This window comes from Centroberyx gerrardi, chromosome 14 (genome assembly GCF_048128805.1).
Source record: "Centroberyx gerrardi isolate f3 chromosome 14, fCenGer3.hap1.cur.20231027, whole genome shotgun sequence".
NCBI lineage: Eukaryota > Metazoa > Chordata > Actinopteri > Beryciformes > Berycidae > Centroberyx > Centroberyx gerrardi.
Genome location: NC_136010.1, coordinates 29,639,879 through 29,784,057, shown reverse-complemented (window position 1 = coordinate 29,784,057; position 144,179 = coordinate 29,639,879). Strand labels below are relative to the sequence as shown.

Genomic DNA, 144,179 nt, shown 5'->3' with positions numbered 1-144,179 from the left:
TGTGGGTTACCTTGTAATTCCTTCACGCTTATTTAAAGCCAGGTCAGTGACAGGTCTTATGTGACATCAGCTTTTGGCCCAAATGAGGGATTCCAGAACTTTTAAGTTTAACCTGAAAATGAATATGGGTGTAAAATATTTGTCTTTAGCTACATCCATTATTATGATTATTGTTGCTTTTGGGGCTTCCTCTATTATGCATTTTTTTATTGGTTGAGCTGGATTTTTTTCATTGAAGCTGCAATGAAAAAAATAAAACGCCTTAGGCTTAGATATCATAGACTGCATATGGAGGATAACGCAACATCCACCCCATGGTTGTTAGCAAAATAGTTTTAAAAAATTCATGTTAAAGTCATCCGTTGTTTCTACTTACATTATTTCACCCATTTTAAGAACAGAACGATTGGCAAACAGGATCTAAAAATCCTATTTTTGCCACAGGTGAAAAAAAAGGTAACGAATAGAAAACAATCTCTGCCCACTCTCATCCAAACCTGCTTGTAACACCCCCCCTAGTCCATGGCTCACCGGTGTCATCAGAGAGCAACGGGCGGGGCTCAGAGCAGCCGAGAGAAAATGGCGCAAATCCAGAGATCCCACTGACCTCAGTGACTATCAGACTCTCCTATCTGCATTCTCCTCCCATCTAAAAAGTGCCAAGACCACTTACTATCAGGAGAAAATCAGCAGCGCCAAAGACGCTCGGAAATTATTTTCAGCTTTTAACTCACTCCTCAACCGTCCACCACCTCCACCCTCAACTCTGCTCACTGCTGACCTCTTCGCATCCTTCTTTACTGATGAGGTTTCTACCATCAGTAATCAGTTCTCTGAGCCTGACCAACTCAGTATGCTGCCGCCAGCTAACAGGGCCTCACTCCTCTCTTTTTCCCATCTTACCGAGGAGCAAGCCTCCAAACTTCTGCTTGACTCTCGTCCCACTACCTGTCCGTTGGACCCCATACCCTCCGACCTCCTGCAGGCCATTTCACCCACACTTATCCCTGCAGTCACGCACATCATCAACTCCTCACTTACAACGGGTGTGTTCCCCACTGCTTTTAAGCAAGCTCGGGTTACCCCGCTGCTAAAGAAACCTACACTCAACCCATCTCAGGTTGACAATTACAGGCCAGTTTCACACCTCATCTTCCTTTCCAAGACACTTGAGTACACAGTCTTTAATCAAGTCTCTGAATTCCTTTCTGAGAACAACCTGTATGATCCTAACCAGTCTGGCTTCAAACGCGGACACTCTACCGAGACTGCGCTCTTATCTGTAGTGGAAACACTGCGATCAGCTAGAGCTGCCGGTCAGTCCTCTGTTTTAATGTTGCTTGACCTATCTGCCTATCTGCCTTTGACACGGTTAACCACCAAATCCTCCTCTCCACACTTGCTGAGCTTGGCTTCTCAGGATCTGCTCTCCGCTGGTTTGAGTCCTATCTCTCAGGGAGATCCTTTAGACCATGGGTCTCAAGCTCGCGGCCCGCGGGCCAATTGCGGCCCGCGAGACGATATTTTGTGGCCCCCACCTTAATATGAAAGTTTAATGTTAGCGCGGCCCGCGAGTTTTATATGGATGGCACTTTACAGTATTGTGTGCGGAGCTGAACGAACCTACCAATCACGGTGGGGTATATGGCTCTCGGGGGTGGGACATCGACCGGGCTTGATGCAAGCAGAGAAACATTTCTCAATGAGTGAAAGTTACAGCAGCGTTGCCATGGAGAGTTTTCTTCCGTGCCTGGCTGGCTGCCTCGTTTCTATTGGGCACACGCGGACATTCGTCCCAGCGCGCTGCGTTCACAACACTTCCAAAAAAAAGTTTTTAAAGTTGCTGCCCAGCGGGACATTATACGTATATATGTCTCTCTCTGACAAAATAAATCAAAGTGATGCGTACGCGGCGGGATAAAAGAAAAGTAAGGAACTCAATGTAGCCTAATGTAGTCTGCAGTCACATAGCGACACCTGTCCGTCGGCGATAACAGTCCCCGGTAACCCGGACCAATTATAGGGTCGCACCGTTATTTGTGGGTCATTATTTTTTATTTGCATCGCGCTATTTGCATTGCCTCACACGATGAACACTACATATATTTCTATATGATGTCATTTGTTTTTTTTGTTTCTATGACTACTGCCAGGTCTCTAGCAGCAAGGAGTAGGCAAGAGAAGCCATGTTCAGAAGAACAGTTCATGTTCTTCAATGTTCCATTCATGTTCAGGACAATTCATATTCAGAAGAACCCATTGAGGTTAAAGAACTGTTAATAAAGACGTTTAAATCTTATTTTGTGTTAAAAAATAAAAATAAAGACATTTGAGAAGATTGGAATTTTTTTAACAAAGCTTTTCTTGTGGAATACCTGATGCGGCCCAGCCTCACCCAGACTCTGCCTCCAGCGGCCCCCAGGTAAATTGAGTTTGAGACCCCTGCTTTAGAGTGTCTTGGAGACGGGAAGTGTCTAAATCCCACTGCTTGTCCACAGGGAATTCGAACTCCATTCGATCCACAGAGTCCCTCTCAATCTTTAAGAAAAGGCTAAAGACCCAGCTCTTTAGTGAACACCTTCTCACCTGATGGATTGTGTAATCCAAAAAACAAAAAAAAAAAGAATCTTTACCTGCCTCTATGCACTCTATGCACTCTATGCATTGCCTCTATGCACTGCCTCGTAGCACCTATGTCCTGTTGGACCAGAACTTAGCTTTATGGCACTTAATCTTGTCCTGAATAGATCCTTGCTTGTGTTGTATAAAAATCTCATATGTACATCGCTTTGGATAAAAGCGTCTGCCAAATGGGAAATTGTAATTGTAAAACCAAAGGCCCTGAAATGACAACAACACTTGAGAGGACTATTAGAAACTAAACTAAACTAATTAATCAGAGGCTAACAAATGCACTAACAGGCTGCAAGCCTTCTTTACAAGTCATGTAAATCAAGTCAGCCAATGATCAGAGAGGATCTTCTTCTTCAGTTGGCTTTATCTGCAGCTTGTATGGTTTAAGGCCACATTGCCATGTAGTGAGGAAGAGGGTATTGTATGTTATTAGATCAATAGGCCTACATATGGGGGAACCAACAGTATATTCATGCAATCAATATTTATATTTGTTAAACACACACACACACACACACACACACACACACACACATAAGTCTGAATGAAAGATGTCATTACTGTAAATGAAATGCAGTAAAATTTGAAACTTGATGACTTTGGTGACCCCTTGAGTCCCTTAGTGGTAGTGTTTTAACACACACAATTTTGGCTATGCTCATGTTGTTGATATTTTGACAGGTGATTGTCATTATACTATGTATATAATACTATGCTGATAAGTTATTATTTTTGCCCTATAGCATTGTTGGGTAGACAGAGATCACAATTAGCCTACCTTGCACCCATATACATGAAAGGCTAGCTCTGTCCCTGGCCCTATGCTGTACTGAGCACATCCTCCACATTCCTTGAGCACATGCTACATCAGTGGTTCTCAATATGGGGTCCGGGAACCACCAGTGGTCCTTGAGGGGGTTCCAGGGGGTCCCCAGCAAATTGATGAATTGTTAAACTTCAGCATTATTTAATTTACAAGAAGTTAACACAATTAGAGAATGTAGAAGAATGACTATTTTGATAGTTTCACTCTTATCTCTCTACCTACAATAGAGATAGTCATGGAATTCTGGACAAAATCATATCTAACAATAAAAATATTCTTAGATTTGGGTCCGAGAGACAAAATCTCATCAAATGGGGGTCCATGGCTCTAATGAGGACTACATTTGGGGTCCTTGATATAGCATTGTGCAGTGCAGAATCACCTGCCAACAATGATAGTTACTTTTTCACTTCATTTTGAGGTATATGTTTGGTATTTTGTAATAATCTTTGTGAAAGTGTAATGACAACATTAGGTGTTATCAGCCTACGCTTAGTTAATGTTTTTGGCTAACACTGTTTATGTGTGTTTATTGTTTTGTAGGAGGAATTTGACTCAGTGTCCAGATGGTCCCACGGGAAGCTCTAAAGAGAACAGTGCAGGTGGAGCTTCTGGGCGCGCTTCATGGAGCAGTCTTCACCAACTGTGTCAAACCACATCATGGACCATGACATAACAGAAGATGACCATGCCACCCAACTCATAAAACAAAAAAAGTTCACAGTACGTCAAGATGGTCCTTTTGCACCATGGAAGGCTTGACACAGAGTGCTTTGTAAAGGACAACAAGGCATCAAAGCATCAAAGACTGACTAAGAGAGAGTGACTTGCATTAGGCTATACTTTAATTGAAATGTGCATTTTGTTTGTTTGGCAGCCTACAGTGTATGAATAGGCATAACGTGGAATACATTGCCTATGTATGAATGTACCAACGATAAATCTAATTTGAAAAATGCAGCAGTGTTTTGACATTTCTTGAGTTGAACAATGTTTGACTTTATTAATAGGATAAATGGTTATCACTGTTGCCAAAAATGTTGGCTTAGCCCATACAAGTCATAATGCTGCCTCTTTGAACTTTTGAGAAGGTTTGGTGTATATTGGAAAATGATATCCCTTTCTATGAATACTAGCTTACTTTTATTTAGGTTTAATGCTTCAACTCAATCCACATCATGTGCTGTTTCCTCAGAATGAAAAAAAATCAAGTCCTGTGACACATGCCATTACAGTTGGCTTAACATTGCTTTTAAACATCAAAGGAGAAGAAATTTGACTGCTTCTCTCTACAGTGGTTGCTCATGCAATCACAGTACAGTGAATGGGAGAGACTGGACATGGCCCCTCTATAGATCTCTATGATTAGTTTACACAGATTGCTGCCTATATAGTGATGTATGGTGATATATATGTATAGCTACATCTATTTATGATGACATCACTGTATTCTCCATAGAAGAGATGAAGTCAGCTAATCAATAGGGAGCTAAAGCGCTGAGATCACATCCAAATTAACTAATCATAAATTATGTCTATGTCATCACCACAAATGCTCCATGGGACTGTACAGAACCTGTAATTGTTTATTGTGGAATCAGGCCATCCACAGAGAGTGAAAATCTTTTTCCAGCAACTAATGGTCATTGTGAGACTGTATGGTACATGTCACAAGGCAGCAATCTCGTTTCAGAGGTCAGGGTTTGTATCATCTGGGATAAACTTCACTGTGACGTAAGAGATGACCTACTCTCTGATCAGCGGGCCCATTCCTATTCAGATAATATAAGATTAGAAGAAACTTTAATGATCCCTGTGAGGAAATGGGGCCGTTGCAGCAGTGAGCATTAATGGGATACACCAAGGAAAAATAGAATATGAATAAGAATAAAGCAAATGGGGTCGGTATAAACGTACCGCCAATTTCGCGACCAGGAAATGTTAAGTTGACATGCATGGATGAAAGTGTAAAAAAGTACAGCATTAAAGAGGGAGTGTAGCAGCAGTGGCAGTAGCACAAACAAATATTACAAATGAGAGCAATATGAGAATTCAAAGAAAAATGTGAAAATTACAACAGGATGGCATCAGATTCACATTAACAGGTCTACAGAAGGCCATACATATGTATTGAAAAGTGCATACAGCAATGCATGTATTACTGTAACTGTTTGAGGGAATGCCTTAACTTTCAGTTTGTCTGAAAGTAATTCAAAGAAATCAGTCTTGCTACACTAGTAAGTGAACTTTTGATGTCATTAGCATGCTAGCTAGCCAGTAAGGATGGCTTTTGCTAAAAAACATACATTCTGGGTAGGTTGCCAGAATCTTGGTAAAATCGGACATTGTGTGCATGAGCGTGGATGTGTGTGTATAGAGCTCAAACCTGGGTAACCTAAATGTAACTCAGTTTTATCAGTATCATTCAGTAACAATATAGTACTTTCTATGCCTGTTCATTATTACATTCCATATTGAATTTTGATAACCTTTGGAAACAGTTGGCCTATACACTCATCCTCAGCACTTACAGTCATATCAATGTTGTGTAGCTAAATCAAAGTAAGCACAGTAAGCACTGTCAATAAACTAAGATGAACAAACATTACTTAGCCAACTAGATATAGTAGGAATAGAAAATCACAAAAAAGAAGAAAAAAAGTCTCATCAAATATGTGATTCTTATGCTGATTGAGCTGTAAGTGTCTTCTACAAAGCTGAATCCAGAGCTGATATTTTTCTAAATTACTTAATGGTTTGGGGAAAGGTAAAATATGTATTTACCCTCTAAACACTCCAGGTACCTGATGTTACTATTAGATGTGTATGTGCCCCAAGCACATATTTTGGCCATATTTTATAACAGCCTTTAAATGCAGATTACAACGCTCAAACAACACATTTTTGATTGACAGGTGTCAATCGCAGTCATGATTTATTATTTGCTCTTTTTTATTGATAGGAGCGAGCTTATAGCCTACTCTACAAGTGTAGTAAACATCATTTTGCCTCTGGCTTCTGCAGCTAGGCTACTTATAGTACTTACAGAAGCAAAAAACAGACAGAGACCTGTACAACTACAGCAGTAGTCGCTTCTGACAATGTGGGGAGAAATTCAGGTGCAAATCAGAGAGAGGGAAAGACAGACAAACAGACAGATGCTTCTCTTATCTTTTTATCTCCGTCATATAGGTCTGATAATGTAATCTATTCAAAACTTTGGACTATGCGCTTACACAGCCCACACAATAAAGCACACATCCAGGTGGGGTGAAATGGTCACTCGTGATTGGTGGAGATTACCCCTGCTCTAGTCATGAGCCTATCAAAACGTTTTTTGCTTATTAAAGGAACAGAGCTAGAATTAGTGGATTATTATTTACAGAATGATTTTGAACAGACATTTGAACGTCCGGTTGACCCTTGTGACCAGACCCGGACAATCTGAAAACGGGACAGATCGGTCGAAAAACTCGCGGCTCTTGCACAGCCGCGAGAGGGTGCACATGAGCACAAATTGCAGATTGTAGCTTTAAGAAAAATGAAAAATAGGAATCCACATACTGTATGTTATCAGGTATAATAGTTACCGGGCCTATATAATTGATAGAATGAGTTTTATGCATCTTTAGGTGGGAGCTAAATGAGAAGCCCAACACTCCGATAAACATTGCTTCTCATTCATTTAGCAACACATTTTGGCTCCTGAACCATAAGAAACCAGGTTTTAGAGAGTATAACTACCAATCTAGCTGGTTAAGGACGTTGTACTGTAGCTGGTTAGAGAAGTCCACATGATCTGTACTCCCTATGCTCCTACTCTGTGTAGCCAGTAGTCTTTCTGTATGCTCTACATTAAAGGCCTAGCCTGTGAAGCACTGGTGAGTAAGAGCAGTGATGAGAGTGTTGGAGCCCCGGTCAGAAGGCCGGTGCAAGGGAGCAGGCTGGACAGTTGGAGATGCAACTCTCCTTATTGTCTTTTTTGTTGTCAATCCACTGTGTGTGTGTGTATGCTATAATGACACAGAAACATAATCAGGGTTTTACCATGACAAACAATAGATATTACAAGAAAGTTCCTTCAATTGTCCATATGAAACCAACACTGTTACAATGGTTTCTATTTGTTGTTTGCCATTAATCTTCCTAACAATTACAATGTAATGCACAATCCATATGACTGGACTGTCACTTACAAAAAATATACTACTGACCTGATTTACTAACTAGGCTTAGACTGATATATTGGGCCGATATTGGCTTTTTATTAAATATCAGATATCAGCCAGTCATGCAGTCCACCTCTGATGGAAGTTCCTCCCTGACCACAGCTACATAATATCAGTCTGGAAAACCTGCGATGACATTTTATCTTCTTCATTTTATTTATTCAAATTTAAAGATATTGGCACAAAATCTCAGCTAGCGTTGAATTCTAGGTCTAAAAATATCGGTCTTGGTATTGGCCTTCAAAAACCCCTATCTGTCGAGGCCTTGTGATAACATCTGCAGTGTTCTGTATTTTGAAGTATTCCTTCAATACTGCATATTTTCACATTGAACAGAGTACTTATGCACAATGTCCAGACAGAGATACTCAAATACACTGAACATTAAGTGCCAGACTTGACTTGATTTCTCATAGCAACCGTCCTAATACCGTCTACAATCACACATTTGTTGCTTATTTGGCAGGAGATAAAAATAGACTCACATGCACTGAACCACAGCATGCTACATCGGCATTATCTGAATAAAGCGTGACGTGTGAACTGTGGAGAATAACATACGCTGTCATCTAATGTATATTCATCCACTGCATTTACAGTAGCAATCTATCTGTAATGCACATGTGCCTAAGAGATAGTGGCATAGCACCATGCTTTGGGAGTTGAGATCAAGTGATGATTTACATCTTGCTTTCTTGTTCAAGTTCTTTCCTCTGCTATTGTTTTGTTATTATTCTGCCAAGCTGAATGAATGCATTAACTGCAATGTTGCAATGCTCACGTTGCAATATTTCAAGACTGTTTTGTTATGGGATTGAATGAATGTAGTATGTATGAAAATATACCATTAACTAGTGGCCATTGTCTAACCAGACATATGCTCCAGTCAGTAATTCAGGAGCAGGGAAATGTGAGCAGATGGGAAATCTCCACTTTCCAAACACAATTCTGATTGGAGTGTTGTGTTATAATTGTATTTTGTACAGGTTTTGTACAGGCAGACAGATGTGTCACAGTTTACAGTGTAATTGACCTAAATAAAGTCATATTTTCACAATAGAGAGGAGTAAGCTAGCTAACTAGAGCAGAGATCCAACAGGATTTTTTGGCTTGAGAACAAGGCTTTGTGACACCGGTCAGTCACTTGTAGCACTGTCCTCCTTTGTTTCAAAACAGAATACGGGCCGGAGAGTGAGTTTTGAAAGCCAGCACGTAATCATTGAATCATTGGTACTGATCAACAACCCTATCAACCCCTGCAGATATATTATGGTCATTTTGTGCTTTGGGACAGTGCAAATCTTACTTTTTGCACCTTTAATATAAGTTGCATCTTAGAGGTTAAACGTTTAAAGGTGTCCTGGCACCCGACCCAAATGGTGATGAAGCCTTTGTTGTGGAGCGCTTTGTACAATCTACAGTTTGGAACAGATGTCTCAGCATTTGGAGGGCTCAGTATGTTTTCATCACAGTAGAAAGATATGAATGCCATTTACAATTTGCTATTACTAGCCACCCATGGCATGGCAGGGGATGATCTTTGTGGACAACTAACAACAAAGATGGAGACCTTCTGTCAGTCACATCATAGTAACCAACAACGTGTTTGTCTTGTATTGGTGTCTTTTTGTGAATTCTTGCTGTTTTTCATTTTTTCCTATATTCCAACTGATCAGTCTAATGTTACAGTTGGAGTAAATTTCAATAGCTCATAAAGTTGGGATGCAGGGATTATCATAAATGAGTGGATTTCCTATGCTCTGGCATGGGACAAAGACTGCAAGTACGCACTTTAAGCAGCTTATGTCTTACCCGTTGGAAGCTTGTGGCGGTTCTCTGTCAGCCATACAAAGAGTTTGGCAAAGTGACAGTTGCAGACCCATGGGTTGCCCTCCAGGCGCAGCATCCGGAGAGAGGGCAGAAGCTCCAGGACCCTGACGTCCAGCGCCGTAAGCCCATTCCTTTCCAACTCCAGCTCCCTCAGTGAGGTTAAACCCCTGAAGGCGTCCTCGCCCACCATGCTTAAGTAGGGGTTGTTCCCCAGACGCAGTTTGATGAGACTCCGGGACTCCCCAAAGGTTCCCGAGGTGATTTCAGTCAGGTTGTTGCTCCCCAAGTCCAAGAAGACCAGTCTGGAGGAGGTGCTTAGAGTCCCAGGCTCCAGCCGGGAGAGGGAGTTATTCCTCAGGTCCAGGTATACCAGATCACTGTAGAGGACCAGGAAGTCAGAGGGGATCCAGGGAATCCAGTTATTGGAGAGCAGGAGACGACGCACGTCCAGAGGAATGGAGTCCGGGAGGCGGGTTAGACCTTGGCCGGTACAGTCCACTGTGTGGTGGTCTGGACACAAACAGCTGGATGGACAGTTGTGGCCTCGGGCGAGCAAGGTCGAGGAGATCAAGGCAAGGAAAGGCTGCAGCCAGTTAATACATGGTAACATTGTCGAGGGGGGCAGAGTTAATCAGGAGATGGGGTGGGGGGGTCGGAGGGGGCGGGGTGGGGGGTCTAGGTGGGGGGAAGAGGGGAGGTGAGCTTGCTAACAGGGTGTGGGAGAGGGATAGATAGACGGGTTAAGACCACAGGAGGGGAAGGGGAAGGAGAGGTCGGATGAAAAGGCTCAGTGTCTCGGCGCCGGCATCTTTCTTTCTCTCGGAGCTATGAAACTGAAAAAAGCCCAGCCATCGAGTAGCGAGAGAGACACTCTGCGTTGTTTTCCAGGAGATCATGTAGCAAGCAGTCTGGATCAAATAGCAGCCTGCTGGCTTTGAGGGAATAAGGGGAGGAGCAACAGAGAGAGCGTGCGATAGAGCTGTGGGGGGGTGTGTGGGGGTGGGGGGTGGAGGGGGGGGGGGGGGGGGGCTGTGGGGGAAAGGGGAGAGGATTAACACAGAAGTAAATAGAAACTAACGAACCAGAGGCATGGGGGCGGGGTATCTGGGGTAAACCATGAGACGTGGGTGTTTGTATGCGTGTGTGTGTGTGTGTGTGCGTTCGTGTGTGTATAGGTAGACTTGCAGGGACAACTGTCCATGCCTCATTAACCAGCTACTGATGTAAACCAACTGCCTTTGTTGTCCAGAAGACTAGCCTACCAGAATCAGAGAGAGAAGCCATACTGACCGAAATTGTGTCAGTCCTGTTAGTGTAAATGTTCCTCTTCCAGACAGACAGATCAGAATTGAAGACATGCTGTTAACAAACGACACATCCCATCACCATCTCTGACTCACATGTGATGTGATGACATACAGCCGACAGCAACATCCCTGGTAACCCACTGGAATCACTGCGGTTTCCGCCTCCTCTTCCTCCCTGCTCCTCTATCCTTTTCCAATTCCTTCCTCTCTTTTTTTGCCTTTGCTTTGCTGGATGGGGATGGGGAAGGGATTCCATCTCAGCCCCGTTGCCATGACGACGATTTCGAAACATTTACCGGGAGCATGACGGTGGCGATGTGCAGAAATGCCCTGGAAGTGTCACATTGAGGAGAATCCGTCTCTCAGCAGCTCCTAACAGATGTCTCGTTGCTTTCTCCATAAGCAGCAGGAAAACATCATCTCAGTATATACAAATATACCCAAGCGTTTTGAGTACATTCATTAGATTTATTTAGAGTTGTTTCATTTGGGATATTACATACATAACAATGTTTGCATCATGTGTGTTAGGTGTGCATTTTTAATCAAATGTAATAAAAAAAGAAAGCTGTCTAAATAATTATATGAGTTGATACAGTGTCAATTGCGTGCCATTATTCACCATATTGCCTTTGAATGTTTTATACCTTTTGATCTAAAAACACTGAAAAAAATAAGTTTATAAAATGTAATGCATGTGTTCCTCATACTTGCTTTAAATGTTACATGGCTTCAATTTTCCTACTAAGGTCAAACAGATTACTAAGGTTATTCAAATTCTGATTGACGGAATAGGGAAAGTTGCTGTAAATAGCATTTTTACAATATTTTTTCCAACATTCCAATTGAAACTGACCACAAAACCTTTCAACGATTCTTTGAATATCATGTTCTATATTCCCATCCTCTAGGGACACTCAGGGCAGGATTGATGTTCACAGAACTAGAATTACAAATCTTTCACTCTGTTTCACATAGGCGTTGCCTGTTTGTCTGTAGTGGTTTAGTCTTGTAGTGGTTTAGTGGCATCAGATGAATCTACTCCCATTTGCCACAAAGGTATCAGATCTAGACCTGAAAGGCTGAAGTTGGATACTTCACTATGAACCCAAACTTCATACAACTCAGCAATCTAATTCCTTTCCTCTGACAGAAGAGAAACACAATAAGATGTGGAATGTCAACTTGGAATTATGACTAGTAATAATGAATGTTGGAAATCGTCAGTCACATTTTGACTATAGTTGTGATTCCATTCTGGATGGCTAAAATTCCATCTGACTAGTAAGAAGCATTGACTGACTAGTGACAATTCATTCAAATGTTCTAAAAACTGCTCTAAATCTAAAACTGCTTTCATGAACAGTCACAATGGAATTTTAAATTTTAGAATTTAGAAATAGAAATTTAGATTGCAGAGATCCAAAATGACATTTCTGACTAGAATTCTTTTATAGATATGTGGTTTTAGTTTATGTGGTAATTTTAGGATGACTGCAACCCTCCCACTTTACTCTGAGCATGCATATGTACCCCGTGGAATTGAGTACCACACAGGACACAATTAATTATTTTGGGGTTCTTTTTATTCTTTATTACTCTTGGGTGGTGAGTAATGGTTTTGCAGTAAGCAGTTGCAATAAGCTCAACCATAAAATTGAAATACAAAATCAATCAGTCAATACAAAAAAATACGGCAGTGGGTCTCTCAATCTCAGTTCTTTTACAGAGCTCCCAGGTCGGATTTCTGGATGATGAGTGCATTCAATTCACAGTTCGTTATCTTGCTGGCTACTTTTGGACCGTCACATAGCTGGAACATTTCACAGTCGCAGTAATCCGCCGATAGATTACATACGATGCTCTCAAACTCCCATCTTGTCCGCCATCTCTCCAGCTGCCCAACAGGAAGAAGGACCACAATGCACTGGTCACAGTAAGAAAAAGTGCTTCAACCTCGCCCTCGAGTGACGTAAAATTGTAACTGCTAAGAGCTAATCCCTTTCATATTTTATTCTTTTAGAATTGGTATTTAACCATTTTACAATCTATATCCTTGTGTTCACGCCACTTTAAATATAAGTAACGAGTAAATATTAATGTAAACATGAACTGTAAAAACATTATTAACTGTACACATTTAAACAAACAGGAAACCTTTTAAACAGAGAACCTGCCCAGTAGCAAATAAATGAATTTTACCACCTGGCTACATTCTCCTCTGCATACGTCATCGTCCTCGATGACTGACTCTCACCGTGAGTGGACCCTATTGCCCCTTGCAGTGCTTTTTCAAACAGAGCAGTACCCAACTTGTCAGTACTTGTGCAACTATATCTGTGCTAACAGTAACTGCATTACATGCTGACCGGGGTAAGTAAAAAGGGTTAGTATGGGCCCCAGCAGTAACACGCTTGCTCTTTCTAATAGAAGGAACAGGCACCCTAGTTCTCTTCCTCAACAGCATTGCTTGCCTCTGGTGTATGACAATCACTGACTGCAGCATGCACATCCTTATCTTCTGACTCTGTTTGAAGATCATGACCATCTGGTCCTGAGATATCAACACCCACATCTTGTAGCTCTGACCCTTGAGATTCATTGAAGTCTCTCTCAATTATGACTGGTGCTCTCATTGCTCTCAACACGTCTGTTTTGGTTGGTATGCTTGGAGTCCGACTGGAATGAGGGAACATGACTTCCTACACCACCACAAAATCCGCCTCACCAGACTCAGACATCTCAGCAGTAGGCTAACAACCCGTGGGTAAACCTGCCTTTGTCCTTGGTTTGGGAACAGGGCGTGCACCAGGACGCAACTCTGACCTATGGACTCTTTTGATGGGACCACCTTCAAGAGGCTCAACAGTGTGTGTGGTACCCTGAATGTCAACTACCTTATAGACAGTAGGACTCCATGCATTCTGAATCTTATTCCTTCCCACTGGTCTATAACGAAATAGACAAGCTGGCCAATATCTACAGGAGGGCAAAACACCTTCTCATTTTGCATAAAGATCCTTTCAGCTGCCTTTTGTTCAGAGTACTCTCTGGCTCGCTCATGGGCTTGTTTGAGTCTCTCCTGGAGTACAGACAACCAGTCTTGTTTCCTGTCTGAAACCTTCTCCTGACCTAACAGTGCATCTACTGGCAAATGTGGCTGTACCCCAAAAATCAATGTGGAGTTACATTATATGTATAAACTAACTCAGGTAGATATTCTGGCCACCGCCTTTTCTTCTCCTGAGGGAGGCTGCGTAGCAAATCATGGAGTGTCCTATTATACCTCTCACATTGTGCATTGCCCTGAGGCCGATAGGGAGTCATACGTGTTTTCTTGACACCATATCAGCTTGCACAATTCAGTGATGATTTCACTCTCAAAGTTTCTCCCTTGATCAGAATGCAATCTCTCTGGGACCCCAAACTTCATAAACCATTCTCTGAGCAAAAGTTTTGCTACAGTGTCCGCTTTCTGGTCTTTGGTAGGGTAAGCTTGTGTGTATTTAGTGAACACATCCGTGACTACAAGGAAATGTTTGTGTCCATCTGAAGCTGGCTCCAGAAGAGTAAAGTCCACTGCTACCACCTCATGTGGTCTAGAGGCTAAAAATGCCTTCACAGGAGCATGGATCTTAGGTTGCAGCATTTTGGCGAACATGCAGAGCTGGACGACAGCAGCCCTGCCATAACGCATCCATATCCCATCTGTCACACAAGGATGAATCCTCCATTCTTGATGTGATAGATTCCCTCTCGACAGGAGGTACGCTCCCACGTTTAAACAACCCGGCACATGAGTTGCCCTCAATGATAGTATGTGCGCACTGCACCACAGTAAAACCATCTGAGCCAACTGATGGAGCCAACGGGAGCACACGCCTCCCTGTCTGTTTATGTGAGAGACCACCGACACATTGTCTGTGCGAATCAACACATGATAACCCCGTACGAGGGGAAGAAAATGTTTCAAGGCTAGAAACACTGCGCACAGCTCCAAATAGTTTATGTGTGCGGCTGTCCACACACCATTCACTGCCTGGCCTTGACAGATGGCTCCCCAGCCCCTGAGAGAAGCATCTGTAGTTATCACCTTCCGTGAAACCACCATGCCCATTGGCATGCCCTGCAATAGCAGTGTGCAATTTTGCCACACACACAGCGCTTTTGCGCACACAACCGTCACCAAAACCTCTCTGTTGAGGTGGGCTGGATTTAACCGGAGGGAGAGAACCCATCGCTAGAAATCCCTCATCAAAAGCAGGCCCAACTGGACTACTGCTATCATCGAGGCCATTAGACCTAGAAGACTAAGGCACAATTTGAAACGGATCCTGCGCCCTGGATATAACTGTGCCAGGCACGCACGGAACAGCTCTGTATGAGACAGAGTTTATTTTTGTGCCCAGAAATATCGTCTCCTGACTGGGGATAAATTAGCTCTTTTTGGTGTTTATCATGAACCCCACAGCTCGAAAATGAGACAGCAGAATCTCTGTGTTCTTCATTGATTTGGCCATAGACTCTGACCGGATAAGGAAATCGTCTATATAAGCGGAGCAAGGACAGCCTTATTTTTAGGCATTTTATGCTTTATTTGACAGAGTTAGTGAGAGAGAGACAGGAAGGTATGGGAGAGAGAGAGAGAGAGGGGAGGACATGCAGCAAATGACCGCGGGCTAGATTCGAACCTGGGTCGCTGCGGGAAGGACTGAGCCTTATATGGTACACGCTCTACTGGGTGAGCCACCGGGGTGCCACCGGGGTGCCCGTCAAGTTTGACCTGGGGTCAAACTTGACGGGCACAGAGGAACAGGCTGGGGCATTCGCAATGTGGGGGGAGCAGGGTGGGGTAACCTTAGCCCACCGCTCACCAGAGAGGAGCAGAGGGGGGTAGTCAGGCCCTCTGCTTCTTCTTCCTCTTAAACGCAGGTCCTTGTGGTGGGGGACCCATGGCGCCAGAAGGAGGAGGTTGTCTCGGCCAAACCTGCTGCTGGGGGGCCACTGGGTGGGTGGGTTCCCTCTGCTGAGCAGCCACCTAGGGCTTCCTGGGTCTCCAGGTAGAGGTCGATGGTGTAGCTGCGGCTACCTGAGCGAAGGAACGTCTGACCGTAGTAGGACGGCTGGGAGGAGGGCCATGCTTACGTGGAAACATGGAGCTGACAGCCTCTCTCTCCTTTTTCTTCAGCTCAAACGAAGCCTGCATAGAGGCAACCGCACCACCAAACAACCCTTGGGGGCTGATTTTCTCATTCAGGAAATGGATCCTGTCCCTGTCCGAGATATTAGACAGATTGAGCCAGAGGTGTCTCTGAGCCACAACTGTCAGACCCATAATCCTGCCTGTAGCCTGGTTAGAGCAGCAAGTTGACCTCATGGCAAAGTCCAGAATGGTGCGGATCTCCTTCCACAGCTCAGTGATAGGCTCCCTGCGCTCCAAGGCTTTCCCGGCGTCCGCCTGCAGCTCAGCCACATATGCCATAAGCATAGAGACTGTATTCTGTGCACGGGCCACTTGGGCTGCAGATTTATAGATTTTATCCAAAATCTGCACCGAAAACGTTAGTGGTCAACCATACTCTGAGAGATCCCCAGATCAGCAAGGCACTCAGGGCTGCATGCTGTAGAGCATTTCAAGAAGAGTGAGCTTCCCAGCAGCAAGCTGAAAGCAAAGCAGCAACAAATGGGCACTCCTAAGTATCAACTAATCCAAAATGTACCGATAAGATGGAACAGTCATTACAACATGATCAGCCGCCTGGAATAGAGGTGGCCTGTGACAGCAACCCTTTCAGACCCTGAAGGGAGGGACGCACTACCTGGATCTGAACATTTATCAGTGAAGCTTACTTCAGGAACTGGAGCCCTTTGAAGTCCTAAAGCCCTTTGACTGTACCACTTGTCTGAGGCTTATGTCACTTTTTCTGCTCTACCTCCACGGACCAAGGGGCTCCAGAAGTCAACACAAGACACATGCCTGCCAAGGCTTTCCAGGCTGCCACAGCATAGGAGATAGCTTCAAGATGGGAGCTGGGAGCAGTGAAGAAGACAATGTTACATGTTCAAGAGGATGCTAACGGTAATGAGGTAATGAGGTACTGATGTACTTTGGAGAACAGCTTATCCCTAAATATGAGAACCCACTCAAATAGTGGAAGGATAATGAAGCAAGGTTTCTTACCTTGGCTATCCTAACACATGCAAGTTTGGATCAAATTGTGGAATTTTAAGTTTCACTTTCGGTTTCACAACGGGCGACTGTCGGATTGAGTACAATTCTACTGGTCTGTGCATCGCCAAATGACAGACATGACATGATGTGTACATTAGGCGCATTAGAGATTGATTTAGATCAATTTAGATCAAAACAGCAGGGAGCAAGTGTTTCGTCCAGAGAAAGCTGGACTCATCAACAATGGTGGAACCTGCTGCCATAAGACTTGTTTCACTATCTCCACCCCATTAAGAAGAAATTTCTGCTGAATTCTATTCAATATTGGAGGTCGGAAATTCTGACTTCTTATTAGGAAAAATGCAATGGAATAGCCCTACAAGTCCGAATTCCGAGGAAACTCTGGGCAAGATTTCTCAACCCCAATTTTTCTCAAATGCAGTTATCTGATGCCATGCCAACATGGAGGCATACACTGTAAATGCTACATAGCATTAATTTTTAACATGTTTATAATCCTCAAAATAGGCTCAAGTGCGATTATCAGCTTTGCATGACCTTAATTCTATCAAAACACCCATGTGGTAAATTTTTAAACATATGAATTTTAAATGTAAAGTTGCACTTACAGTTGCTAACAATTCTGTGCTAACTAGCTAGGTAATGTTTCCAAATATAATTGACATAGCATTAGCCATTGCATGGGGAACCAACCAATGGATTTCAACTGCGTCCGACTTTGAATGGAACGCAGAATTAGGTCCAAGGAGTGGGCTGATGTCACATTGCATGGTTTCTGGGAAATGAAGTCAAACAATTATCAATTATCTCCCACTGCCATTTGGGGCCGCCAAAGTGCAAAAGTCTTTGTGCAGCTTTAATCATTGCTTACTGTACTTTGTTCTCAATGTGGCAATGTTTGCAGTATCTGTCAAGGTGAACCCGGAAATGCCCTGCATGGTCCTGATTGTTGCAATAACATTGACAGGTCTCTGACATAGCATACAGTGGCCTGTAATGGACATAAATAATAAAGTCACGTTTTCACAAGAAGAAGAGTAAGCTAGCTATTTACATAGCTAAAAGAGATCTAACATAAATGTTTAGTGCAGAGGTCATGTATCACTATGTAAAATACTGGAATCAAAATACTGCTTTCTCTTACAGTTTTTTACGATCGCTAGCAAGCGTTTTTCAATACTTATAATACTTTTTCTAAACTCTTCACACACCAACTCACCTACAACACACAGTTGGCAAAACAGTTAATTTTATGCTCAAAATCACATATTGTAAACTAAACACCAACACTAATTTTCTAAATGCAAGAATACTTTGTCAAAATACACTAACTCTACCAAAACACTGCAAACATGTCTCAAAATCAAATAATTCTTTCAAAACACTAGCACATGTTTTCTTCCAACAGGAACATTTAGTCAATCACAGCACAATGACATACAAAATACTAACAGCAGATGGTATTACAGAAAATGCATTACTTTACATGTGTCAGTTCTACCCTTATACAATAGACAGTATATTGATAATCAATTGTTTTTCGCACTGCAGTTTCTTTTGAAGTCACTCTACATTTTTCTTTTGTTGAGTGTAGTAAATGTTTTGCAAACATTCTATATCAGAAGTGAATGACTCATCTTTACTTTATAGAATGTACAGTATATGAAAAAGGAATAAGTTACAGAATTGCTGCAGTAAAGGCTTTATTTGCTATAGGAAATTACTGCAAGAGATCAACAAAAATCTGCAGTATAGCTGCTGGTTACAGTGGTGTAAAAATAAAATATACAAACAGAAAAAGGCACAGAAGAAAAAAAAAGAAAAATACACAGTCCTTTTCTAATCTACCCGGTCTTCTGCATTTGGCCACATGTTCTCGTCCACATCACTCCTTATATTTTCTCTGGCTATGCACCTTGGGAAGTATCTTTTGGCGTGCCTTATCCACCCCTGGCAGTGTTCAGCTGTGATTGGTCTATTTGCATAACTTCAATCAGCTGTTTCTCACTAGCAATAAAAAAAAAATATAGGACATATATTTGTGTTTCAATGTACAATGTGAACTGCTGTTCACCTCAACTTTAGCCTATAAGTTAGGTTTAGAACATGAGGTTATCTGTTCTGACATACAGTGTGAAAGCATTTGTAAATTTGGCAGTAAAAATCCATAGTTTTGGTCTTGGTTGAGCTTGTGTGTAAAAGAAATTCAAGAGTTTTTAAAATGTGTTCAGTGAATGCATTTTGTGTCAAAGGAACAAGAAATGTGTTAATGGTATGGCCCGCAACAGACCGATGTTGTGCTAACTGTGTTAAGAGTTATGAAAATGTGACTACAGAACTGATAAAAGGTTGCTAGCAATCGTAAAAAACTGTAAAGCATCCTGGTGGCTCAGTGGTCTAAGGCACATATGTAACCACAATGTCCTGCGTTTGAATCCAGCCCAGGACCTTTGTTACATCTTCTCCCAGTCTTTCCTGTTTCTCTCCAATGCTTCAGAAAACTCTTTGTCATTTTGTTATGTATTTGGAAAAAGAATACATTATTTCAGTATTTAGAATAGGCATTTGGCACTACTTTTGTTAAGTGATACAATGGTCAGTATACCTTTAATAGGTTAAGTGATACGTCAGCGTAGGGATACCTGTTGTGATTGGATTTGCACTTGAACAGTAAAGACCCTAAACTGTATCTCGTGGTTCAACTCATCATTTTATTGCTGTTAGTGTAAGAGAAGAAACACAACACATTTGCTTTTGTGGCTTGAGAACAAAATGTCTTGTAATACAGGTTGTTTTCTCGTTGTATGGGCTAGAAAGTGAGTTTTGAATTAGTATTTATCATTACTATTACAGTTTTTTACGATTGCTAGCAACCTTTTATCAGTTCTGTAGTCACATTTTCATAACTCTTAACACAGTTAGCACAACATCGGTCTGTTGCGGGCCATACCATTAACACATTGCTTGTTCCTTTGACACAAAATGCATTCAGTGAACACATTTTAAAAACTCTTGAATTTCTTTTACACACAAGCTCAACCAAGACCAAAACTATGGATTTTTACTGCCAAATTTACAAATGCTTTCACACTGTATGTCAGAACAGATAACCTCATGTTCTAAACCTAACTTATAGGCTAAAGTTGAAGTGAACAGCAGTTCACATTGTACATTGAAACACAAATATATGTCCTATATTTTTTTTTTATTGCTAGTGAGAAACAGCTGATTGAAGTTATGCAAATAGACCCATCACAGCTGAACACTGCCAGGGGTGGATAAGGCACACCAAAAGATACTTCCCAAGGTGCATAGCCAGAGAAAATGTAAGGAGTGATGTGGACGAGAACATGTGGCCAAATGCAGAAGACCAGGTAGATTAGAAAAGGACTGTGTATTTTTCTTTTTTTTTCTTCTGTGCCTTTTTCTGTTTGTATATTTAATTTTTACACCACTGTAACCAGCAGCTATACTGCAGATTTTTGTTGATCTCTTGCAGTAATTTCCTATAGCAAATAAAGCCTTTACTGCAGCAATTCTGTAACTTATTCCTTTTTCATATACTGTACATTCTATAAAGTAAACATGAGTCATTCACTTCTGATATAGAATGTTTGTAAAACATTTACTACACTCAACAAAAGAAAAATGTAGAGTGACTTCAAAAGAAACTGCAGTGCGAAAAACAATTGATTATCAATATACTGTCTATTGTATAAGGGTAGAACTGACACATGTAAAGTAATGCATTTTCTGTAATACCATCTGCTGTTAGTATTTTGTATGTCATTGTGCTGTGATTGACTAAATGTTCCTGTTGGAAGAAAACATGTGCTAGAGTTTTGAAAGAATTATTTGATTTTGAGACATGTTTGCAGTGTTTTGGTAGAGTTAGTGTATTTTGACAAAGTATTCTCGCATTTTGAAAATTAGTGTTGGTGTTTAGTTTACAATATGTGATTTTGAGCATAAAATTAACTGTTTTGCCAACTGTGTGTTGTAGGTGAGTTGGTGTGTGAAGAGTTTAGAAAAAGTATTATAAGTATTGAAAAACGCTTGCTAGCGATCGTAAAAAACTGTAATCAATAACCCTATCAAACTGCCGCAGGCAGATATATTATGGTCATTTTGTGATATGGGAGAGTACAATCTTACTTACTGCACCTTTAATAGTTGTCTCCTACAATGAAATCACATGCGATATGATATGATTTTGACTAAACTTGGGGGAATGATGCATTTCACCACTTTGTTCTAGCATTTTCAAAATTACACTAATTAGCCCAAAAAGGGCGCTACAGTTACAGGTCACAATAAAAAAACAAAAAAAACAATAATACGTCACACACTATAAGGTCAAATTACATGAAATTTAGTGCATACATGCACAGCTATTCTTACTCCGCAAATTATTTGGTGGATTGCCACACTATCTCTATTTTGGGTTTCTTGAAAAACAGTATCCCCCCTAAGCCTTTTCCATTTTTTTTACCCATTGGCCCAGAGGGGGACTACATCATTTGTGGCTGGCAACATGTTTCCTGTTGCCTTGTTCATATCTTGCAATGGCATGCAGCAGAGGGCTTGCAAACAACATAATCTATGTAACAATAATTAAATCCAAAAATAATTTGAATCCTTGCTTAGGCCTGCATGCATTACTGAGCAGTGTGTAACATGAATAAATCATTACTTTGAGTCAAGTGCTGAAATGCTGCTTGCTGATTAGTGAGTGTGAAGGCAAAAGGACACAGCTGGAGCACCCACTGAGTGGACAAAAAGACAAATTTTAAATCACAGCAATGGAAGTTTATCATGCAAATAAATTATAAATGTCAGCTGCTGCTGCATGTGGCTCTGGGCTAAATGGACAGCTGTATAGAGCAGTCAGGACTAGGTGGCATGGAAGAGCAGGAACACACACTACAAATACCATCTGAGCGATCACATACGCAAAGTCGCTTTTCCGAGTATCCAAGGTTTTGTTCACACTGCAGCTGAAAGTGTTCCATTTCTGATGTTTCCCCTCACATGTGACACAGATGAAATCCAATTCCAATTGTATTTGAATGCTCAAATCAGAATTTGACAGTGTCGCCATGACAGTAAGTAAATCTTATGTCATTCACCTGAGATAGTTGTCGTAATTTTGGTGCTCATGGCAGCTTGGAGGACAATGAGAAATAACAAGGGAAAGAAAGCCAAATAGCAGACAATTGGTATTTGGGGAGCGACATACCATATACCCCGAAATGAGTTTGAAACAAAATCACGTGACATCTTTTGTTATTGTTACTCTGCGCTCACGTGTCTTTTCAACATCAGTGTGATTTCATATCGGTATGGCATATGTTCTAGAATAGATATGAAGTCATCCAAAAAAATCTGATATGAAATTTGGAATTGAGCAGGAAGGCCTGATGTGTAAATGTAGCCCAAGTGTCCCGAACATTCAAGACAGCGAGGGCTTAGCTGTTACTGGTTTATCTGTCTGTCGGTATAGTCTCTGCCTGGTGTGCCCACTGGTTTTGTGCCAGTTTAGATTTCACAGTGAAGGACAAAGTTGTTTTGCAAAGTGCGAAACCAAGGAACGCAACCTGAGATGTGTGTGTGTTTGTGTGTACGCACCATTTTATGTTTTTGTATGTGTATGTGTGTGTATGCATGAGTATGTTTCCATGAATACCAGTGTCCCCAAACCACCGCACACCTGCCAAAAACATAACTAGACCAAGGCCAGCAGCAATATGACTCACACTTCGCCGTGCCAGCCAGACCCACTCTCCATGTTGCATGGTCCGTCAGTTGCCGCCCCACACCTCTACTCCACTTTAGTGCTGCTTCAAACACATACAGTACACTGTATTTTTACTTGCTCTGCATTGTTAGAAGCATAGTCGAGTTTTACGGAGGCACATTTTGTGGTCACAAGAAACCACCATGTTTCATATTTTGATCAATGTTTTCCCTTCAGATCAAGGTTCATTTTAGCGGTGTCTTACTATATTTCGCATTGATCAATAATTCTCCTTACTCTCTCTCTTATAACGGCATACGTTTCTCTGTACATTTGGTAACGCTTTATTTTCCGGGTCCACAATTTCCTAATAATTTCCTAGAAAGGAGCTGTTAATTTCTTAGGAAGTTTCCTGGAAAGAACCATGAAATGATGCAGTAGTTATACAGTAAATGTAAGCAGTCTGGTGGAGTCGATAAGATACTGTAAATTTCTAAGAGTTTCCTGGAAAGAACTGCAAAACTATAAACTATTTATTGTAAAAATAATAGGCAGAGGTCAATTTGGTAACCCAAGTCATTATTCATATAATTATATAATATAGCTATTTGTTGAATTCCTTCCTCTTATTTCTACTTTTCAATATAACTACTACATAATTTCATGCTTCTGTCTCGGAAACTCCAAAAGAAATTACCACTTACCAACTACCATTGAACTCTTCCTCTATTTTCCCTGTAATTACAGTTTTTTATGATTGCTAGCAACCTTTTATCAGTTCTGTAGTCACATTTTCATAACTCTTAACACAGTTAGCACAACATCGGTCTGTTGCGGGCCATACCATTAACACATTTCTTGTTCCTTTGACACAAAATGCATTCAGTGAACACATTTTAAAAACTCTTGAATTTCTTTTACACACAAGCTCAACCAAGACCAAAACTATGGATTTTTACTGCCAAATTTACAAATGCTTGCACACTGTATGTCAGAACAGATAACCTCATGTTCTAAACCTAACTTATAGGCTAAAGTTGAAGTGAACAGCAGTTCACATTGTATATATATATATTGTATATTATATATTGAAACACAAATATATGTCCTATATTTTTTTATTGCTATTGAGAAACAGCTGATTGAAGTTATGCAAATAGACCCATCACAGCTGAACACTGCCAGGGGTGGATAAGGCACGCCAAAAGATACTTCCCAAGGTGCATAGCCAGAGAAAATATAAGGAGTGATGTGGACGAGAACATGTGGCCAAATGCAGAAGACCGGGTAGATTAGAAAAGGACTGTGTATTTTTCTTTTTTTTTTTCTTCTGTGCCTTTTTCTGTTTGTATATTTTATTTTTACACCACTGTAACCAGCAGCTATACTGCAGATTTTTGTTGATCTCTTGCAGTAATTTCCTATAGCAAATAAAGCCTTTACTGCAGCAATTCTGTAACTTATTCCTTTTTCATATACTGTACATTCTATAAAGTAAAGATGAGTCATTCACTTCTGATATAGAATGTTTGCAAAACATTTACTACACTCAACAAAAGAAAAATGTAGAGTGACTTCAAAAGAAACTGCAGTGCGAAAAACAATTGATTATCAATATACTGTCTATTGTATAAGGGTAGAACTGACACATGTAAAGTAATGCATTTTCTGTAATACCATCTGCTGTTAGTATTTTGTATGTCATTGTGCTGTGATTGACTAAATGTTCCTGTTGGAAGAAAACATGTGCTAGAGTTTTGAAAGAATTATTTGATTTTGAGACATGTTTGCAGCCTATAAGTTAGGTTTAGAACATGAGGTTATCTGTTCTGACATACAGTGTGAAAGCATTTGTAAATTTGGCAGTAAAAATCCATAGTTTTGGTCTTGGTTGAGCTTGTGTGTAAAAGAAATTCAAGAGTTTTTAAAATGTGTTCAGTGAATGCATTTTGTGTCAAAGGAACAAGCAATGTGTTAATGGTATGGCCCGCAACAGACCGATGTTGTGCTAACTGTGTTATGAAAATGTGACTACAGAACTGATAAAAGGTTGCTAGCAATCGTAAAAAACTGTAAGTCAAGAAGCAATGGCTTGTTAAATAACATAAAGGTTAACATTATTATTCAAAGGTTATTTGTGTAACCGGTGATCACATGGACTGACAAATAATGAGAATCAATAATCTTATGAAAGAAAGATTACACCCACATCTGTTTGGTTTTGTTCATTGCACTGTGCACAATATGAATGACTGTGATATAGATTTTAAAGAATGGTAGTGTCCCTTAGTAGTGAAGATGGATGTGATCACCAGTACATTTTTTGTATTGCAAGAAAAATGAAAGACGATGCTCCAGAATAAGTCTGGATTCTTTCAAATATTGTATTTTACTTGATGACACTCTAAGACTAAGACTAAGTCTATCTCTGTAATCCAAAAAACATGCCATGTTAAATATTTTGACAGGGTCTCTACTTCCCTCTTGTGTTGAAAGCTTGCTTTACAATGTAATGAATGAAGGGTTGCACCAGCTCAGGATTCTTTCACTTGTTCCTCTAAACACTAATAGGCTACCACAATGTGAATAAATACATCTGGCTGTACAGATGGTAATATAATTATAAAGATGATGCTGAGCTTTTTGTGTTCCCCTGCTACAAAGTTAGATAATCAAGAGTGTTAGGAAAGATAATTCCAAAATGTAATCCACTACAGATTACTGAGCCACTGGAACACTCAAACTCAGTGACATCATTATGTTCAGATATCTTTGGATTACATTGCCTTCCAAAAACATTGTAGTATGGAATATGGAATATTGTGTCACAAGAAGGTATTAAACAGTGATCAAACAGTGATATATCTACTGTACCATTTGTACATAATCTGCTCATAATCTAAGCAGGACTCAATGGATTTAAAACATGGCAGAGAAATAAATGTTGCATATACTGAATGTCACCATTGTTTTTTTTTTTTATTGAAGACCGTTGCTACAAAACTCAGTTTGTTGTTTTTTTCTTTTCTTTTCTTGTTTTTTACAAAATAAACCAACAACAGTATTACAAATAATTAAAATTGATACATCATTCACAGGGATACCGTCAAATATACATTTATACAGAAAAAAAAAAACTAAAACTCAAATGAGATCACAGTGGTAAGGGCTGAGAGGAGAGGCGTGTTTGGCTGTGGGTGAGCCTTATTGAACATTGACCCCTATATCTCATGTGCTTTGGACCGAAAAGGTCCAAGAAATATCTTCACAGCTCTTGTCTATGCAGAGAGTATACATGTATTCAGGGGCACCCCAGGTCAGGCAAAAGTAAAATAGTGTGGCAAAAGGAAAAGGTACTGTATAGAGCTGAAACGTTGGATTCTGGAGGTAAATTTCCCATTCATTTTTCCCCAGTGAATTTGATTATTAGCCATGTCGTTTTAATGGTGGCAAGTAGAAGCTATCAGTTTGTTAAATGACTATATATTGTTTTGTGGAAACCGAATCTGATTTAAACTTTGTTGTTACGACATGTTTTATTCCTGAGTTCCTTGTGAAATACTACACTACCCACAAGCTACGCAGAAACGCTGCACGTGGTTGGTAGCACTGTCGAAATGAGGGAAGGGGAATCGATGACATCACTTGCAATGCTGTATGGGATGACTTCTCCCTGTTAAAAAAACATTGTGGATGCAGTCTTTTTTAATCTATCAGTATAAACTCAGAATTCTTGTCGCTGGTTGTTTCAAATCAAAGCTTAGATCTCTGCAGTTTTCTGAAACTTCTATGGAGAAAATGAATAGGAAATTTACTTCCGGAACCAAGGCCACTGAAAAGTGTGGTCAGGCACCTTTCAGCTGGGTTTTGAGGAACAGCAATAGTGCAGTTTAAACATCGCACCAGCATACGGACGGAGCACAGCGCACACACATCAAAACAGTTAGAAAAAATCGAATGTACTCATTAAACTGTACATAGAGAGGGCACAGTAATATTCAAGTGAGGTCACAATGGGAGCATCATTTCAGTTTCCTGTGTTTGCGAATGGCACCGACATACAGAGATGAGCCAGAGATGAGTAAATATGCTGTATTTGATCAGGCTCCATTCACTCTCAACTCAGATGGCCATTCATGTGAGTGCATGAAAAAGAAAATAATAATCAATGTGAAACGAATAACACTGTTATTGGTGAATGTGTCATTGCAATGTCATAAAATCTGCTTATGCTTTGTTTGATGTTACTTATTTCAGTCAATCAGATATGGATACACACTGCTGAAGACTGAACTGACATAAGTGGATGTTTTCAGTACTGTACATGCTATGGCTCTTAACAGAATCCATTTTAGGAAATTTGACTTTCAGAACAAAAAAATTGTGTGAAACAGCTGTTTGACACTTGAATGGGGACATGATGGTTATCTGTTGGAAGAGTTTCATTCCAGATCTATTCCAAAATGTGATTACAAAATTATTTCTTGCATAAAAGTAAATGTTAGGATATCACTGAGCTGTGTCGTCTTTTGTACTGACAGCCAGCACCCCTACCCATGAATTGAATAAACCGGTATTTAAGCAAAGACCCATCAAATAGTCCAAGTCTGAATAGGAACAGCTAAAACGTGTTGATCTCAATCCATGCAAGACCGCTGTAACTTAAACTCTGAATCGAGCCCTATACTTGACTGAAATGTGCATGCTATGTATATGTGTGTGTTTGTGCATTTGTAGAACAAATAAGACTATTAGTATAGTAATGCCACACATGGTATGACAGTGTACTGTTTAAAAATCTGACTGACTACAACATCTTGATCATCTTAAAACAGTCAAAGGTAATAACAAAAAGACACTGGCTATTGAAAATATAACCTGTGGGAAGAAATTTAAAATCAGATATGTGGAAGCACCTTTTCATATTGTAGTAATGCAAAAGTTTGCTTAAGTCTCCAAAGGGCAGCTGTCTTCAATTTCGGGAATACGCCAACATCTTGACAAACAAGCTGTTTGTTTAACTTTGCAAAGTTTTGTTGGTGTGCTGTATGTTCAGTATCCAAGACAGCTATCTAAGCTATCTTGTACAGTCTACTAAATATATGAAATATGTGAAAACCTTAGCATGCACCATAGCAAACTCAATACTGTACAACCAAAGGACCTTATTTGCCAAAAAAGTCAGTGCATTTGTTAAAATTTCAGTTTATGACCTCACTGTGTACTGTTCATAATGTACGTAACAGTAAGCAGAGGAAGTTCAATGTGAGATACAAAATTAATACTAGTTCAAACATGTACTGCATTTCAAGTGACAGTTTGGTTTTCATGGTGGTACCTCAAAATTGTGATTTAGTGAGCTGCTCATAGAAAAAAAGCTATTAGTAATATGCCATTAAGAATGTATGGAAAACTGTGATGTTTTGATATCAGCTTATAATAGCTTGTTTGTTCATAACAAGTGAGGAAATTCTGACAGTTTACAAACAAGTCTCAGTTAAAAGGACCCTTGTCAAGTACAGTACATTAACAGTGGAATATTGTGAGTAAACGTGTGTTTTGTGCTAGTGCAATATGAGGAAGAGGTACAACATACCCAATCTCCCAATACCAAAACCTTTTTTTTTTTTTTACTTAGGCTATTCTCACTCAGGCTGTGCATGATCCAAAGTGAAAATTCATTTTTCTTCTGTACTGTGGAATATAAATTATTGTCATAACAGTATAATATATATATAAAAAGCACAAAGTATTATCAAAAATCACATTTTAAAAACAAACAAAATGGATTTCTGAGAGTGTAGTGTTTCAGTGAAGTCTTTTCAAATTGGGCTCCCTTTAGAATCACAGCGGTTTCTGAAATTACCATTTTGCCCAATTGCAGTACCTAGCTTTACACCTCAGGAAAGACATTTCAAACCATAAAGGGACAGAATATTTTTCATGACCAGACGAAAATCTGCTAATATACAGTGGAAACAATCATGGACAGTCACACCCAGCTTTGCACAACTATATTTTGTCAAAGAATTCACAGTGCCCATCCTATGCAATTGTTAAGGAGTCATATTTGAAAAATAACAAAGCTTCACCTTACAGTCCTTTTACAAACAGAAATATAAAATGTCTTTAACCATAACAAAGGAATATAACAACTGACATATTTTTTGTCTTACCATAAAAAATGTAATCAGCGAACCAAAAAAAGCATTAGGTACCAAGTTGTATAACAAAATAAAAATTATTGAACAAAAAGAAACTGCAACTGAATCACTGAAACAGGTTGCACATCAATCTCTGGACCAATGTAAATAGCATTGAGTAATTGACTGTGGCCTGCTGTCATGAACAACAGAAAGTCAAATACATCTTATGTACAAGGCAATGACTTTGTTTTCACTGCGACTGTAATACTGATTGCATTAGAACAGCTGAAAACATTTTGCCTATTTTTCTCTAAAACAAGAAGTATAGTAGATTGACCTCCTCAACAAATGTACAGCACTCTGAAACCTTTGGTTGCAACTTTTTGTTTCCAAACCCGAACCCTAACCATGACCGTAACTGAATCTAAAGAGCTTCACAGTTCTTGCAAATGGGACAGTTAAATCACAGTGAATGACATGCATGGTCCATAACATTTACACATGGTTCTTTTGATGTGGCGGAATGGTATTTAAAGGTTAAAAACGTTCTTTTCTTGGTAAAGAGATTGGTAGTGCGTAAAAAATAAAAATATCATCCAATTTGCTTTTCAAAATATCAGTAGTTACTCCATATGGTCACTCAGTTCAGTTACCATGGTTAGAGCAAGTAAGTACTGAAAGGCTCAGTCATCTGTGGACACAGAGGTGTCGTTCCTGTAAATATGACCCTTTAGGGTGCATAGAGGTTTGTTCGTATGTTCCAGTTGTATAGGCATAGACGGTCATTCCTATGCTGGAATGCGGTAAATCATAGGTATAGAGGTTTGTTCCTCTACTGGAGTAATATAAAAGAAAATTTCAATTTTTTATTATTATCCTTAATTATTTTTTATCTTTATTTCTTTTTTAATGTCATTTTACTAAACAAATTATGTATTTTTTGTGTTTTATGTGAAGCACATTGAATTTGCCTTGCGTACGAAATTGTCATTGCCTCACCATAAGACGAGCCATTTGTGGCACTTTCAGACTACCAGCTCACCCAGTATTCATCATGGAGGCCATTTATGAAGTCTATGGAATGACAGTAGACTCAGCATTCTTCCACTTGTCCAAGATGTCCATTCACCAGTCAAGACATCATCTGCTTCCTTTGATGGCATAGGCATTGAAGTCTGTGATGCCCTTTTAAAAAGCCCTTGTAAAGGGCAAATCCCTTCACTTTGTTCCAGTCTGGCAGCCAATATAAATAATGAACAAAACCCAACACAGCCACTGTCTGACTAACAGTACTGCAGCTTTAAGCTGGTTCGCACTGATTGCAGTTGTAGAACCGAATGGAAACTGTACTATGCACCAACCTGACCAGTCCAGACAATTTTAGTCTGTTATTTTTCTTTGCCAGTCGAAAAGATTGTTACCTTCAACTACCCTCAAAATGACTATAGTTAGCATTCTCAACATTTCCCATTGAAAATAACAGGTACTACTAGTTGCCTTGAGCCTGGTATAGAAAATTAAAGGGGCACAGCAAATTTTGGAAACAGATCTTTTTTTTTTTTTTTTTAGATAATACAAGAAGTTATAAAACATCCTGTAATCAACACCTGTTTGTGCCCCCTTCTAGTGTGCAAGCCACCTGTAGATAGCAGGTAGTAGATTATTGTATGTATTAACTTGTTGTATTACCTAAACAAGACATACTGAGTGCCAAAAACGGTGGCCTTTTCCATTTGAAGGGGCATGGACTGACCATTTTGAACATTGGGATTGAAGAGATGGGCTGTGGGCATGGCCAGCTACAACATTAAGCCCCAGAGCATGACTGTAATCTGAACATAGCTAGCAAACCAAGCTACTAAACGCATGTGCTGTGCTGCAGACTGATGGAACCTTCTAGACAGGTTGGAAAAGGGAGGGGAGGGTGGAGTTGAGGGGTGGGTTTAAATCACAGTCTCTCAGCAAGTCAAGGCATTGGGGTTTCTAAGAGGTTCCAGGAGAATGCAAGAGGGGTGGTTGTTGGGCTCTCTACGGGAACAGGGTGAAGCTAACAGAGACTGGTGTGCTCCTGGTCTATGAGGTCAGACCTCCACTGAAGTAATCTGGTTCATCTGGGCCCTCATGGACTGAACGCTGTTGAGGATCTTCTTCTGGTGGCCGGCCAGCGTCACACCCACTCTGAGGATGTCACTAGGAAAAGAAAGCATTTATTCAGTTCCACCTCACCCACAGGACTCCACTAAAACTTTAAGTCCTTTATTGAGTGAAGAGATTGATATTCACTACCATGTCACATGTCAAATGAAGCTATAGCCTTCTCCTTGGTATTTATTACCTCATGACCCCATGAATTTCATTCAGTCCAGAACAAACATGTCAGTGATTTTCTCTGGCTACCGCCCTATTCGATTGGGATTAGTTTTACAGGGGGAGGTGGCATAATGTAATTCTTACTGGAGCATGTCTATAAATTTAGTCCCGTCTAAATCTACCATGCCAGTAATATTTATGGCCTGTGCGTACCCACGCCAGTAAAGTTCTAGCCTCTTTTACCAAAAAATAACCTCACGTAAAACCTGTTCTGTTCAAACTGACCTCCTTGACCTCCTCTTCAGTGTTTCTTGTGAGTTTTCTTCACTCTTCCAGCTATGTTGTTACCAATTACTTTACGCTAGTGGTGTAACGATTCACCAATTCAAATCGATGCGCCAGGTAGGGTGACCAAGTCCAAATGACCAAATTGCAGGACAGGCATGTTGATTTTGCAGGACATTGCGGGACGGTTGAATAATACTCAGAAAAAGGTAGGAAACATGTTCACGTGTTATATTCTTTATCATAGTATGACAATAATGGAAGAATTTTACAACTTCACTGAATTAGATTCAATAGCAGGCCTAAAAAAGCTCACCGTTTGAATGGCAAGAGAACCGGCTAATATAGGCTACAATCATAAATCAAATGTTGTGCTATGTTGGCAACAAAGTATTAAAAATAACATTTATTAACCTTATTCAATTTTTTTCCCTCCTCGTTTTCTTCCTACCTCTACCTCCTATATTCTCCTCTCTCTCTCTCTCTCTCTCTCAATGTGTCACCAGACAGTTAGTTGAGTATCAACATTGGACTATGCAAATAAAGTATTATCCCTAATTATATAATTTACTCCTTGTGTGTTTCTCTCCCTACGAGTACACATGCTTGTCTTTGCCAGTGTTTTCAGTGAAGGTTCATGTCCCTCACTCAAAGAAAACAAACTTTTCCCCTCCTTTTCAAGCTCCTCTGCCCATTATTTTGTCAAGATTGTTGACCGTTCTAAATATATCTCTTTTAAGTTGACTGCATGGTTGAATGAAATGATATGGAGGAGAGAAAAATGAGTCTCCAATATCAACTTTAAATTTAACTTCACTTTGGTTGATACCATACACCACAGCCTCAGTCTAGCTGAGCCAGCAGCAGATGTCAAGGCACAAATCTGTCAGGTTTGGTTAGCAGAACCAAGCAGGTTAATTTCATTAAACTGTATTTCCATGACACTGTAAAGTTCTGTAGTGGACAAATGTCACGGGTAGTCTCGACCTTTACCATTGCAAATGCTATTTTAAGACTGTGATCAGATAGGATGCTTTTTTCTGCTGCTCAAACACAAAGGCAGCTGTGAGCGTCACTGGTAACGATTCAAAAAGTGATGTGATGGTTCGAAATGAACAAATCACCAAAAAGACTCGGGGTACACAGCACTATTGAAAATAACTGAATAAGAGGTGCAGGCACGTTTAAAAAAAGCATGTCTTTGAGTCACTCAATACTGCATACTGCATTGTCATTCAGAGTCACTGGCAATCTCAATGAACATGTAATGGTGAACATCATCACCAAATTCCTCTCTATGGGATCTATTTTCTCCACAAAGTGGATGAATATCAAAAACAGCTGACTTACTCCATGGTCATTTGAGACACCACATCGAAACTAGCGAAGCCTTCGTTGGCAAAGTTCTCCTTGTACTGGCCCATCTTGATGCCGTCCAGCCACTCATCCACTGTGCTGAAAGAGGAGAAGTCTGGTGTGCTGCGGTCGAGCAGAGGTAAGTGAACACTGAAGGATAAAAAGTAGAAAAAAATAACATTCAAGCATGTGAAACATCATTTTCAAGATTGCAGTACAGCACACAAATATGGAAAGCTCATACCAGCTTCCACATTTGAGTTTAACTTAAGCAGCAGTAATTTGTGAGGGACGTAGGAGTGTGTTGTGATGGAAGTCCCCTCTGTCTGCCATACCTTGATGAGAGTGGCGTCATGGCCTTGAGGCTGTTGGGATTACGGATCATCTTGTCCAGGGTGCTAACAATCTGGCTGAATTTGGGCCGGTTGTTGCGGTCCTTCTGCCAGCAGTCCAGCATCAGCTGATGCAATGCGCTAGGGCAATCCATAGGGGGCGGTAACCTGTAGTCCTGCTCTATGGCATTTATAACCTAAGCGTATTGACATCAAATACAGACTTATGTTGTGTCTCAGAGAACATGACCACAACCTGCCATGGTGGCAGAACTAGTGACCACACACAGCAGATTGGACATAGAAGAAGACGAATTTATACTGAATGAAAAAACATTTGACAGTGATTTGTTTGAGGGATAAACCACTTTCATGTAACTGTAGCTTGTTCCATGTAACACTGTGACTTGAATATTAGACTTTTAAATTTCAGCTATTCGGCTTACATGTATCCATGCAATATTATTTTCTCTTTAACTTGACTTGAGCTCTGCACCTGTAAAGGTTGATGTATAGGGAGCCAAAGGTGACATCAGTTCCGTCAACCCTTGGGTTGACTTTACCGTATGTCAGTGTATGGGAGGTTACTTCATATTAGCAATCTAAAAAGCATATGGCTTTGATTTTGAAATATATTTTAGTAAGCATCAACACATCTCGTTCGACTTAATTTCATAAAAATCCATTCAGTATTGTTTACATGAGCAACAAAATTAGTTTACCGAACTACACTACCTGGCAGGCGTTTAGCTAGCTGGAATGTTCCATTTCCTGCAAAGGGAACAAGCTACAGTAGCTAGCTAGCTGCTTCACAGGCTGAAAAAAATGTTGGCAGTTACTATTGTGAGCCTGAATTCATACTTTAGCGAAGTCCCAAACTGCATCTCAAGAGGTGAAACCTTACCCATGCATGACAGTGTCTACTTCCTACTCAGGTGGATCACTCCCACTATCAACACTTGCTACATTCTATGTTCTTCTTCTTTTCTGTACGTTTCTATGCATGAAATAACAGAAATGTGCAAATCGTCTAAAAGTGGAGAGAGGTGAATCTCAACACCATTTGTTGCTTTGTTTATTTGCAGAAGACTACTACTACTGCGGTCAATTAAAAATCGTGCTAGCCGCTAGTCAACCACGGAAAGGCTTCGGCCTACACTTCCGCTTCGGCTCCCTATGCAAGCCAAATTCCAGACAATTGTCCACTGTGTGTGAATACTCTAACCAATAGACCCTTTTCACACTTCTGGGTTCTACGCAACGGAAGTCGTCACAGTTGGGAAACTCGGCAGCAGTTTATGAATGAGAATAATACGTCCATGGAAGACACACCTTGAGTGTTTTCGTCTTTACTGCGATATCTACCAGATTTTTCAGCCAAAGACATTGTTCTTTTGGTGGACCAGTTTTTGATCACAGAGAGGACGAAGCTTGACAAAGCTACAAGCTCTTTTTTGAGAATCACCTCCATGACTACGAAAGTAAACGATCTCTTGTCTAGTTACCTAACATTTGTTAACGTTACCAGGATACGCAGGTCGAAGGTAATGTAGCTAGTAAAGTATTCTTCATTCTCTTTCAGTCATATATGTTAGCGTTCATTTAACTTTAATAAAATTTTTGGGCGAATAACGTTAATACTGTTATGTACATCGTCCAGTGTTGCAGTCAGAGCTTGGTGCTACAGATCGATGAGGAAGAAAGAGGAGCCAATCAAAAGAATGTGGATATTATTAGTTCCTAATGAACCTTATCGATCTGTATCACCAAGCTCTGACTCCAACCTGGCCGTTTACAACACTGTACAAAACAGTTTTAATCACACAAACATGTTATTAAAGTTAAATGACATAACGCTAACATATGACTGAAAGAGAATGAAGAATACTTTACTAGCTATGTTAACTTTACCTGCGTAGTCATGGATGTAATTCTCAAAAAAGAGCTTGTAGCTTTGTCAAGCTTCGTCCTCTCTGTAATCCAAAACTAGTCCACCAAAAGAACAATGTCTTTGGTTGAAAAATCTGGTAGATCTCGCCATAAAGACGAAAACACTTCAGGTGTGTCTTCCATGGACATATTATTCTCATTCATAAACGGCGCTACTGCTGCCGAGTTTCCCTACTTTGACAACTTCCGTTACATAGAACCGGGAAGTGTGAAAAGCGTCTATTCCACTTCATACTATAGTTCACTAATTACAGTGTAAATATAGAGTAACAAACTCACAAAATTTGACAGTGTTGGTTCTGTTACTACAGGACTATTTTTCCTCTGAACTACACTTAATATTTACTTGTTGCATTGGATTAAACTTTAAAAAAATAGATATAAAAAATAAAGATTTGTACCGTACCAACCGTACTGTATGTTCCACTTTCTTAAGAGTGTTAGTTTATCAACTTATAATTTGCACATTTCGACACAACACACATGATATGTGCTAAAACATAAATCCTGGTTGTTTCTAAGAGGCTTTACTCACATCTTGGTTGCTCATGTCCCAGTAGGGCCTCTCTCCATATGACATCACCTCCCACATGACTATGCCGTAGCTCCAGCCATCACTGGAGGAGGTGAATTTCCTGTACTGAATGGCCTCTGGAGCCGTCCATCGGATGGGAATCTTCCCTCCCTGGGAAAGTATGGAGGTCAACAGACAGACAGACAAACAAAGAGAGGCATCACTCCATCACTGATGCAGCCACATAGAGCAGGGGAGGGTTACTTAGATTGCGTTCACACAATTTAGCTTTTTTCAAACTGCCAGCACCTTTTTAGTCAATGGAGAACAACTGGACGGAAAGAGGTTGCTTTGGAAAAGGTGCTGCTCCTGATGCATTTCTAGGCAGAGCTGCTTTCTAAAGTTGAGAGGAGTTATAGGTTTCAGAGGGAGTCAGTATGGAGCACGTTAGCTGTGTTGTGGGAGTTTCTAAATGTGTGAGAGCTGTACATAAGCACTGTTTGGCAGCAAATGGCAGTTGGTCCTTATGGAAACAAGGTGTGTGTCGCACAACACTTTTTTTTATCAGCACAAAACACAGCTGAGGCAGCTTTTTTTTCTACAAAAAAGCAGAATAGTGTGAACATGCCATTTTTCATGTATATTTTTACTGCAGTTTTGAGGTACATGTTTACTTGATTATACCAAGTTGAGGAGCTTTTACTACATTTTAAAGCAAATGTACGCCTTTTTCACTCCACTGTACTGAGCAAACAGGAATTATTGTGACAGAAAGTTTTATCCACAGCAAAACATGAAGGTTCAGAAAATGTTTCAATGTCACACCAGCGGACAGCATAACTGAACCACAGACAACTTAAGCTTAAAGGCATACTGAGTAGGATTTTGCTGGTTGTGGCTTGTAAACACAACTTTCAAAGTTGACCCCTCCTCCCTGCGGTTGCCAGAATGGTAAAAACCAGTTGTGCCAAAAAGTGCAGCGACACAAAACGCATAGCAGACTGAATCTGGGGTTGGCTTTCACCTGTTGGAGAGTATTGAAGGAGAGCACAGGATGAAAAGTGAAGCAGAGTTGGCCTGTTTTCTGTTGGACAGGTAGGTGCCGGTTAGCTTAGCTATCAGCTTTTCTACTGCAACGAAGCTACGCTAACGGTAGCTAGCTGCCAGCTCACAATATACACTAGCTCTGACCAGTTGCTGTCTTTTAGAGTTCGGGACTGCTTGGGGGTGCCAATGTGCGAAAATTGCATAGTACAGCTTTAAGTAGAGGATTTACTGTATGTATTTTTTACTTTTCACCACATGCACATCATCCACTCACCAGGGCGCTGGTATAGGTGGGGTCTGAAGTGTCGTCCTCTAGGAAGCGTGACAGGCCAAAGTCAGACACTTTACACACCAGGTTGCTGTTGACAAGGATATTCCTCGCTGCCAGGTCTCGATGGACATAGTTCATGTCACACAAGTACTTCATGCCAGCTGCAATGCCACGCAACATTCCCACCAGCTGGATCACCGTAAACTGCCCATCGTTTTGCTTTAGGAAAGAAATCAAATTAGTGATTTGTGTGATCAACAATGAATGATTCAAATGAACTCCAAGATATTTTTTTGGGCGGTGGTTCTTTAAAGAAGCTACTTGGTATATCAAATATCACTGAGTAATTGTTGTGAACTGCCTGGAGATTGTATAGTAAATAAGATCCCCCTCATCCCCGCTGCGACCACATGCATCTCTGATGGCCTGGGATCAAATCCCATCAAAACCTTCTCTCCTGTGTCTTCCTTACTCTGTAGACAGCATCACTTGGTTGTCATTGCAATTAATTTAACAGTGGTTAAGAGAAAATCCTACACGGGTACCCTTTAATAAAGAATTCTACTGAAATTGACTTTTAGGTTTTTATTCTGCATAAATAGACTTTTTCCTGAAATTTCCTAGACCTATATTAAAAGGGCAATAAGTACTGTAACATTTTTCCTGCCCCATAGCACAAAATTTGATCATACTGTAGGAATATCAAGATAGTGGATGCTTTATTGCCATGGAGTCAGGATCAATGGTTTGGTTGCAAGAAGATTAAAGTGGCCTCCCAAATTATTGCATGAGCCAATCTATCTCCTTTACCCTTAGGAAGGAGTCGAGGGATCCGTTCTCCATGAACTCAGTGATGATCATCACAGGGCTGCTCTTGGTCACCACCCCCTCTAGATGGATGATGTTAGGGTGGTCAAACTGGCCCATGATGGACGCCTCACTCAGGAAGTCCCGCCTCTGGCGCTCGGTGTAGCCTGCCTTGAGTGTCTTAATAGCCACCAGAATCTCTCTCTTCCCGGGTTGGCGGAGGTTTCCACTGCACACTTCCCCAAACTCACCTGGCGGGCGGAATGAGACCAGTGCTGAGTGATAGGGTGGTTACTGAAAAACCTAATAAAAAACTACATGGCTTGATCTCATTATTGTAAGTTCTAATCAACAAACAGTCACAGAACAAAATGATGTAATACCGTATGTAACAAAATAAAACACTAGTTCACATAATTAAATACAATAAACAAAGAAGTATGAAATCCAAAGCAACCAGTATCACTATCAATACTCAACAATTCTCAGCCCGAGTAACATCCAAACGTGAGACATGTGACTATAACATTAGCTAAATAGCTGATTTTAATGTTTTGACTAGCTACAACTATAACTTGAGTTATGTAATCACAAATTTGGTTATTGGGTTATTATTCCTTGAAAGACGATACCAGCAACCAAGCTTAAAATCACATACTTGAATGGTTGAAAAAAACACTAAATTCACAAAATTTCCTAAACTGGTAAATCCCCTAGCTCCCAAAAAAATTCACACTACCTATGATATACATAGGAATGATACATCAACTGTGTCCTTTCATCATCCTGTCCTTGGTGCTAGACACACCACTGTAAGTAAAAGCCTCTTTGAAACTTTGGTGGGCTCAGATGTGCTGTCTCACAAGACACTTTTTACCACTGTACCAAGCTTGCTCCAGATGGATCACTAAGGTCACTTAAAGCAATATTCCACTTAGTTTTAACATGGGGGTAATTCGGCACTTGACCACCATGAAAACCAGAAAATAAACTAATCACCAAGATCGGATGCAGCTGGACAAGTTTGTAGCGTTTCCCATTCATTTGAATGAGCCACGAAAATAGCCTGAAAACTTAGATTTAACACGTTTGTGAACATATTCAACAACATCCTGCTACTGTGATTTTCAATTGACTGTGGGTTCAACGTTTTAGAAACATAATTTCGCCAAATAGCATTTTTATTGATAGAAGACAACAAAGCGGAGGGATACCATTTAGGAGAGATAGTTCCTGTTTGGGAGACTGGATCTATTTTTATTATTAAATACTAATTTTAGTGTAAAGCAAGAATAGAAATGCAAAATGACGAAGGACCAAAGTTTGCTTTATTGTCTTAAAAGCGGGATCTGTTCTTGAATCTGTTCACCAACGTGTTAAATATAAGTTTTCAGGCTATTTTCCATTCAAATGAATGGGAAGTAAAAATCGAATGCTACAAACTCGTCCCAGATGCATCCAACCTTGGTGATTAGTTTATATTATGGTTTTCATGGTGGTCAAGTGCCAAATAACCCCTCTGTTAAAACTAAGTGGAATATTGATTAAACAAGCTAACATGGTGTCTATGTCTAATGGTGAAGCCACACCTGCAAACAATTCACTAAGCGGCCAATTCGCCTCCATTCATTTTCTACGAGAAGCGATCGATCGCTATGCACTGCATGTTGGGATAGCTCGAGATCCAAACCAAGCTTGTGAGGCGGTGAAAAAGTTGAGCTCAAGTCAGTAAAAATGCAAATGAGTGTGATATTTGTAGCAAAAAAACAATCAAATCTGGGGGACAGAGGAAGCGCAGCCAGGCAGGTAGCTGCATCGTCATGGTGGAGGAGAAAATTATAATTGGAGTGTCTGTCCTGTCAAAATACCGAGCCCAGCGGTATATACTGAGCCAATGATGTTAATGTTAGTTGTAAAGGCCGAACATTATTTTGAATGTAAACAGTTACATAAAAGTAGGCTAAAAGGCTACATTACAGCCGAAAAACAAATAAAAAAGAGTGAAACTCTATATTGCATAAACAGACTTGATGAGTTGAACAAGGCACAACTTAACCCACAAGTGGCCGAATAGTCAAGGCGATGGCGATTCAATGCAAATTCATCGCTTGTGGGTGTGTCTTCACCATAAACGTCCCAGCCTCTCTTTCTGCATATACAACCATGTGTTTGTGTGCTTTGCCAATCAGTTAAAGACAAGTTGTTAATGCCATGGTTGTCCCTTCAAATTGTGGTGGATATCACAAGAGATTATTCTGCATTTGGGGTTGAGCTGCATGGTAACCTTCATACTTATTCTGCAAAATCATCAATCTTCATGTTTAATACAATTTCAGTCAACTGGATTTCACCTAGTATCTTTAAGAATTTTTTTCTGTCTGGATGAGGATTGTAACCGTATTCTTCTGATCTCTGCTGAACTGTCCAGAGTGTTTGTAACCAAAAGGTTACAAACATAACCCCAAACCACTGAAGTAGAAGGAATGGTAAACAACTTCTGTTGGCCCCACTGAGACCCCTCAGAAGTAAATTTGAAATTAGGAAAATTGTGTATATATGACATATCAAAAGGAGATGGTGAGGCATCCCAAGTGCTCAGTACCGTTCCAGCATTATTGTGGAGATCAAATAAGCCCATTAAAAGGTCAGTGTTGCTTCCCCCACAACATACTGCCAAAATATGGTCTTTTTTAATCTTTTACTGGCCTTGTGAAAATAAGCCATTCATTTCCATGTTCATGTGTTGTCCACTTCCATCTGACTGTAGGAATCGTGTATGCTCTCCAAGAAAAGCAGACAGGCCTGAGTTTCATCTACCTGCACCAATGACTTCTTCAATCTTGACACAGGAAATGTCAATCTCCTTGGCAAACTCTCTGACTGCTTCATTGGGGTCTTCATATGTGAAGGGGTCGATGTAGATCTTCATTCCTGGAGACACTTTGACAGAGTAGAGACAAAGGAGAGACCAGCTATAGATTTAGGATAAAGTAAGGCAGGATTTAGAGATCTACCTTTAGTTCCTTCTATATCTGAAAGATCCAGTAGGTAATCTTTAATTAGGAAACCTTTAACCTATATGTTAAAAAAAAGGTGAAAACTACAACAAAAAGTGTATTCCCAAAAATTGTGTGCTACATTAAACACATCAGTACAGGCAAAATATGTGATGTGCACACCTTCCCACATCCATTCCTGATTGACTACCAATTCAAAATTGTAAACATATTTTGGTTGAACATGTTTCACATTCATGTACGGCCACAATCAAGGTATTTTGGTTGTCCTAAAGTAGTTTCTCGTGTCATTTTCAACCTGCCTCTGGAAAAATCATAGAATTAAAAAATGCTCTGCAGTTCGCTAGTCTGTCAGTCTGTTAATTACATTTTGATTTGGCTAATATCAAAATGTGAAAATGCAATGACTCCACTGCTTTTCCAAAATTGGAAAAGAAGAAAGCCTACCTTATAGCAACATACTGTACACTGTAAAACATTTTACTTACTGTGACCACTGGTGTAGTGCTGGAGCTTGTCTGTGTACTCTGATTCTGGTCTATCTGAACTCCTCCTGTTTAGGATAAACACGTAGACTTAAAGCTGGTAGCACAGTCTCAGCATGTTAGCAAGCTCGCCAAAGCAAGGACACCTAAAGCCCATGTATATACTGTACAACTGCTCCAAGGGCTGGCATTGAAAACTAGCCATCATTAGGTAAAATGCTTTGATACAACAAGCATGGTGTTTGACCCTGTAAAGAAAAAACACATGCATTTTTATTGCATCATTTCATGACCTTTAACCAAGTAGCCAAAACCACAGGTGAATTTTGAAGCCAATACAAAATTGGCGGCAGCTCCAAAAAGACTCCAAACACCATGCAAGTCAATGGGACCACAACCCAACTTCTTGCTAAAAATATAAAGTCAATAAATTTTTTCGACAAGAGATTATGTTCTCAGTAGCTAATTTCACTTCTTCTAATGTGTGTCCTTGTGGCGATTTTCTAAATAATTGTGTAATTAACGGGATATAATGGTTATAAAATGGGGTTGTTTTCCTAGTGATTGACAGGTCACCTGTCCAGTGATCAACAGGTCGCCGATTATGGGCCAATAGTAGACGGCGCTGTGGCAGTGCAAACAACCCGTGGCCTAGCTTTGGCTTCTCTGGCTCCAAAAAATATCTTTTGGCTTCAAAACGGCCCTTCAGAAGAACTATGGGTGACGTCATACACTACATCTTTTCTTACAGTCTATGCCTTTAACACGATTGGCTCACCGGTTGCAGACAATGATGAAGACAGCAATGGCAATGATGAAGACTACGCCTGCAGCAGCTGAACCTATGATCAGGGGAAGCTTCTCGTGGATACTGGACTTATATTCCTCTGAAAGTGAAAAGACAGGAAATCAAAATGGCATTCATCTTCAGATACACACTTGACCACAGGATGAATACGACTCTCATGGACATTTCTGCTTTTGACGAGAGCCAACAGTTTCACTGGGCCATATTGTAGCATACGATCAAAATCACCTCATTTGGTGCAATGACTGTAGGCAGCTGTGGGATGGAGCTGCTGTGTCTATGTACAGCGCAAATGAGATTAGAGGGTGTCAATGAGATACTCAGGTAGAAGCTGGATCTCTACTTTTAAAAGACCAGCAGCAAGTTGCACCAGCTGAATGTGCGTTTAATGGTAAGTTAGGGTTTAAAGTCTATACTAAACGTTACATTGAAACTAGTTACGTTGACTAAAGCTATGTCTTTGAGTATAAAGGGACATAAAGGGATATTTCATGTGACCTACATGAGTAACCCACCAAATCGAATTCCTTGTATGTACAAACTTACTTGGCCAATAAAACTGATTCTGATTCATACCTTCGGTCATGGTTTGGAAGTACATCTTGCCACTGAAGCGTCCAAATCCAGCAACAGTCCGAGCCCGAACCTGGAAGACATATATAGCTCCAGGCTTCAGGCCTCGTATGACTGCAGTGTTGGTCTGACTCCTCACTACAGATGAGTTCCACTCCGCCAGGTTCTGAAAAACATGGATCATAAAATCAGACTGCTAATGCTTGCTGGGGTGTATGCAAAAAACATATATTTTATTCTGCGCAATGCTTTTATCCAGGGCAATTCCCAAAACCACATTTCAAAAATGATTCTATTACTGTCAAGGTCACTGTAGCATATGTAAGATTTTCTCAGTAACATAAAACTGTTAAATCAGTGGTCATGGCTTGTTATGTCATATATTTGTTTTTCATCTTTTGTAAAGTGTCTTTGAGTATCATGCGCTTTATAAAAAATGCAACTATCACTGTTACAAACAGAGCCCCAATCATTGGCTTCAAACATGAATGTAGGGCAGTTTAGACTGTTTTGGAAGCCTGTCTTGTTGACTTGTGACTAATAGTTTAGAATCAACAAAGAGGGAAAATAATGAAATCCAACTATAAAAAATGAGCCCACAGGGGATAATTAATGGCTTCAATGGGATAATTAGTGACTTTGCCTGTCACAACAGCTATTTAGTAAATTAAATTAAATAACAGATGAACAATCTTTAACATCATAATGTTCTATTTGTGAATAAAAACATGGTAACAGAGCCCTTGTGAAATATCACAACAAACTTAAGATCTGAACAGCATCAAAGGAGTTCCTGTTTCCGGTTAATATATATATTGAATGTTGATGTACCTTCTCATAGTATTGCAGTTCATAGTCCAGGATGAGTCCGTTGGGCTGGTCAGGCTGGGACCAGGACAACGTGATGCTGTTAGGGGTTCTGCTGACCTGGTGAATGATGGACACTGCTGACGGTGCTGAGAATGATAGACAAGGAGAAATAAATTTAGGATGAAGGGAAACATGAGAGAAAATGTTGGGAGGCACAGATAGACACACTGAAACTAATTATGACTGAATCAGGCTGAAGCAATTTGCAGAGATTATGTGAGGTCTCGGTCATACTGCAGAGTGAAAGTTAAAGGTGCAATGAGGAAGATAATGACTCAACAATTACATGGCCAGGTAGATTTCTGGCTTTCAAATCTCAATCGCCACCAATTGGAATTTCAAGCCACCCACCGCTACCACTTGTTTTTCAACTGCTCCATGATGCAGAGTGGTGGTCACAAGTCATTTTGTTTTCAAGCCAAAAAATGAGAAAGCACTATTATTATTCCAGTATTTTGCATGGCAATATATCACCTCTTCACTCGACGTTTCTGTTGGATCTCTGCTATTAGTTAGCGTCCTCATTATTTTTATATATGACTTTATTATGTCATATATAATTTATGTATAATTATGTAATGTTATGTAATATTTATATACACTACCAGTCAAAAGTTTGGACACACCACTTTTTTTTTATTTTTACTATTTTCCACATTTTAGATAATAGTAAAGACATCAAAAGTATGAAATAACACAAATGGAATTATGCAGTGACCAAAAAAGTGTTAAACAAATCAAAATTGTCTTATATTTTAGATTCTAAAAGTAGTAGTAGCCGCCCTTTGCCTTGATGGAAAGGCAAAGGCTTTGGAAATAAATTCATACATAAGCATCAACTTCTACTATTTATATCTGTGTAAAAAACTAATTTCAAGCATTTAAGCATAAGCCTTTAGATCAAAATGGCTTTAAGATAATGAAAAACATAGTACATTCAATCAGGTGTGTCCAAAACTTTGACTGGTAGTGTATATTTATTATTTAGGTCGATAAAAGCAATAGATTACTTAACATTTAGCAGAATTACCAGTGGGCCATTAGGAAAAAGACAACACAAAAATTGTTCGCTCATTTTTGTAGGTGAACTCAAAGGAAAAATACATCCTCAGATACTTTTATATTGTTAGATATCATCAATCTGTGATGTTCAAATAATTCCAGGGATTATTTTGTGAAGACGTGTTGTAATTTAGTTTTATGGGGTATCCACTTTACAACCTGCCTCATCTACTTTTACTTCAGTTAGTGAATTCCTACATTTCCCAGAATGCCTTTCGACAACCCCTAGAGAAGGGGGCTCTCTGTGCTGTATAGGTGTACGTGGAGAGTGCAATAGCGATATGTAGTGAGTTTTTCCAGTCAAGAAAATTTGGAAAGAGAACAACGCAATGGTGTGCTGTGCCCAGTTGTTCAAATGACAAAAACCCCGTCGAAGAGGGCATTGTCAGTGGATAAATTGGTATCTCTGCCTTTTCCATGATGGATTTCTCCCTTTATGAATGTTGAACATTTGTGCAAAACGGTGACTCTAGAAAGAATTGACACCAAAACCCAGTGGCGGCGCCAGAGATTTTTTCTTGCTGGTGCTACAGTGGGGCTAAATTATTCAGTGATGGTGCTGAGGGGTGTATTGTATGGTAATACGTATTTGCAAGGCCAGACGCGCGACATTCAAAAGTCAGTTTCAAGCATTATGTGCCTACTATAAATACCTCTGTTGATTCACAAGCACACGCAATTGATAGTTCTAATATAGAAGTGAACTGTGACAGCGTAAACAGCATCGGAGACAACCCGGGCTACACCAGAGCATAAACAAACAAACCCAACAGAGCATCCGACCCACAGCGCACAACATGAATCACCAGGTACGCACCAATCCTGCAATCAGCGTTGTGTGCTTTTCAACTGAAAAACGCAACACTAACCTACAATGTCCACTGTTATTCGCATCACATAGACAGGCAATGCCAAAAGATACACCATTATTAAAGTCAAATAAGGCAAACGACAGATGCAAGGCTTTACCAGGAGTTGAACAAATCGTACTCTGACCATGCCTCAATACCTCAATTAAAAACTACTGAATTTAAAGCCAAAATCAACAGAATCACCGCTTAGAAGTCCAAGCAAAACCAGTAGGCTCAACAGCAATAAATGTAATATTTTACTATGGCTTTACTATGACTATGGGGTATCCACAGTTTAATACATCCATGGGTATCCACCACAAAATAATTATAATCATCACTCAGCCAGTATTCCCACTAGCACTACTATGAGGAGCTTGAAAAGTTGAAGTTGGAATATCATCCTCCACGTTCTGTATAGTAAATAAATCTTGCGTGAGTGTGAGTGAGTGACATCACTAGCTTAAGTGGCATCACTAGGTTCTACTACTGATCTGAGGACAGAAACGGCAAGACATTGACGAACTGACAACAAATAAGCAGAAGTGTAGAGTGGATCTGACCTTAGACCAGCGCATAGTTAATAACTTTATACTGCGAGGGACGAGGGTGCTATGGTAATTGGGGGCGCTGTCTGACTAGATCAACTGGAGAAACAAGCTGTATTCAAAAGTATACAGGAAGAGCAGCTGTAATTTGTATGTCAAACTTCAGTTAATTTCTTGGTGGTGCTATGGTGGTGCTATTGTAATTTCTGCTGGTGCTATAGCACCAGCAAGCACCACCTCAGCGCCGCCACTGCCAAAACCTGATGTTTACCGTTGATGTTTTAGCTGAAAATGTTTTCTGCGATCACACTCTATTGTAGTTGCGCTGGAAATATCTCAACGTGACCTATACATGATTTTAATCTTAATTCTTTTCTATTCTTACTCTTATTTACTTATTTTGTTTTTGTATCTTATGTCTAAAAACTGTCTTGAAAGTGTGTCTCTTACTGTGTCAGTGTCTACATTATGTTTTTATGTTTTATGTTGCACCAGAGAGACTGGCGAACAAGACTTTTTGTTATACTGGACTGGTATAATGGCAATAAAATTGAATTGAATTGAATTGAATTGAATTGAATTGAATTGAATATCTCAACGTGACCTTACGTTGTCTACGCTTGGACAGTTTTTCCTGCAAATAAGAAAAATACACCACCAAACAACAATATAGCCCCAGAAATTCAAGGTACATCACCAAAAGTGTTTTAGGGTAGATGCTATCATAGCAGCATCCACTTCAAGTCCTGCTGAGACCCAGTCAAATCATGAAAACTGAGCTCACATCAGTCCCTGTCAGTCCTGGACTTGCGAAACCATAATGCTGGTGTTGGGTTTAACCTACCTGCTTGGTTGGTGGTGATGTTAACAGATGTGTACTGTGGTGAGTAAAGACTCTGGTCAGACACTCCATTGACGGCTTGTATCTCAAAGGTGTACTGGGTGTGAGCCAGAAGGTCACTGATGTGGACCTGGGTACTGGTCAGTCCCAGTTGACGCGGTACAAACTGCACGTTGTCACCGCAACGGGTGCAGCCGCCCCGACCCCCGCCACAGCTCTTGCAGATGATGTTGTAGACGACATCCTCACGGCCGCCACCTTCCTTCGGGGGGTTCCATTCCAGCCTCAGAGACGTCTCATTCACTATAGAGATGACATTTTGTGGTGCTGATGGAATAGCTGGAAAGGAAAGAGCAAAAGACAAATTTTAATACTTCAGGATGTGCCCTTTTGGTCTTAAGCCTGGTAAATCAGACATGTCTGTCAAATATGTTACATGCAGTCAACACCATAAGACTAAAAGAGAGGTAATCTGCAAGATTCTCTTTTAAATTTTGTCTCCCTTCGTGCTAAATGGTCATTTCTGTGGTGTTTCTGCACTGAACTTCCCAGAAATTACTTGTCAATCAGACAGTGTGGTTGAGCTAGCAGAGCTTTGTTTTGTGTAAAAGATTTCAAATTTATTAAGTTTGAAAACACAGCGGGCTAATCTCTCTGTCCGCCTGGACTCCGAGGATCTCTCTTATTTCCACGTCTGTCCAATTCAACATTTTCGTCAAAAAAAGTAAAGCTACAGCCCGTTGTATGGTGGTTTTCCCTCCTGAAGTTCGACAACAGAGTGCCCTGCTTCAGAACATCCTGACATTGTGCGTCCTCATGCTGTTAATGTTATGGCATCATTCACACATACGGTCGATACGAAACTTACTAGTAACGTTACAACGTCTTGAGCAGTGAAATTGGCATGACGGTGTACTGTTACATTTACAGAACAGGCTGCATGCGTGAAAGGGGCTAATGTAAAATGCAGTGTAGAGAGGCTGCCAATCTTCTCTGCAATGGTCTTGTTTGTTTAATTATACTAATGTCTCAGTACTGATGTGATAATGATTTGTTGATGTTAAAATGCAATACATAGTATCTTTAAAATTGATAGGCGCACCTCCCCATGATGTCAACCCTGTTCTTTACACCTTACCAATCCTTTAAGATCTGCGGATCCTAGTGAATCCGGGCAGAACTCTGCAGTAACGGAAGATACAACAGGTAGATTGCTATCCATGAATGTGCCGTGGAAGTCAATGTATACATACTGGTGCAAGGCATCTGTTGTGGGTCCGAGTCAGTGCGGTAGTAGCCATTGCGACAAACACAGTTAGTTGCCCCTTCATTGGTGGTTCGGCTATTGATAGGGCATTGCAGACACTTGTCGTCCCCCTGTGCAGCCTTGAAGAAACCTGATACACAGGCTGTGAAGGAGATGGAGAGGATGTGGAAGAAGACAGTGAAGGTGCACAGAAAAGAGGAAGAAAGAAAAGGGGAGAAAGAAAGGAGAAAAAATTAAGCAGTAAGCGTAGGGGAAAATAAATGGGAAAGAGATGGATTGGGAAGGAGAGAGGAACAAAAGATATGCCATAATTATCATTCAAAGCACATCTCACAATAGAAATCAACAGAAAGTAAATGGACCACACACCACAGTATGGACCACAGACTTGACAGAAAGATTTTTTATTTATTTATTTAAGATTTATTTGGCAGGGACAGTACACATCAATCAACATTTTAGTTCACACTTCAATGTAAATGTGTCAGAGTTAGCCAAAAAGCTAATTTACATCTGTAGTCCCCGGGCAGGTCAACAACATAACAATTACAATAAAGTTAAAAAAGACAAAAAAAACAACAGTACATTATGTTAAGAAACATTAACAGTACAGCAGCATTAAGAAGAATCAGTAAATGCAATGTCCACACTTGAATAAATGGAGGTGGTACACACAGGAGCTGGAGATTTAGTTATGGGTACAGCTCTGGTGTTCTTTGAGCCAGTTTTTCAGAGTTTTTTTTAACAGTCCAAGGGTGGTGCAGGTCCTTACATGTGTGGGCAGAGTGTTCCAGTGCTGTGTGGCTCGGACAGAGAAGGCTGAACGTCCAAAAATACTCCTTCTAAACGGAACAACGCAGTCCCCTCTAGATGTGGACCTTGTGGGTCTGTCATTGTCCTTTCTGGCCACAAACTGACTCATTGGTGGGGGGGCAAGACCATGAAGGATTTTAAAAACAAGGCAGGCGTCATTATACAGTCTAAGACTGTCCAGGGTGAGTAAATTATACTTTTGAATGATGTGACAGTGGTGATATCTGTGAGGCTTCTTGTCCATGATCTTTAGTGCTTGTTTATAGAGGGACTCGAGTTGATGTAAGGTGGTTGATCCTGCTTGCGACCAGCTTGTGATACAGTATGACAGATGGGAGAAAATCATTGCGTGCATATACAGCAGGGCTGCTTCAGTTGACAGGTAGGGACGGATGAATCTGAAATTGGCAAGACCAAACTTCACGGTATGGATAACTTTCTTTATGTGCTTTTTGAATGTTAAATTTGAATCCAAAATGATGCCGAGGTATTTGAATTCTGATACCACCTTAAGTTTTTCACCGTTAAACAACACATCCGGCTGATGGACCTCTGTAGTTGTTTTGGAGAAAAACATGCAAACGGTCTTATTGACATTCAGGTGCAGGCATGACTGGTTCAGCCAGTTTGATACATTGGCCAGTGCTTCAGATAGTTTGTATGCAACCTGTTGTCGATTTTTTTCATGAGTGTAGAGAACGGTATCATCAGCATACATTTGGAGACTGACAGATGGGCATGCGGATGGGAGGTCATTTATATATAAGCTGAAAAGGAGCGGGCCCAGTATGGATCCTTGGGGAACACCAGTATCCACTGTGAGGGCTGCTGATAGAGTGTCTCCTATACGAACAGCTTGCTTCCTATTGGATAGATATGAAGTCATCCAATTGATAGCGGCAGCAGAGAAATTGAAGGAGGATAGTTTAGATAAGAGGACCTTGTGATTCACTGTATCAAAGGCCTTCCTTAGGTCTAAAAAGACAGCACCAACTACACCCCCTTTGTCCATTATAGATTTTATGCACTCCAGAAGATAGCAGTTAGCTGTATCCGTCGAATGATTGGACCTAAACCCAAATTGCATAGGATGCAAAGGGTTATGGCCCTGACTCAGATGTGCTGTCAGCTGCTCTGTCACCCATTTCTCTGCCACCTTGGATAAGACTGGTAGGATGCTGATAGGCCTGAAATTGCCAACATCTGTTGGGTCTCCAGATTTGAATATAGGAGTAACGGCAGCAAACTTCCAGGCATCAGGAAAGATGCCCTGCTTGATGGACAGGTTTATCAGATGAGCAGTCGGGCAGACGAGGGTGTTCTTGTGCTTTTTCAGGAATGCAGTATCTAAGCCATGGACATCTTTTGTTTTCGAGTTCCTCAGAGAGCTGATAATTTTCTCCACTGCTGCGTTGGATATTTCTGGAATTGAAAAAACTGGTTTTGTGTTGTCAATGGGGGCCAGTTCAGTGGCTGTGGTTTGAGAGCTTTGAGCCAACTCCTGAACAGACTCTATAAAAATTGATTAAAAATACCTGAAATCATAGTAGGATCTTGGGTTAAAGTTCCATTCACTTTGATTTCAAGCTGCTTTGTAGACTGATCATCATCTTATCAAGTTAGTGAAGGTTTTTCCAGATCACTTTCCCATTGCCTCTTGCTTCGTTTATCACTTTTATGAAGAACCCAGCTTTGGCTTTTCTGATGTTCCTAATGACCTTGTTACGTAGAGATGTAAATATGAGCCTATCAGTGCTGAGCCCTGACTTCAGTGCTTTTTTCAATGCAAGATCACGTTCTTTAATTTGCTTCCAGAGGTCCTCATTGAGCCAGGGTAAAGAAGCCTTTTGTCTGTGTGCTTTTTTTATTTTTCTACTGAAAGAGTCAAAGATGTTGCCTATGGTCTTCACAAATGTATTGCTGCCTACTTCCACATCCTCATGGGATAAAACATTAGACCAGTCAATTTCCATGATAGTGTTATCAAAGTTATGTAATTCATTTTTGGGAATTTTTTGTTGATAATGTTTTTTAATGATGGGGTTACCGAAACGTTTTTTACAAAGTTTCCTTATCAGCAGTGTGGTATTATGGTCAGATAGCCCAGACTGCAAGTTATGGGACTTTGTGATTCACTCTGGTCTGTTTGTGAACATTAAATCAATTTGGGTCTTGGATGAGTTTGTTATTCTTGTTGGGCCTTGGACTATCTGGGTCAAGTTAAAGCGATCAGTAATCTCCTTGAGTTTTTTCCTAAGTGGTTTATTTTCCCAGTTTATATTGAAATCGCCCATAAGAAGGAGCTCTTTCTTACTGTCACATGATTTAAGGATGCTACATAGCTGTTCATAAAATAGGCGGTCAGATGATGAATTCCTAGACATACCCTGATGCCTTGTTCTTGACATAGGAGGGTTACAGCTAAACTCAGCTCAGATCAGTGAGGCTCAATAGTGTGAAACTGAATCTTAATGTAACAGTATGAACCCAACAGCAGACAGGCATGAAGGTAGTTTGAATGAAGCTCCACTGACAAAAAACGCAGTGAGCCGAATCCTTCTGGTCATGAAGTGAGGCCAAACATGGCTGACGGTGCAAAACTCTCTACTGAAACCAAGATTCCGTTAGCTAGGAAACCAAAGAAGCCTCGTACTAAAAAGCGCTCAGACAAAACACAGAGGAAACTCTAGTATCAACATTGAGCTAGCTTGCTAGATGGAGAAAACTCAGAGAAGCTAAAGGACACAAGCTGGATTCCGATTTGGCTTTCTTCCTTCTGGACACGAGTAAACTACCTTTTCGACAATATGTAGATATAGTGCTAGCTAATGTTATAGCTTTGCAGCAAGTTAGTTTTGCATAGTTAACAACCCACAAAAGCTAAATGTGGTCATTGCAATGCTACGTTTTATGCATTTCAAATGTACTGGATGGTTATTAGATCTGGCACAGACAATGATATTGTGGCTTCTGTATTTGGCACTGTTTTGTTAACAGCTGTTTGTAGCAGTGTGTTTGGCTAAAGTAATGAAGGTCTCGGTCAATAGAAACCTAACATTAGCCGGATCAGTGAAGTTAGCTGGCATTGTGCTACAGACAGAGATTTAGGTCATGCGGCATCCCTGTTTTGAAGCAAATAGTACTAAACTCACTAGCGATACAAAACAAAAATAATGTCTATAATCCTAAAAGCCAGTGTACAGCCAACGTTGTGTATTATTTTGCTTAGAATAGGCTACTACCTCGTCACTTGACATGATTACATTGTGAAAAAGCAAGGGTAACGAAGTAATGTGCCAAACAAGGGGAAGGGGGGTATGGTTGAAGCACTTAGAACTGTAGAACAGTCTTTGTCCCTCGGTCCCAAGTGCATTATGTAAAACCATGTGCTTGCGCTCTTCAGTCAAGCCATCTCCTGTAGCATCCATAGTTAAAGTAATAGACAGTTCACCTGGACAAGGCATAAACAGTGCAGGCAAAGGCACTGAAATAGCCATTCTCATTGCCAAAATGTGGTGTAGCATACTTAGTAAAATAAAGAAGCCAGAGACTGAAAGTAACATGCTTCACTTGATTTTTTTTTCTCTTCTTCTTATTCCCCATGCATTCCCCAGACATGCATAAGTAGAGTAGAAACAAATCCTGTATTGCCCTGTGGCATAGCACAATGAAATGCAATAAAAGGTCACAACAGTTGGGAACTAGTGTTAAAGCTGCACATAACAATCCAGCCTAAATCACACAGTGGGGCTGCAAAAAAGTAAAGGCTGTCCATCCTCACAAATTGAGACACCGTAGATGTGCCCTATTTGGCCAAATGAAATTATGGTGTTGGGAATGTACACTTCTCTGCCATGAAACCATGAAATTAAGAAATAATGCTTGAGTCAACATGACTTCCCATACTGAGGTAGGAAATGTAATTTGCCCTTATCAAAGGCTTAACCAAACTCGACATGCAGCAAAGGTCAAATGATAAACACTGCCTGACTTTGTGTAGTGCCAGGTAGAGAAAACAATATACTGACAGCACAGACATTACTGGGTTCATAGACTGAGTTTTGAAAATTGTTTTGACACCATCTATCATAGTGTCACTTTGGTATCATGCTGAAGTGAAATCGACTGATAAAATGTGCTGTATGTGTCCATGGAAAATTTAAGATAATCCTCAAATATGTTGTCCAGGTTGTCCAGGAGCTATTCATAGTTGTTCAGATAAAGCAATCTGAATCTCGCTGTGTAAATACATGTTCAAATTGAGGTGGAGAGAAGTATGGATGTGACAGAAGGAGAGGGCCATAGATGGTTGGATAGCTGGATAATGATTTTCGTGATAGTGGTTTTAGAGAAAACTCGCTGCGTGACTTTATCTCTCTATGATGAAGTAGAGACTACAAGTTCTACAAGAACTACAAGTTCTCAATATTAGAACTCTTCTATGTTATTAGATATTAGTGATTATGTATGATTGTATGGTTCATGATTTGAACCAAATAATCATTATTACAGATATTGGTCATTATGTACTTTTGTATAGTAGGCTACATGTTTTCAAACAAAATAATACATCATCTGAATACAGTTTCAACGTTTCAAACTGTTGTTTGTTTGTTTTTGAAAATTGACATTATGTAAACTGCTTCGGCAATAGCAACTCAATTGAGAATTGAGAAAAAGAGGGAAATAGAGAGATAAAGTGAGTATGAGAGATGTGGAAGAGGGAGGGAAAGAGAAGGAAGGGAGAGAAAAAAGGAGGGAGGAGAGCAGATTAAAGGATAAGGCAGGTAATAAAGCAAAGGAGGAACAGGGGAGAGAGACAGAGATGTTAATTACTCACTGTGATTGGTGGCGAACTGAAAGGATGGTCTTTGCCCCTCATCTATTTACAAATGCACTGACCCATTACTAAGCGGTTGGGATCAGGAGTGTGCCCTAACATAGCCTGCCCACTTTACTTTCAGATGACTTCCCGTCTCTGGGCCTGATTCAGATGACTGTTTTTACACCGAGCCTAACTAAGAGACCCGAAATTTCAAGTGCTATTCATTTTTCAAATCTGAGAACTAGACCCACAAGGCGGAGTGCAGTGTGTCATGTCATGTTAGGTCTTTTGTGGGACTCTTGATAGAATGAGTGAACACTGTGTAGCGAGGAATTGTAAATAAGATCAAACGTAAGAAGTTCATTCAATGAGGAGATTTATAGAGGATTGGTTTTCTGTCATTTCGACTTTATTTGATGTTTGCCCTTATTTGGAGAAAATTTCCCACCACTGACCATACCTGACACCAGAATTTAATTTCGACAAATAGGGTGAATTAGTGGGGATGGAACGCTCTTCTCTGTTACTGCCCCACTACTGATTTAGACTAAGATAAGATGAGTGTATTTCTACTATTAGAAATCTTGCCCAGTGCAGTTATAAATTGTACTCAGTGATATAAACTATGGGAATACTTAAAGTTAAAAGTAATCTGATTGCTTAACTCCAAATTATGCACTTAGACAAGCAATTTTACTATTTACAGACTACAGATTCTTGATTTCTTTACTGTAATGTTTCCTTGTTTTATTTGGGAGCATAACTTTACTTAAGAGCGAGAAAGAACGGCTAAAGTAATATCAAGCCTTGTCAAAGATTGGCTTGCCTTTTCTCTTAACACCATTTCTAGGGCTGTAAACAGGATGGGTGTATGAAGTACGTTTTGACCACCAATAAAACTTGAAATCACATTACATATTAAATGAGCACAGAAATAAAACAACTGTGCCCCCTTTGCATGCTTTCTCAACATAGCTGTTTTGAGATAGTATAGTTTAGACCTCCATTGCATTTTACTCATAGTCTAACTTCACAAAATAGCCTATGGGTTAATTTTCAATGAAACATAATCAGTAATTTGTATAAGCAGTCACTGCCTAATATAGGCTATTTCATTTTATCCTATTTTCTCAGTCCGAGTGGGCCTTCATGTTCTCTGTACGATTTTAGGGAGTGGGGGGAATAATTATTGCAACACATATCAGATGATGCGACAGTAGCTAGCCAGTGACAGCCGGCATAGGCTACAAAAAAAAAAAGGTATCTACATGGATCGCTTTCTTGTGCACCCACCCTCCCCCTCTCCACTTGAATGTTCCCCAAATGTCAGGTCAGTCCTCTGACTGTACAACTTCAACCATGAGAAGCTAATTATTGCCAAATGAATGAGTGATAATTACAAGCAAAAATGACCATAAAATAACTCCAAACAGCATAATCCAAGTTGTCTGAAGCCAAACATTTGTACTGTGGGTCCAAAAGTCCAATATTTACCTCATTATATGCAGTGTTGGGGGTATGCCTTACATAGTAACATGTTAGAGTATTCTGATTACTTTTTTGTGGTAACAACTAACTTGTGGGAACGACTAATTTAATGTGTTTTTCAATTTATGTCAATTATTAGTTACTTTCCAAAACTTACATTTCGCTACTTTTATTTTTCTTTCAAATGGTTAAATGTTTAGTTAGTGCAAATTTTAAAAAAATTTAAGTATTGCGCTAAGATGTTAAAAGCAGACTATACAGCAGGCTGGCGGTGCGGTGGAGGCTTGTAGGTTACGACTCGCTTTCAGAATAACAGAAGGCGTATTTTAAAGGAATGTTTTTAAGTGGGTAACGTTAAAGTACTCTAACGAGTTACTTTTAATAAAGACTAACTTAGTAAAGTAACTAGTTACTATTTAGGGCAAGTAACGAAGTAAAGTAACTAGTTAGTTTTAGTTAGATTTTCCGTATTTGTTCTGCACCGTGCCAACTGTCACAACAGTAGCAAGCAAATGCTACTTTCAAATGCTGTTGGAAATTTTGTGCACTTGAACGACCCAACAAAGTTGTTTTATTCTATTTTGATGCTGGCGCAGTGATACAGGTTATACAGCTGGCCATGTGTAGGTATAGTATGAATAAAGGATGCATAATTTTTCGTAAGATATCACACAACTGTTGTGTAAGGTTGAGTAAGGTTAGGTGATAAGTTGTAGTAGCGAGCTATTATTGGTGATTTAATTTTATTTTTCATGATTTTTGATTTTCAGAAATTTCTCCTAGGGGAAGCATCGTGCCTCCAGACATTTACAATTACAATTTCCCATTTGGCAGACGCTTTTATCCAAAGCGACGTACACATGAGATTTTAATACAACACAAGCAAGGATCTAGTCAGGAGAGAACGAGAGTAAGTGCCATAAAGCTAAGTTCTAGTCCGACAGGACATAGGTGCCACGAGGCAGTGCATAGAGGCAGATGCTTTTTTTGTATTTATTTTTTTTATTATAATTACACAGTCCATCAGGCGAGAAGGTGTTCGCTAAAGAGCTGAGCCTTTTCTTAAAGATTGAGAGGGACTCTGCGGATCGAATGGAGTTTGGTAACTCGTTCCACCACCAAGGAACCACAGAAGAGAAGAGTCTGGCTAGAGACTTAGGGCCTTGTTGTGGTGGCAGCACCAGGCGCCGCTCCTTGGCAGAGCGTAGTGAACGGGAGGGAGCGTAGGCCTGACGAGGGAGTTCAGGTAGGTAGGAGCCGTTTTGGTTGCTCCTTTGTAGGCGAGCATCAAGGACTTAAACTTGATGCGGGCAGCAACTGGGAGCCAGTGGAGGGATATGAACAGCGGGGTGACGTGCTCTTTTGGGCTGGTTGAAGACCAGACGCGCCGCCGCGTTCTGGATCATCTGCAGAGGTTTGAGCATACATGCCAGGAGCCCTGCCAGTAAAGAGTTGCAGTAGTCAAGGCGTGATATTACAAGAGCCTGTACTATCATCAAGGACTCAAACCACCCTGCTTGCAGTCTGTTTTCACTCCTACCGTCTATGAAACGGTATAGAAGCATTAAAGCACACACCTCCCGTCTCAGTAACAGCTTCTACCCCCGGGCAGTCAGGTTGCTGAACGGTTGAGTTGGAATGGTCAACTAGCACTTTATCCTGTATACCCTGAGTACACAGGATGCCCGATTGCATTTTTGCACATACTGCACTACTGAACATAACTCATATTGTATATTGTCATATTTATTGTGCCATTGTTATGTCTAGACTACATGTACTGTGTAGTGGAAATTATATTATACCATTCTCTTTCTCTATGCATGAAGCACTGTCTTATTTCTATGTTGTCTGCTCTCAGTACATTTCCACTGGCTTGAGACAATGGCTACTGTGTGAAGATGACCCTGGGAACTCTAGCCCGTTTATCTTTGTTTTGCACAGATGTACCCTAATCGTAGAATGTTTCAAGTATAAGAATGTGCCGGACTTCTCATGACTCAGCTGTTTCTACTACATGATTATAAGAAGGGTGGACAAAGCTCATTGCTTCGCTCTTTGTCTCACACACTCGCTGGGTGAGCATTGCGCCTTGCTTGCAAGCAATAAAGATATCAGGACAACTTCTCATCTCCAAGTCTCTTTATAACAGAAAACTCCCACCACATACTGTGTGGGTGGTATCTGTGGGGTAGCTGTTGGATAGTCATGTCTACTGTCTAATGTCTACTGTGCCATTGCTATGTCTGTGTTATATTGTGAGGATGGTATCTGCTGGATAATGAGTGTGCTGTAGCACAAGCATTTCATTGTATTTATTTACATATGACAATAAACTGAACTTGAACTTGAACTAGTCAAGGCGTGATATTACAAGAGCCTGTACTAGAAGTAGTGCTGCATGTTCAGACAGGTAGGGTCTAATCTTCCTGATGTTGTACAGGGCAAATCGACATGACCGAGCAACAGAAGCCACATGCTCCTTAAAGGTTAGTTGGTCATCAATCATGACACCCAAGTTTCTGGCAGACTTTGCGGGAATGAGCTGAGTTGATTTGAGCTGGATCCTGATCTGTTGTTGTACAGAGGGACTGGCTGGGATGACAAGGAGCTCAGTCTTTGATAGGTTAAGCTGAAGGTGGCGTTCCTTCATCCATGCCGAGATATCGGCGAGGCATGCCGATATCCGTGCCGAGACTGTGGGGTCTTCTGGCAGGAATGATAGGAAGAGCTGGGTGTCGCATATGAATGGTATGAGAAACCATGTGAGTGGATGACTGCACCAAGTGAGGTGGTGTATATTGAAAAGAGAAGGGGTCCAATCACTGACCCTTGAGGTACCCCTGTGGACAAGCAGTGCGATTTAGACACTTCCTCCCTCCAAGACACTCTAAAAGATCTCCCTGAGAGGTAGGACTGAAAATCTTGCCCCTTTCAGATTTCCACAACAAAGCAACAGATAGAGGGCGTGACTCACGTCAGCTGACCCACCTATCGAAACTCAGAGAGTGAAACCAGGAAGTGCTCAGCCACAACAAAGCCTGACAACAGCCTAAGTCCAAATCTAACCCAGAAACAAAGATTCAAAACCCTTACTGACCAACTGCTATCTCCTGGATCAGAGCTTGTTCTGAGGACATTTCTGAGGAAGCGCCCTTTTAAAGATTGTTTTGATACCATCTGCTTTAATAGACAAGCAACAAAGATTCCAGGCCGAACCCAAGATGTTGCATTTACATGGTAGATGCCTCAGCCAACTGAGCCACCAGGTCAGAACAAAAAAAATAATTTTACCCTAGTTTGTGCACGCCACTGGTTGGTTGGTCAATTTCAATTAAGACAGATAGTGAAAACAGGACTTTGTAGCTGCTGCTACTTTGAGAAATGCCGCACTGAAAAAAGTGGAAAAAATGAAAATATATGTTAAGGTGCAAAAGTGCAATAAATTAATTAAATTCATTTTAATTAATTAATCATTTTAATTTTAATTAATCATTTTTGCCATTGTTGTGCAGCCCTACTTGAAAAATAGATTTTTAATCTCACTGGGACTAACCTGGCTACATAAAGGTTAAATAAAAGTGAAACAAATAAATAAAATAAGATGGCAAAAAACAAGTTTTCTGAATCTGTCTATAGGAGTAGCTTCAAATCTCATAGGCCGTGTTCGGAACCGCATACTAACGGCATACTAACGTACTATTCATACTAAATATGACGTGAAATTGAGTATGTAGTGCGTTCCAACTGCATAGTATGTGAATTTTGTGTACGCGAGAAATGCCCGGATGTATACTAGATTAGCAAGAATTCCTGAGTATGCGGCGTGAGTTTACTGGACATACTCAACCGCCCCAAAATGCATTGCGTCTCTTCAGACTGCGGAATGGCGGACTGCGAGGCAGACGGTCCTGGCACCAGCCAGCGACAGAGCGCGTACAAATGTGAGTAACCAAACTGTAATACGGCTTGTATGTGGTCAAATAATATTCGAATGACGGGGTTTATATTCACAATAATAATATTTAATAATATAGCATAACGTTAGAGGTTAGTGAGTTGGCTAATAACACCGTAGTTAACTACAACTGAGCTGTAAATGTGGACGTGTGTTTAGTTAGATCTAGCTAGACACATTCTCTGTAAAGTCCTCTGAGACATGCTTGTGATAAAGGGCTATATAAATAAACTTGACTTGACGTGTGATGGGTAACGTTAACCGTGATTAATAACGCCGTATCGTTGTTCCTTTCTTCAAGGGACTGATGAAGACACCGAGCGCCTTATAAAATGGAGAGCTAAAAATGAGGACCAGTTCACCGGCAGGCGCAATGCTGCCATGAAAGGCTTTGAGTAAGAAAATTAAGTGTTGTAATTTTCATGTCATGGCTCATTATAAGTTACTGTCCTGTTCTCCTGAGATGTATAATTGTACATATTGCTGGTGACCAGTTAGTTTTGTCGTTAAGGGATCATTGCAATGAGCATAAGGGTGGGAAATTAGCACCAGCCCCATTTACTATTTAGTGGCTGGTGAATTTGAATATTTATCTGTCAAAAAGATGGAGCGCCACCTGGTCTTCTGCACCCCAAATGCCCTCTCCACCACACACCTTGCCCTGGTCAGCCTTGTGTTGTACCTGCCCTCAACAGCATTCCGGACAGGCTCACGGAATGGGGTCATCAGGCAAATGGGTTGAGCCAAGCAGGGATCCGTCATCTATGAGGCACCATCCTGGAGGTGGGTACAGCTGGTGCACATACAAGGGGCTGCACCTGAGGACCCTGGCATCGTGCACACCGCCAGGGAAGCCCACGTGGACATCCAGAAAGCGACCCTTGTGGTCACAGATGGTTTGAAACTGGATGGAGTGGAACACCCATCTATGCTCCCTGCCACATTGCTGAAAGCTGGGGAACCAGACAGCTGCTGGAACCCAGCCCCGATTTCCTCCAGCTCATCCCTGTTGGGGAAGCGGATCAGCCTCCTAAACCTGCCTTGGATGCCCTTGCTGACCTGGTGCACCATGTCGTGACACGTGGTGCGGGGAATGTCAAAGGCCTCTGACACAACCCTGTAGGATGTGGCACTAGCCAACCAGTACACAAATACAAGAACCTCAAATGCCTTCCCCCATCCATGGTCGGTGATATTTATGAAATTATTTAGATTGACTATTTATTCTTATAATTTATTTGTCTATTAAATGATTTATGATTACTATTTATTTTGCTTATTAGTTACTTATTTGTTTATATATCTATTGATGATCAAACATACTGTATGTATCAATTTCTATGATCATGTAATGAGGCCTTTTTCACTTTTAGAAATGTGTTTGATGCATGAAGATTAAATGATCACTTTAAAGATTAATTTATTCATGAGTCTGTCAGTGTTCTGATGCTATAAGAGATTGTAATTTAAGAAGATTCTCACTTTTTCTCTCATCTCAACTGTTCACATCACATTAATATACTGGGAGCTAGTGAGCTGACTGAAACTATCACTATCAACTATTATCAGCTCACTAGCTGACTGATAGTTTAACTAACAATCAGTTTTTAATTCGGCTAATCATCTTTCTCAGGAGGTTCTTGTTTCTCAATCAATGTTTAGATCTGAAGCTTTCAGAGGTAAGTTGCCATGAGCAAAAGAATAGAAAAGTTTTGTAACATGTTCACATCAATATTAACATTAATGAATAATATAGATACTAACCAGAGAACATTTCTCTGAAAAGTGATAAATAAATATGATCATTATATAAATTGATGCAAGTCAATTCACCAGTTACCAGGCCATTTTAATACATTTATATTTATTGAAATGTGGTGATATCTGTACATATAGAGCCCCAGAGGCAGCGCTGTTCTGTCCAGTAAAAACATGAAGCTTCACTTTACATTCAAACTAATGTGGCAGCTACAATTGTTAGATTTCTTCTGTGAGACCAACATTTATCTTCCAAAAGGAATTATATCATATATCAAAATGCTACGGAGACATTAGAGCCAGAGGTCTAATCACCAAAGAGCCGCACAGACCAGTTCATCGGATCGTGTTCTCCCCGGTATGACGACGGACGTTGACCGGCCGATCAGCTCAGGAGTCGGGCTGCTAGCAGCTGAGATGACCGGCTGGTCCCGGCCAGCGGCTCCCATAGGCGGCTCCTCAGATCTCCAAAAACGTCGGTGCAGATTTCCAAACAGGCGTTATTTGGATAAACTGAGCACATATTGGGAATCTACATGGTTACTTTCTCGCCTCAAAAAATATTAAAACTTAATAAAGTGACATATTAACAGTCGTAGAGCCAAAATTACAACAGCTTTTAGCCTGCTTTAAAATCCCCGGTATCGCTGCCGGCTGGTGCGAAATGCATTCTGGGATACTTGGCTGTATACTTCAGTGTGAACAGTCTGCTGGTAATGGCATACTTAATTTCATAATTTCACGTGTCTGCCTGCTGGGGAGACTTCAATATAATTACCACTGTACGATGAGGCAATTCTGGTGTCTTTGTCACCAATTAGAAGATAAACTGTATTGAGACTGACTGATGACAGGTTGGGTCAACTCAGACTTCATTATCTAAGCCTCCTCTTTCTGATCTAAAGCAGAACAGTGTGGGAAATTACCTTCAGGGGAAATGAGAGAGGGATGGTGTAAAATGGTCTAAAAATACTCACACAACTCTATACGTGTGTGTTTGTGTGTGTGTGTGTGTGTGACAGGAGAGAAGACTCCTGTCTCATCATAAACCGTTTCATCAGCGAGCATCTCCTTGTGCTGATGTGTCTGGAGTATTTCCATTAGTATGGAGTTACTTATATATCGTTATTCTGAAACAAAAAAAAAAGTGAAAAAAGTTTTAAAAGTGGAAAAAGTTTTCTGTTTTGGATTTTTCTTCATTTACAATGTCCTTTTTTCAAAACTTTTTTCACTTTCAAAACAGAACAGAACAGTCCTTTTTTAAACTTTTTTTCAGTTTCAGAATAAAGATATACAATTTCCATTAGTATTTCCATACTAGTATGGAATATTTCCATACTAATGGAAATACTCCTGGCTCTCAGACACATCAGCACAAAGAGATGATCTTCTCTCCTGTCACACACACACACACTCACACACACACACACTCACACACAGAGTAAGTATTTTTTGACCATTTTACACCATCCCTCTCTCATTTCTCCTGAAGGTAATTTCCCACGTAATTTAGAAAGAGGAAGCCTAGATAATAAAGTCTGACTCACCTGTCCAGTCCAAAGAGGAATGCTCCTCCAACCAATTCTGGTAACATTTATAACATTTATATCATGATTCTAACAGGAGGTCAGAAGACACACACTTAACCTACCTGACTAACCACTAATAACAAAATCCCATAACATAACAATAACTTACTTAACTCCGCTGATCAAAATGAATTGATTAATTAATGATATCAACAGAATCAAGAATGCAAATTAATTATACATGTATTGGCCAATACAAATGTTAAATAAATGAAGGTGTGTGTGTGTGTGTGTGTGTGGGGGGGGGGGTGGTTATACACATATTCACGTGGGTATGAGCGAGTGTGGGTGAAGGTGAGTGTGTGTGTATGCGTGTGTCCCATGCCCTTTATACAGACAGGGCTATAAGCCTGTGAAAGTTTCCCTTCACAGACATGTAGGTAATTTTTTTAGGTATTTATTATCTTCCTTGCTAGTAATAGCAAAGTTGCAAAGTGCAGAGAGTATGCAGGTTTTCATTTCAATCAAACACTACACCAGGGCCCTCATGTATAAACTGTGCGTAGATTCCACACTAAAAGGTTACATGTAAGGCAGTTGTCTAAACTGAACTGCTCTTGTCTTATGTTTTTCTTTTGTTTTGTGCAGTACGCCATAATTTGCAATTAAGTTCCTTGCAGGACACCGTAGTTCTCATATCCATTTTGCACTATCCTGCAAGGCAAGCAGTGTTAAATGGCGATCTGCAACATTTATTAAAAAATCAGAACTAAGTGGCTGCCAGCTCTGACAGCCGGAGACTATAAAATAAAAAAATATATAAATGGTCTGCTATAAAGGTTGATGACAAGAAGCTCACTGCTGCACATTGACAGAGTGTCTGTGCCACTGCTGGGGGCAAGGGGACACCGGAGCTCTCTCCCTTTGACGGACATCTCACCTCGATAAAGGGGGGGAAACCCTATTGAGTGGCATTGTGCCAGAAAGAGGGCGACACTGACATGGCATTAGAGGGAGATGAGACTGCTGCGGATGACCCAGATATCCTGTCCTAAATGTCCTAAAAATCCAACCACTTCTAAACGTTAGCGTCAGGCCCTGGCTGAAAAGACATTTGTGCTCAGCAAACTTTCCTAGGGTAAATAAAGGTAAAAGAAAATGATGGGCAGCAGGGAGGTGTAGTAGGAAGACTGGCATTTAACCGGAAGACGCAGGTTCAAATCCCTGTGTCAGTAAGCATCCACACTGCTGAAGTGTCCTTTAGCAAGTCTGTTTTGTAGCTGATGCTGACCTCTGACCTTGTGGAGGGGACCAAGAAAAAATAGAATTTCACTACAGGGAGTAATGAGGTATCGTGTTACACTATTATGCAAATTGAATGCACATATTTTCTCATAACTGCATCTTTTGCTAGTAAGGTCTAATTTGAATAAATTAGGTTCTACTAAACAGAATGAGTAAATAAGGACAATAATAATGACGATGGCCTCTGTAACTTAAATGTGACCTTGGTGCCCAGATCTACATGCAAGCACTGCTTGTCAAAATGATAGACTCTGATCTACTAACCCAGCAGTGCTTTTAGTCTAATTAATAGTTAGAACAGTTGAACAGCTCAAACATGGAGGAGGAGATTAAGCAACTGATTCCCTTGGGATTTACTAATCCAGACAACACTATTTTGTGCACAGTTACAGTAAAAGAAGAATACAGAAATGAATGAAAACTGAAATACATCACATGCGCAAATGTTATAATCTGATATTGATATATATAAACTGAGTTAAGACCCCTCTCCCTCTTCAGATTCCCATGCCCCTGCTGAGGGATATTTGGGGGATAGAGTCTCTTTTGCATTTTCTCTTCTGTAACCTCTGCCTGGCTTCCCGAAACCTTTGAATTCATTCTCAACTCAATCAATTCAGATGTGGATTTTCCCTCAAAAAAAACGTTTTGTCTTTCAAAAGGTTCATTATAACCTATTGAACAGCAGTTTGAATTTACTGAACCCCAACCCTGCTTCTGACTCAATAAACTGCACATACCTAAGCAGGTAGGAGCACATACTCTGTGATACAGTTACTACACTGCAAAAACTGACAAACTTCTTAAATTATTTGATCTTGTGTCCAGACTTATCAAGCTTATTTTAGGATTTCTTTTGTGAAATCATCTTACTGCACTGGCAGCTAATTTGACTTTTTGCAGTGTAGTTGATAGTTAACCATGGAGAAGCACTTACCTCTGCAGACTGTACCGTTCTCCACTGCCTCGTACCCGGCTTTGCACATGCAGCTCCCGATGGGTACCATCCACTCCCCATCCCCGTTACAGTAGAGCTTGATGGGTACATCCACCTCCTCTCCATTGGGAACACACACCCCTCTGGCTGCCACAAGGGAGGTGCTCTCTGCTCCGGACAGAGTCTCGGGGAAGACTGCGCCGTTCTGGATGACACGAGGACATTTCCTGTAGAAGACGCGAACAGCGATGAGTGACATGCAGGCGCCGTAATCCTGGAAAGCGAGGTAGAAGCCGTTCCGCGACACAGGCCCGAAACTCCTGACTTCACTGTTGATCTTCATGATGCGGCCGCCAAGATCAACCTGAGAGAAGCTCTCATCGGCCGCAATCGTGTCCACTTTGGTCCAGGGGTTCTCCATCCAGGCTGGGGACACTTTGGTGGCCGTGTCCGAGTCTGACTCGTAGTAGTACAGGTTGAAGGTCTCCTTGCAGGAGCCAGGGACGCTGGGTATGGAGCTGCAGTCGCGCACTGAGAACTTCATCTGGACATGGATGCGCTGGGCGCCACGGCGGCGGATGTACTTGGTGCGTACCCAATTGTTCTGGTTACTGTCAAAGACATTGCATACCTGATAGGTGCGGATGGTGTTCATGTTTTCATCATAGCCGCTCACTTCTTCCCACTGAAAGAGACAAAAAAAAAACTGAAGGAGACGACACAGAGAGTTCATTCTACCAGATCTGGCAACCCTTTATAGACCACTTCAATAGCAATGCGCTTACCCTTCCCACAAACTAGCCTAGTTTAAACACGAGTCACAAAAGCACAATTGACCTATTCGACATCCAATTAAATTTTCCGCCACCTTTTTTTTTCTTTTCCTCTTTTACTTTCATTATTTCCTTTTTTATTTTTTCTAATTAATCTTGTCTTAATACATTTTCGTGTTGTCTATTTTTGAACTGAATTTGCAAAAAATTAAAGTGCAAATTGCAATACTCCTTTTTTCCTCATATGTGTACGATAACTCACCTGTAAAAAATTGATTTGTTTTGTTTTATTTCTGTTCTCATGTATATTCGTTTTTTCTTTATTTTTTTTCATGTTTTCTCTATATCTGCATTGAAAATTATTTTTCCTATTTTCGACTGTATGTCTAACTTTGAAAACCCCAATAAAGAGTTGTAAAAAAAATAAATAATAAATTCACATCTTTTTTTTTTTATCTCATGTTGTATATTGCACATATCTTGATATCTTTATATTTGTGATTTATTTTCATACTGCATTCATATTTTGTTGATTGTACTTATTGTTAATTTCTTTTTCTCAGTATGCTGTTATTTTGCATATGCTGCATACATATCTGCTGTGATAAATATTTCATATTTCAAACTTTTCATTTTTATATTTCTACTTAAGATGTTCTACTGCTCTAATTGTCAGTTGTGTTATGTGCAATATATATAACTATTCTTATTTATATTCTGTTTCAACGGCCCAATTTCCCCATGGGGATCATAGCGGATTCATCTTACCTCTTATATCACTTAAATTTTTACTTAAAGTCTTTACTGTCTGTAAGAAAATATTGTATTCCCATGGTAATAGAGGCAGGCAGAGCAACATTGACATATGAGGTATGAAGCTTTCATCAGACCATCATTACAATAATGGTACCAGCCTCTCTTTTTATACTGCAATAGTGATTGCCCACAGGTATGTGGGGGCGGTTCAAGTCAATATATATGCAGAGTTACAATTCATAATACCTAATCCTATCTGACACAGCAACATGATTCATTTTAAATGGTGTAGTATTTCATCTACAAAACAACATGATGTGAAAAAAAAGAAAAAAGAATATGCAACCCTGTCTGCCACAACAATAACATAATTCAGTAAATCATGACATAATAGTCGACAGTCTCAAATGTATAGTAAATTTTTGATGCAACAGGATACAACCATACAGGACAAGCCCAAAGTTATATATAAAATGGCCTATAGGCAAAGTCATCATACAGCCCTTGTGGTTGCATTGTACGTTGCATTGTAAGTTTATATATCCAAAACATTTCCCTTTGTTATAATAATTTGGCAAGATTGCCTCCACGAGGGGCAGTTACTTGTTCCAGACCAAGAAAGCGAAGTGTAGATGGAGGGCCATGTTTTACATCAAGGTAATGTTTAGCCATTGCATAATCATTTTACCCACATGGATAGGTTTATGTTCAGAGATTCATATCTTAAGGCACCTTTTGGTTTGACCTATGTAAGACTTGCCACAGGGGCAGGTAAGCATGTAAACAATGTTGGTAGAACTACAGTTAATGAACTGTTTGTGATAGAATTTCTGAGAAAAATGTGCAAATAGTGGTGTTATTACGTTGTGTGCATCGGCCACATCGTCAGTTTTCTTTGAGCAAAAGCCAAGTTAAATATCTTTAAATTTGTTTTTCATTCCTCTTTGTTTTTCATTCTTGACGCTCGGATCTTTATTCTCAGCAGAGTGGAAAAGCCTCTGAAACTGCATTTAGACCATCATGGGACACTAAAACCCTCCATTGACACCCAGACTAATGAAATTCTTGTAGATGGGTTAGCAGCTCCTGAAAGCTTGAAAGGGAAAACAATTAAAACATACATGTACATACTATATGTCACATACAATTTAATTGGGGGGGAGGGAGGGTTGGGTGGTATGGGGAGTTTAGGGTTAGGGTTAGGCTGGAAAATTGAAAATTGGGAGAGTGTTGGGTCTATGACTGTATGGATGAATGTATCTTTATCTGAGGTTTCTTTTGTTGTAAATCGATGTTGTACTCTGGGTATATGGGGTCTATGTTATGAATGTACAGTATGTTTGGTGCGTGAGGTTTGTATTATTTGTTGGTTTGTTTATACATAAAATAATTCCTTTTCTGTATAAAAGATGATGCTTCACAGTAAAAATATTTGAAACAGCAAAGAAGGGTAAGGCAAGTTTCATGGCAGACTTACAGCCCTGAAGCAGTTGAGTCAAAAATAGAGGAATCAACAATCATATCAGAGGTCGGGGACACTGACTGAATGACAACCAATTTTTCATAAAAGTCTAATATCAGCAAACCAATATATCAATCTAACCATAGAGACTGTAACTGACATAATAAAACTGAGTATGTATTATGTTTTGCTTGGGTTATGACTTTTAACACTTTCAACAACAATGCAATTGAATATAACACTAAAGGCTAATTATAGAGACTTGATTTGTTACACTCACCCCCTGTGATGGGTAGATGGTCCAGCCCAGCTCTGCTGTTGCTGTTGTTGAATCCATGAGTACTTCTGCAAAAGAAAAAGATGAAAAAGAGGTCAGTGTTTTATGCTAAATGGCATACAAAAAGCCTACACAAAGTTAGCAGTGTTTCAGTGTTTTGCCAACATTAGGAAAATATTATTGGTTAATACACTGCAAAAAAGACAAGCTTAGAAAAGGATTATATTTTGTATCCAGACTTTTTATGCTTATTACAGGGTATTTTTAGTCAAATTATCTCTCTGCACGTGCAGAGTTTTGCTAATTTCAATAAATGTAACTTCTTTCAGGACAACTTGGAACAAGTGAAATTGTCTCAAAGCTTGCTTTGTGATTTCATTTACTGTTTCTGGATGATTTATTGAAAGAAGTCATATTGACATAAATGAAGTTAAATTTATTGAAATGATCCATATTTCTCACCAAGCTGTTATTTTTTGCAGTGTATATGATTGGTTGCCCCTAGCAGGTGCTGCTGTATGAGCTCTGGCAGCGAAAAGCATATGAAATAATGTTTGGACTACAACCAAACAACCACGGAAGTATTATATTATCTATTATATTATCAAAGCCAGTGTTGCTTGTGTACTGTCAGCTCACCTGTAAACCTGAACCCTAGTAAAAATGACATCCCCATCATTTGACTTTCAATCATTGTAACTTTTGTAATGAAATTAGGCAATAAAATAGCTTGTGATGGTGAAAAAGATATCAACCAGTCACCTCTGATATGATGCAGTTTGTTTGATTACATATTTATTGGTTGAAGCGGTAGTAGTTTTACTCGACTACATTTTAGCAAAGGACCACAACACCATGACAGATCGCCTCTGTCTGCTTGGTGACATCTGCTCTCTCTTTCACCACATCCATAAACCCACACACTGTCACCATTCCATAATCCTGTCAGTACTCACACACATACACACACACACACACACACACACACTGAGAGGCCCATAATCTCTATGCCATCCCTGACCCCCACCATTGAGGGGAAACAAACTAGGACGAAACTCGTGTCGCATGGACTTTGTAACTTAACACTTGTTCAATTATTTATATCTCTCTATGAGTGTGGTGCTGCTGAGTAAAAGGTCTTCCTTTAGTGGCAGTGAACATGACGGAGATGCTCAGAGGCTGCATTAATGGTTGGAGATCATCGCCCAACCCTAAACACTGCCTCCCTCCATATCATTTCTGTCTCTGAGACTCGCCAAATGCATACTGTAGAAAATATTACACATATAAATTCCATACATTTACATCTAAGGTAACTCATCTAGTCTAGTCTTGTTTATTTATATAGCCCTTTATCACAAGCATGTCTCAAATGGCTTTACATAGCATCATATACAGTACGTCATATACGTACATACTACTTCACATATAAATACTATAATGGACATCTCAAAGGCATAAGCGGAGCGACCGTGGGGGCAGAGGGGGCGACCGCCCCAGGGCCCACGCTCAGTACTCATCACCCCACAGGGAGTGCTGTTGTACTGTATATCAGCGGCCTCGTGCCGAAGATAATCACAGCCGTGCTGATATACAGTACAACAGCACGACCTCGAGTGTGATATTGCTTTTATACAACAGTTGTATAAACAAAGCTATTCATCAAGTTATGGTAATTTCAGACAACAGATGATTTTTGTCTGTTATTTGTCTCCGCCAACAAAAACAGTTCCCTCAGGATTCCACTACCAAGTGTTGCCAAGCAACAGGTAAACTGTTTCCCAACTGCAAGCTAGCTAGCTACTTTTAGGTTAGCACAGACGATTTCAGCTTACTTTCTTCCCAATCTTCCACCTCAGCCGACTGTTCATAATTACGGTCAAAATGTATCCATATTTGCGTTGTCGCTACTAGGTGCAAATGAAGTTAGAGTTTTGTGTGGACGTGTACTGGGTATATCTGGTAAGCGTTTGTTTGTTGCACAACACTGTATTGTCTGCTAGAAGTGCTAACCAGCTGGTTAGCTTGCCAGCTACTCAGCTAACGTCAGATGACGTTGCGTTGTCGTGATCCGCTTTTTATTTCTCCTCACAAGAAGCGCTCCAGGCAGAGCTTTCTCCACACAAAAAAACGCTGTGCGAACGCAGCCTAATCAAGGTTACATTAGAACATCTGTGAAGTGGAGTGATACATACAGTACAGCGTCCCAGTGCTGTTATACTGTATATCAGCACTCATGGAATGCCTCTTGTCCAATCAAATTGCTCGACCGGAACTAACTGTTGTATAAATATATATATATATATATATGTATATATATATATATATATATATATATATATATATATATATATATACATATATATACATATATATACATACACACACACACACACACACACACACACACACATCATCATCAATTAACTACATCATATACATACTATACATCTAAAACTACATCACATATATACCATACTACACACAAACACGCTCGTGCCTATTGCCAGCTATAAATCTGGTAGTTTGTAATAAGAATAAAAATTCTGTCAGAATTCAGCCAACACCAGGCTGCCAACCTAATGTACATGTAACCTTTGTGAAACAACAAGCATGTTGCAGTTCCCCTTGGATGGTTACTAGGGGTGTAACAATTTCAATACAAAATTGAAAATTGAAAAAATATGATTCAACGTATTGAAATTAAAAGCTGGATCGACGATTCTCTCTCTTTCTCTTTCAAATGTTTTTTTTTTTAAGAGAAAGAGTCATCGCATCAACATACAGTTTTGACCATCAAACATCATGTACAGCAATATTTAATTGCATAAATGTAATGTATTGATAAATGTACAACACTTTAGGTCACCTCTGCCTAATTTCCCATCATTGAAAAAGTATTCTGGCACAACTTCACCCACTGACAAGGTGCATGGCATGGACAAGTAACACTGGAGTAGAATAAATTCCAGCAACACTTGCAGTACTGAGAACAATTATTTATAAGTAAAACCAATGCATTTCGGCCCGTGGCTTCATCAGTGTTTGTAAAACAATACATCTAAAAGCCTATATATATACATAAGACACACTAAAATCAACCAATAGAATAAGCGACAATGGAAATAACAACCAGGAGATACTAACACATAGTTTCATTGAGCCATACACCTCTGACGAAGACCTTGGCATGAAGCTACAGATCTGAAACGCACAGCTATACTCTTTATCATTTCACCCAATGTCACTCTGGATTACCATCATACCTCTTTCCTGGTACATGAGTTACATCTTTGTATTTCACTGCTTGTTTTTGCAGTCTACTCTAACGTCCCCTGGGAGAGCTTCTCAGAAGATGTCAACCTGCTTGTGTCTTCTTACTGTGTGTTCACACTGCAAGCAACATGAACAGCAAGTCACTGTAAATCTACTCATTTCCCATAGAGCAGAGTGGCCAGGGAAATTCTGTGGACAGTCAACAAACATCTTGGCTGAGAAAAGTTGGCCACAACTGAAATGTTCGCGGTCGTCGGCCATCCACAGCCAATCAGATTTCTGTGCTTCCTTTCCCTACTTATGTGATTTTGTTTCATTAACAACAGTTCTACTTGGCAAGTGCAAAATGGATGAGAAGTTGATTCCAGCCAATCAAAGCTTCTCGTCCAATTCTCTACAACTTTTAACTGAAAGACTGCAGGAATAAACATCTCAAAAATGATACTTGGAGAATGGTTGCATCCATCATTGGGGTCGGTGGTAAACTCTCAGGGATTTTTTTTTCGATTTTTTTCGATTAATGCTACCTAATTAGCACTTCCTAGCTAGCTGTGTTAACTCAAAACAATGTAACATTCAGAAGGGCAATACAAAAGCAGCAAATATGCTGTACATGATTTGCCTATTCCAAACTTTGTAGCTACATGAGACCAATACATAGATGCAATTGGAGCCTGTCACACCACCCACAATCAGTCAGAATAGAGCAGCCAATCAACCAATTTTCTCACAGTGTGAACACATGGTGAGCGTTGACCAGCAAATGTGTCACTATACCCATACTTCTTTTCTATCAAAACAAATATGGAGGGCTTAGCTGGTCCACTTCAATGACAACAATTATATTCCTTCAACAATGTGAGTTCTGACATTGCTAGTATTCGTGTCATTGGGAACAACTCATTCACAGATTTAATATCAAACTAACTGGTTACACTGCCACTGATATGAAATCATTATTTTCTCTAGGGACGACATCATCCCATGACAGTGGATACTGGCGGTCTTGTTACAGATTGAGAACATTAAAGTCAAGAGTTCTTGATCAGAAGAACTTCTCATCACTAATTGAAAATATCCAGACATAAAACTGACAAGACGGCTCCAAGGGCAAATTAATCTGTGAAGTTACAGAGAAATCTGTTATTTTGTCATTACACAGGTTTTTGAAACCAAACAAGACACATTACTGTTTCAGTAAGAAAAGCTGTGTATTGTTCTGATCACAAACATTTTGCCCATATATGTAGCTTCATGTACTGCTAGCAGTCATATTATTTCTGAATTCCACACCAAGACCGCTACCACACTTGACAGACAACAGTCTAGTCTACTAACAGCTGCCATATTGCAGCTTTGTATTATTAGTTTAATGTCAATCCTGTATTGGTATCCAAAATCAGGCTGAAATGCTAGCAACCACTGTTGCATAAAAATGGGCCATTTTTCCGGCTGCTCACTTCCTGTTAGTATCAGCAGCGGTTAATGAGGAGCTGGGAGGGAGCGGTGAGCCAGGTGTCAGAGCTGCCGCTAAACGGGAATAAAGAGGCCATGAGCACTGACCCGCAACCAATTCCCATAGACTCAGCCAAGAGGGTTAGGGGAAGAAAGCAGGAGGGATGGAGGAAAATGTGAGTGTGCCTTTGTGGTACTTATAGTCTTATAGTGATAATATACAGTACAGTACATGTAGCTTGTGGTATTTTATGATTTTATCAACTATTTCTAAAGAACTTTGTTATGAAAATCATTAGTTCAACAACAATTAATGTATATATTTATGTGCATTAGAATGGTAATCCTCAAGATCTTTGTTTTTTATTTTGTCTCCATCTTTGTTGCTAAGCAGTCATTGCTGTTTTGTTTCTACACTGCACTGCCCAGAGATCACCTATCAATCAAACAGTGTGTCCAGTACTGTGACATCTTTTTCCTTGGATTTTCTGTTGATGAAATTTTAGTTTCTGTAGGTGGCGCTCTTTTCTTTTGCTTCAGCCATGGTGGCTATTGTTGCTCACGCTAACTACGCAGTTCTTCTTCTATTTATTCCAAACAAACCGGAAATGTAAAACGCATCACTTCTTGTGTGCCAGAGGATTTTTCACAGGAAAGACCTACCAGACACCAGGTGTTTACAATCGCAAATGTAAAAAGCTTTCTTGAACCGCACATAGGTTGAATCACTAGGGTGTTATATCAATCTGAGGTAGAAAATAGCAAAACAGACATTTATTTATATGAAAATGTTGCATATTGTATTACTTATAAACAATCCTTTGAAAATTGGAATTCTCTTTCCACTATCTTTGCTGCTAGCTTGATTGTGCATGGCCCATTTAGAGGCTGAATTGCACTGTATGTAACCAGGCTGACATAGGCTCAAGCCGATGATGTGAGCAATATCAGAGAAATGGGGACAGAGTGGGTTGGTGAGGGTGGGGGTGCATTAGTATACGTTGCCCTCCTTTCGTGACTAGACATTCGTCATGGCAGCTCCTCAGTCTCTGCTGTTTGAGCACAACTGACTGGCCACAATATGCTGCTGGAAATCCAACACACTTGAATAACGGTGGGGGATGAAGGGACTGTTTATCTTTGTGTAGAATATCAACAAGAGTGACAGTCTATTAAAACTGCACAGCAACCCTTGTGCTGAAACATTTAAATGGGATATGTATTAGATGTATTGGATGTGAGGATTATTCTCGGATGTGAATCATCAGCAAACCATATACACTGTAGAGCTCTCTCTCTCCATCTTATTTTGTCCCACAATGCCTCCCTCCCCATCCCACTTGCTCCATCTGTCCCTGCATTCCTGCAATATATATATAGAGAGCTCTTGTTCTCCCTTTCTCTCCACGTTTCAATGAAAAGTAGGGCAAAGAGGAGGAGAGAGTGGGGCAACTAAGTCCAGCACACATAATCCTTGTAGGCTGCGCCACGCTCTGTACGCCACACTGGATTAAATCCACGGGGAAACATCAGCGTTCACTGTATTTTGTCATTGTGTTGCCCGCCATGCAACACTCAGCACCACCTTTAATATTCCACCACTCCTTCCAATGCATTTTTTTTTAAGTTAGGTATCAAGAGTGATTTAACTCTTGTCTGAAGAAGTCACTGTTACCTAACTTTTAATGTTATGCTGAGATTATGATGTTACAATGTTATTGATTGAAATGTAAATTTCAAGTGATGTACAATTCAGTGGTTGGCTATGTGTACATGCACAAAATCTAGTGATTGTCCTTACTTTTAGAATAATACCATCAAGCTGCTTACATACATAGCAGAATAAGACTCTATTGTTATTCCTATTTTCATGCAGTCTACCATCACACAGTCACTAATTAGACTATCATCTTTTTTCTTTTATACTAGGTTACGTGCGACATCATCATTTCTGTCCTGTCATGTACATGTATACTTGTGTTATTTTCCCACAATTTATCCAGTGCTGAGACGCAAGGCATGAAGGCTGGATTTAAATTAATAGTAGCTGTAAAGATTAGCTGCTCAACGTATTTTGGGCAACTTGTGAAACTTCTGATCACTTACTTGGCAAGTGCCATTTACAACACTCCAATAATGCAACCAGTATCACAGAACTCCATCTGTCTTAATTGCAGTATTAAAGATGAACTTCACTGATCCCCAATGGGAAACTGGGCCCTTGCAGCAGCAAAGAATAGGCTATAGATAAACATTTTAATATATTGAATAGATAGAATTCTGATTTACAGATTTAGAGATGTTTGCAGTTTATAGATTTACAAAGTTACAGGCCACTGCAAGAGCATATATTCAGGGTGTACAAATGTGCATCAATACACATTATCAGATGGAATTAGATGGAATTTACAGTACAGTATGTACAGTAATGTATCCAGAAGTGTAAATGTGCATTGTTAGCTATTCACATGATCAGATTTACAGATGGAAGTGACATATGTACAGAAATGCATCCAGAAATATATGCAATTTCATGTACAAAAGCAATGCACAGAAATATATACAGGTCATGTGCAGGGCTTCCCCCAGAAAAGTCAGGGGCCAGGGGGCAAGTACAAGGGAGGCCCAACTCAACGTGAAACTGTCCAGTGGTTGACATTTGGGCCCTATAGTTATGATAACAGAATAGTTGAAATATTCCATAGATTCCACAAACTGAATTTGACAACCAGACCAATAATGCAAAGTTGTTTATTAATTTAAAACAAAAAACAACTTAGGTTTTCCACTATTTTTCTTTTTCCCTGAGAAAAATAGATAAAATGTGAAATTCTAAATTGAACTCAAATGAATTTTGAACAAATTATTAGAACTTTTCCTTATATTATTCTTGGAGTTCCAATTGCACCCCTCAGGTTACACTACAGTATGCCCTTTACATCTTGACAAGTTTGTACCACCCTACTTTTTGTGACACAAACAGCAAGTTTTATTACTACATTCCATTTGTCTCATATTTTTGGAAGAGCGCCTTGAATGGAGTTGAACACAGAGCAGAAAGGCACCCTACCTAATCTGAGAAACCCAGAAGCTCTCGCGACACAAAGTGAGAACGTCGCACGAGCATCGGGGGGAAAGGGATAGAAATCCTGTACAGGAACTGAGGGGAGGTCTTAGTGAATAAACACCCTTATATTTCCGCTATTGTTGCAGTGAATAGTCACCGGCAAGAAACGTGAGCAGGATTTTAACAAGCAGAGATCCTGCACAGGCCCACGACGCGTGTTCAATTCAATTCACTGCGATGCATAATTGAAGCATTGCGAAATGGTTACCTGTTAAATCACCTAATTCCACTAACGTTACTTACATACCACAATGTAATAATGTTACATTCTGTTAAAGTTTGTACGACAGCAAAAAAAACCCTGATGTGCACACACACAGGTCAGATTGTGCAAACAGAACAGATATACAGAGTAGTTCAAAGCAGATGATAGAGACAGTGGAGTACAACCAGGCTTCTGCAGTGTTCTAGTTGGCTGAGGACGGGGCCATCATGGCGAGAATCATTGTGTAGCCAGATGGCAGTTTGCATGAATAAACACTTTAAGTACTCCTTGGTACATCTCTGGGGGGATGAGCTGGAGACCAATGGTGCTCTGAAGCTGTACCAACTCAGTGTAGAGAGGGTACAAGGTGTTGTCCAAGATGGAGATCAGTTTAGACCTCATTCTCCTCTCCACCACTGCCTCCAGGGTGGTAAATGGATGGATGCAGAGTAGTCTGTTGTCCATGCTGACTGACTTGAACCCCTTCAAGAATAGTCTGCTTTGTCCTTTCTTGGAGAGTGCATCTGTGTTGTCAGATTCTTTCCCTGGATGGTGACAGGAGACAGTGGTTTCCTTGCTCTGATGGCAATGCACCACCGGCTCTTTCATCTTAATAACATTGAGCTGCAGGTGGTTCTCCTTGCACCACACAATAAAGCTTCGCTGTTTTGCACGTTTGTCACACCGGAGGTGAACAAACTCTGGCCTGACAGTGAGGTAATCCAGGATATGATGGCGTTGATCAGCTTCTGTTGAGCTTCTTCCCTAGCAGGAGGGTCTGGACGGTGTTGTAAGCTCTGGAGAAATCAAAGAGCACAATTCTCACCATTTTTCCAGGACTCTCCAGATGGGAGTGAACCCTGTGGAGCAGGTATGATGGCATTCGTCCATGTCTAAGTAAGTCCTTCATCTGGGGTCTGAGGTACTGCAGGCCCAGCCTCTCAAAGCTTTCATTATGAGATACCAGTGCCACCAGTCTATTCTCATTGAGAACACTGGGGCATCCTTTCGTAGGCACTGGGACAACGCAGGAGATTTTCTATAGTGGAGGCACCCTCTCCAGCCTTAGGGAAAGGTTGAGAACCTCTGTTAGCTTTACATTTGCATACAGCAAGTCTTCTTCTTTCTTGTGTTTCATTTGGCCATCCTACGCTAAAAGATTTACAGGTGGTCAACCATCGGTACAGTTGGAAGTTGGAAGTGACCATCAATCAAAAATCATCAAATATAGATAAAAATAATACTAATAATAATACTACTAATAATAACAATTATAATAATCAGAATAATAATAAAATGCACTAAAGTGCACAACTTAACAGCTGCCAGTACTTAAGTACTTACTACTACAAAATAAATACAAATACAAATAAATAATACATGTAGTCAGTAATTTCAGATTACTGTTCATACATACTAGTTACTTTGCTGAAATGTCTGCCCATTTAAGTAAAATGTCCTGTTGCTGCAAGTTTGAGCGAAGAAAAGCAGACCAGTCATTTTGTGATTCAATTACAGGGAATGCTAGCAGAGAAATCGCAGTATTAAAGATTAATTATTTTAACTACTTTAGCTACACAAAACAATCTTTTAAACAGGGATGCTGGGAATACTGGGAAGAAGTAGTGATGCATATGGGATTGGTATCTTGGTATATCTTGATACATGTACTACTGAATACAGTGTTATAGACGTGCTGAATGTCATTGTGGCAAAGGGAACAAAGTAGGGGTGCAAACACCACTAGCATGACTGGAAAATGATGCATGGGGTGTCATAAAATTGTGTGGACCCAAATTTAAAGATACAGCCCACATAAACAATACTGAAGTTTTGCAAAATATTTTGAAAATGGGAAGACTGGCACCCGTCATTTTTCTAATGCTACACTTCTGGCATCCATAAAGTCTACACCCTCAAGGGAAGAATCTTCTGCTGGGTAGTAATGTGTGATCCGAGGTGAGGATCTGAGGATTTGACGGTGACACTCAGTTTGGTTCCAAACCCCAGCCAAGACTGATGTCAGACCTGCCAAACCAACCAATGCCAAATCAACTTACACAGGCTGACTTTGACCAGCAGCTGTTTAAAGAACAGCAGAGACATACTGTCAAGTTGAGGAGCCAAACCAATATTCTCACCTTTAAACCTTAAATGAAAAGGCCACAACATCAAATCACGCTTAATTTCCGCCCCACATAATGCAGCCTTTATCTCTTTCCAGGTATGAGGCGAGACATGCAGGCATAATTGACCAGCCTTCACCAGTTGGTTAGTGCTATAGCTGGACTGAGCCAGAATATTTCACACCTGATGAGTGTGATGACCAGAATAGCTGCAGGCCTTGAAGGAACGGGGTGTGGCAGAGAAACACTCAGTCATAAACATTGCAGGCTCACTCCTTTGCGTGTCCTCGGAAAAAGGAAATCCTCCACTGAACTCAAAGAAAAGAACCAATGAACTGGTTTATGCTTTGAACCTGTCATGCACAGATCCCTGGAACTTGGCGCAAACATTTGTAATAATGTGTTGTGACTTACAAACAGCCTGCATGTTCACTTAATAAGTGTGTTTCCTATTTCTGTACACTATTTCATTTTCCCATGGTGGTACTAGAGGAACGTGCGTACATCAATAGCATCAATACCACTCAGGAAGCCTGCCAGTTTTTCTCAAATGGCTACAAGTCTTTCTCAATACTGAGCTCACTTTTTCAAAACACTTCATGCAGTTACCACAACAGTGCTTTATGTGGACCAAACGGTGAATGAGTTTTCATTGCTTTCACACAAAATGCATTCAATGTACAAAATTTTCAAAACCCAAGAATGCAAATTTCTTCACTCAAAATCAACCACCACCAAAATTGTAGAGCACACTTTGTTAAACTCTACATACTCTGTGTGAAACTGATGAAAACCTAACATACAAACTTAAAGTTTACAGCAGTTTGCTAGATAAAAATACTATATGTAATATAGTAACAATTTGAATGAAAAAACCTAGATATTCAAAGACCAGAGACACATTGTTTACATTATGGATTCCTGCAAAGCAACATCAGTACCATGCTATGGAAATGAGATCAAACAGCTGATTTCCATTACAGTTGGAAACCTCTATTGCACCTGTGTTACACAGGTGCTGGGTAAATTTACTGTTACTGTATTAGTGTTGAAATTTTTGTTTCCATTATTGTATTGTTTTGTGTATTTTGTAATTATGCAAAAAACTGGATCCACATTACTGCAGCATGCGAAAAAGTAAAAAAAGTCTTTTCTGCAGTATTTCTATTGTGTATGACTCTTCCTTTCCTTTATTCTTACGTGGTGTCAGCATATTGTACACTATAAAACATGTTGTTTTGAGATTTTGATTACATTTTATGGATAAAATTATCTGTTTGGCCAAACAGCATTTTAGTGTTAAGAGTAAGGCTGGGTATTGGCAAGGACCTCACGATACAATACGCATCACGATACATGGGTCACGATATGATTGTATCACGATACATTGCGATACGATACATAATTTACTGAAAATTTAAAAATAGAGCTGAAAATACAATTTGCTGTGTACCACCTGCAGGCCTGGAAGTAAGTCATTTTTAGGGCAAGGCCACTTTGGCCTTTGATCAATACAAATTTATTGGGACATTGTGGCCAAAATGTAGGGCACCAAGGCCAAAACCAATGTTTATTAAAATCCTTTTTTCAGTCCTTTTTCCTCAACAAAATAAATATCCTAATAGAAAAATTAAGTGCTGCAGTGTGATACAGCACATATGTAAGATGACTCAGACTGAAAAGTTAGTTACATGTCCAGTAACACACGATAACGTAAGTGTAACCCAGGTTATTTTCTGTAGCTACAAATTACAGATGTCCCTTAAACGCCTCATGCAGACTATCGGTAGACTCTACAATTTACCGATGTTCCCTAAACGCCTCATATGCAAGCTACTGCTACAGCGTTTTTGCTGCTCTCAACCCAGTTAATTTTGCTATATTCTTCATTACAGCGGCTAATTACCCGCTGTACGCTTAAACTTACACTAGTTCTGCTCAAGCACTCATAGCTCTCCTCTTCTTTTAGCGACTTTCTCACTAATCCCACAGTTGTTTACACGCTTTTCAGATCTGCTAGTTACTTAGCTTAGCAGTTAGCGATAGCTTAGCAGTTAGCGATGGCTTCTCTCTCTCCCTCTCAGTTTAATTAATAATTAGCTGTTAATGTTTACGTTAACGTTACACATATATTTGCGGGAGTGGGAGAAATCTCGCGCTACTGTTTATGTCCAGCGTGATGACGGAGACTCTGGGAAAAGTGAGTTCGTTTATTTGCTGCGTCGCATGTAGTTTTAAATGAGGAAATCCGCAACTTTCTTTTAAGGGCGCAACCACAACGGCCAGTTCAAAACAGGGCATGCCAAACTGGCCGTGTGGATAGTTAATTCTAGAAGGGGCATTACGGCCAGTGCCGTGGATGCCCCGCACCTGGGTAGTCTAATATGTACATCACATATTGATAACTCGGGGGACAAATTGAGTTAAAACTATTTAATTCAAAGGGATTTGAGGGGAATTTAAGGACATTTTAAATCCGTTTAAAATAAATTAAAATATATTTTTTTTAATGTATGATATGAGGGGCTGGAAAATCGATACAGTATCGTGGAAAAAAATATTGCAGTACTCAGCTGTATCGATTTTTTTGCACAGCCCTAGTTAAGAGTCGCATTAAGTTGCATTAAGAGTTTTGAAAACATGAACTCAGTATTGAGAAATGCTTATAATGAATTTTGAATATGAAAAAATGTAATACTTGTGACACCTTTCATTTTTTGTTTAGGCATCTATCAAAAATAGATATCACAACTCACCAGCGTGGCCTTAAAAGAGGAATGACCTAAGACAGTTCAGCTCATTTTACACTCAATGACCAGTGTTTTCCATTGCCAGATAGGAGAGAAAAGAGTTTACCCTACTGCTCTATTTTGTGATGTCACACTGATAAATGTGGTCAGCAGCCTATAAAGGTTAGAGAAGCAGGCTTGTAAGTCACCAATTTGAATCCTGGACCGGCTGGAACAGTGACCAATTAGGTTACATTTACCACTTTTAGCACCACTATTATATAAAGCTACTTTGGATGTTCAAGTACAGATAAACATTGTTTGAATCCACTAAGCCAGTAAGTAAGTAAGTAAAAGTTTATTTAGTATAGCACCTTTCACAGAGCAAGGTCACAAAGTGCTTCACAAGAGTAAAATTGTTCAAAATAAAAATAAGACCATAAATACAGTAAAAAGAAACAAACAATAAAACAACACACAAAATACAAACACTAGACAGCACGAGGCGAGACAAAGGCCAGTTTGAATAAATGAGTCTTCAGCTGCTTTTTAAAGGCATCAACAGAGACCTCAGATCGTATGTCTATAGGAAGAGCGTTCCACAGTGTCGGAGCCACCACTTCAAAGGCACGATCACCTTTTGTTTTCAGTCGGGCACGAGGGACAGCCAGTAAGCCCTGGTCAGAGGACCTAAGTGACCTACTGGTGATGTAAGGATGGAGCAGGTCAGAAATGTACACCGGTGCCTGACCATGCAGGGCTCTATATGTGAAAACAAGAACCTTCAAATGAATCCTGAACTTGATGGGAAGCCAATGTAATGAAACCAAGATGGGTGTGATGTAAGTCATCCTGCTGGACCTAGTCAACAGCCTTGCAGCAGTATTCTGGACCATTTGTAGACAGTCCAGAGACGACTTGCTGAGGCAGGTGAAAAGGGAATTGCAGTAGTCTATCCGGGATGATATAAAAGCGTGAATGATCATCTCTAGCTCCGGTTGTGATACAACTGACCTGAGTTTGGCAATGTTTCTTAAATGGAAGAGGCATGTACGGGTCAATGATTTGATATGCTGATCAAAGTACATAGACTGATCAAATATAACACAGAGATTTCTAAGATTAGACTGTACAGCTGAAGAAAGGGACCCAATACACTGAGCAACCTTGGAAGCTATGTTATCTGAAGCAATGATAAGGACCTCAGTCTTATCTGCATTCAGCTGTAAAAAGTTGTTCGCCATCCAGTCCTTAATGGCAGTCAGACAATCGTGCAAAACAGTCAGTTTGTCAGTCTCATCAGGCTTAAAAGAGACATACAGCTGGATATCATCAGCGTAACAGCGATATGGGATACCTTTAAATTTGCTGATAATATGACCTAAGGGAAGCATATACAAAGCAAATAATATAGGACCCAAGACAGAACCCTGAGGCACACCACAGGAAAGAGCAGCAGTTTCAGACGTGTAGGGACCAAGCGACACAGAAAAACTCCTATCAGAGAGATAGGAGGAGAACCAGTCCAGGGCGCTGCCAGAGACACCCACCCACTGCCTAAGCCTTTCAGTCAGGATGCTGTGATCTACAGTGTCAAAAGCTGTGCTAAGATCCAGCAGCACCAAAACAGAACATTCACCCACATCAGAGGACATCATTATATCATTGGAGACTCTGAGAAGAGCTGTTTCAGTGGAATGCTTCTGACGGATACCAGATTGGAATTTATCTAAAATGTTGTGTGCATTCAACACAGCAGTGAGTTGTTTGGCAACAACTTTCTCTAAAATTTTTGAGATAAAAGGCAATTTCGATATAGGCCTATAGTTTTTGGGAAGGGATGGATCAAGATTAGTTTTCTTCAGGAGAGGCTGAACAACTGCATGTTTAAAATAAGCTGGGACACAACCAGATTGCAGGGAGCCATTTATAATAGCGACCACACATGGACCGATAGACCCAAGTACACCATTAAGCAAGGAAGTAGGTAAAACATCTAGGGCTTGAGGAAGGTTTCATACTGCCCACCAGATCAATGAGGTCTTGCTGGGAAATAGGAGAGAAGCAGTCTAAAATTGACAGCCGAGTTGGATAAGCAAAAAAGGGAGTAGAAGAGGGGATGATGCTAGCTGAAATGACAGGCACATCAGGAGGTGCAGGAGTGACAATGTTATTTATGGTGTCAAACAGGACTTTAGGATTGCGTTTACTGGAGGAAATTAGGTTAGCAAAGTAAGAAGCCCTCGCATCTTTAACCATGTTGTTAAACTCAGTTATAAGGTCTTTGTAATAGAGACGATGAACATGAAGCTTGGTGGATTTCCACAGTCGCTCTGCCCTCCGACATTTACGGCGGCAACAACGAATATCGTCATTTAACCAGGTGGATAAATTTACGGAGGGAACAAGTCTCATTTTACTAGGAGCCACTTTATCCAAAATGGCGGAGCACTGTGTATTAAAGGAGTGGACCAGACTAGTAACGTCAGCGTGAGAAGACAACACTGCGCTTGGGTCAAAAGCTGCAGAGAACATCTCAGCTGAGAGGTGATTTATGATGCGAGAGCAACTTACACATTTACTGGGCAGAGAATCTAAATTAAAAGACAGGTTGAACAAAACACATTCATGGTCAGTAACATGTAGCTCCTCAGAGCAAATACAATCAATATTTAAACCAAGCGTAAAAACAAGGTCCAGGGTATGACCCCTAATGTGTGTGGGACCAGACACGTGTTGAATAAAATTAAAAGACTCAGTGACAAAAAAATCAGCAAATCAGCAGCAAAGCTGCAAGAGATGTTATCGACATGAACATTAAAATCACCAACCATAATAACTCTGTCCAAGCCAATAGAGGATAAAAAGTCACCAAATTCAAACAAAAACGAGCTATTTGAACCAGGGGGATGGTAAATTAAAATACAATAAAAGGAGGAGAAAGCCCCAGTGCTCACCGTCCGATTTAGAAAGACTTCCTGAAAACCACTGCGAGTCTCCCATTCACTGTGAATGGCTCAGCTTGCTTTATTTGTTTGACATCGCATATGAGAATCTTGGTTTTGGGAGATAGTTCACAAGTTCTGATTGCCATAAAAATACATGTGAATCACTGAATTGAGTACTAATCCTGTTTAATACCTTCACACAGCCTTAGAACTGAGATGCACAATCATTGTGCTGATGTGACTTCTTTTTTTTGCACTTTTTTGCATTCCTTTATGACAGGTCCTGCAGGTAAAACACATGAGATTTCCCTTTCTGGTTCAAGTTGTAGCCATTGATTGGGTGTGAGGAACAGTTTCTGGACATTGTCACTAAAATTGCATGAATGGATACACGAATAAACTTGACACACACAAACATGAACCTTACTGTATATTGGAGTAGTCTGATGAAGTTTGATAGTTGTTCCATAGTGTACACAATCTGGCCATTGCTACTAGCCATATGCTACTGCTGTGGCTCTCTGTCATGCTACCACACATTCCATGATCAAGTTCACATTCACGAGTTTTGTGAACCAAACATAGGCCAATGGAGAAGTAGGTCATGGGCTGTTTTGATGCTCGATATTTTCTGTCACTGCTCCCAGAGGCGAAAGAGCACTGCGCTAAGCCTAACACTGAATATTGATTGGCTTAGTTAACTGACTTCCAATGTAAAATTGCTGCAAAAGGCACTGAAGCCAGGAATGGATTCCTTCCATGAACAAACAAAAAGTATTACCTCTGAGGAATAAGGACATGTGGTATGTTGAATTAGTTGACTTAAGAAATAGTTTTAAATAGATATTATGGTAAACAGTAGGTATAGGTACTATTAGTAGGCACAAAGTAGGTATTATGTTTTGTATAATAAACCGGCTGGTTTATTATCTGCCAAGAATGATGGACCAAACTGAAATCAGCTTCAGGAAGTCCTTAACCTGAATTGATTCTAATGTGACATTTTGATTGGATTCCACACAGGTATGCATTAATATGCTGTTATTGTTATTATTATTACTATTATACTACTACTACTACTACTACTACTACTATTATTATTATTATTATCATCATCATCAACCTGGGTCAGAGGCTTCAGAAACACTGAACACTAGAGGTGTGTAGCTCTACTTTGTATGTCTGCTTACCTATCTTATTATTTTATATGCATCGGCCTCCAAGAGTAACTGAATTTCTTTTTCCTTTCTAGGTTTTTCAAGTTTTTAGAGTTTTTTAGTAGTAGTTTTTTTTTTGTTTTTTTTGTTTTTCTTGTTTTATAGATTTAATGTTTATAAAAGAGAAGTTCTGGGTGTCCTGGTGGCTCAGTGGTCTATAAGGCACATACCATGTAACTGCAATGTCCTGGGTTTGAATCTGGCCTGGGACCTTTATCGCATGTCATCCCCCTCTCTCTCCCATCCAGTCCATCCTGTCTCTCTCAACTGTACTGTCCAACAAAGCAGAAATGCCATAAAAAAAATCTGGAGCAAATGCCACAGACATGTAGGCCTACTCTCTAGCACCAGTGTTGAGCAGCTTCTAACCATGATTCTACCCACAAGCCTTCCTGCTGTGAAGGAAACAATATCACGCAACCGTAGCACTGTTTCCGTGTCAGCATTCAAAGGCGAGCTAAAAGAGACACGATAGAGTGTTCCTCCCAGTGTAAATGGGAGGAACAACAGAGGCTGGTACAAGACACTGCCATTATGTGTGAAACATCTCCAGCTGAGACACACTAACGAGGCATCATACTCTCATGCTTAAGCAGTTGGGTAACATCTGTGCCCGTGTGGAAACAACCACTACTGTGAACCTACCCTTTCAGGTAAAAATAGCCACTGTGTGTGAATGAATGGAGAGCAGAGGCGGAGCAGAGAGAGTCCGATGTGCTTTGCCAGACTATGCAGGCCAGCGCTGACTGGATGGATTCTGACGTGGCTGAAATCGGTCAGGTCTGACTAGGCTTGCATAAAGCAGTAAAGGGAAGATGGCGGCAGAGCCAAGGGAGGTCTGCCTCCTCACTGTTTCCACAGGTTGGCAGTTTACTTCAGTGTGTGTGTGGGAGGGGGCGGGGGGGTTGCTGTGTGTTTAATGTTCTTTATTCTGCTGTTAAAATAATGATGGACTTGAGACGCCTGAAAATGCGCGTCTCATCTTCCAAGCGAACTGTGGTGCAGTTCGTTTAATAATACCAACTACAGGAAAAACAAAACAAAAAAAACACAAGGTTTTACATGTATAAGGAGACAGACATTGGCATCTGACAGACAGCAGTTACTTATGGATGGAAAGCCTTGCATAACAAAATGAATCAAGGACAAACCGCAGTATGGACTGATGCTCACATTTAGCTATTTCTATGTGTTCTTAATTGGTATGAACACCAGAGAAGGGAAATTACATCAAAGAGTACAGACAAGTCCATCATACTTAGCTGATGTTACATAATACACTGCCAAAATCTCTAACCTTTCCAAAACTCTGTCCAATAAAGGAGCTACTTGTGAGTTGATGTGACTTTTGTTTACAAGCCTTGGTTAGCATGTAATTGGGCAGTGTGAACCTAAACCGACCAAATACAAAAACGCAACAAAGTAAACTTTTTAGTTATGGTTCAGACCACAGAAAACCAACTGTAGGTATGATCACACACTTACTCTCTAATGAGACTAGAATTAGCTAACTTGCTACTGCAACATTAGGCTATTGCACTCCCATCTGATTACATTTTGTGAAGCAAATATAACATACAGCTAATTACAAATGGGTCACCTCTTCAGCATATGGCGTAGGGTACATTTCAGGCTTTGCCTCTCTATTCAATTCATGTTGACACAGAAAGCACAACCCAAAGGACCGACTTTTGACTGACACCATGCGCTGCATCGGACGCGCAATTAATTATGGTTGTTGTAGTTCTCTAACATGCGTATTAGATCTTTGTTTTTTAGAAAATACATTAACATGAAACACTAGGTTTGAACGTCAGCTTACAAAAATTGGGTAATACCAGACCAGACTAGACTTGACCAGACAAGACCAGAAAGACCTGACCAGACCACAGCCACGTAGATAAGACCAGACCAAACCAGACCAGTAATAGACTCCTGTAATTCTGTTTTAACACTGATATTCTGACAAAGAAATAGAAATATATACTGTATATATAATTACCTGAATTAAAGAAATTTTTTTTGTCTTGAATAAAATCAAAGAAATGAATGTATTATCATCAGGAAAACATTGCAGTGTTACAGCACATCCGCTATTTTTGTTTGATTTGTTTTACAATAACATTAAAATGAAATGGCAAAGTTAGCAAGTCAGCTTTTGAAATGTCATTATATTAAATCATATTCATTTTAAAAATAATACCATTCCAGTATTGTGATTCTGAATATTATTTCTGAATATTACTTAAAACTATCAGGTACTTCATTGTAAAAATGTATATAATAACCTTTATTTATAGATCACTTATCATTACAAAGTGCTTTACAAGATGAATAGTATTTGATTACTCAAAGTTTTATTAGTAGGCTACAAAGAGAAAGTGAAGTCAAAGAGAAAATTCCTCCTAAACTAGAATTTGGAGTTTTGATCTTAGACAATATGAATACAATTTGAATATGAACAAGTCTCTCTCCCAAAGCTAGAAGCCAACACTGATACTCTAGGATGTCATCAAGAGACAATTCCTAGAGCTGATCCACTGACAATGAATTGGAGTTTGAATTTGCAGACTCATAGCATGTTGGTTTGAGTTTATTTCAGTGTCAGGCTAACAGGTGCAAACATGTACAAACAGAGAGACTTGACAACTTTTCTGGAAGTTAATGGGGTATAAGGTCAGACCAATATATGATATTATCCTTTCATTAAAAATCTCTCTGATATGACGATATGATGCAGTTTGATTGATTATATATTTATTGTACATATGATAAATACTAGACTGGTTGTCTATGGGAAGCCCTTTACCTGAATTGATGCTAATGATGCATTTTGATTGGATCCCAGTCAAAATGCATGAATACATATGTTATGATTGTTATGAGTTTCAATACAGAGTTTTAGTGCACCTATTTCCACCCTGAAATTCTGGGGAAACATTGCATACTTGTCATTTTTTTTATTATTTTTTTGGCATGAAATGGTCAAATCTGGACATACTGTATATTGGCAAATATCGGCACAAAAAATCAGCTATCGGTAGCTTCAAGACAAATATATTGGTATCAGCCTTCAAAAACCCATGTCAGTTGAACCCTAGTTCATATCACAACTGAAGTGCCCATGACTACAAGAATCCATATTCAGCTTTAAAGTAGATATCTCCTTAAATAACACATTCTAATAAGCTCAATGGTGTTAAGGAGTAGAATTTAATGATCACATACACAGTTTAATGGTAACTACTTACCATTTCCACTGATCACAATGCAGCCTAAGCAGAATGGGGGCGTTCCATGCTACACTTCACCCACTGCTTGGATGCAATAACATATTGAATTCAAGGCACAGTGTCTACTGTCTTAAGAACACAGTGTCTTAAGAAGGTCTGTGTTAACTTCCTTGTGACTGACATCAAGTCATGTGATAAGTCTGAAATTCCCAGGTGGGTAGGTCGTAATTATAGCCTCCATGTGTCCATCCAAACCTGCAGATACCCTGCTGGTGATATGGTGTATTTGAAAGATGGTTCAATCATTTATCAAATTACATCTAAGGTGTAAGAGGGTCCTCAATGCATTGTGATTGTTCAATGTAAAATAATACATCAACATTAATGTTATAGCAACTGCAGTGTGTACTGAGGGGAAAATGATCCTCTAAAAAGTGTGTTATATATTACACTCTCCCAGCAGTAACAGTAGTATAGTCCAGCTTTTACATTTAATATTGAATATGTTCTAAATATGTCTGATGTGCTTTTCTGTGCTGGCGCTACCCTTCCACCACATCTATAGGATAAATAGAAGCACCTTCTATAGGATGAGTAACCTTTCTTATCGAAACTCAACATAAATAAAATATTGTGTTGGCCAATTGTAAAAATCCAAGCCTTTTTTTTTTTTTTAACCTGGATGGTTACCAACTTCCTGTATTCTAACCTATGTTTTTGTAATATAGTATGAACTTATTTTCTTTCACAGCATTTTTTTTTTTAACTTTTAGAGTGACTAAAGCCAGAAGCAGCAGTTGCATTTAAACAACTTCATTTTAATAGCAATATAATGTATATTGCCAGAACATGCAGACTTCTACAATATTTATAGATGTTGGAGGTCTTTATACAAGTGACACAGCAAATGAACTACAATCCAGTATAAGAAGGTTATTCTAAACACAATAAAATCTAATTTTTCAACATTTCAAAGTCTTTCCTCGCTGATGGAGTTCTGTCTGGCTCTTGTATATGATTTGCTTAAGGTTCAGTTTTAATAATCAAGTAATCAATTAAGTAGAGAGGAAAGAGACAAGGACAAGGCAGGTATGAAAATATTAAATCACAAAGATGCGTCATTAATGTCCTGAAAAACTCATATAATGCTGTAGAGTAGGTTTATGCAACAAAATTCAAATCGTTTCTCGTGTTTGTTCATCTTTTGCATCGCCTTCCCATATCAAAAAACCCCAAAACACAAAAATATCAAAAACACATTTATTTCAGTTACTCTCATTGTTTTCATTCTGGCTCCTCATATACTAGCAATATAAAATCCTAAAATCACCATGATATACTATGACTGATCTGTTGTACTAACTGTTGATACAAAGCCTCAACTGAGCACTGCTGTAGCTTTGGGATGTAGAATGAAGATAGCAACAATTATTCATTATTCAGTTATTCATGATCATCCAGATGACTGGAGGATCAAACAGACAAGTATTTGCAGGAATACATGGGATTGATTTGTTAGTGGGTATCTCCAATACGGTTCAACCAATATGGGTTTTTGAGGGCTGATGCTGATGCCAATACCGATGTTTTTGGATAGAAGCTGCCGATATTTTGAGCCAATGTTTAGCATCTTTAAATTTGACCATTTCCATGACAAAAGGTTACGAGTATATTACCCCATATTATTCAGTGTTTGCCCCGAACTTTATTCTTGTTAGGGTGGAAAAGCCTCTAGAATAACACTAAAACTCTCCACTGAAACCCAGACTAACCCACTTATTCAATGGTAGGAGAAACTATGGGATACATTAAATTATTATAAAGAATTAACAATTAAATTAAAAAACAACATTTCCAAAGAAAACAAAATGTCACTGCAGGTTTGACTACTTGACTATTTTTATGTAACCTGGTCAGTAAGGACCCTCCATGTATCGGCAGTGGGCCACATTGACTGGACCATATCTAATATTTAATAAAAGGCCAAGATAGGCCTGATCTATCGGCAAAACAATATATCGGTCTAACCCTAATCTGCAGATACAGGTGTACTTTGACATTTATACCACATCATCCAAGTCTGATGGCTGGTGATTCTGATGACTAATTACTGTGCTCTTGAATGTCAAAGTGCAGAATGTCAGAACAAGCAGTCACCAAATGGTTTGAAGAGCATGTCAGTTATGCTGGCCCTATGCCAAGGCCTTACCTATAATATCGCAACTAAGCACTGATGGAGTTCTACAGCATTTCCCACTGCTATCTTAAAGGGCTCAGATGACCATTTAAAAACAGTTATAAATTGGTATGTGATTTGCACTGACCTTGGGAAACATCCCAAAACCAGATTACAAAAAACCCTCAACTACATTACAGAGCTACTAACATTGTGTGAAAGGGGCTTTATGCTGGCGTTTCCTTTACTTTGGCCATCATGCATAGGCTACATACTGTATGTACATATCATGTATACACACGTTGTACATGCATACATACACACATACAGTATGTACATGTACATGCATACATACATACACACATACAGAATGTATACACACCACTGTACAGGTATGCATACATACATACAATAATACATGCATACATATACATACATACATCATAGTGTTTCAGACTGCCCATAACCATCTCAAAGCAAGCGATAACAGTATAGACAGGTATTATATTAGCACATCACATTCAAGCCGATCAAAACAGCGAGACTATAATGACAGCAATGTTATTCCCCAGCCGTTAAAGATGTCAAATAATTGGTATAAATCAGGAAAAAAGATTAATCCCAGCCTAGCCTAATAACATGTTTCCATCCTCAACATTTCACAGTGTAATGAGCTGTGACAGAGCCACATCTAAAACACCACTTCACGGATTTCCATGAGATTCCTATATGTTTTGAAATGCGGTTAAAACGTGTAGTGTTCATTTAGACTGCACAATCACATCGGGTTTCCGTTCTGCATAAATGATGGATCCTTGCTGTCCCTGTCGCTTATTCACTCTGTCATGCCATGTCGCTCATGCACATTGAAATAATTCAGATTCAAAGAGTTGCATACTGCCTTACCTTCGACAGCCCATACCGTTGGCAGTATCCATAAAAAATATAGGATATCCATTACAATAGACATTCCAGGCATTTGACTGTAAAAAGCCAATGCATTCATAGTGCAAGCGTCCAGCAGCGGGCCATCGACAGCGAATTCATTTAGGAGCGGAGATCTTCAGCAGAGGAATAAAAGGCAGAGGATCTGAGGCAAGTTTGGGCGAAACCAAAAGGCAGGGGGCGGAAAACACTGGCATCTCACTGCATCCGCTGACTTAGTCCAAATAAAGGTTTATTCAGTAACAAATTAATAAAACCAACATTCCTGTGTGGGAAATTGTGGAGGAAGTAATGTCTTAATTTTCACGCAAGTGAACTGTTCACAAGGTGGCTGTTTCAGGTTCATCAGTCGAACACTGGAAGCTCTTGTAGGCCCATTAATTCAAATTAAAATGATATATAATATCGTTTTAGTAATATAGATTTAAAACACAAAATATTGTATTCATTTATAAAGTGACATTAATTCTGTATATTAGGCTATTAGATACAGAATTAATGTAACTTTATAAATAACAATGATAACAATAAATATAGCCACAAGCGGCCATTAGAGCGGTCCATTTGCCTATGGACAAATGATTTGACAGTGACTATAAGCTTGATAAATCATTTTGGAAAAGTTCTGTATCTCAACATTTTGGTGACAGTCCTACAACTGCAGGTGAAATGTTGCCTGACATATTGCCATTTGAAAAATTACCAGTTTGTCCTGATGGTGGTGCTATTCAGCATGACCAAATGTGGTCTGACACATTTTGCAAACAGGTAGGGCTTATGTGAAGTTTGGATGGTCCAGCATTAAAGCTGCAATAAGCGATTTTCCGACCACTAGAGGGTGACAGAAACCGCAACACATTTGTAAATAAAGCACAGCAAAGCTACTGGACTACAGAGGCCCAAGGAGGTTTTAACGAAGGACAAACCTAGCGAAGGTCTGTGCATAAAGGCTAATAGCTAAGCTAAACGTAACTACGAAAGTGTCCCTGGTTATCAATCTCGCTTTGCCAGATTTTTCTCCCACTGAAGGTTACATGTCCCACAATGGCAAGTAAAGAGGTAGGTAGGAAATTTACTAGTTTAACAAGTTTATACGCTTGCTTCGTCGATTCTGCCATTACAATAATTTTTTTCACCATCGGGATGGGGTGAGGGCCACTTTTAAACAGCGAGGGAGATGCCAAGTTAGTTTTAAAAAAATGAAAAGCTACTGAATGGCACAGGAGGACCTTCATTTCAGAGCGGAATTTGACAACAAGCTTTAGAAAAGAGGTGAAAACAGCAGCGCAGCTGGCCCGCGTGTTTGGTTAGGCTATTGGTTGATATCATTATGTCTCAATAAAATCTCCACATAGCACACATTAGTTTCAGGGTTGGTTATAAGGTCTGATATCGCTTATTGCAGGGTTAAGCATTTAGGAAATGCCTCCCTTCCTGTTATTGCATCTTCGCCGTCAACTTTTTTTGTGCATCAAGGCCAAACAGTTACAAATCAAAATTCTGTGATGCAAAGATGATGTAGGCAGTTGAAATATGCTGTGTGTAAAATTTGGTGGAGATTAAGGCAACTTTGTTGGTGAGATTTTTTTTTTAAAATGTTGCTTTTGAAAGTTTGGCCTGAGGGTTAGGGTTAGGTGTCCGCTATGTGTTTTGCCCCCCAACAACCTCCAGTCGGACAAAAAGTATAGAGACGAGTAGGTGAACAATGCTGTTTGCAACGCAACCACTTTGCATAGACGTAGAGCAATAAAATTGAAGTATATTTCCAGTCTTACGGTCTCTGAGGTACAGATTGTTTTAAGGCAGAAAAGGAAAAAGAAGAAGAAACCTAGCAAAAACAATTTGGCCGCCCTTCGAACAGGTCCGTCGCTGTTGATCACCAAACAAGGAGTTATGACATAGCTACCCGCATGGGCCATATTGGAAACTCGCTTTCACATCTCATACTGACTCTAAACGAATGATTGGCTACTACAAGCCCTCGCCCACTCTCTGAGTTGCCGGTTGGGGAATTGACTCACTGCCGGTGTCCGGTTAGAGACGAGGTGGAAGTCAGTCTGATCTTTGGGACAGACCAGTTTATTGTCATCACCACATGTATTAAATTCCTCACTTATGTATGTGTATGTGGTTTTCTGTAAAGAGCAAAGAATAACAAAGAATATTTAAATCAAGCTGTACAAAGTAGATAAGCCTATTGAAATATATAGAAATACACAGATTTTATGCTAAATGGTTCCAATATTCTATACAATATAAAGAAAACATAATTATCCAGTCATAAAATCCACTCACATTGGGCAAGGCAAAAATATTGGTATATGCAGGTATATAACACAACCACAAGGTGGAGCTATTGGCATTGAAACGTAAGGTTACATAAAAGGGGGCGCTGCTTAGTCTGCTTAGAACTGCTTAGAACTGCTCACGTGCAAAATTGCAAGAGTTACAAACCCAAGTAACAGAGTAATTAGCTCCATATACATGATTATAACAATAACTGTCTAACCAAATGAGGTAATGCTTACTCAGTAAACATGGTTATCTCCTGTAAACCATTCCCCATAAGATATAAATGACTAAACAAGCTAGAACAATGTTAATGCAACTTCTGTCTGTACAGATGGCAATTAACTCTCCGTCGGGCAGCAATTAACCCTTCGATTTCCAGATACAATAAAAATACAGTCACATATGAACAAAAACACTCTCCCACAAGAAATATAAACGGTACTTACTCAAGTTCTTACACACAACACTCATAACATGATTTCTGTGGATCATAGGATATAAAGTCTGACAGGAGCAAACTTAATTGCCTCTCTCTGTAGCGATGCACTCACACTGAATGAGTGCGGGCGGAGGGGATCTCCGTATTGAGAATCAGTCACTCTGATTGGTGGAGGGCGCTGTGCTGTCCGTGTGTACCAGGTGAGTGAGAGAACTAAAGTTATGGGAGTGTGTATCGTAGAAAGATTGAGGTTGTTTTGACAGCCGCCCCAGATTTCTGGAAGGTAGTCCACTGGAAGAAATCTGATATAACGAAAGGCCTCAATCAATAAAGGAAAGTCTCTAGGGGCTGTATGTCTCTGGAGCTGCTTGTTCAATCTGGCAATGCAGGCAGCCTGATTAAACGGGCAACAGGACGGGTATATATCTTATCTTTACCTTTGCTGTCCTGACATGGCTGTCAGCTCCAGTGATGACTTGTGAGACACATCCCACTGGCCAGTGTGCCCTGGGTAACTCTGGGTCTACAATGAGGACAGCGGTGCCGACTTGGAGGTCTGGGGACTCGGACAACTATTTTTGACGTGTTTGAAGACCGGGTAAGTAGAATCTTAGGAAGTGTTTCCAGAAATGTGTTGCTAGCAGCTGGCTGTGGTGCCAGCGTCAACGACTGAGCAACTCCGATTCTGGGTAGACTACTTGGGGGAGTGACGTGTCTGGCTTCCCCATCAGGAGGGAGTTTGGCGTTATGAAATCAATGTCTGCAATATCTGAGGAGGTGCAGCCCAGGGGGTTTGAGATTAAGAACAAATACAGTCCGTAGGACCTCTTCGGTGACTGATTGGGCTCCTACTGTCTTTTTGACAGACTCAGACCCTGCAGGAATCAGACGCTGACGCTGGCTCAGAACCTCAGTGATGCATCATTGCAGGCCTTCGCCTTTATGTCTAGGGAACTTGGCAGGTTGATGCCAACTGTGACCCTGCATGCCACCAGGTCTGGCTAGCCCAGTCTCCCCTGCCGGAGATGTGTCGGTGGACCCTCCGCTCTCTCCCAGTGGTTCCGGGCCAAATGTTTGGCCCAGCTGCACAGCAGGCCTTGGAGCACAGTGTAGAAGTGGGTCAAGCTAGGCAACAGTTTGCTTGACTGTGAAGGGGGCCTATACCTGTCCTGAGGCAGAGAGCCTCTATGATAATTGATCAACGCCGCCATGCTCCCACACGACCGATATTTCAGGTGCCATGGGACCCAACACCCAGTTATCCACCCCCCCCTCCCTCAAGGGCCCTAGGGGCTGGGGAGGTAGGTAGGTCCAAGGGGTACAAGATACTATTCTGACGCCGGCCTCCAACCTTCAGCGGGATCAAACTGTCTGTGGCCAAAGATACCCCGAAAAATCCCTGGGAAGGACACCAAGGACACCATCAAGTGAATAGATCTGCAGACACAGCTCGATGGGTTCTATTCAGTGTATTTTCTGATCCCCAAGAAGGATGACAGTTTTCGCCCTATCCTGGACCTACAGGTCTAAACTTTTTCATCAAAGTCTTGCCCTTCCGTATGGTGCGCACAGCAGAGGTTCTGCAGGCTGTTGCGCAGGGGGATTGGTTTGCGTCCATAGACCTGGAAGACGCATACTTTCATGCACCCATTGCTCCACACCACGGCTGATTTCTCCGTTTTGCCTTTATGGGATCAATTCAAGGTCCTTCCATTCTCCCTGGCCCCTCGGATATTTACAAGGTGCATGGCAGCAGCCTTGGCACCACTACAGGCCAGCGGCATGAAGGTCCTCCCATATTTGGATGACTGGTTAGTCGTATCCCTAACTCAGGAGCAGGCTCTCAGAGACACGGCCACTTTGCTCTCCCATGTGAACCAACTGGGCCTAACAATGAACTATGAGAAGAGCAACCTCACACCTAGTAAAAGGGTGGTTTACCTTGGTGTGACTTTGGACTCCCAGTCAATGATAGTCTCCCCTTCCCCAAAGGGGTTGGATGCCATGCTTCACCTTCTACTTCACTTCCAGCAAGATCATGTACTGCAATACAGCCTCTGGCTACTGGGCATGCTGACAGCAGCGTCTGTGGTTGTGCCATTTGACCTGGTCTCCCTGTGTCCTCTTCAGATCTGGATGAATGGCCTCCACTTGGACCCCAAGTGGCACAAAAGCAGGAAGATCAGCATGTCCAAGCACTGCCTCCCTGCCCTGAAACCTTGAGAGAATATTTGACCTGGGGTGTTCCCTTGGGAGTGATACCATCATCTAACAGGGAGACTGACACCTTCATAACCTCCACCTCAGCATCCTGAATGGAGACAGGTGTCACAGAGCTCTTTTTCCTTCTAAAATCCAGAACAAGTTCTTTGGTTTTATTAACATTAAGTTGCAAATGGTTACTACTGCACCAACGAACAAAGTCCCCAATGAGTCCCCCGGTATTCCCATTCCTCCCCCCTGCTGATGCATCCAACAATAGCTGTATCGTCAGAGTATTTCTAGAAGTGGCAGCTCCCAGTGTTGTAGCAGAAGTCAGAGGTATGCAACGCAAAGAGGAATGGAGACAGAACCGTCCCTTGTGGCGCTCCGATATTACTAATCAGCACATCTGATTTACTGCCCTGAAGCCTGACATACTGTGGCCTTCCTGTCAGATAGTCAGTGATCCATGCCACCATAGCACTTCCCAGTTGCATCTTAATAAGTTTCTTTCGTAAAACCAGGGGGTGAATTGTATGAAATGCGCTTGAAAAATCGAAAAATCGAATCCTCACTATACTGTATATTTTCCAGATGTGAATAGGCTGTATGAAGAAGAAATAAAATGGCATCCTCCACTCCAGTCTGCTCCCTATATGCAAACTGGAGGGGGTCCTGACAGTGTCCCACTTGAGCTTTCAATTGTCTCAGGACAATCCTCTCCAGAGACTTAATGATATGTGATGTCAGTGCCACCGGCCTGTAATCATTCAGGACCGCAGGACGTCCTTTCTTCGGCACAGGCACAATACATGATGTCTTCCAGAGAGTAGGTACTTTCTGGAGGTTCAGAGAGAGGTTAAATAGGTGTGCAAAGACAGAGCACAACTCATTTGCACATGATTTAAGAAGTCTAGGACTAATCCCATCTGGTCCTGCCGCTTTACTGGGGTGTATTCTCCTCAGCTCCCTCCTGACCTCCTCAGTAGAGATATGCAGAGGTGAGGATTGGTCTGAATTAGTTATATATTCAGGCAAGATCAAAGGTAGGGGGCACGATGGGGGCTGATTATCAAATCTATTAAAGAAGTGATTCAGTTCATTTGCCCTCTGTCTGCTTCCTTCATTCAAAGATCTGACTGGTTTATAGCCTGTAATTTTCTCCATCCCTTTCCATACTTCCTTCATGCTATAGTGTTTCAATTTGGACTCTACCCTCTGCCTGTATCTGTTCTTAGCCTCTCGATTCTTTTCCTTTAATATCTTCTGCACCTTTTTTTGCTCCTCTCTATTGCCAGACCTGAACGCCTGTTTCTTTTCATTTAAAATGGCTTTGAGTTCCTTGGTAACCCAAGGCTTGTTGAGAAACACTGCACAGTTCTAGTAGGCAGCACATTGTCCAAGCAAAAATTCATATAATCCGTTATAGAGAGGCCTCTCCATACACCTCATAGAACATGTCCCAATTAGTATCCTCAAAAGCATCCTGCAAGGCCTCACTAGCTCCAGCGGACCACTCTCTCACAGTCACCTTTACAGCCCGCTGCTTTTGAATTTGAGGTATGTAACGGGGGACAAGGTAAACAAGGTTATGATCAGATTGACCCAGTGGGGGGAGAGCCACTGATTTGTACGCTGCAGACACATTTGCATAAAAAAGGTCCAATGTTCTGTCCTCCCTGGTCGGACATTTAACAAACTGTGAAAATGTGGGTAAGACAGAGGAGAGGGAGCACTTATTCAAATCCCCAGATATACCAATAAAAGCACTGGGTGATTGTGTCATGATTCTACTAGTGACTGTGTGGATGGTATTCGCTGCAATTTTACAATCAGCGGAGGGGGGGATGTAGACAACCATTATGACAGCGTGAGAAAATTCCCGGGGCAAATAATAAGGTCTTAGCGCCACCACAAGTACCTCAGTGTGCGGCGTACATGATATGGGGGTAAATCGATGTCAAAATCATTGTAAATGCACAGACTATGAGTCACAAATATATATTACAATTTGTAAACACAAAACACGATCTACAAACAAACTCTTCATGATCCACAAATATAAAACACGATCCACAAATAGATTCGAAATCCACAAACAAACTCTTCATGATCCGCAAATATAAAACACGATCCACAAATAGATTCGAAATCCACAAACAAACAACTCATGATCCGCAAATATAAAACACGATCCACAAATAGATTCAAAATCCACAAACAAACACATCATGATCCACAAACAGAATTCAGTGACTTGTACTTGAAAACCAGAATTTGAATGAATGCAAAATGATTTGTCTGCGTGTTTGGGTCGTATTCTATTTGTAGATTGTTTCGCATTTGTTTTCAGAATTTTGACACTACTGTTCCGCTGTTTTTGGGTGTAACCAATCTACAAATGCACTCTTCACAATTTGCAAACAAACACAGTCTAAGTTGTATTTTCAACCAACTGTTTCAAGACACGCGTACAAATTCTGTGCAATGCTCAGCGTTGAAGTGTCAAATCTGTGTTTGTGGATCACAGTGTATTTGTGGATCGCTTTGCATTTGTGGATCGCTTTGCATTTGTCTACAAATAGTTTTGACACCGTTTTACCGCAGGGAGTGTGAATACGATCCACAAATGTAGTCAGCCAATCAGGGGTATTGCTTGCTATGCGATGTCACGATGCCTCAATAAGCCTTTCAAAATAAGAGCGTGAGCTGAAACGTGACGTAACACCGTGGTAAAGTGAAACGGTGTGTTAATATTCTGTATTCATTACAGATTAATTGTTTTTATTTCATGGCGTGGGATCGTTCTGTTCATATGGAAATGTCCTAGCTAGTTGGGTCTAGGCTCAGGTCTTCTTAGGGACTGTTTGTTATTTATGAGAGGGGGGTCGGTGCAAAACAAGGGAAGGCACGTCAAATATTTTTTTAAGCACTGGGGAGGGACTTATGTTTTTTATTTTGGCTTTAAGGGAGGAACATACAACTTTAAATGGTTGTACTTAGGTGGTACAGCTTCATGTACACTGCATGTTTTAGGTAACATGCAGTGTGTTCTGGTAGCCTACTGGTTAAAACGCATACCTTATGACTGCAATGTCTGCGGTTTGAATCCGGCAGTGGACTCTTGTTGCATGTGGCCCCCTTCATGTCTATTTTTCCTGTTTTTGAACGTTCACATTTAGACCATATTTCACCAGTGTAATATCCCGGTGAAATATGGTCTAAATGTGAACGTTCAATCAACGTCTTCAAATAGTCGGTGAAAAAACTTTAACTTGTAAACCTGTTTTGAACGTCTTTTCACCGGTGACCATAGTCATTTTTTAAACGTCTTTTCAACGGAAAAATGCTCACTGGGGAGGGTCATGCATTTTCCCCCAGTCACTCAGGGAGGCTCAAGGAAAAATATTTGTAGCTCCGGGGAGTGTCAAGATAAAAAAATAAAAAAAAAGTCACACCCCAGCCCCCCCTCTCATAAATAACGAACAGTCCCTTAATGTTAGCCTCAAGCACTGATATCTGTATAAACCCTGCATCTAGCTTCGTTTCTGGGGTTATGTTATGGACTCTCTAACACACTGATGTACAATACGGTTGCTGCTCAGGACAATCAGGCCATCCAGCAAGTGATGAGAACAGCCCAAGCCGCCACAGAAACTTTGCTCCCATCCAGGACATTTAAGCCAAACGCTGCACCAGAAGAGCCCGCAACACAATCAAGGATAAACATGCCAAGCTTTTATCACCACACTTTAATGAAGCTGATCTCATGTTAAATTAAGTTATGTAAGGTAGTACAGGCAAAATTGTCTTTTCCCTCAGCTATCACTGCATTTCTGCTCATTATTTTGTCCCGTTTGCTCCGTCACCAGCCGCCGCATATTCACCACACACTGGCAGCTGACCCGGTATACCCTTATGTGTTTCATATGTATGTGCTTTTTGCAAGAGTAATGTACTTCCTAAAGATACCCCATCAATTTTACTAGTGCTCTAAGTGTAGTGTGCATTTGTCCAGCAGGTGGCGCGTGTGAGTCAAGGGCGCCAGCGCGATGCCTCTGCTCTGCAGGGAGTAGGCCGTTAGAACCGCAAGAGACAAGCCACCAGCTAGAGCGTTTGTGCTTAGCCTATGTATTATAAGTACCTACCTACGTTTCAGGGGTTCAGGCAATAAACCAAACAGCCATCCAACTCAAAATATGATGTTTGTGTGACCTCATTCTTATCTGCATCATAAGCGCTGTGGTCAGACGTCCCGAGCTGGGTTCCAGGGCTATCACGTTATGTAGGCTACTTAGTAATAACAATCAATGATCCCAAACCTAACCTTGCATTTAATTGTTTCCCCTCTTAGTGGAGGTTTTAAGTCTCAGGATAGAATAAAAACTGAACCAGTTCAAGAATATAAACCGAACTAGTTTAAGCTTCATCCTGAAGACCCAAATCTATCAACAAATCAAATCAAATCAAACTTTATTTATATAGCACATTTCATACACAGAGGCAACACAATGCGCTTCACAGAAAAAAAATCCTGACACTAATTTTCCAGAGGGAAGCAAAAAACCAGTTCACCCATTTAAGCCAATATAGGAGAACTGTAAAAAAAAATCTTCCCTATAGAAATAGTCGACCAGAACACATTGATTAGGGGGAGAAAAACAAGTTTGCACTGGGTCTATGATTATACAGACTTCTAGGTACTTGCTGTCACACCGAAATGGAAAAAAGAGTCGAAGGGCCATACTTGGAGAATTGCAAAACTTCAAGTCTGCATTATAGGGACACAAAGTCTTAAAATCTGCTACTGATGCCACCTCCATACCGGTGAACTATTTTTAAGGGTATGCAGGAAAAAGTCTTTACTTAGAAAACATGTTAGTTCCATAGAATTTCTTAACAGCAGTGGCACTTGGTTTGGAACAAGATGAAAATACATGTATTTTGCTTCACACGCGGATGGTGGATGAAGGAAGATACAATTAAGCAATTAGCATCCTATCATGCTCTGTGGCATGTATAAAAATTGCTGAGCAGGCCCAGTTGACCTCGATTTTGGATCAAGATGGCAAGAGGAAAAGATCTAAGTGACTTTGAAAGAGGGTTCATTATTGGGGCACGGATGGCAGGAGCTTCAGTCACAAAGACTGCTCAACTGGCTAGTGTTTCAATAGGAACAGTGACTGAAGTGGCATCTGCATTTAGATCTCTGGGAAAGACATCAGTACATAGGGTATGAAATTGTGGCCGAAAGTGCACATTCAATGACCGTGATGCTCGTGCATTAGTGCAATATGTAAGGAAAAACAGAAGAGTAACTCTTCCTCAGGTGACTGAGAACGTCAATGCAGGACGTGATCAGGGTGCCATGCCATTGTTCCAACGGCCCATTATTTCGAAACCCCAATAGTCCGAAAAATGTCCCATTGGACTGAAAGCCCTCTTTTCTCCCCTCATTTCTCAAACAAACAGAAGCACATGGCTAATTATTATGCAGAATGACGTCATCGGACCTTGCAACGTGCAACGGAGGAAGCTGGCTGTCAGACCTCGCGGTCGGATATTTACTCTAACAATCCCTCCTTCCTGGTTGGAATTATGCAGCGTTCCATGCAGCAGTGATATTACGATGGTAGCGAGGGCTTAATCCCCTAATAAATAATGTTCCTGCCTGGCTATTTACCAAGCCCCCAGGAACAGCTCTGGGCTGTGCGCCGATTTTGGCGTAGTGGCCAAGCTCGGTATTGCAAGTCACGTGACGCCATGGGGCCCAAAAAGACTTTTTCCCATAGAGATACAAGGGAAGCCTGTAAAACTCTGGGAAATTTTTCTGGGTATCGCACAAAGTCAAAATGGAGTCTTTGACTTATCAATTTTTAAATCATTGGGTCCATTTTTCTTTGGAAGCCACCAAGAGCCGTATAAAGCTGCATTTTCTGGAGCTCCGTGAACGCGCCTCTAGGCCACGGGAACGCTCCGTGCGCATTCACTGCTTCTACTTCCACTGTTGACAAGCTATACAGCTAGCTGATTGTTAGCGGAGGCTTTTAGCTGTATGTGATCAAACTAGATCACATTAAACTCAACCTACACGTCCGCCGACACTTAGGTTTAACAGGCAAGACTTAAGAACAATAACGGATGGTTTCTATTTTGTTTTTGTTTCTCTCTTGATTAAATGGGTCACTTGCAAGCTAGCTAGCTAATGTTATAACATTGCTGTAGTTAACCAGCTACATGTAGCATATGCAGTTTTACTTACTATTGTATATTTATTTACATCTCGAAATTCTCAGTTTACAAACTGTGCCTATGTATTTTTCTTTATCCTATTAAAGTTATGAATATATTTGGGCTTTGATGGTTGTTCTAATTTCTTTTACTGTCTGTAAATTTATATTTAGATATCCAATTTGAGTTAACCTGCTTGAGTTACTGATAATGTCTATTACGTAAATGGAATTGAGTCTTCTTCCAACCAGGTGTGTTTCTGGGCACTGCATAGGGAGATCAAGCTTATAGAAATTTTGCTATGACAGAGTCTAGATAGTATAACACTTGCAAACTCAAGTAAACATTGGTGTGACACCAAACAAACCTAGAATATTCCCAATGATAATAATTTAACAGATTTATTTTTTTTCACTAGCAAACCTTGCATCTAAGTTGCATAATGCAAACCTATCTTCATACACTGTTTATATAGGACTGTGTTTGATCAGAGTACTAATATTTATGTCATGACTAAATGTTGTGAGGTGACCCACCTTTGATCCAGTGTAGTTCAGTCCCATGGATTAAATCAATACATGCAGCAGAATAATAATGGCTACAAGTAATACTATCTCTACACTGAGGCAACAGCATGTTGGTTAACTTGGACTATGTGGTCTAGATGTGTGGCTTTAGTCAATATTGTCAGAAATTACTCACAAGGAAGAGACATTCAAAAAATGTATCAGTGTATATTCTGTAAGACTTGTATAAATAAAAACACTGTTAGTAACATAATATTGATATTTGTGACTAGAAAAACATAATGCTGGTAAAATGTAATAACCAAGGTAAGATGGAGAAAAGTAATTTGAGGGCAATGGACTACAGAGTGATGACAAATAAGACTTATTTAAGAGATGATCCAAGACAAACTGTTATATGTAAACATTTATTTCAAAATACGTTCCATTCTACGTGTTCCATTTTATTCTTCCATTCTCAGGAGTATCAAGCATTACAAGACAAAAAACAAAAACACAATCATCTTTTAACTGGAACACTAGTTTATAACAGGTGGATATTTAGACAGCCTCGGTCCACAGAGGGCAGCTGTAATATGTCAGTACAAGCTAAGATTCAGTAAAAGCAAAGGGTTAAGACATCTAGTAAAGAAAGAAACTAGTGAAAAGGCCAGAACACATCATAAATTAGTTAATTTCTTTGGGAGCATTTTCCAGAGAAGTGTCAGGTGGTTCTTGAAGAGCAGGAGTTTCTGTAACAGAAGAAACTGCAGTAACGTTAAGTATCTGCAGCTCAGTGTCTTACAGAAAACAGTTAGCATACATCATGATGATGATTACAGCACAGGGTGAAAAGTACTTAATTTGTGAAGCACTGGCTCCAGTAGAGGTGAAAAAGGTGTTACCAAGTCATTACTATCTGTGACCGATGTGAACCATCTCACATCGAAAATGCTCTAAATTATGTTCAAAATAAATCTCACCTGGTTAAGCGCGACTAAACCCTTGACATGGACCTGGCTAGCGATGTGTGGCATGAACTTGACTCCCTGTGAGAAACACAAGACAACGTTCAACACAACAAGTGGAGCAACACGAGTGGAGCATAAATCACAAATGCAAAGTTTAGTCTATGATCTAACGTTAGCGAACATTTCTATCTTTAACTAAGTTAACTTGTTTGATGTTAACCAATGGATGTGTTAGCTGACTCCGTCTCGTTATGCTAACCGTTATTTATTTATTTTTTTTTATTTTTATTTTTATTTTTTTTATTACAGGCAAAAATACACATAACACTCACGATAATATGACATGACAATATATCCTCACAAAAAAGAAAAGAAAAAAAAATAGATAAATACATAAATAAAATAAAAAAATAACAGTAAATAAAAATAAACAATAAATAAAAAATAAAAATAATAGGATCCCTTCAGTAATTCAAATAATTAGATTGACAGTACCAGTGCATTTTGAAACTGAAATATACATATGACAGGTAGAGTGTATTTAGAGTTTTATATAGTCCCACTCTTCACTAGAGCAAATTTTTTCCCATTTCATATTGTGTTGTGCTACTTTGTAATGGTTTGTAGCAATTATTTTTTCCAAAAGGAATTGGCTTCGCACTGTATTTTTTAAGAAACTTAGATTCAAATTAGTTCTTGATTGAGCTTTAAATATAAATATTTTACCTAACAGAATAATTGTATTTATTGTCTGGGGACAGTTTTCATCCAGAACCCCCAACATAATGTTTAAAGGTGTAAATTTAAAATAAATATTGAGTGGCCTTAGCCAATTTTGGATATCGGTCCACAAACTTGCAACATATGGACAATAGAAAAACAAATGCAACTGGTCTTCCTCTTCCTCATTACAGAATCTACATAATGACGATTGTTCAATATTAAACATGTGAAGTTGTTTTTTAGTAGCAGTAATTTTGTAGAATATCTTCAATTGAAAGATTCTGGAGTAGGAATCAATTGTTGTTTTGTAAATAGTTCTGAAAAATTGTTTCCAAGGTATCAAAATATTAAATTCATCTTCCCAAAAGGAACAGACTGTATGTGGGAAGGCAGTAAGGCCTCTGCTCTGTAAAATGAAATTATAAATTATTTTATTTATCTTTGTTTTGGATAGCCATTTCTGACACCTTGTAATAGGTGCACAAACCTGCTGTCTGTATCCACTCTTTTTTAGTTTCCGTTTCCAGTTAATTGGGATAACTGAAATCAACTGATTGAAATTAAAAATATCACATATCTGACCATACATACAGCAAAATTGATGGTATGAAAGGAAATCACCCGTGTTATCTAGTATATCATTTATAAAAATGATTCCATTTCTCTGAAGTGTTTCCCATAAAAAGGGTTTCCCATCTATTAACAGTTCTGAGTTCATCCATATTACCTGATTTTGGATATCTTCTGGGGTATCTGGGGGGTAATACTGGAAACTCAACCAAGCCTTCAATGCATCCTTAAAAAAGGGTGAGAGATTCGCTAATATTCCTTTAAATAGCCATTCAAAGTGGTGAGATTTTAATTGAAAAAAGGGAAACAATTTGCTATCAAAGAATAAGTACACAGAAGACAAGTTTTGACTTGTTCTCCAGAGACTGTTATGGTAAATTTTATTAATCCAAGATGCTTTTAGGGATAAATTCATAGCTGCAATATTTTTTAGATTTAATCCACCATTTTCATGTGAATTATATATATATTGCCTTTTAATCTTGTCAGGTTTATTATTCCAAAGGAACTTAAAAATGTTTTGTTCAAAACATTTAAAGAAGGATGCCTCTGGGGAGGGAAGTGCCATTAAGAGATAAATGAACTGAGGAATTACGAGAGTATTAATCAATGTAATCTTTCCTTGTAACGACAGAATTTTCCCTCTCCAAGGTTGTAAAACATTTTTAATTTTCTCAATTTTTCGTTCGTAATTTATCTTAACCAGATCTTTTAGATTATCTGGAATATGAATTCCCAAAACATCTACTGAGCCGTTACTCCACTTGACTGGAGCTGGGCACCGTAGGTCAAAATCTGTACCCCTCACTGGTCCTATTCTCATAATAGTGCATTTATCAAAGTTTGGCTTTAATCCAGATAGTTTAGAAAAAAGATTTAAATCAAGTATGAGGGCATCTAGTGAAGATTTGCTAACCGTTATTACCAACGTTAGCTTAGCTCAACTTTATCCAGACTGAATCACTTCACATCGGATGTAAGATTTATACAAATAAAGCAAATGTTATGTGATTGAATAAATGATAGTCATACCTGGATGATGGTTTCCCTGAAGAGCCGAGTCTGCAGCAGCAACAGTCAATCAGAACCTAGAACCTAGAAAGCTGCACATGAACGCGCCGTCGTCACGGTCACTACGAGAACGCCACTAGACCATGGATGTATTAAACTAAAAAATGACTATGGTCAACGGTGAAAAGACGTTCAAAACGGGTTTACAAGTTCAAGTTTTTTTACCGACTATTTGAAGACGTTGATTCAACAGGAAAAATAAAAGTACAGAAAGACATGAAGGGGGCCACATGCAACAAGAGTCCACTGCTGGATTCGAACCCCAGACATTGCAGTCATAAGGTATGTGTTTTAACCAGTAGGCTACCAGAACACACTGCATGTTACCTGAAATATTTTAGTATATAACCCTTAGTATATACACCACTTAACTACGCCAGTGTCAGTTGTAGTCAAAGCTGTACCACCTAAGTACAACCATTTAAAGTTGTATGTCCCTCCCTTAAAGCCAAAATAAAAAACATAAGTCCCTCCCCAGTGCTTAAAAAAATATTTGACGTGCCTTCCCTTGTTTTGCACCGACCCCCCTCTCATAAATAACAAACAGTCCCTAAGAAGACCTGAGCCTAGACCCAACTAGCTAGGACATTTCCATATGAACAGAACGATCCCACGCCATGAAATAAAAACAATTAATCTGTAATGAATACAGAATATTAACACACCGTTTCACTTTACCACGGTGTTACGTCACGTTTCAGCTCACGCTCTTATTTTGAAAGGCTTATTGAGGCATCGTGACATCGCATAGCAAGCAATACCCCTGATTGGCTGACTACATTTGTGGATCGTATTCACACTCCCTGCGGTAAAACGGTGTCAAAACTATTTGTAGACAAATGCAAAGCGATCCACAAATGCAAAGCGATCCACAAATACACTGTGATCCACAAACACAGATTTGACACTTCAACGCTGAGCATTGCACAGAATTTGTACGCGTGTCTTGAAACAGTTGGTTGAAAATACAACTTAGACTGTGTTTGTTTGCAAATTGTGAAGAGTGCATTTGTAGATTGGTTACACCCAAAAACAGTGGAACAGTAGTGTCAAAATTCTGAAAACAAATGCGAAACAATCTACAAATAGAATACGACCCAAACACGCAGACAAATCATTTTGCATTCATTCAAATTCTGGTTTTCAAGTACAAGTCACTGAATTCTGTTTGTGGATCATGATGTGTTTGTTTGTGGATTTTGAATCTATTTGTGGATCGTGTTTTATATTTGCGGATCATGAGTTGTTTGTTTGTGGATTTCGAATCTATTTGTGGATCGTGTTTTATATTTGCGGATCATGAAGAGTTTGTTTGTGGATTTCGAATCTATTTGTGGATCGTGTTTTATATTTGTGGATCATGAAGAGTTTGTTTGTAGATCGTGTTTTGTGTTTACAAATTGTAATATATATTTGTGACTCATAGTCTGTGCATTTACAATGATTTTGACATCGATTTACCCCCACATTCATAACTGTTCTTTGACTGTGATGTGCCAAGCATGACACCACTGATTGTTTACCAGCAGGCTGAGGCCCCCTCCTCTCTTCTTTCCACTCTTTGTTTCATCCCTGTCTGCTCGGACAATAGATAAACCATTAACCGCTACTTCGGCAGACAGCTCATCCAGCTTGTTGGCTAGTGATCTGACATTTCCCATGATAATTGAAGGCAGGACAGGTTTGTAGGGTCTGCACCGGAGGCGCTGTCTCACTCCTCCTCTCTTACCCCGTTTCCGTGGCCTCATCTCCAGCGGCAGGTCAAGTCGGGGCGGGCTCAAGTTTCCCGTGTATCCGAGATCTAGTAGTTCCTTGACGCTATATGTTATCAGTCCGCAGTCCTCTGTGTACGCCAAACTTACAACTGCAAAAAACACTAAAACGGCTCAGATCATTTAATAGTAAAAATATACGCATTTTGTAGCCACACGGTTGACAATTGAACAAAAACAGACAAGAGAGCTGCCGTTGATGTGTCGCTACAGGGGCAGTGCCAAAAAGCTATTGTCAGTGATCGTGAATGTTTCAACCTCTGTGTTGAAAAATCATCTTCTTTATCATCAGACACATGTTTCCATAATGCCTACAGTACATTAAATTGCAGTCCTTTACCAAGCTAAGGCTCCTATATACACAGCCTTGTACCCAGGATTTTTTTCTTGCTTTTCTCAAATTTCAAAATGCAAATCCAATTTAGTTATCCATTACTCGTGCACTGTAAATTATCTGATCGATTGAATGAGTGGAAGCATGTGGATCCAGCTAATTTGAATTTTGTGCTACAAATGAACAGTCAAAACATTTCTGGAACCTTGATGATGTCGGGATTACCGTGTGACTGGCCAGCTCTATTGCAGAAGAGCTTGTGGTCCATTCTGTGATTTGTAGTCATTATCTATGTATTTGTCTATCAATATATATGCTTTATTTCCATTGGCCTATATGTGCTATTTTGACATAACCGAAGAAAAGTCAAAATCATGCAAAGTCAAAACAAAAAAACAACATGTTTTTGGAGAAAACTGTTTTATACTTGTCCTTCATATCCAAATATCAGCCGACATCGTAGTGTCATATCACAAGCAAAATGGCCTCTCAGTGAAACAGCCACATTTAGAGTAAATATTGATTATATTGTTAGTAATAGATGTAAAGAAAATGTTAATGGCCAACATATATTTACTAATTCCATTACACTTTCACTATTTTAGGCTACAGGTTACCCATAACTGCATGAATACAGGTGTTTGAAATGTGCAAAGACATTGTAACAGTAGTGTGCAAATACATTTATTCAACTAATATGATTCAGTTGTTCATTTCTGTAAAGTGGATAGGAAGATGACAGGAGGAGAAGTGGACTGCAGATGAGAGGGAGTTCAAGCAGGGCTTTGGTTCATCTCCTTCTGTTTGGCAGGTCTGTTGGAGTGGCGTCTCTGTTGTTGTAGCCATGTTGTCAGCCTAAGAAGAAATAAGAGTGTGTGTGTGTGTGTGTGTGGATGTGGAGGCACGTGCAGAGGGGGAGTTCTCGGTTCATGGGCACCTTGAGGTTCAACCTGCCCCTTTTCCCTTAATTGAACAAAATGCCCCTTCCTATATAAATGTATTATTTAGGAATATTTAGGAATTTTAGGAATAGGAATTTTCCAAATAGTTAATACAATGTAGCGATACGAGCAAAACTATTTGAGCAAATGCAAAACATAAATGAGATCCATCTGCACAGTGCATTGCCTCTTCTCTCTGTCCTTCTCACATTTGGACGTTAACCCACCCCTTTGGTGGGGTTGATTTTGTCTGCTGTCACTGTAGCATTGCCTTTAGTATTGCCTTTAGTACCCCAGATAGTGCAAGAGTGATTGTGACGTCCCTGCTGTATGCCACCTCCACTGAAAAGTCACACAAACAGGCAGGCAAAAAAATGTTCAGTTCAATTGTTTATTATAAAACAAGCTGTGCCTTTGCGAGCAACTGCTCTTATAACAATACCAATTTGGCAACAAAAACAAACCAAAAATCATGTGCTCCACATAATAACATAAAGCAAAGTGTTGAGAGTGTGTGCATGTTCATCTATGTTTGTTTGCATGTGTGTGTGTGTGTGTGTGTGTGTGTGTGTGTGTGTACACCTGCACCAGAGACGTCGTAGGCATCAGCCCAAGGATTGGTATGTGATGTCACTGTCATACGGAAGTGCTTCGGCTACACATACACAATTCCTCCATGTATGGTGCTGGCGTCACGTACCTGTCCTTAGCAGTTTTATTCCAGACCACAGCAGAAAGCTCCGCTGCTCTTGAGCTTTGGAAATGCTAGGGAAAATGTAGCTTTTGTGGACGCTACCGCACTACTTGATCAGTAAAACAGCTTCACTACCACCACGCTACTGAGAAATGTAGTTAAACTAGTAGCGCCGCTACTTGTAGCGATGCTACTGCCCAACACTGGAAATTAATCTAAATGGATCTCTAATGCGCCTGATGTACATCACGTCATGTCTGTCATTTGGTGATGACCAGCAGCTTTGTATTCAATCCCGAGTCTCTCCTTGAAAACAAAAGTGAAACTTAACATTCCACAATGTGCGCCAAACTCACCTATTTTAGTAATGGGATTTATAAACAGTAACTGGATGGCACAAAACTTCCTCCAATTAAACCCAGACAAAACAGAGATCCTCATAATAGGCCCTGACCACTTATCAAATGTAATAAAACAATGCATTGGTCCTTGGGCTTCATATGTAAAATCTGCCTCCAAAAACCTTGGGGTGACCTTCGACTCGCCGCTCAAATTGGATAAACAAATCAACACCGTAGTAAAAGCCAGTTTTTCCCAGTTTAGGACCATCTCTAAAATCAAACCCTTCCTATCCTTCCAAGAGAAGGTCATAGAGAAAGTCATCTATGCCTTCATATCCTCCTGCCTGGACTATTGCAACTCCCTTTATACTGGTACCAAACACTCTTCCATGTACCGCCTAGAAATTGTACAGAACGCCGCTGCTACACTTCTGATTGGTGCTAAGAAAAGAGATCACATCACCCCTATACTTGCTTCCCTTCATTGGCTCCCGGTTCACTTAAGAATTGATTTTAAGATTTTGTTGATTGTTTTTAAAGCTGTGAATGGGCTGGCCCCTACTTATATCTCAAAACTTCTACACCCCTACTTGACCCCTAAGACCCTAAGGTAATCTAACAGAAATCTCCTGGCTGTCCCACGTTCCAAACTAAAGCACAAGGGTGATTGGGCATTTGAGGTTGTAGCCCCCAGACTGTGGAACAGCCTCCCCAATTCTATCTAATCTGCCCCCTCTATCTCCTCTTTTAAAAAACACCTTAAAACACACCTTTATTCCTTTGAATCTGCTTGATATGACTGTGTATGTATGTGTGTGTGTCGTTCTATGTTTCACAAGTGTGTGTGCATGTGTGTATAAGAGCTGTATGAATTACAATGTGTTCTAATTATTATATCCACGAAATTAGTTTCCGAAATTAGTTTCGGGGATATTATGGATTCACCCCACCCGCCGCGTCCATTGTCGCGTCCGCTGCAGATCCTTCACGTGAACGTGATAACTTGAACAGTTTTTATAAGAATCTTTTAAAATTTGGTATGGACATTGATGACCCCTAGAGGAAGAACTCTATTGATTTTGATGTGTTGGTATTATAACTATTATTAATTAACTGATTAAATTCATTTCCATGCTATTTGGACCCATATCTCACCAATGGTGTATTATATTGTATTGAAATTGTATTGAGTCTTGTTCAGGCAATTATGGAGATTTGTATGAAGTTTGCACTTTCTGTGATTATTATTAATTAATTAATTAATTTTTGTACTCATACTTTTTTTTATTATTATTGTTTTTCTATTTGGGCTCCATTTCCTGTGAGATGGTAAATGCTAGAGCCATGAAACTTTGCACCATGGTCTAGTATGGCATCAATTAGACCCACAAGAAATATGACCCCCATCGGCCTGATGGTGGCGCTATAATTAGGTCAAAAATAAAACGTTTAAAGTGCTGTATCTCCCACACCGTTTGCCCGATTTACATGAAACTTGGTACACATGTCCACCTAACCGTACTCTACAAATTTGCGGTACACATGCTCTAGGACCATGTCCTAGTCAAAATCTGAAGTTTGGTCATCATTAATGAAAGTGGGCATGGCCTATGACTTTTTGGCTTATAACTCAAACAGAATTTCACCAATCGCTAACCCTAACCCTATCGCACAAACTTGGTAATCATGTTCCAACCCTTATGTGGAACATGCACACAAATTTCCATACAGATCCGACCAGATTTTGCCCAACTGCACATTTTGAGTGAACAGCTAAACACAGTAAAGCCAATACGAAGTTGGATATTGACACCTTTTAACTTGCTATTACATTCTTCAGTATCAGAACTTGATAGCTTGGGGCCTGATGGCTCAACAGCCTAATATGACAAAACTGACAGTAATCTTAATGCAAACTTCCACGTTTCAGCTCTGGCTGCTGTACTGGCATGAACCCAGCCATCACCACTAGCGGCTATAGGCTATTTAATTACTATAGATACATTTATTATTAAGGTGTTAAAAAAATAGTTAAGGTAGATACCCTTTATTATTGGGGAGACAATCCCTAGAGGATTATATCCATACATTTTGGAGTGTTTAGAAGTAATAATAATATAATTAACTTTAGATTAGCCCAAGAAGGAACATTTTTATTATTTGGCAAAATAAAAATAGTTGGGACATACAACCAATATAATTGGGAAGATTAACCCTGGAGTCTCATTGTGTGATTATTGAATGGCTTTTTATTACATTTGACTTAATGGGGCCTTCGAGGATCGCTTGCTGTCGGCCCCCGACAGCATCCTAGTTTTGTATTTTTTACTACATTGAATTGCCTCTGTCGCTTATTATTTATTCTCTTACTTCAATGCTTGTACAGCACTTTGGTCAACCCTGGTTGTTTTAAATGTGCTCTGTAAATAAACTTGACTTGATTTGACTTGATTTGATAACGTTAGTGGACCTGTACAGGATGTGTGCTTGTTTTCCCACAGCAGCATGAAGAGGCATTTTCAGGTCAGGCAAGTAGTCGGTCTGCCATCCACAGTTTGTTAATAGGCCTCTAGAGGGCACCGTGCGCCTCTACAGGATCTGTGAATGTGAGTTTGGTTTTTTTTGCACCGTTTTGTTTACATCCCTTAGTAGCTGACCAGCCAAGCCATCTTGGCTAATGATGAAGGAGGACAGGATGGAGTTTTAGGCAGAAAGTTTAAGCTGGCACTTGTAGCTTTTGTTATTATTTCAATTAGTGCATATATAGAAATATGGCTTTCAAGCTGAATTTTGATGGTTTTGATGGAAATGACTGATCAGCAGTTCACAGGGGAGAGTGTGTTATAAAATTACAAAGATGCCATTAAACAATAGTATTTGATTTCAAACATACTTCCTTTATGCTGATTCTATATTAATTTGGTGATTTAGTGATTAATTTGATCATTCTACATTTAATTATTACAAGCTTCAGTCTTAAAAAAACAACGATTAATCGCGATTAATCACAGAAAATTGTGCGATTAATTAGTTAATTTTTTTTAATCATTTCCCAGGCCTAATATATATACTTATATGCTGTATATAAATTAGACATGCTTTCACTAGATGTTAAATACCATGTGCAATCTGGGTTGAAATCAGCAGTTTTTGCTTTAGTAAATCTGATAAAAGGAGTCATTTTGATAATTTGAATAATCTACTCCCCCTGTTTTGCACCTCACAGCTGACACACTTAAAAGTACATATTAATTAGGTCAAAAGCGGAAACCGTTTGCACCCTACTGTCCATCACAGTTTACATGTGCAAAACCTTTGTGCATTGGTATATCAGATTTGTCCCTTTTTGCACCTCTGCAAACCTTTAGTAAATATGGGGGTTAGTGGGAATGGGATGCTCTTATATTATTGATTTAGGCTGATGAGACGGCCGGATTTTTACAGAAAAACCTTGCCTAGTGCAGATCATTAAACAATGTATATCACAGTTTGGAACAGCTGAAAGCCTGAAGTCAAGTGTGATAACCTTTACAGTTTACACCATAAATAGGCTTATTGCACATACAGTATATCTTAAATTGTAACCCGGTCTCACGGCAATTCGTGAAATAGTCACGAAAATTTAATCAGAAATTCCGAAAATGTAATCTATAGATTCGTGTACATGGACACGATTTTGCCTTTTTTTTGTGTGTAAAAAACGACCTTTTTTTTCGTGAAATGAACACAACCTAAAAAACGTGCCTCCACCACGACCTGAATTATGTTTCCTCCACCACGAATTTGAAAACGTAAGTTTAGGCAAATAAAACAACTTGTGTTACAGTTATGGTTAGGCAACTAAAACAACTTGGTTAAGGTTAGAGAAATGGTTTGGTCATGGTTAAATAAGAAAAACGTTCGTTAAAAATTTTAATATGGCTTACGGTTGAAATGTACTTTGAACACACTGGGAATCGAACCCCGGTCATCGGCATCGAAGGCAAATGTATAACACCCTTACTGGCCACCGTTCTGTTTCAATGTCATACTACTTCCTGAGTCCCGACTGACAGAAAAAAAAATTTTTGTTGCAGGCACGAAAGATATTTCCAATTGAAATACATTAGTTTGTGTCCATGTACACAAATCAATAGATTAAATTTCGTGACTATTTCACGAACTGCCGTGAGACCGGGTTGCACTTTTGGGCAGTGTGTGCGTGTGTCTGTGTGCGTTTGTGTCTGTCAGGGGGGTCCTTAAGCACATTTGTTAAAGAACCAACAGTATGATTTGAGGCTTGTCATTGTCTTGTTTTTTTCCATCCATGCTAAGAATTTAGCACCACTACTGCCCCTAGGACTGTAGTAGTAGTGTGCATTTTATTCTTAGTAGTAGGCTATTGTGTATTTTATTTAGTTTCTTTTAGTATTTTACAAGGACTACCTATTATGTTGATGACTAAGTCATGATTGTTTTGTGGTTTGTCTTGTCTGCACAAACGAAGTTCCTCATGGAAAATAAAGTAATTGAATTTAATTTATCACTGAATTTGACTTTGTGACATTGGTGCAGAAAATAACACAGTACCTTCTGACATACACAATAACAAGGACAGCAGGCTGACCTCACAGTGGGTCAGCTTAGGACAGTAGACCAGACATAATAGTATAAATATCATGCATTGAATGGCAGCCTCATACAATTGGCAAGTTATGTGCAAGAGTTTTTTTTTTTTTTTCTGGCAGTTTTTGCCATAACCAGGGATGTAGTGGTGGTAAACCCACCTAAACTCAGTTTTACTCACTTTGTTATTTGGAATAATGGAGTTTTAGAGTTTTATTGCTGCCTGAGGAAGAGTACTGACTTGAAATGCGTTGCCAAGTTTTTTTTTTCAGTGTTGAGCTTGAATACATTTTGTTTCTTTCTGCATTACAAGTGGTTTCCCTCCTCCCATTATTTTGCTCAGAAATAGAGTTTACCAACCTTTTACAATGACATGAATCTATATGACTTAAACAGTGGTGGGTAGAGTACTGAAAATCTAGTAAAAGTACAATTACTCCCATAAAAAATGACTCAAGTAAAAGTGAAAATTACCATTTGAGAAACCTACTCAAGTAAAAGTAAAAAAGTACCTGGTTAATAAATTACTCAAAGTACAAGTTGCCTCTTGTTCTGGGTTTTGCTCCGTCATCATCGCATTGTGGTCAAAAGACAGGTGGTGCTCATTTTTCTTCCTGGCAGCTTGGCATCTGCAGTAGAGATGCTCCTCACTCCTCCCCCCCTACACTCAATCCCTGCATTTAGAGCAGACTAGTTGTAATGAAGGTATAAATGGCAAATGTAGTTAAGTAAAAAGTAGATTACTGGCTCAAAAATATACTTGAGTAAAGAGTAGAAGTACAGTTTAAAAAAATGAACTAAAAGTACTCGTTCCTTAAAAAAAACTACTTTTTTACTCATGTGCGTTACTTATAACGCATTACTACCCACCCCTGGACTTAAATGAATTGTATACATCATAGTTCGTAGTATCAAACTTATATATGAGGATAAGGCCTTTTAAAGGGCAAGAAGTCATAAATTAACGCTTATTTGTGAAAATATAACAGATTTTTATTTATATTGGTGCTTGTTTACCTTATGATGACCACCAACTGGAGGTTATAGTTTACACTCATTTTTATTTACCTTTACATCACTGGCTGGCTGTATCTAAATCAGTCATTTATATCAAGCACAGACACTACCAAACAAAAATTTGAAACCTTGGTGTTTCGAATAGTAATAGCCTTCCAACAAAGTATTTTAACAGGCACATTTAAAAAAAAAAAATCTGTAGCAGATGAATTGCAAATTTAAGTAATTCATTTTAAGTCTCTAATTAGCCAAGGTTACTACATTCATAGGTGCCCCACTCAACATTGACATGTTAAGGTCAAATGTCAACATATTTAAGTAATTGCCTCTTCAGACAGCACACTATACTATACACAACTATACACCATCACTGATCAGTGATCATTGCAATCAATGTTTCCTTCATGATCAATAGTGCCAGAGTGAGAAAGTTTTGAATTAATTTCAAAATTAGGTACACTCGTACAAATGATTATGTCTGTATGATTAAAATGTGTATTATAGTCATTTAGGCAATTACCTTGCACAAAACTTGTTATGAAGGTTATGGGCCAAGGAAGAACTGGATTAATTTTTCATGTCGATTGGCCAAAACGGGGCGTGGCATATCACCAGGAGGAGCATAACTTCCTTGCGGGGTGTTGTCAGACATGGCGGAGGTCTGTGCTCTACTGAGCACATTTTCTAGTTGTATACTGTTAAGCTGGAGTGGATCAGAGAGAGGAGGGAGGGGGAAAGAGAGGGAGGAGCCAACGCTGGCAGCAGAGAGAGAGAGAGAGAGAGAGAGAGAGAAAGAGGGAAGGAGAGAGACAGAGAGAGGGTCTACAGAGTGAGGAAATAGAGCAGAAGAATATGGGACTGACAAAAAGGAATCCAGCCTGCATCCAGATGAGTGAGGGCTGCAAAACAACAGATTAGAGGAGCCCAGGGCTTGTTCCCATGGAAACCTTTGCCCAGGGAGACGGCGATGCGAGTGCAGCAGACTGTAGTTCAGACGTGGCATCGGCGATCCAATCAGGCCTAATCTGTCTTGACTTGTGGGTCATAAATTGAACAGTAAAGCTGATGCCTTTCTGTAGCTAGTTTCACTGATGAGGCTCTACTCTCTGGAATGTTTATAAGAAAATAGAGACTTGGCAGTTGCGTCACTAATCTCCCAGCAACCACAGCTGGTGCCATCATGGAGGTCCATTGGAAAATTGCCTGTGTGTAAATAATGGCTATATATATAGATATATGTATACACATATATCTATATATATAACAACTAGGCTAGAAAATATGGCCGCCAGAGGGCACAGTTAGTTCTGACCAAGCAATATGACTGGCCGAGAGGAAATGGATGTCTAACAAACTACAAGTCCATAATGAAATTATTAAAAAAATTATGAAAGATTGAATGTTAAATGACCAGAAAGCAGTTAAGGAAGCAAGAGCGTCATTCTTCTCTGATCTCATTTCCAAGACTCATCATAACCGTGTCATCAACTCCTCTCCTAGTTTTTCTTTAGTTCCATCTTCAGTTAAGGGTCAGAAATTGCTGCAAATTTTCACCCAAAACGTTAAGGCTGCATATCTCACCTCCTCTAAGGATCTATCTACTTATCCTGAAATCTCTGCTAAATTGGCCCACTTTGCTCCTATCTCGCTATCATTTCTGGAGGAGACTCTTCCTCAAATGAAATCCACTGCTAGTCCCATAGCCATTGTTGTCCCCCACAATGAAATTGCGGAAGGGACTATGGATTGGCCCCGGTCCATCTATCCATGCGTCTGTTCGTCCGTCCATCACGCACAATATCTCAGACACCACTGATTTTATTTCAACGAAACTCCAGGGAATGATGTGTGTTATTACTCTGTTCTGGCATTTACAAAGTTATACTGGTTGGCCTTATGGGACGCTAAAGCGTTTGTTTAATTGTCTGTGCGTCATGCGTAATACCTGCAACAACCCTGATTGGATTTTGACGAAACTTCAGGGAATGATGTGTGCCATTGCTCCATTCTGACATTTTCAAAATGACACTGATTGGCCTTAGGGTGGCGCTATTACATTGGTTTACTTATTAGTAGTGGGCCCAAGGGGATCCTGCATCATTTGTCAGGGACAACTTGTTTATTTAAAGAAAAGAAAAAGAGGAAAAGCTAAATAAAACATACACAAAATAAGATAATGTTATCCAATGAAAAACTTAAAGTAAATATGTACACATGCTGTATATATAATGCCTAGTCACATAAGGACCATACATCCATACATGGATATATGTACATACTCCCCTACACAACTATTCCCATACACATTTAGTGTTATAGTTATACTTACAGAGCTTGCTCCATCTATCACAACTGTCAACAGAAATTCAACATTTCTGGTTTCCTATAAACACAACCACATGTCTGCATGAGGACACAAACACAAACTATAACTCATTCTCAATATCGTCATCATTTGAAGGGTGAAACCTCGAGATAATATATGATAATATATGGTCAAATTACCAAGATATGGATCGTGGTAGACAAAAGGGGGAGATAAAAGAGATATAACATCTTCATGTATACATCCACCCACATCCACACATATGTAGCCTACACATAACTTCACATGTACCCATAACTCCACATATGTCAACACTACCACTACTACACTACTACCGTAATATATCACATATCTTCAGTACTGCTATATGAAGGGTTCAATTCAAAAACATAACATTCATCTCTAACATTTATCTATTATTTATCTATTATATAATTTAAAGGGGCATTAATTAATCTATAACCTTTATCAACCTCTACAGGAGACCAGTGGGAATTGCAACAACATCGACAGGTCTGTTTCCAGAACAGAGGCCAGAAAGTGAGTTTTGAAAGCCAGAAATCTCAGCACCCTATCAGCCCCCCACAGCCTGTGTTATTGTCATTTTGTGCTAAAGGACAGAAAAAATCTTACTTAATACACCTTTAATTATTATTGATTAAAAATAGAAGATTTATTGAACATTTGCAGTCTTTCGTTTTTAATAGACTGGTGTGTTGCCACTGTTTTATAAAAGCAATAAACCACTCAGGTGCAGTGCTTTACAGTGATTTTAGAGCTACTTCACTTTGTGCCTATCAACGCCTCTTAGCTGGTCTAAATGAACTAAAACACAGCCTCTCATAGCTTTTGCTGAATTATCTAGACTACTGTATATGTGGCAAAATGCTCTAAAACCAAGTCATAGTCAGCTCATATTAGCACATAATCACACACAAACAGGCCCTTTATTCTATGGACAAGCACCGTGATGTAAGCACAGATGCATACAAGGGGGTATGCATCTCTGGTTACATCATGGTGCTTGTCCATATTTTGTACTTGCCATATTTTCCCAGAGGCAAACACTGCAGACTCCTATTATGATCAGCTCCCCTGACCCTTTCATGTCTGCAGTGGCACAACAAAGCCATCCTGGGATTTCAACATTAAATGAAATACATGTTACCTCCAGGCCAAAACAAGTCATTTGGAGATACAGAACAGCAGGGTAAAGCTTTATGTCAGCTGTCTAAGGAACTCTGTGGCTATGGATGGATAATCTCCCGTTGTTATTTTGTTTTTCATGTGATGATTATTTGGCCCTAGAGTAGTTTAAGAACCAGGTGAAACTGGAATGCACAGTCTGGTTCTCTCTAGTTGCAATACAAACATCAGGTAAATTATTACCACTACACCTGCACAATAAGGTTGTACATTTGTAGAAATGTTTTCCTTTTTTGAGCTATCTTTGGGAATTTTTATATAAATTTTTAAATTTCTTTTTGGGAATGAATACTGTTGTTACTGTTATTATTATTTTGGAAAATTATATGTATTTAATTTGTCTGAATACCCATTTATAGCCACATATGAGCAGGATTCCAGCCTTAGGTCCTCAGGCAGCTAACCCTGTTGGCTGTTCCAAAGTCTAGATTAAAAATAAGGAGTTCCTATTGGCTGTTCCAAACTATAGATCAAAAACAAGGCGACTGGCTCTTTGGCATCAGGGCTGTTTGCCATCAGGGCCCTTAGATTTTGGATCGACCTGTCCGAGTAGCTCAGGCTGGTTAAATCAATATCATCTTTTAAATCACCTCTTAAAACACTTTTTTACAGATTTTTAAAAAAAAAATGTAATAATCTTTTATAAAATTTATTTTATTTTTACCTCTGTCTTATGATCTGTTTCTTGCCTTGCTTTTAGATTTCTTACCTATTGCTACCTAGATTACCTAGATAGCTTTTGCTGCTGATTTTATGTTTTGAAAAGTGCTATATAGATAAGGATATTATATTAGCAGTACTCTAGCAACTAGCTGGAAATAAACCCCTAAAGAAGCAGTTCAGAACAATCAGCACAATCAGCCACGATATTGTAAGACAAGTGCAACAGGGTTGTGGAGGCCTTAGTCATGGTGCAAGCAAAGCTGTATGGGCCAAAACAACACCACTGGAAAAGAAGAACATAGCAACAGAGCAAATAAATCACCAGGATACAGCAAGTTGTGCTAAAACAGTTTCTCACGTTAAGCAGCAACAGTGGATGAAATGGGGAAGCATAGTTTGGAATATGGAGGCATCTAGAATTTAATTCATTATTGGAGCAGCCTATGCTGCCATCGCTCCAAAACCTCAACCAGTGGCTAGGTGAAGACCCAGCATGTCTCTGTATACATATATATACATATAGTTGACGGCAGAACCAAGTCTTGAAGTCCCTGGCAGCAGCAGTTGAGTAAACAAACAAAAATAATTCTTGTTAATTCTGTCTTTGTATGCAAGTCAGGAATGATTCAATTTTATTACTGAGTAGGCACAAGTTGGTGCAGTTAGTGGAAGCTAGGGATTGGGAAATGCAAGTAGACATACACCAGCATTTTACAGTCCTGGTGAAGTTGGATGTTGTGGATTTGTGATGGGAGGAACCCACTTGATGACCCCACTGACAAACCTGCTCTCACCCACGCCCCATTTTCCTGTAATTGCCAAGAAAGACATACTGTGGGTGCTTGCCCAAATAGCACAAAGCATAGTTACATCAGATGCTGTGTAATAGTAAATGTTCATCATGGTGACCTGGAGAATTCATATTTTACATAATACACTGTGCAGCAAGTCTCGTTTGAAGTAACACAATGTGACCATAAGGAAATTAGTTTTGCTTTTTTTTCCATCACAAATTACTACATCAAAGAGACAAGTAAACTTTACACTATCCCCAGCCCATTGTTTCAGTAGAAAGTATACTTGATAATGATGAGTTCTGAAGTAAGATGCTCCTCAAGGCCTCTGCTAAAATTGTAAAAATGGACCTTGCTATGGGATGACATGAGCCTGCTCCAGGAAACAGTTTCCAGAGTTAAACAGCATAGTTATATTTTCACACCCCAAGGGATGAGCAAATATTAAAATAATCAATGAGTAATTTAATGTTTGGGGAAGCCTAACTTCCCCTAACATTATTGTAGAATGTCGTCAGTGTTCAGTCAGCATCAATTACACAATTACACAGCTAATAATTGTAACTTTTTTTTGCATTTGTTGCATCAACACCTTTGCCACTCAGCATGTAAATAAAGCACTAAATTGCATTTGAAATATGACAGTTTCAGGGTGGTCAAGAGTTGTCTGTGCTAATTCAGGGTAAAATCATTTTAATAAATGCCAAGGGGACCACTGTGCACTATAGTGAGGCAGCTGTCAAGCAGCACATTGAAGGGGAACTATCAGACAGGTGAAAATAGGATATACGAGTAATGTGATGTAATGACATGAGTTTAGTCTTCATCAGTAACCTAGCAGCAGAATCCTGCAAATATCATGGCTTGTCAACAGAGATATGAGTACAGAGCTTTACAGAAGTTAGGGCAAGATAAGGCAAGATAATATAACAATTTCTGCATTGCTTAAAGGTACTACATGAAGCATTTTTAAACATTAATATATCATTGTCAAAATAATTTTGATACCTTGGTGTAATTACTGTAGACAAGTGAGACCATGGTCAAGAATATTAGTAGCCTGTATCTCACACCAGTGGTAATGTGTTGGTATTGTGCTAGTATTTCTTAAAATTAAGGTAAGGTTAGGGTTAGCTTCATTACTTTTGGTGTGTTGTCTTTGGGCACAAACACAATCAGAGACCGTTTCCACAGGTCAAGGATTGTGCTCTTGTCCACAGAGCACTGAAATAATCTTTGGAAAAGGAGTGTGAGTGAATCAGTACATAACCGTAAGACCTTACAACTAATACCATCAGGACCCTGGAATTTGACACACAAAAACTGGTTCCTAACCTATTCCAGAGTAATCTTAATATCACATTCTGTTATGTTCATGAATTTATCAACTACCTTGGCCTGTTATAAGGAATAATCAGTAACATCAAATTTACAATAGAAACGATTCAATTCATTTGAAAAAAGGGTTAGTTAAAGTCCAGATCATTGGTAACATGCATTGTATGACTCTTGGGTTTACAACCTGTGATAATCTGTAGACCCTGCCAGGCTTTCTTGGTATCATAGCTTCATTCAAACTACTGCCTTTTATCATAAGTAACTTGACATTCCATTATTTTCCTTTTGATTCTAATCTGTACAGCTTTCTTTTCTTCCTTACTTGCCTCTGATTTAAATAAGCTAGTGCTACTGCACTAGCTTGGCCTCCAGTATTGCTGCTTGCAGCTTTCTCGAGAACCGCTCATCCAAACAACTTCACACTCGACACTGCGCTTCCAGTCGCTTGCTTTGAGCCCCGCTGCTGCACAGAGCGCTGTTCGCTTGTTTATTCAAAGTTTATTAATATTGAATGTGTCGCGTGTCCAATCCGACACTGCACATCCTTGGGTCCCCAGCAATACACCCGCCAAGTGTGAAGTAGATCGGACGAATGGTTCTCGAGATATGCGAAGGACACACATACAGACAGAGATCCCTTGCTTTATAGTATGATGCTTTTTTTGGTTAAGCAAATCCTTCAGTTCAGGGGTGACCCTAGGTTTGTTATTTAGATAAAGTTTAACTGTCTTTTCAGGAATAATTAAGTCCTCACAAAACCAAATATATCCTGATACGGCCAGAGCTGCCTTCTTAATGTCCGCAGTTGAATTCAATATAACGGCCCAGTCAGCGCAATCTAAACAACAAGACCACATTTCCCATAAACATCGTCGCATTCGTTGCATGCACAGTGCTTAGGGTATTATGGTATGGTGCAGAGCTCTAAGGGCCCTGGAGTGTGTGCTTGTACATCGGGCAGTGTGGTAGAAGCCACAAATATGGAGAGGGTCTTTGCTGCAGCCTGCAGACATTCACTACCAGGAAGTAGCTCTGTGATTTTCAGAATACAGAATATTTTGTTCAGTGATTCTCCTAGTTACAACAGCACTGTGCTACCACAGCACTTTGGTGTTAACAGGTGGAGTTGTTGAAGTCAATGTAGTTTAATACAATCATGCACAAATCAAAGAGAACTCCTGAATTCTTAAATACAGGCTTGATGTACTGTGTTAAATAACCAACTCAATTTGTCTAGATGTGTGTCCATGGGCAATAACAAGGACATCAAATTTGTCCAAATATAGTTGAAAGAAGTTTTGGGACACAGAGCCTTTGATATGGAGGGAATCAGTTCAGAATTCAGAATCAGGTATAACATAAAATCATAGGAATAACATTTGTGAATTCTGTATGAAGGTGAATTTCTGTTTGTGACTATTTGTGCCAGTTGAGTTGCTGTTTGCTTATCTACACTGTGCAGTGACCTTCCCCCAATTTCCTGCTTGGTTGCAGAAAAGTCAAGCAGAAGATGGGAGGGTTGAGATTTGTACACCAAATGACAAGGTCTTCTGTTTAGACCAGCAAGGAGGGGGTTGTGAAAGCAAGATTGAATACTGTATGTACATAGACAGATAAATGATGGGGTGTGCTGGTTGCTCAATGGGCCAAGGTGTGTTCCTAATTGGCCTATTCATGATGTTATGGATTCAATTAGGACTTGTGATCTTTGTTGCATGTCATCTCCGTCTTTCTCCCTTCTATCCTGCCACTCCCAACTGTGTACCATTTTGCGAGCTTTGGAATTATGAGGTTCTATCTGGGCAGATTGCAGTTCTGAGATATTTGGCATCAAAGATTTGACATCCCAGCTGGCAAAACTGGTATGTAGTGAAATCTGTCTTTATAGCTCAACAAGGTCTGTACCCCCATGGTACTTAAAATGAAAAATATCAAAATCCTAGGACAATTACAAATTGGATTTTTTTAAGAGGGCCCAAACAGAGATAGAACCTTATAATTTTGTAAGGTCAATCTGGGTTTGGTTCTATCTGGCTGTTTGTCATAGTGAGGTGACCACAGTTTCAATGGGAAACTTGCTGAATATGATTTAATGGTAAAATGTGATTACCCAGCGAGTTTTGACACCCATTATGACTACACTGCATTAAATTAACTTGACAAAAATAACAATAAAACACAAAACACACAAAACTGCAACAAGTAGAGACATCAGAAAAGAGAAGAAAAATACTGTAAACATAACAAGTGTAAAACATATAAAAGTATATTAACTAGACAGAGTGGAGATCACAGCCCACTTATGAAGAAAAAAGGTAGAGAAAGTCTAACTGATATACGCAAATGCAGGTATAGTCATATATGCATATATATAAATAAAACTCATAAAGGTACATAAAAGAACAGAACATAATAATAAGTATATATAATAAATATAATAAGTATTATACACTCCATTTACAGTTTTTTTTAATAAATAAGGCCAATACAAAAGACACAAAAAAAAGGAAAAGAATACAAAAACAAATAGGACATCAAAGCTCAATATCCCATGTTAAGTGTGTTAAGTTCATGTTAATATCACACAAGCTATAACATGTTATTTTCATGTTGATTAAACATCCCCCACACCACCTGTACCACTCCCCTACACCCATTAAAACCCCTGTAATCTCCGTCATCCCTCATCAAATCCTGAATCTCTTCAGAAATTCTGCATGTCATGCAAAATATTTGGCAAATGTGAAATTCATTCAGATGCCATCCTGCAACAAGTATTTCCTCTCCACCCTCTTTCAGTGTGTGAAGTTGTGGTCCATAGTGTCATCTAATGGTTAGAGAGGAAAATGCACACAAACATACATGGGAGACAGCAAATGTCATTAGCTGAGAAGTATTGGATTGGACATTTGAAGTGTTTTTTTTTTTTTTTCTTTTCTCCCTTTCTACTGTTCTGGGTACAGTCTGTACTAGGTGATGTTAACGCTGTACTATACTGTATAGAGTGGTAAAATACTTTGCACATATGTCAGGTTTTTCATGCTGCTGCTGTCAGTGTCGGCGCGTGCCAATCAGGTGCCCTGGGCAAAACTATAAATGCTGCCCATCCACATGTTCTCATGTTTTATCAACTATTTCACGTAGGGTTGCCAACTCAATGTTATTTTTAACATTTATATAAATATATGATTGTTATTGCCACACAATGACCCATAGCATCAATCAGTTCTCTCTCTCTCTCGCTCTCTCTCTCTCTCAAACACACACACACGCACACACACACACACACACAATGTTACCATGCAAAACTAGAAAAATAGGATCATCTACTATGACATTTTTTGTGAATGTGAATCTTTACTTCATTCCTGACATGTATTTTGTTGCCAGATTGCCATATGCTGTCACCAAATGCGCAACATGCATGTCCCGTTAACCATCATCACACATTGCCAATTGCTAAATAGGCAACCTAAAACAAGGGAAAACAACACAGTAAATATGTAAAAAGCACAGCCCAGCAAAAAGTCATGAAAATAACCTGCGAGGCATCTTACCTTCACCCGACGCACAACGTAGGCCTACCCGACACACACACACATCGCCCTTGATTGGTTAATACATTACGCTACATTCAAAACAATTTAGTAAATCCTCCCCAGTTGTGTCTCATGTCACTTAAATCAACTCACGTAGTGTAATTTTTAGTATTACTTTACTGAAAGAGACTTAAAGCTACTCAAAGCTACTCGTTGGGAGCAGGTCGGGAGATAGACTGGGAGTAGAACTCAACCTGTTGCTGTAACTCAGTCTCAGTAAAACAAGGAGTACAATGTTCCAAAAGCATAGTAGATGAATTTCAGTTTTTTCTTTATTTGTAGATCGCGACAAATGTATTTATGCTGTGTCACCCTAGTTACAATCAAATTAAGACAAGTGTGGGCAAATTTGGCGCCCCTAGTGGCGTGGCGCCCTGGGCAATTGCCCTGTCTGCCCCGCCCACGCGCCGCCACTGGCTGCTGTTACATATCAGGGGTGGGTGAGTGCTCACTTCATCCATTTGAAATACTTTATTATTTTACATTTAGAAGTAATGTGGTTGTTCTTTGATTTTGATATTGGCCAGGGTCCAGACTTTCATTTAGTTTTAGAATGTCTGAAACTACTTCTGTACAACAAGGTATGTGCTATCATGTAGTACCTGCTGATTACTTACCTTTTTCAGTATAGATAGATAGATAGATAACTAGATAGATAATAGCTTTATAAATAAACTGCGTAAGATATTTTTTCTCTGTTAATGCTCACCCTAGACAAAAGTATTTTTGTTAAGCAAAAGTACATGCCTGCAGCTGATCCAGAATGCAGCCACAATGGTTCTATCTGGTGGAGGTGGAGATATGATATCACCCTGCAATGATAACCTGTTCATTTTTGAATCAATTGTATGATTTTACTGTTTACTTTTAAGGCATGGCATGGTTTAGCCCCTAGCTACATTACTGACCTTTTAAATCCCTGCAAGCCAGAGCCCTCCTGTTTGTTCCACAGTCTAGACTGAAGAGCAAAGGAGACTGAGCGTTATCCATTAGAGCCCATATACTGTGGAACAACCTCACTGAGGGGCTAAGCTTAGCTAAATCACTTCAGTCTTTGAATTTCTTAACTCAATAACTCAAGTTCTTAACTTGAAAAAGCCTTTTTGCAAGGACGTTGTTGGATAGGCAAAAGGGTTCTAACTGGAACTTATTGCACGCAAGAACCATTTTTGGAATAGCAGGTTCCCTGGTCATTCTTAGGAAGTCAAGAAGGGTGTTACCTAGATCTGAAAGGGATTCCCTTATGGAGACAATCTGAAGAGCCAACAACTAACTATACGCACATCGACAGTGGGTGCTGGGTTAAGTTCCGATCATCATTTGAGAGGTAGAACCCGCACACCGAAGTAATCTTTAACTCTTTATTTCATGACAACGTTTCGATCCATGATGGATCTTTACAGTCTACTGACAGTGAAGCCTATTTATAGGATGAATAAACAGGTGTGTGTAATTGTAATTTGACCTGACGAAGATCCATCATGGATCGAAACGTTGTCATGAAATAAAGAGTTAAAGATTACTTTGGTGTGTGGGTTCTACTTCTCAACTGACAATCTGAAGAGCACCAGCACCTTTTTTTTAAGATTTGAATACTGAAATGTGGTGCTACTGCTCTGTAATCTACCATCAAACTGTACCTTTGCTATATTCGCTATGTACTGTATGATGCCCAAGCCTACCCTGTCTTGGTGATAGTATGTTGGTAGTATAATAAAGAGAATCCAGCAGTGGTTGAGTGATGCGTGTATGGAATAAACCACCCAGGATGTGAGATGATTTGATTGCTGAGGATGAGCGCTTAGTAGGTTTCCATTCTACAACCCTCCTTGCATTTCGCTTTGCAGCTGAATCTCCCTGCAGATTATGATGTCACAGCGGAGTGGAAATAAAATGAGCCCTTCATCTGGAGCCAGGGATCACGAACAGGATTAAGTGCATCTAGGTGGTGGTGGTGGTGGCAAGTGAATGCTCAGGAACAGTAGGTCTGATCTCCTTGCAGCCCCGATGGCATCTCCTCAACAGACCTGGCAGGAACTGAAATGACTCTTATGGATATTTGCATTCTGAAGATCAATGATGAGGCATCGATGATGAGAGACATTTTGCTCTACCAAAGCTTGTTTTCCCTCCTTAGGTGAGACTATTTTGGTGGTCAATTATTGGTACTGCAGCTGTTGATTCAACAGGTCTCAGTTTGAGAAAGTAATTTTCAGAAAAGTTGTAATGTGCAAATGATAGTTGAAAGAAACGGTTATTGGTAGTAAATGAGTCATTGGGTTGTAACCTTTTCTGGCCAGAGAAAGTGGACTAAAAAAGTCCTAGATCCATAGCATGCATAATGCTAACTTAGCTGTCACTATGGAGAGAAAGTCCTGTCAAATGTAATAAGAAAAACATTATTGTGTAATTGTAGACTAATCTGGTTTGCGCTCTATATTAAGATACATTCATTCTTTGATACTGCTATTATCACTAATGTTACTAAAAGAGATGAATATCTTTTCCTCTAGCCTGCCCTAAATAATCAACTGGCAAGATGAAGGTGAAATGGACAAAACTGGGCATGGTTGTCTTCTTTCTGCTCTCTGTGGTCATGACTTGCTGCTTCATATGGCAATATAGGATGCCAAAGTTGAAGACAGGTAAGTAATTCTTTTAATATTCCCCTTGGCAACAGATTCCTTAAAAAAAAAAATAGATATTCCAGCAACAAAAGTTGGCACACATAATACACCCATGCACAGATTTCAAGACATACAGTAAGACTTTAAAATCTAGAACTACATTTGGACATTTGGCTTTCTTAGCCTCTTTGGCTTAATTGCTCATTTGCAGGGGCTGTGACAGGATTACACAAAGCTGGACATAGTAGCAGTGGGATTACCAGCCCCTTTAAAGCAGGCTTTAACTCCTGGTGAGGGGGATAGGAAGGGAGGATGGGGCTGAGAAGTTGTGGGCATTCCTGAATGGCACAAGTCCTGACAACAGCGACTTCCATTGATGATGCTGTGTACATGACATAAATCTTCATTTGGCTGAGAGAGAGCACAATGTTCCAGACCACAGCCTAGGTTGTACCTATCTGTTTGTGTCAACACCCCAGTACTGTTTTACAACCAAATGGATGACATATTGACAGCACTTGATAATGATAAAGACAAACAAAGATACAGTACTCTGTTGGATACAGTTTCACTATATGACAATGTTTTCCAAAGTGGGATACAGTTTCACTATATGATGATGTTTTCCAAAGTGGAAGAAAACTTGGTTCACTCTCTTCAGCTGTGTGTTCAGCTCTTCTTGGGGTGAATTTGCTTGTCTACATGGTGTGTGAATTTGTCCAGTCATACATTTGTCCAGTCTCTGGTAAAATGGGCATAGTCCAAAAATAAAATGCCCACTTTCTTCACACAGCTGAATGAACATGCTCACATAGATGTGAATGGAAGGTGGGAAGTGGCCAATCACTGTAAACAATGGTCCTTGTGTTCACTGGCAGAAAGTAAAGATACACAAAATTTCATGCACAGGACATCCCTAAAACTGACAATTTAAACTGCCCAAAGAGATGTTGAACACTTTCTTTTCCCCAGGCAAACAGTTTATTTAATGAGCATGGATTGGACTTAAACAAAACTGTTAAGATTTATTGCAAAAAGGACAAAAAGCTGTTCCATAAGCAATATCTTTGAATGGGTCTTGTACTATTGTACAAGACTATGTACTATTTTAACCTTTATTTATCCAGGAAAGGTTTGCTGACTACCCATACTCTTTTTCAGCAATGCCCTATATCAAATGTATACACATTCACAGGAGCTTCCCTGTACAACCAGTTTTCTACTGCTGGCCACTGAGAATCTCCAGTGGTTTACATGCTACCATGAGTGATAGTCCTTGTGTGTTTCATAAATTATGTATGATGCCCCATCAGTGACTTCCCCTTTCCATGTATCTGCAGAAGTGGTTGTAAAAGAGGAAGTGATAGAGGAGAAGATGTGCCCTCGCTTCCCTGAGCCTGTGTCCTTGCAACATCCCATTGCTGCGCTGAAGGAGGCCTTAGAACAGGTGAATCTCTGCTTGTAGAATGCTGAAACTTTCAACAAGTTTTTTAACAATAGTATTTTCAATCATCTAGATATTTCATTTATTAGCATTGTACTGTCTTAGTAATATACAACATACTTTTTGATCTCTCATAATAGGTAGATGCACTCCTGAGGTCAAGCCTTCACAAAACCAGGCTACCAGCAATATCAGCCATTGTGGTTTTAAATGACTCTGTTCTGTGGAATGGAAATTTTGGCAAGAGAAACATTAGCGACCCCTCCTCGCCTCCACCCAATGAGTACACGGTGTACAGGTGAGATGAGATTTCTAGTCATCAGTAAAAAACACACATACCCTCATATTTACTAACGGTTTGTGCTGCCGCAAATGCCATTACGCATGCAAAAATTTGTTTTTATGATTTAGTATCCTGGCATAAATCCATTTTGCTGCCGCTAAACTGGGGCGCAAACTTTTTACATTTTTCGCCACATATGTATTTTGAGGTGTGTCCCTGTTGAGGCGCAAAAGTGGTTAAGTGTGCATTCCTTCCACTGCAGGTGGTTTGTGAATTGGTTAGGGTCTTTTGCTTTCTTTTTTGCGACGGTTTAACAGAAGTGATGCAATTCTATCTCGGTTTCTTCAGTGCACCGGTCGTACTCCTCTCAGACCCTCTGAGGAAGCATGAACCCATGCCAAACGTCAGGGATTTTACCATCTGAATTAAACTAAATTTTAAACCTTTTTAAAGAACAAGGACAGGTTTGATCCTTTTTAGTTGATTTTTCTTAAAGTAGTTTTATCGCTAAGTGGAGGGTCAAACCAAAGACTCCACCCAAAACATTTCTTCCCCCACCACCATGGGACCGCATGGACTGTTGGAGCAAAAATGCGGACCAGGAGTCATGCCATCCCCACGTTGCTCAAACTTTTAGCAACCTTTCATCTCTTGGCCTTGGGTCTCCCAATCACTCTTGCACTATCTGGGGTACTAAAGGCAATGCTACAGTGACAAGGACAACATATCAGTTTCCCACAAACAGCAGACGAAAGCAACACCAACAAAGTTGATTTGTTTTCCACAGCAGAATTCCCAAATGTCATCGGAGCAATAGATGGAACACATGAGCCCACAATACATCTGAATATCACCACATTTACCAAAAGAGAAAACACACCTACTTCATGAATGTTCACGTTATCTACAATGCTCAATGTCTCATCACAAACCTAGTGGCCAAATTCCCTGGTTCAGCCCATGATTTCAATGAACTTTTTTGCCTCATCCACAAACTAAAAATAATTCAGTTTGGGAGAACTTGTGTCTTCTCTTCCTCACAGGCGGCTAGGTGCGATCCCAAGACTTAAATACCGCTCCATTATTCTAAATGCCTAACTGCGGCTGAATTGCAGTTAACCTCATTTGGATGACTGACAAATGATGATGAGCTGATGACAAATTACACGCTAAACTGGAAACAGTTGCGTCGGTTAATTTGTTTGCGCGTGCGTCTTAGTAAATATGGGGGATAGTCTGCAGAAAAGATTACTGTGTCACATTTCAGAATGAAGTCTCAGAGATAACATAAGGGAATCAATGATTTTGCCTGAATGCCAAAGGTTGTTCTGCTTATCTATCCACCCAGACATCTACAGTAGTTACCTATATTTTCCTTACTTATCCAGACAAGTTTAATAGCATCGGTCAAGAGGACCCTCAGACCTGAGAGCTGCTCAGTACAACCACAATCTTGTACAGTGCTGTTGGCCACCAAGCAACTTCACTAGATCAATCAATGTAATATAATAATGCATATGGTGTGTCTATGGTGTTTCTGAGTCAAATGTGACCTGCAAACTAATTCTTCTATTCGCATTTGATATTTGCAAGAGGCTTTAGATGGAGTTAGGATTGGGTTTAACGGATAGGATTTGTTCGCCATACATGAGACTGAAGTGATTGAACCACTCACTAAATTGAGTGCTTACATCTCTGCGAAAGCAATAGGGAAGCTATGTGTTGTTAAATCAGTATACATATATTCAATTAAAATGAGTAATGTATTCTGAGTGGAATACATCCTCATTGATCTATGACAATGGAGCATATATAGCACATTTTCATAATGGCACAGTGAGGTTTTATGCAGTGTCTGTAATACTACAGAAAAGGAATGACGGTGCTGTGGGTGTTTAGTTATATTTGTTATTTAAGATTTGGGATTCTGGGCTATATTAAAAAAAAAAAAATTGCAATAAAATAGGCAATAAAAAATAATATTGCCTGATGTCCATTGCTCAATATTTCCAAAATACAGATGATCACATGCTCTTAGATGTCAGTGCTAGACAAAACTCTACATATTGTCACTGTTCTCTCCAAAATGTCAGCTTTTCAGAAACTAAGAGAAACAGCCTGAATTTTACCTTGACTGCCATGCATTTTTGAGTTATCCAATGGGTTTTATAGGGTCTCATAGGACCAAGAGTGGTGTAATTTTCTCAACCCATAGAGGAGCATCTAATCTTCCAAATCAACAAAATTGGAGTTGTGAATTTTTCACATCACCGCAGCAATATCTTTATGTCAGCCAATCGTACAGGCCAGTACGGTAGAGGTCACAAGCATGAGCAGGGTCCTCGCTGCAGCTTGTGGACATTCACATGCCAGGAAGTAGCTCTGTAATTTTCTAACTATAGTGGGTAAGTCAATGCATGAATTCAATATTTTGTTCAGCAATTCTCTTAGTTCTTAGTTACAACAACACTGTGCTACCACAGCACTTAGGGGTTAACAGGCGGATGCATACCCCCACCCGCCACCCCACCCTACCCCACCCCAGCATCTAAAAACCGCTAGCGCACTTGATTTAATCACCTTCAATTGCAGAATTGCTAGCCTCTCCAAGATCTTTCCCACATTGATGCTGTACAAGCTGTGGGAGGATGGCAAGGTGGACTCTTTGGATGACCCACTGGAGAAGTATGCAGAGAACTTCACTATCAAGAACCCACTGGGGAAAAGCAGGGTGCCATCCACAGGGCCAGCACCCTTCTCGGCCAGGGCCCAAGGCACCCACTCTCCATCACTCACCCTTCGCAGGATGGCCAGCCAACTATCTGGTAAACACACAATTGCACAATTCATTTTATACACATGGTGGCCATGTTTGATTTATACATCACATTCAGGGTGGGAAACCTTACCTGGAGGATATCAAAGCAGGTGGAAACAGATGAAAAATATTCATCAAAATTATTCTTCAGTATTATGGAGGGATAAGCAGAGCTGGAGAAGGTACAAATCAAAGGCTACAGCAACCAGGATTGAAGGAACATCCATGATGATCCAAAACATTAGCTAATGTTAGCAGTCAGCTACTTGATGTGGTATAATGTTACATTTAGGTTAGGATTGCATCCCTGGGTCCATCTTGTTGTTTGGTGGTGTATTTTTCTTATTCCCATGGATAAGTGGCCAAACATAACGTTACGTAAAGATATTTGCAGCACAGCTATAGTGGAGTTTAATAGGAGAAAAAATTTCAATGATCTAAAACATCAACTGTAAACATTAGGCTTGGTGTCAACCCCTCAGAATTGTGGAAAAGGGGCTTCTTTCTAGACTCACCATTTTGCACCAATATTCAACAAACATACAGACCAATTTTTCCACCAACAGTAACCTCAACAGACACATGACCGCTGTGCTGTTAAATTTACAGAACAGGCTGCATATGTGTGTGTGCTATGTGGTGTTTTGAGTAAGGGACACCACTCTCTTTTTTTTGGCTTAAAACTCTTGCTGTCTTGCCGTTAATATTGCTATCATTATTATTACAATTATTATTATCATTATTATCATTAAAACCCAGGGGGATGCAATAAGTCTAGGCCAGTTCCTTTGAAAGGCATTCTGGGAAATGTAGGAAATCACTAACAAAGAGAAGTAGATGAGGCAGGTTGAGGGAAAGTGGATACAACAAAAAGGTAACTCACAACACTTTATCACAAAAAGCAAGGAATGCATTGAATTCCATCTGCATTCCACGAGTATGGTGTAGGCTAAATTAAAGGATAAGGCTGGTGTTTTTTAATGCATTTCTTACCGTCAACAAATCCTGTGAAGATAACAAAAGCAGCAATGAATTTGTTTTGCTAACAAGTCTCCTCCATGTAGCCGATGCCCAATAAAGCCATGTCTCAGCAGCCATAGAACTCCATTGTATTAAAAAAACGATTAAAAACACGTCAAAGAGCCATGCTGTTGCTCTGGGCAGCATATTTCATCATCGCGATGCACCAGGCCAGCCGACTTTTTCCTCAAACAACTTAATAAGCCGACCGTAAACATGTTTTCCATCTCAGGAAAGTAGTTCTGTAGCACCGAAAATAGTCCCCGGCGTAATGAAGAATTTGTTCCCATTTGAATTTGATTTGGTAATAACTACAACAGCCTGACTTTTCATGGTAACAGTTAGCGATTTTTAAAATTGAAACTATGTCTTTTTGAGCTGTATTTAAAGGTTTTTAGCTTACAATTGGAGCCAATGTCTTCCGGTTTGAAGGCTAAGAACGGTACGTGGGAAGTCGGAAAGTAATGGGAGTAGAGCAAACGCATTGTTGATTTTGTTATTTTCATAGGATTTATTGACAGTAAGAAATGCATTAAAAAACACCAGCGTTATCCTTTTAACTTGTCCGCTGTATGAAAAAGTGAGTATTGTTCAAAGACAACTGAATGAGATAAATGATTAATGGCACTTATGCCATGAGGCTTGAAATCATATGCTGTAAAACAGAATTCATAAATTCATCAATCTTGTAATTTGTTAATTACTTTTAATGTCATCAAAGAATATACATTTACACATTTTAGATATCCTGTATTTTTACACATTCAGATATAATGAATGATTACTAGGATGCAATTCTGAAATACATTGTGAGATGCCTCACCTTCAGTCACTTGCCGTGACTGTAGCCTTTGGCCAGGAGCTGATGTCGTCAGACGGTGCCCAACCTTCATCGGGTGTTTCGACCCTTAACTGTAACACCCTCCAGTTGGCAGGTCGGCAGTGGTGGCCAAATCACTGCCCATCTGCTCCTGGCCTCCAGCTCGTCTCCTCCCTTCTATTCCAAAGCCAACAAGAGGTTCGTTCTGCTGCCTCCCCCAGCCTGCGAGCTGACGTCTTCCTCTCCTTTCCTGCTATTCCCAAGGCTGTGAGCATCTTCCACATCGACTGCACCGGGAATCCTCTGCATCCAACCTCGACTGGGAATAGCCAGGCCTGCCACCCTTTATCCTTACATTCTTGGACCAGATCCTGGTACTTGGTGGCTTTCCTTTCGTCACACACCTTCCCTCCCATGGGACAGTCAGTTCGATCAGGATTATCTTCCTTGCCTGCTCTGACCAGATGACCACGTCCGGCCTCAGGGATGTTTGAACGACTGGGGGGAACTGCAGCTTACTTGCCAAGTCCACCCTCATCTCCCACCCTTGTGCCTTTTGAAGGATGTTGCTCCTGGTCTTTCTGGGGGCAGAGGGCTTCTCCCCCGCCCTGATCAACTGGATGGATGGTTCTGGTGTCCCATGGGTTTGCAGTTTCTTGCACCTCTCCTGCTCCAAGATGTTCACTAGAGCCAGGAGCACTTTGTCATGCTGCCACCTGTATTTCCGTTGGGTGAGTGCGGTGTTGCAACCTGACAGGATGTGGGCCATTGTGCCTGTCTTTCCACAGAGCTTGCACAGTGGATCTTCTCTCAACCCCCATCTGTGCAGATTTGCTGGTGATGGGAGGGTGTCGTATACCGATCGCAGCAGAAAAGAAATCTGGAAGGGCTCCAGCTTCCAGAGTTCGGCCCATGAGACTTTCCTCTTTGGGAAGTCCCACTTTGTCCAAGCTCCCTGAGATGCCAGTTCCACTGCTCTTGCCCTCCGACTTTCCCCCTCCAGATGTCGTACCTCGGCCTGGATCATCTCTCTCCTCTCTCCTGCATCTGCTTTTCCCCATTACTGGAAGTGGATGGTTCTGAGCCCCTGTCTTCCCGTGCATGGGTTCCCAATGATGTCCTTCAACTTAAGTGCACTTAAGTTGCCTACTTTGCTACCTAAAACTAAAAACAGAGGATTGATCTTGAGGCAATACTGGCATCTTTTTTGGCTAGTTACTGTACTTTATTTACCTGAGTGGCATCTTAAATTAGAAAAAAAAAGTCTGGGGTGGGGGAGGTCCTCCTGAGTGCTGCATTGACTTTCCTATAATAGAAAAAAATCAAGCATCAGAATTGTAGAAAACAGCAAGCAAAAAACTACAATTTTTCCATCATAATTATAAGGTTGAAGGTTGAATATTTTTTGGTGCTGTTTTCTTGCTTCGGTATGAATGAAAGTCAGTAAACTTACCACTAATTCACTCACATCTATTTAAAAAGACAAAAACAATTTTAAAAATAAATCTTAAAAACAATTGCTAGCCTAATAGGTTTGTGATTCCAATAGTGTATCTTGCCTGTTGATTTCATTATTTCACTTCTTGAAGTGGTGTATACATATTTTATAACAAAGCTATGACATTGCAGTTAATGGGTGGTTCCACTTCCTATCACCCCATTGTGTCACAGTGGCAGTGTGGCAGCAGTGTGTGAACTAAGCACATGGGGTCAAAATCTAGGTCTATATTCTCATACTGGAGACTGTGTAATATTTGTTCAGGACACGTCCCTACTACCCAATACAGCACCTTACCTAACCTTGGCTTACATCATGAATAGCAAGAGAATCTATAATTAGGAATGAGCTGGTCTCTAAAGATAGAACTAATCAGCTCTCAGGTCTCAGACTGAAATGGTGGGATTAAAAGAGGAGGAAGCCCTGCTCTAAAAAAGAAGAGTTGACAGTATACTGACCTTTAATGTTCTTAATTTATTCAGTTGGAAAGGAGAGAGATGGAGACACAGGAGAGGACGTTTTTGTGGGAATCCTTGGCAATGAGGGCACGTGGTTTTCTGAGAAGAAGCTGAGAACTTAACAATTCCAGTCTAATCACAGCTTTAAATGGTGGACAGTGTTTAAGTTCTTACATAGTTGCATTTGACATGTTTTTTTCTCCTTGCAATTTGAGTATCGTCCTTTCATTAAACCAGCCAATACAATGCAATGAATTCATGGAGAAAACTGTACCCACAGGTTTGCTCACTAGCACTGCTTTCTTTCCCCCACATCATAAGGATTTTTCATTAAAAAGTTTCTTTTCCTACAGCATGAGTTTCTTGGATTATAAATACTTGTATTTTTACAGGTTTACCTAGAAGACTAAGGGCAACTAATCTCCTTTGGAGTGGAGATACACAGGCAGCCCTTGATTTGTTACAGGATGATGTCCTTGTGGCAAATCCAGGCACCAAGTAAGACATAATTTCCTTTTTGTGTCACTCTACTTTTGACTGTGATGACTTTAGACAGTACATGCATATCTTATGGCTAATCAGTTATCACACAAAAAAGAGGTTATGAATTCATAAATGTGTATGTTTGAATACAAAATACTAGGGCTGCCCCCGACCAAAGATTTTCCTAGTCGACTAGTAGTCGTTAGTTCAAGCCATTAGTCGACTAGTCGTCGCACATTTATGATATTAATTTAATTATTTAAACATATATATATATTTTTAAAAACACACCCAAGTCGCGGCTACTCGCGGTCAGAAACAGCGGTGAAATACACTCTGGTTCACGGGAAAAAACACACCCAAGTTGCAGCTTCTCGCGGTCAGAAACACCGGTGAAATACACTGTGGTTCACCCAAAAAAAACACACAATAGGCGTAGGCTATCAGTCGCTTGCTTTGAGCCCCGCTGCTGCACAGAGCGCTGTCCGCTTGTTTATTCAAAGTTTATTAATATTGAACGTGTCGCGTGTCCAAATTGCACCAAATCCGACACTGCACGTCCGTGGGTCCCCAGCAATACACCCGCCAAGTGCAACCCTGGTCTAATAACTTTTTAACGACAAGGCGCAGCTCCCGAATGGAGTTTGAGGGGTTTTTTGGGGGGTTTTTTTTGTTTCCTGCGACTAACTGACCAATGAAAACTTGACTAAGTCGACTAAGACTCTTCTCATCGACTAACGTTTGGTCGACTATTAGGGGGCAGCCCTACAAAATACCAAAGGGATGCTTGTGTTTAGAGGGCCAGCACATAATGCCTATTACTGTCTTTTCCCTCCCTTAGATGTCACTATAGCAATGTGGCATTTTCCTTAATGGCCAACATCTTGGCCCAGAAGGTGACTGGCTGGGACTATGAGAGCTGGGTGTCAGGCAACATCCTGGAGCAGCTGGGCATGGACGACACTGGTTTCAACATAACTCCAGCCATTAAGAGTCAAATGGCTGTGGGCGTGTACAGCAGCGGCCAACCGGCTCCCCTCTATAACCTTGGCTGGTACCGACCTGCAGGTCAAATGTACTCCACAGCAGCTGACATGGCCAAGCTGGCAATGGTTCTTCTGGGGGCGTACAGCCGGCCATTGCTTCGCCAGGATACCCTCAACACCATGCTGACCCCAGTCTTCCGTTGCCACAGTGGCTACTTTGCCAACTCCACCGGCACACCCTGGGAGATCAATGAGCAGCTGGGCTATGATGTGGTGAGGAAGGACGGCGACCTGGACGGCTACGCTGCCGCCCTCTCCCTGGTGCCACGACTCAAGCTGGGGCTGGTGATCCTGATGGCCGGGGTTCGGCCAGCGGACCAGGACCTGGTGAGCCAGGCCTACAGCTATCTCATTCCCGCCGTGGAGAGAGCGTTCAGGGATGCTCGGCGCACACTCAGGCCACCGCCCGACCCAACTCCATATGTGGGCTTTTTCACTTACAGGAATATGACTTTCTATGAGATTAAGGTGGACACAGATGGGGTGCTGGTCATGCAGCAGTTTGGGCCACAGGTGGATACAACTGTGTCGTCCAAATACCGAACCATCCGACTGGATTACCTACAAGAGAGGGTGTTCAGGGTGGTATTTGAGAGCACATACCCTTGCAAACTGAAGGTAAACAGCGCCTCAGTCTCCTTGGAGGCACAGGACAGACAACTCTTCAACTTCTACCCTTTCAGCAAGAAGGGTGTGTCGGCAGGGTTCGATTCCCCAGGACTCAACACTTACAGGGTGATCAGGATAGCTAGCAGACCATATTTTACTTCATAAAGCAAGTTTATGATTGACATCCCAGACTCTCTATGATTGACTGAAACTGGGGGATTGTGTCAAGGATAAATGCACTCAGAAACTCTTTTGCTATGTGGATCAGTTTATCTTTATTTGTGGGGTGCTTACACATGCCTATGTTTGAATGTTGTCATGCGTAATCAATGTCATGGGATGTTCTCTGCAAGCTGCAGCTAATGTAGTTTGTCTTAACTTGTATCTTTTCTATCCTGTGTCATATTGTTCTGGTCTCTAATACCCATTTTATAATTTTCTCTTGTCTATGCTTGTGAATTTTCAGAAGTTATTGTTCTGCTGAACGTAAAACACAAACACGAAACTGTGTTACACTCATTGTTATATTAACATGTTTGCAAAGAGGTGTTGGATCAGTGGAAAATGTGGCAACATCAGACAAAGTCCACTTAAACCTTTAAGTGCCTACAATGTGACCTTGTAAGAGAAAAAGCCCTGGTGTGATTGTTTAAGCTCTGCGGGTGAAATGTCAAGTGCTGATCCATCCCCTTAAGTTCCCCTGACTGAAATCCACCAGTGATGATGCACTGCAGGCAAGCATCTGTGTTGTTAAGATGTTGTCTATCATAAATACAAAGATAAGTCACAAAATTTTACCGGTGAATATAAATCTCATACTATACATTTATGTAAGTGTTTTTCATTTGAATAACAACTTAAAGTTGTGCTTGCAAATTATATTGTGCATGCAAATGTTAAAATATACATGTTCACAGTAATATTAATACACTAATATTATAATATAATGTATTGCTACATATAGAATGATGTCATATGCAGCTTGTTCATCAGAATTGTAATTTCTCCTTTGGTATAAGATTAGCCATCATGACTATTAGCCATGAGAGCTAATTGTGTTGGATGACAGTCTGAAGGTATATTTTGTATGTTTGAAACTGCTCTGCAGTATAAACATGCATTGGAAGCTTAGTGGATGCACCCACTGACGGCAACTGATTTGTCATCAGGTTTCACCGTGTTCACTATTGATATATTGATTGATATCACTATTGACGTACCTGCTTTACATACGTACTATTGACGTACCCACATACATCAGTATAGTCCATGTCCACATCTAGATATCTTGGTAGGCCTATTTAACCAACAAACAAAATTTATTGACTGTGAAAGTAAACAGACTCTGTTTTTTTTTAATCATTAGATAACTTGTGAGGCTGGAATGAATTATACTGTGTCAGAGCAATCAAGAACATGAATTTAGTGTTTTGATTTGGGAGAGGGGCAGAATATGTTTCATTCTCCTTTGCCTCTTGCAGATAAAAATGCTTTTTGAAACCTTAGCTCTGTCATGCAGTTGATCCATGTATCAAGGGATCTGATGATGAATTTTTGATTACTGATATTTGATTAATTCAATCTTTATGTTTGCACGTTTAAATATTGGGCCACTAAAGATTTCCCTTCCCACAGACTCCCCTGAACCTTTGGAAATTATTTAAACATAATCTTTTAATTCCCTTTTTTTCCAAGGGACAAATTGTCAATGGAGCGAGCTGTAATTTATTGGCCTGTTCAGCCTTCAGCACAAAGATGTGCCGTTTTAAAGAGATGTTATTAATATATGTTGTATATTATATTATATTTATATGTATGTTGAAAAGTAACACAAATATGTGTTGTCCTAAACTAGACACATGGATGTGTTGAAAATACAACTTATGAACAGTGTGCAAAGAATTATTCCCGAACACTATGAAAAGGAACCACAATCTACCTAACATAATCTTGACAAAGGTGAGCAAGAGATGAATTATTACCATTCAGCTAATAGGTGTTATCTATTTGAGGACATATTATCATGTGTGTACAGTACAGATTACTTTGTGTCAGCAACATGAATATAAAACCCATAATTCTGCTTTCTACTTGTCAACAGCGTGGGACAATAACAAAGCTTTTATGGCATCATAAATCTGTGATGATCTGTTGTTCATCATTAACTAGCCTTCAAGCCTAGCCCATCACTTGTATCAGACAAACCCTTTATAAATAGTGAGGAAATGCTGTGTACAAACCACAGCCGAGAGAGATACCGCAAGAGGAGCAAGTGAAAAAGAAATTAATTACACCAGCAAAAAAAAGCAGCAAGATGAAGACTACCATCTGCATCTCCCTTTTACTTGTAGCTTTGTGCCAGCTGTCCAGTGCTGTAACAGTCACGGTAAGAACACACCTTACAGAAAACTTTAATGGGACCTGGAAAGGAATTTGCTATGTTATTTGTTCAATGGTTGTTTCATTCCTCATCAATATCCTTGTACATTATGCTTTTAGCAGTAGAGGCTTTTTAATAATTACAGTATCTTGGCTTTTGGCAAGGCAATTTTGGCTTGGCAATCTTTAAAACAGCCACCATAACAAGGATACAATGTGTTATTCTTCACTGTGGTATCACTTTCAACATACAGTATAAGGGATGATTATCTAGCATAATCAATACCATACATTTACATATCAAGTCAAGTACATTTATTTATATAGCCCTTTATCACAAGCATGTCTCAAAGGACTTAACAGAAAATGAGCCTGACTAGGTCTGACTGATCAACAATCAATCACAGAACAAAATGATTCGAGACAGTATGCAACAAATAAAACACAAGGAAACAAAACAAAACACAATACACAAAATAGCATGTTGAAGAGACATAACCTAACCTACCTAGCTGACCTAGCCTACCTGGCACCACCAACCTTAGACCTTCAGTGAAGATAAAGAAAAACTCACAAGAAAAAAACATATTAGGAAAAAATAGAGAAACCTTGGGTGGGCCAATTTGAAGAGAGATGTGGCTGAGCGTAGGTGCCAGGACAAAACAATAAAATGGACAATAACATGGACAAATATAGCTGCAAGCGGCCATGAAAGGGATTCATGCCTTTACTGACTGGTAATAATATGGAAAAGATTTACGGTGCCACCAACTTGAACCCCTAATTACAATGTAAACTGCAGAAATGGGTTTGGTTATCTATCAATGAGTTTCTTAAATTTAATTTAAAATATGTTGTTTATATTGTTTGTAATGCGGAAAATGTACAAATGCAATTTTTTTTAACATGTTTATTCCAACAGAAATTGTTGATAAAGAAAACTTTTTCTTAATTAAAGTAACATTTGTAGCCACAAAAAACAAAAAAGCCTATCAGAAAAAACTGTTTAGCAAAAAATTCAAAATGGCGGAAAATCCATCCAGACAGACTAGTGGTTCTGAAGCAAATTTGTAGAGTGAAGACAGCTGGATATGTGTAGCAAGTGTTGTGTATTGGACTTACGCTGTAGGAGTTATGGCATTTCACTTTAACGCTGCTTTTCAGTTAACAGTATCTCATTTCTTCGTAGGAGGGAGACTACAAATTCTCTCTGCAGTCGGTGAAGAAACTGGGGGCTCTGATGAATGGAAATGAAGCCTCAGCAGAGCAGAACCTCCACTTGGTAGAAGCCAAAGCAATGGCTGTATGTGCCAATCCCTCTCTGCCCAAGGAGTTTGAACCTCTCTGTCAAGACAAAGATGCTGGAGCATCCCTGACCAGGCTGGGTAGATACTGTTTTGTTTAAAAATATTTTTTTAGCGGTTTGCTGATTTAAGCAAGGCAGTGTAAATCATTGGGCAGGGGACCAAGACAGGGAGGTGAAGGGATTGGGCTAAATGGGTTGAGTTAGTCTTCATGGTTGATGTCTCAGCCAGCACTGCATCAGTCTAAGTGGCAGGATAATCAATTGCCTAAAAAATATTATTCCTTTTGTCTTGAAAGGGATGGTTAAGGCTTCAATCGGCAACTTTGCACTTTGATGGCCCCATGTGGCAGCGAGATATACCTGTTTGAATTTCTTAAAGTTTGAAAAACTGCATTACCCAGAAATAATGTAACGTACGCTAGTAAACTGCGCACTCCTCAGACATTAATGTCTTCTTCTCGCTCGCTGCTAATTAGGAGACACTTTTGGATTTCAATCTTCAATTTGGATTTGTCACTTTCTGTGTGTGGAGAAGATTTGACACCAGAAATTAATTTGGGCAAACAGGACAAATCTACTTAAAGGGGATGGGACGTTCTTTTCTGCAGCCCCACTTTGTAATTTAGGCTAAAAAGATGGGTGTATTTTTACATAAAAAATCTTGCCTCATGCAGCTTTAAAGTGTGCCTACTACTAAAGTGGGCTCTTAGTGAGATCAAATATTAATCAAAACAATCTAACTGATATATATATATATATATATATATATATATATATATATATATATATATATATATGTATACATCTGTCTTTTTTCAGCATTTGTGGCTGCCCATTCCGATGCCTGTGAGATCTGCGAATCCGTTGCCTGCACTGGCTGTTGAAACGGAAACCTGCACTGTTTTTTTTTAATTATTATTTGTAATCGTTTATTTGACAATAGTTTCTTGTACTACCTTCACCAAATTAATTTTTACTGATTTTGCCTATATATTAACAGAAAATTATTTTACAAAAAACCTAACCAATTACCGAGCTACATTTTTATTGGTTATATTTTCTCTACTGTTCCTCTCTTCTATGCTTTGGTGGTTGGTTATAAGCTAAGGGAGTCTCAAAGTTGCAACTGAGCAGCATATGGTCAAAGTATTTTTTTTGTATCAGTTCATTGCTGCACTAAAATATTGGGTCGCTGATTTATTGTTGAAATTTCAATAAAATATCAGAAAATCATGAAAAGGCTTTTTTTTTTCCTTGGGTGATACAATAAAAAAAACATAATGCTATTATGTAGCAGCATCTGTCAAAATCTGTGTCAAAATAGGAATGTAAGTTGCGG

The 144,179-nt window shown here is 40.0% G+C and overlaps 4 protein-coding genes across 6 annotated transcripts in view; 2 read left to right on the top strand and 2 right to left on the bottom strand.

The window, feature by feature from the left end:
- The window catches only part of lrrc38a (leucine rich repeat containing 38a), a 12,584-nt gene extending 2,455 nt beyond the window's left edge, over positions 1 to 10,129 (bottom strand). Inside the window, exon 1 of the mRNA XM_071901013.1 lies at positions 9,502 to 10,129. Coding sequence (XP_071757114.1) covers positions 9,502 to 10,129 — 628 coding nt within the window. The remainder of the gene's footprint in view (positions 1 to 9,501) is intronic.
- Positions 10,130 to 30,983: 20,854 nt separating this feature from the next.
- On the bottom strand, positions 30,984 to 91,475 carry ephb2a (eph receptor B2a). Its single transcript, XM_078288120.1, has 16 exons — positions 91,376 to 91,475; positions 67,981 to 68,045; positions 64,710 to 65,394; positions 48,083 to 48,238; positions 46,833 to 47,168; positions 43,489 to 43,613; positions 42,661 to 42,823; positions 42,055 to 42,163; positions 41,280 to 41,344; positions 40,592 to 40,714; positions 37,778 to 38,025; positions 36,971 to 37,186; positions 35,671 to 35,820; positions 33,189 to 33,382; positions 32,848 to 33,003; positions 30,984 to 31,092 (listed from the first exon to the last, which is right to left on the bottom strand). Exons 1-16 carry the CDS (start codon positions 91,473 to 91,475, stop codon positions 30,984 to 30,986), a joined length of 3,000 nt encoding a protein of 999 aa, XP_078144246.1.
- Positions 91,476 to 128,588: 37,113 nt separating this feature from the next.
- lactbl1a (lactamase, beta-like 1a) lies at positions 128,589 to 139,320 on the top strand. 3 transcript variants are annotated; one of them, XM_071927358.1, is made up of 7 exons: positions 128,589 to 128,698; positions 129,315 to 129,339; positions 130,046 to 130,123; positions 130,261 to 130,418; positions 132,996 to 133,228; positions 137,410 to 137,515; positions 138,342 to 139,320. In XM_071927358.1, the coding sequence occupies exons 1-7, from the start codon at positions 128,589 to 128,591 to the stop codon at positions 139,318 to 139,320; spliced, it is 1,689 nt and encodes a 562-aa protein (XP_071783459.1). The 3 variants fall into 3 exon arrangements, with proteins under 3 accessions (XP_071783459.1, XP_071783460.1, XP_071783457.1); XM_071927359.1 differs by lacking the exon at positions 129,315 to 129,339 and having other exon boundaries at positions 128,589 to 128,694; positions 130,020 to 130,123; XM_071927356.1 differs by lacking the exon at positions 129,315 to 129,339 and having other exon boundaries at positions 128,589 to 128,694; positions 130,017 to 130,123.
- Positions 139,321 to 141,469: 2,149 nt separating this feature from the next.
- LOC139933287 (guanylin-like) lies at positions 141,470 to 143,724 on the top strand. Its single transcript, XM_071927351.1, has 3 exons — positions 141,470 to 141,541; positions 142,724 to 142,919; positions 143,660 to 143,724. The coding sequence occupies exons 1-3, from the start codon at positions 141,470 to 141,472 to the stop codon at positions 143,722 to 143,724; spliced, it is 333 nt and encodes a 110-aa protein (XP_071783452.1).
- The last annotated feature ends 455 nt before the right edge of the window (positions 143,725 to 144,179 follow it).

What these genes read in the sequence shown, in the direction of transcription:
- ephb2a (XM_078288120.1), bottom strand. Translation starts at nt 91,475, where the DNA reads ATGAATGCATTGGCTTTTTACAGTCAAATGCCTGGAATGTCTATTGTA. An exon ending in CCACCTATACCAGCGCCCTG is followed by an intron (nt 35,821 to 36,970) that starts GTGAGTGGATGA and finishes ATACTTTCCCAG; the next exon opens with GGAGGGAAGATTCCCATCCG. An exon ending in GTGTCTCAAATGACCATGGA is followed by an intron (nt 31,093 to 32,847) that starts GTAAGTCAGCTG and finishes TTCTTTTCCTAG; the next exon opens with TGACATCCTCAGAGTGGGTG.
- lactbl1a (XM_071927356.1), top strand. Translation starts at nt 128,589, where the DNA reads ATGAAGGTGAAATGGACAAAACTGGGCATGGTTGTCTTCTTTCTGCTC. An exon ending in GATGGCCAGCCAACTATCTG is followed by an intron (nt 133,229 to 137,409) that starts GTAAACACACAA and finishes GTATTTTTACAG; the next exon opens with GTTTACCTAGAAGACTAAGG. An exon ending in GTGGCAAATCCAGGCACCAA is followed by an intron (nt 137,516 to 138,341) that starts GTAAGACATAAT and finishes TCCCTCCCTTAG; the next exon opens with ATGTCACTATAGCAATGTGG.
- LOC139933287 (XM_071927351.1), top strand. Translation starts at nt 141,470, where the DNA reads ATGAAGACTACCATCTGCATCTCCCTTTTACTTGTAGCTTTGTGCCAG. An exon ending in CCAGTGCTGTAACAGTCACG is followed by an intron (nt 141,542 to 142,723) that starts GTAAGAACACAC and finishes ATTTCTTCGTAG; the next exon opens with GAGGGAGACTACAAATTCTC. An exon ending in AGCATCCCTGACCAGGCTGG is followed by an intron (nt 142,920 to 143,659) that starts GTAGATACTGTT and finishes GTCTTTTTTCAG; the next exon opens with CATTTGTGGCTGCCCATTCC.